Here is a 144179-nt window from a genome sequence, read left to right on the forward strand (position 1 = left end):
AGCAGTGGGAGCCGCCCTTTGCCTAAGGGGCCCTCAGCCGAGGGGGCTGCCGGGCAGAGGGGCTGCCCAGGAGGGTCAGTTAAACCCAGGAGGCACCCAATAGGCAGGGGGTAAGAGGGGGTGTGGGTGGGCAGGGGGGCGGGAGGGAGGGGAGACCAGGAAGTGGCTGCAGGGGGGGGGGAGTGGGGGAGAAAAAGCGCTCGGAGAGCAGCCCAGAAAAGAAAACCAATTTAAAAACAGAAATCACCCAGAAACACTCACTAGAGGCCCACGGGGAGGTATAGTGGGTGCTAGTAGAGAGTGTGGAGGTAGGGTGGGTTGTTGGGGGTAGAGAGAGTCGAGAGAGTGTGGAAGTGGAGCTAGGGTGGATGGGCATAGAGAGAGTAGAGACTGGATATTTGGTGATTGAAGTAGAGAGAGTGGCATAAGGGTGGGTTTCTGGGCTAGAGCAAGTGGAGGTAGGGTGGTTGGCTGGGTGTAGCTAGAGTGGGGAAGTGAAGGTGGGTGGGGTAGAGAGAGTGGGATAAGAGTAGATGGTATAGCGAGTGGAGGAAAGGGTGGGTGGGGTAGAGGGATTGGGGTAGTGTGGATGGGGGTAGAGAGAGTGGATTTAGGGTGGTTGGGTGGGGGTAGAGATAATGGAGGTATGATGGGTGCTGGTAGAGAGAATGGAGGTAGGGTGGGTGGGTGTTGGTAGAGAGAGTTGAGGTAGGGTGGGTTGGTGTAGAGAGAGTGGAGGCATTGGTGTACCAGGAGAATAAATGAGGGTCAACACAGTTGTTGTGGAAGAAAAAAACAGAACAACACAGGTTCAAATCACAGTCCCAGACTTAGAGACTGGTCTCCAGTATTAATTGTGTTATAAAAGATGAATGAATGAATGAATTCATTAGGGATTTTAAATGGTTAGGGACTATAAATATCTTGGGGTACTTACTGATGACCAACTCAAATGGGAAAGACATTGGGAACCAATTAAATTTAGAGTAGGCAAAATTGTGGGAGGAAATATGGTTTTCTCAAGGATCCATGGAGGTCATAGCCAGGAAGCTATAACCACATTGTTTAAAGCAAACATCCACTATATTATAGTCTACGGGGTGGATATATGAGGAAGAATCTTTATTTCTTGCTTAGATAAATTAGAAGCAAAAATCCTGAGAAAACTAGTTAATTCCAATTCTACCCTCCCGGTGGAACACTGACCTTATATTTGCCCAGTTGGAAAGTAGTGTGTTAACAGTTCATTTTGTTATTTAGGGAAACTTGCTACAGCTGATGGTGACTCATTATTACATCACCTATGGTCTGCCTTTAATACCTTGAATGTGCCACTTATACAGGGCAAGCTGGGACACATTAAGTCTGCTGCAGTAGGCTCGTAAATGTAGTCAATGATATCCTCAGAAGGGAGTTTTACATGAAGTATTGTACTCCCAGGAGGATAGAGACGATCAAACTGCAGCGCTTATTACTAAATCAAATAGCACTGAATTTCTGGCCTATATTGTGGGAAGTAATTCCCCCCTGCTAAATACCTGCAATACTGTAAGGACATATTTAGGTATTCAATTTAACATCATGCCCTCCATGGGGGTAGTAGGTGGCTGAATGGGTATTCCTATCGGAGAACGAGTGTGCCGATTATGTGGTGAAGACATACAGGAATCTGCATGCCATCTAATAACAGACTGTAGCTTTAAGGGGGAGCCACCTCAGATAATATTGTAATAATGGCACAATTATGGATATGCAACTATTTTGGGTGCAATTTTTAAATGGTAATGATTTTCATTTGGTGTTTTATATTGTTAGTTTTGCCGAAGCGATATTTGATTTATTACAGGAATTTTTCTGGTGTTATTTTTAGAGACTTGTTTTTTTTATTTTTGTAAATGGTTTTCTCTCTGATTCGGGATTGGCTGAAGGAACACACTGTGTATACGGTCTTAACATGATTATATGTACCCAAAAATTAAACATATAAAAACATAAACAAAATAAAAATGTATTTGTGTGGGTGTACAGAAAGTGGGGTTGAGTGTTGGTAGTGTGAGTGGGGGGCAATAGTAGTTACAATGGGGGTAGGGTGGGTGGGTGTAGCAAGTGGTGGGTGGGTTGGTGTGGGTAGCAAGAGTGGGGGTAATGTCGGTAGAGAGTGGATATTGGATGGGTGGGGACTAGAGAGGGTGGAGGTAGAATGGATGGGGCATAGAGAATTGTGATTGAGTGGGTGAGGATAGAGAAAGTGGGGATTGGGTGGGTGAGTGAGGTAGATAGAGTGAGGAAAGGTTGGGTGGGTTAAAGATAGTGGCGGTAGTGAGGGTGGGTGGGGATAGATGGAGGTGAGGTAGGGTGGGTGGGGGTAGACAGTGTGGAGGTAGGGTGGGTTGGGTAGAGAGCATGGGGTAAATCCCGTGGGTACCGAGAGATTTGAGGAAGAGAGAGTGATATGATAGGTTGTTTATAACGTGCTTAATACCCAGAGGTTTCTAAGCACAGACCCGGGGATCAAACCTGTGGTGCTCCATGTAGTCTTGCTTCCAAGGCGAGCACGTTGCCGCTGAGCTATCCTCCCAAGTGGAGGTTTTAGAGAGAGTGCAGGGAGGGTTGGTTGGTGGGGAGAGAGGGAGTGTAAGTAGGGTGGGTGGGATAGGAGAGAGCAGTGGTAGGAGGGTGTATGGTGGTAGAGAGAGTGGAGGGCCGGTAGGTTGTAGAGGGTAGGGAGAGTGGTGCCATGGTAGAGAGAGTGGGGGATAGGGTTGGTGGATGGGGTAGAACAAGTTGGGTTAGGGTGGGTGAAGTAAAGAAAGTGGGGTCAGGAAGGGTGGGCAGGGATAAAGAGAGTGGAGGTAGGGTGTGTGGGCAGAGGAAGAGAGAGTGGAGCTGAGGTCGTGGTAGGGAGAGTAGCACTATGGTAGAGAGAGAGGAGCTGGGTGGCTCATTGCAGATAGAGAGAGTGGGGGTAGGATGGGTGGCTGTTGTAGACAGAGTAGGTGTAGAGTGGGTAGGGAGGGTAGAGCACATTACAGTAAGGTGGGGGTGTGGGAGTAGAGAATGAGTGGGGTAGGGTGGGCAGATGAGGATACAGAGAGTGGAGGTATGGTAGGTGGATTGGGGTAGAGAGAGTGGAGGTATGTTAGGTATGTTAGAGAGAAATGGGTGAGGGTGGTTGGGAGCCCAGGGGTAGAGAGAGTGGAATGTAGGTGGTTGGCGATATAGAGAGTGGGGCAGGTTGTGTGGATGGGGTCGAGAGTCTAAGGGTAGAGTCGGCTGATGGGGCAGAGAGAATAGGGGGTGGGTGTGTGGGGGTAGAGAGAGTGAGTGAAGGGTAAGTGGCTGGGCGTAGACCAAATTGGGGTATGAGCAGTGGGGTTAGAGAGTGTGGAGTTTTGTTGGGTGTAGGTAAAGAGAGTGAAGTTAAGTTGGGAGGATGGTGGTAGAGAGAGTGGAATTAGGGTGATTCCGGAAGGGAGTGTGGAGTTAGGGTGGGTGGCTGGGGTTAGACAGAGCAGGTGGAGGGTAGCTGTGTGGGGTAGATAGAGTGGGGGCAGGATGGTTGGGGCAGAGCAAGTGAAGGATGGGTGGGTGGCTGCATCATTGTAGAGAGAGTGGGGGTAGGTTTGCTAGGGGTAGAAAGAGTGAAGTTAGGGTAGTTGGGTAGGGGTAGAGATAGTGGCAGAAGTGTGTGGGTGGTTTTGGATACAGAGAGTGAAGGTAGGGTGGGTGGTGGTAGAGAACATGGAGGTATGGTGGGTTTATGGCAGCAGACAGAATGGAGGTAGGGCATACCAGGATGATATCTCATGGCAACACAATTGTTTTGGAAGCACAACAACAGAGAGCAACACAGGTTTGAATCCCAGTCCCATGCTTAGAGAATGGTCTCTGGTATGTTATAAGACATGAATGAATGAATACATTAATTAATTGTGGTGGGTGGGTGTAGAGAAAATAAAGGGTAAGATGAGTGAGTGGTGATAGTGAAAGTGGTGGATTATGTGGGTGTAGGTAGAGAGATTGGATAGTAGGAGTGGGGATAGCAAGAATGGGGTAGGGTGTGTAGTGAGAGGGAGGATTGGGTGGTTGGAGATAGAGAGGGTGAGGTAGCGTGGATGTGGTAGAGAGAGTGAGGGTGGGTGGAAGTAGAGAGATTGAGGATTAGGTGAGTGCGGGAAGACAGAGTGGAAAAGGTGGGTGGATGGGGGAACATAGAGTGGGAAAGGGTAGGTGAGAGGTGGTAGAGAGAGTGGAGTAGGTGGATGGGTTTGAATGAGTGGGTCATGGGTGGATGGGTGATGGTAGATCGAGTGGAGTTAGGGTGGCTCGGGGTATAGAGAGTGGAGTGAGGGTGGTAGGATGCATACATCTAAAGTGTTGATCATTTGGATTCTTTAGATGTAAGCTCATTGGAGTTAAGAGGAGAAAGTGTCTCAGAAAACGGTATCATCCAATGACATATAAATGACATGCGTGTTTATGTTTTGAATACCGAGTCAGAGCAGGAATCCCATGCCCTTGAAGAATAGAACTAGGCAATTTTAGACCAGCACATGTAATGCTAGTTGGGACACAATTTGAATTAGAAATAGAATTGTGGTAACCGAAAGATGTCATCAATGAATGCTTAAATATATGTCCTGCCAGCATACTGCTGAATAACCCAAGACGAGATTTAAATTAATCTACAAACTGCTAGTAAAAGAGAAGGGGGAAGGGGAAGCAAAGATGTTTCCAAAACAATGACATAGAAAAGGTAGAGGAATGAGTCCGTTAATTCAAAACATTCTATGCTACATCACAGAGATGTCATGTGTAACTACCTATTCTTCCCCATAACGGGTAGAATAGCATCATATGAGATACCATAACATGCTAGAATTCTCCTCATATATGTAACCTACCTTAGGCCAGACAAGGCCTGTTAGTATAATGTAGTGCTTCAACTAGGAAGAAGCATTCAATGTGCTTTAGGTTTTTAGGGGTCTAGAATAGCTTCAATTTGGCACAGCAGACTCTTAGGTGTGTGTATTTTAAGTTGCTCTTCATTCATGAACATATGTAATCACGTATTAAAGAAATGTACCTAGAAGCTAGATTGCTTACTCAATATACATGCACACATACCAATTAAGTTCTTCATAGAATTCTATTAGTTACAAATTGAACCAACAAGACAAGCAAAACACCTTTTGTTTCCTAGCATGAACAAGGGCTAAAGAAATGACAATTTGCTGATGAAGCCAGCACACTGTAGAGGGGCTTCCCTTTTCATTCAGTGGCACAATGCATTTCTTGTTGTGCAGTGATAGCTGGATGACTAGACGTTCAGAGCACCAACCTACAATTTAATTTGATATAGCAATAATACCATTGAGGGATTCATGTTTCTGAAGCTTTGTACAAGGGACTAGTAACCAGCATACAGACACATTGGGCACCTTGTGAACAACTGATATGACACCAGACTCTAAACAATTACTATTTATTTCAGCTCCATGCTGATGGGGAGGTGTCCTTGTAGGATATTTACATAACATGAAGGTACCATAGTTGTGCATTGACTGATGCACTGTGCATTGAGTGGCATGTAAGTTAATGATTAGGGATTTTCCATCTGGGCCCTATATAAGCTCCATGAAAGCGTAATGGGGGGCTGGCTGATCAGATGGGACAAGCTGGGGAGCAGTCAAGACAGGTAAATCACAGGCTTCTCTGATACATGCTTTTAGTTGAGGAATTGGGTTGAACAGGTTTCTTTGATGTTTGGAAATGTATTAAAAAGAATTCTGAGTTACACCCGTGTACGAACGATGGGTTTTAAGAGGTTGTTAATGTTGATTAGTTGGAACTATAAGACTCATTGGAAAGAACGATCTTAACGATCGGAGGCCTCTTTTATATGTGTGTAATGAATGCCATTTTCTGTATAATATTAGGCATTAGGCATTCCTGTTATTACTGACAATACGTTGTGTTGAAATGTTATGCTTTTCTGTTTTGCTCTTCACTATCCGATATTGTTGCAATATGTGCTAACATTAACGTGTTGCAGAGTCAATAAGTACATGAGGTAACACCTTATCTAATGAGGTGCCGGGGATGTATTGTATGTGCTCATGGGTTAGTGGGAAATACAGGCTCTGATCTCTGACGAGGTGCATAAACAATCCCAATTAATAGACCCATTGTGGCAGAGCACTTTTCAGTGTTGTTATCAGATAAGAAAAGACATGTGATTTGATCCATCAGCCATTTGTTACCTAGCCGCGTGAAAGTGGTGCTAGGATTTACTTCCAGGCAAACTGCAAATGGGGGGCAGGGGGCTGCAATCTCCCCGTTAGGCTAGCATTCCTAGCTCGGTTTGTTCCACGCAACTCGCAACAAGGTGAGGTAGACGATAGATGAATATGTTTTTTAAAGAGAAGACTCATGGGCCGCATTTGCAGAAGTGTTTTTTCAATGCTGCAATGCCATTGGAAAATTATTTGTAAATCAGGCCCGTTGTCTGAAAATATTCAATGTGTTACCAATGTAAAAAAGAACACCAACAAGTAGGGTAAGTGTCTGTGCATAGGTGCACTATAATTAAAAACAATTTTCAAGAGTGTGTAGACTAGAAAAGTATGTTTGCAGATAAATGTACCACACGAAGTATTTTGTATCCTAATGTTGATGGGCTTTTACTGGAGGAGAAATATGGCTACATGATTGTGAGCAAAAAATACATTCGAAAATTATGTGGATGTTTGAAGCAATCGCATTCTAGGTGTATTTGTCAATTTCAAAAGTTTATAACTTTATCTTTTGTTATTGTATTTTTTTTATGTTGACAAAACAAAGCATACTGTTCCATTCTGTAGGTGTTTTATCCTCTGAACATGTTCCAATCAAAAACCCTTTCCATCTAGATTCTTTAAAATCAGTCTTCCTAGTTAAATTGTTCTGCTTTTTGTGAACTACTTTAAATCCTTGAAACAGTATATGGCATCAGAGGAGGAGAGTGTGTGCTTTCTGTAGGTCAACTCGATCAGCAGAGGTGCAAAGTAAAATGATCATTGTTAACTTAATTACAATTTGCATTCCTAGTCCTACACACCATGCCTACTGTACAGTCCTACCCTAAACACACTCGTTAATATAACTAGTGTTATGGGCATGCCCGAATTTAATTGGCAGAACTAAAAATAACTAGCATCTTGTGCTTCTATTACTATTTTCAAAGGAGCCTCTACCAATGTTCAAAATACTACTGGTGTGCAAAATATATGCTTGATTGCACGATATATTATACCTTTCTTGGTTGCTTTTATGATAATAATACTATGACTACCATGAGTAATACGGTTACTTGTACCAGCAGTGATACTATTACACCAAGTTGTAGTAACAATAATACTAGTACTACCATTAGAGGTTCCAACATAATAGCCACTATTACCAATTTCGTTGGTACTGCTGCCACTAGTAAACATATTGTGATAAGTAATACTATTATTATGTGTTGTAATACTAGCAGTGATAATGATAGTAGTAACCACAGTAGTACTAGTACAAACATTAGGTGTACTTTTGCCACACAATTCTGGCCAGCATAACAACAGCAGTATCCACGACCTGTACGTTCAATGGAAATAGTACCGTTGTCATAAAAAGAAGTAATAGTACGATTTGATATTGCACAATAGTACAAATAGGAGCAAATTAAGGGTTAATGATTGTAAAAGTGGGAATGGTGATGTTAATACAGTATTAAAAGTAGGAGTGGAGACAGCAGTATGACTCTCTATGGGGGACAGGTTAGTAGAAAGGCTGTCCACTATATGTCTACAGTTGAGGTGGGGGGCATGATCACCAAGTAAAAGATAAGGCTGCAGGGGGGTGGGGAGGAGTGGCAAAATAACGAGGTATCGTAGGGGGCTGGAAAACCAAAAATGTGAACGTGCTTGGAAAGTAAATGCAATGCAATAATGTTGAATATTTCCTTCTGTACTGATGCCTTAGATCTTATGAGACTTCTGGGTCTAAGCATCCGGAGAGTGCATAAACAAGTCCAACAGCTCATAAAGTGCTGATTTGCCCTAGAGTGTCTAGGCAGTAATGCACTAGACCCAGTCAGAAGCACTGTGTTATGTTGAAGCTTTAATAAAGCCCAAAAGCCAGTCCATAATGTTTTACGGTCCACCGATACTCAATGACCTGCAGGCAGGAATCCATCTTCGATTGTGGCATTGCATGATATGACAAGAGAGATAAGGCAGTGGCTGCTGTGTGGAGCTGGAGCAGTAGGTGTACAAGTGTTTAGAACCCCCCACAACCAGGGCCAAACTGGAGAATAATGCCCAGAAGATCTGTTCCCTGAGTGGCTACCAGCATTCTTCCCTGCATGCTAATTTGTAATAATGTATATGCGAAATGTAGACATGATCTGACTTAACATTATACCACATATTTGAAATGGTTCCATATGAATGATATCACTTGCTAAAAGCATGATTGCAAAACTGACCACACTTGGTGACCTAAATGCTCTCACTCACACCAAAAGCCTTCGCCTTCTTCCCCATATCCTGTTAGGTATTGCTTCCTTATCTATAGCCCCTTAGCCCTTTGCCGCCCTTTGGAGGTCCATACAGTATGTGTGCAACATCAGTGTAATCCCCCACAACTGCTTCTTTTAACATAAACCATATTACTTTTGAATGCAGCCAACTCTTAAAACTTTCACTTACTGAAAAACGTTCCACAATTTTGTAATAGAACGAGTCTCTGAAAACATTTCTGTCTGCAGTTTCTGTTAAACACGACTGTACTACATACAATGTTTCGTTTTCAAAACTATCATTTGTGTACTTTGCAACGCTCACTTAAAGCTCTCTAAAAGTCCAAAGAGAAGCAGCGATTCGTCCATCAAGTCAGAATGTTCTTTCATTCAATCTTGATACAAGTTTAATGGACGGTCAGAAATCAAAGTCTATCACAGTAGGAATTATCCATCATAAATAGTTTATTGGTATATGAAACATGTTTTCAGTTTGTTCCTGGTTAATATTTATTGCAAATGAATACATGAGGTCCCTCAGGAATGACATATTTTTGGTACTTGTTTAGTAAAATAAAGTCAATTATTTCTTATGCTTGTTATGTTATTATAAAGAACACATTCCTTCTAGAACCGTGGAATCTTCAACACTAACAATCTGAACAAGAGATGCTATTAGTTTTATTTTTTAATCTAAAATCATGTTTTCAGCTGAAAAGTTTTAACTACGATGCTGCAATTTTGTAGATACGTAAAAATCCTTTTGGGATGTTGCCACGTTTTTGTTGTGCTTTAGTCAACTTAATCAGCAATTACATTTTAAAATGAACCCTTTTGCTCTTCTCTGCGGTTATGGAACATCTCAACATTTTTATTAACTTGCATGTTGTAACATACCCCAGGAATAACGTGACACTGCGGAGCATTAAACTTTGGACCATGGTGATTGACCAGTCGTCTCTTCCTACATTTGCATTGAAGGGTAATGCTCACACCTTTGCATTATCAGTGACCATGTTGTAACATTGTGATTGATAAATACAATTAGTTTCTGGCAAATTCACGGCATTAAGTGCATGTCATTCAGATAAAGAACAATACATCAGATTTCCATGGGTAAGGTGTGGTGTACTATACATGCTTAATCATGAGGGCACCAGGCTTAGCCTTCAAGAATGTGGGCCATGCATTGAGATCAGAGATAGGCTGGTTAGTCAGGACTTCTGGAACATCCTTTGGCTTTCAGAGGATTGAGGTGTGTGCTCTATCAACTTGACACATCTCTTGTGCTAGATGGGATTACCAATAAAATACTACTGTGTTCTCAATTTAATAAAGCAGGGTCAACTGGCAGACATCGGACTGATGCTTGCACACTCACATACAAACTTGATTACACAGAGGTGTTATACCCCAGTATGCATCATCTATGATGCGTAACTACATGGCAAACTGTAAAAACTATTGACAGGAGGGAATGGTTAGGAGAACATATCTACTTATAGAATACATAAGGGTTAGTACTTCATTGGCTGTCTCTTATCAGTAAGTCATGCCTCACATTTCCTCTAAATACGTATAATACTGATTATAGCTGACAAAATGGCAGCAGATTGGTCTATGCAACATTGTATAGCAGGTTGCCCCATAGACCAACTGATTGGTTGGTATTCACACCCAAACTTGGATGTTCAGCTCGGCTAGCAGCATGCAAGCAAACGAAACCCATGTGCTTGGGTCATGTCAGATTACTCCCCACTTTCTCAATTAGTCCATCATCCCTCATTAGTCCGAACATAAGCCAATGTTTCCCATCTGTAGTTCACCTTGAAGCTTTCTCGCTGCTCTGGGACATTTAAGGGAGTGTAAGGACATCACTATCTTTGTCCACAGGTTAATGAATAGCCCTTGATTTTGACTTCTGAATCACGTGTGTGGAGACTGCTAATTTGGCCATTTAAATCTCCTATTTACAGCTATTTGATTCAATTATGCTGATTGTCGTTGCTCCTTTTGGTCTCTAGAGACTTGCTCACTCCATCTTGTGGAACCATATCCATTGTTAATTGTCTAACACTTGGATCTTGCAAATGTTTTCTTCTTCTTTAATCTAAAAGAAATATTTCTCACATCCAATTGAAATGAATTGAATTCATTGTTTATTTGTATATCGCCTATACACAATGTGTTTCAAAGCGCTTCAAGGAGGGAGGGAACATGGGAAAAATTCTGTTAGAGTATTGCAAGTCCTTGAAACAATTCAGAATGTGAAGAAAAACAAGAACTATCTAAATCAGCCAGAGACAAATTCAGATAGTGAAGTGCCACAAAACAAATAAGGGATAAAGGGACTGTGGAAATGAGACAAAACAGGTGGTTACATTACTATGTCTGACGACAATTGACATAGTGCTGGAAAATTAACAAAATAAGGGAGATATGGAGTGAGGGAGAAGGAGAATAACAAAACAAGCAACTATCATAATTGTTCTATTGACAATTCAGAGAAATGCCGGAGGGATAGGTGGGAGGAGAAACAAGGGGGATGGGGGGAGAGACAAACAAGTTGCTATCACAAGGACACAGGACAAATGATAGAGTAAGTGCTAATTAACAGTAAAAGGAGGGGAAGAGGGAGAAGGGATGGGAAAGACAGGCGGCTACAATTACTATGCCTGATGGCAATTGGGGTAGTGCCCAAATTAATCAAGAGGAGGGAAGGTGTAGGAGGAGAGGGCAGGAGGATGAGAAAGACAGGTGGCTACAATTACCATGCCTGACAGCAATTGAGGTAGTGCTGGAATTTATCAACAGGAGTGGAGGTGTAAGGAGGAGAGGGCAGGAGGATGAGAAAGACAGGTGGCTGCAATTACTATGCCTGATGGCAATTGAGGTTGTGTCTGAATTTAATAAGAAAGGGGAAGGGTAGAGAGGGCAATAGGAAGAGAAAGCTTATACTGGTAAGCTGATCAGGGCCTGCAGACCGTTCTTGTCCTCTAACAGCTGTCTCACGCTGGCCAGAGCCCTTATACAGTCCAAACTGGACTACTGCAACAGCCTATACCTAGGCGCAAACCAATCTATCGTCAATAAACTACAGCTAGTCCAAAATAATGCGCTACGAGCAGCATTAAACATCCCAAGGCGAGACTACATCACTACCACTAGAATCTCATGTAAATGGATCTCCATAAAACAAATAATTGACCTAAAAACCATTTGCCTCACATACAAAGCCTTAAACCATCTAGCCCCTCCTTATATCACCAATAAATTTACCATGAAACCCACTGCTAGAATCACAAGATCTTCGAACACACTCTGCCTAACCGTGCCCAGATTCTCCTTAAAAAGAGCTGGAGGATCCAGTTTCACGGTCCTTGCCTCCCAACTTTGGAATACCTTACCTCTCAACATGAAATCTATTGAGTCCTTTCATTCATTTAGGAAACAGGTCATTATCTGGTTACTGAACAGAAACTAGCATTTACCATCCTCCTCCTTTCTCTGCTCAATGCTACTGCCTTTACTGTAATTTGTGTTTTCTATGTATAAACTGTATTATGTATAATTGTAAACTATGTAATGTACCTTGTAACCTGTACCAAAGCGCCCTTTTAGCTCTGGGTCTGGAATGCTATACTAAATAAAATAAACAAACAAACAAACAAAAGACAGGTGGCTACAATTACTATGCCTGATGACAATTGAGGTAGTGCCAGAATTTAACAAGGGGGGGAGGGCAGAAGGGAAAAGGGTAAGGGGGAGAAGAGGACAAAACAGGAGACCACTGCATTAGGCTGGCAACCTAACGTAGTACTGTAGGGGAGGGGTAGGAGAAGAGCAAGAAAAGGGGGGGACACAGACAGGAAGCTTTCATACAGATCAGGAGGTATGAGAAGCAAAAGTACTAGCAACAGAGAAGGGGAGAAGAGGGTAACAAAACAGAATAACAGAGGACAGGAGGTAGGGGGTAGGGGCACTCACAACATCACGGGGCAGGGGCTCACTCAAAGCATCACGGGCAGGGGGACATTCAAAACATAACAGGGGGCAGGAGGGGCACTCACAACATCACGCGGTGCAGGGGGGCATTTGAAACATCACGGTGGGCAGGGAGGGCAATTAAAACATAACAGGGCAGGGGGGCACTCAAAACCTCACTGGGGGACTAGAGGGGCACTCATTACATCACATGGAGCAGGGAGGTACTCACACCATCACAGTGGGCAGAGGGGAACTCAAAACATCATGGGGGTGGGGGGCATTGAAAAGATAACAGGGGGCAGGGGGCATTCAAAACATAACAGGGGCAGGGGGGCACTCACAACATCATGGGGGCAGGGAGGCATTCGAAACATCACAGTGGGCAGGGGTGCATTCGAAACACAACAGGGGGCAGGGGAGCATTCAAAACAAAACAGGGGCAAAGGGGGCACTCAAAACATCACAGGTCAGGGGGGCATTTGAAACATCACAGGGGGTGAGGGGCATTCAAAACATAACAGGGAGCGGGGGTACTCAAAACATAACTGCGGCAGGGGAGCATTCAAAACATAACGGGGCAGGGGCACTCACAACATCACAGGGGGCAGGGGGGCATTAAAAACATAAGGGAGTCAGGAGGGGCTCTCATACCATCACACCTACCATGGCTGTGAGGTAGAGGGGATGGGGTAGAGAGAGAGTGACGGTGGGTGGGAGCAAAGAGATTGAGGATTAGGTGAGTGAGGGCAGACAGAGTGGGAAGGGTGGGTGGCTGGGGGAAGATATAGTGGGGAAAGTGTAGGTGGGAGGGGTAGAGAGAGTGGGGGAAGGGTGGATGTGGTTTGAGTAAGTGGCCAATGGGTGGATGGGTGGGGGTAGATCAAGTGGCATTAGGGTGGCTGGGGGAAAGAGTGGAGTGAGGGTGGTAGGATGCATACATTGAAACGGTTGATCATTTGGATGCTCTACATGAAAGGTCTTTGGATTTAAGAAGAGAGGGTCTCTTAGAAAACAACATCATCCAATGGGATGTGAATGTCATTCTGGTTTATGTTCTGAATACCGAGTCAGAGTAGGAATCGCAAGCTCTTGAAGAGTAAAACTGGGCAATGTTAGACCAGCACAAGTAAGGCTAGTTGGAGCACAATTGGGATGTGCAGAATGTCCAATTGCATATTAGAAATAGAATTGTGGTAACCGAAAGATGGCATCAATTAATGCTTAAACACATGTCCTGCCAAAGTACTAATGAATACCCCAAAAGAAATGTAAATTGATCTACAAACTCCTAGTAAAAGAGGTACACTCAACAAAAGGTTGGAAGGGTAAACAAAGGTGTTTCTAAAACAATGACATAGAAAAGCGAGAGGAATGATTAAGTTAATTCAAAACATTCCATGCTATATAGCAGAGATGTCATGTGTAGCTAACCATTCTTCTGCCTAACGGGTAGAAGAGCACCATATGAGATAACATGACATGCTAGAATTATCCTCGTATATGTAACCTAGCCTAGGTCAGAAAAGGCCTGTTAGTAGAATGTAGTGCTTCAACTAGGAAGAAGCATACAATGTGAGTTAGGTTTTTAGGGGACTAGAGTAACTTCAATTTTGCAAAGCAGCCTCTTAGTGAGGTGGGTGTATTTTTAGTTGCTCTTCATTCATGAACATATGTAATCATGTATTAAAGAAAGGCACCTAGAAGCTAGATTGCTTATTAAATATAAATGCACACATACCAATTGAGTTCTTCATATAAGCTTATTACTTACACAATGCATGATCTCAATGTCACCTGGCCTAGTCAGATCGCAGTCTCTATCTTACCTCTGTTCCCCCTCCCTTGCCTCATCGCGCCTTGAAACACTTGTGTATAGGCTCGTTATACATGCCATATATCACATCATATCATATTGAATCAGCAAGACATGCAAACAAATATATATTTCCCTAGCATGAACAACAGCTAAAGAAATGGCAATTCGCTGATGTAGAGGGGCTTCCCTTTTCACTCAGTGGCCCAATGCCTTTCTTGCTGTGCATTGATAGCTGGATGACTAGACGTTCAGAGCACCAACCTGCAATTGATTTGATATAGCAAGGATACCATTGAGGGATTCATGTTCCTGAAGCTTTGTACAAGGTACTGATAACCAGCATCCAGACAAATTGGGCACCTTGCGAACAACTGATATGATACCAGACTTCATGCTGATATGGAGGTGTCTTTGTAGGAAGGATGTTTACATCACATGAAGCAGGGTTGTAATGCCAGGTACCATAGTTGTGCATTGACTGATGCACTGTGCATCGAGTGGCATGTAAGTTAATGATTAGGGATTTTCCGTCTGGACCCTATATAAGCTCCATGAAAAGTGTATTGGGGGCTGGCTGATCAGATGGGACAAGCTGAGGAGCAGTCAAGACAGACAAATCACAGTTGGCACAATACTTCATTTAGAAGTTGTCAACTTATTTGCTGGGGAATAACTTGTCTTAAACTGTGCTAGTCATGTCTTTATTTTCTGATAGATTGTTAATTCACTGGATAATGCTTTTCCATGTTTGCATTTCCTTTCCATGAGGTTTTTCTGATACATGCTTTTAGTTTGGGAATTGGAGTTGAACATGTTTCTTTGATGTGTGGACCTTTACTGAAAAGAATTCTGAGTTAGACCCATGTGCGAAAGAAGGATTTTAAGAGATTGTAAATGTTGATTAGTTGGAACTATAAAACTCAGCAGAAAGAACGATCGGAGGCCTATTTTATATGTGTATAGTAAATGCCATTTTCTATTTAACATTAGTCATTCCTGTCATTCCATACATTACGTTTTGTTGAAATATTATGCCTTTCTGTTTTGCTCTTCACTATCCGATATTGTTGCAATACGTGCTAACATTAACGTGTTCAGAGTCAATAAGTACATGAGGTAACACCTTATTTAATGAGGTGCAAGGGCTGTATTGTATGTGCCGGTGGGTTAGAGGGGAAACACAGGCTTTGATCTCTCACAAGGTGAATAAACAAACCCAATGAATAGATCCATTTTAGCAGAGCACGTTTCAGTGTTGTTATCAGATGAGAAAATATGTATTCTGTTATCTGATCCAACTACCATTTGGTACCTTTGCACGTGAAAATGGTGCTGGGCCTTTACTTCCAGCCATGCTGCAAATGGGGGGGTGTCTGTGGGGGGTTCCAATCTCCCTGTTAGGGTCAGCATCTTAGTCTAGCTCGGTTGGTTTTACTCAACCCGTGACGAGATCAGGTAGACAATAGAGAAGACTCATAGGGCCTGATATGCAATGGTGAAATGCCATTGGAAGATTCTCTGTAAATGAAACCCATTATCTCAAAATCTTCAATGTGTTACCAATGTCAAAAAGAAGACCAAACAGTAAGGTAAGTGCCTGGCATAGGTGCACAATAAATAAAAGCACTTTTCAAGAGTGTGTGGACCGGAAAATAATGTCTGCAGATAATTGTACCACATGAAATAGTGTGTATCCTAGTGTTGTTGGGCTTTTACTGGAGAAATATGGCTACATGATTGTGAAAACGAAAGAAATTAGACAATTATGTGGGTGTTTGAATTTTCTTAAATTTCAAAAGGTTATAAGATTTTCTTTTGTTATTGTATTTTTCATTTTGACAAAACAAAGCATACTGCTCCATTCTGTAGGTGTTTAATCCTCTGAAGATTATCCAGTCAAAAACCCTTTCCATCTATATTCTTTTAAAGCATTCTTCCTAGTTAAATTGTTCTCCTTTTTGTGAACGACTTTAAATACTTGAAACAGTATATGGCATAAGATGAGGAGAGTGTTTGTTTTCAGCAGACCAACTGAATCAGCAGTGGTGCAAAGCCAAATGATCATTGCTAATTTCATTTAAACCAACAATTTGCATTCCTGGTCGTCTCAACTACCTACACAGAGTTTCTACTGTACAATCCTACCGTACACACACGTGTTAATATAACTAGAATTATGGGCATGGCTGAACTTATTTGGCAGAATTCAAAATACCTACCATCTTGTGCTTCTGCTACTATCCTTACAAGAGCCTCTACCACTGTTCAATATACTACTAGTGTGCAAAATATATGTTTGATTGTACGATCTATTACACATTTCTTGGTTGCTTTCATGATAATAAAATTATGACTACCACGAGTAATACAGTTACTTGTACTAGCAGTGATGCTACTATTAAATCCAGTAGTAGTAACAATATTACTGGTACTACCAGTAGAGGCTCCAACATAATAGCCACTACTATTACCAATTTCATTAGTACTGCTGCCACTGGTAAAAATAGTCTGATTAGTAATAATATTATTATTTGTTGTAATAATACCAGTGATAATGATAGTAGTAACAGTGGTAGTACTAGCAATGACAAGGAGTGTTCTTGTGCAACACAATTCTAGCCAGCATAACAAAAGCAGTATCAAAGACCTGCACGTTCAAAAGAAATAGTACTGCAATAAACAGAATTAATAGTACTATTTGATATTGTACGATAGTACAAAAGGAGCAAATTAAGAGTTAGTGTTTGTAAAGGTGGGAGTGGTGCTGTTAATATAATATTAATAGTAGGAGTAGAGGCACCAATATGTCTATCTATGAGCGACAGGTCGGTAGAAAAGTTCTCCAGTATATTTCTACAGTTGAGGTGGGGGCCATGATAACCAAGTCAAAATAATGCTGGAAGGGGGGGAAGTGGCATAAGAACGAGGTATCATAGGGGTGGATGACCAAACATGTGAACTTGCTTGGAAAGTAAATACAATGCAGCAGTGTTTTATATTTCCATCTGTAATGGTGCCTTAGATCGTATGAGACTTCTGGGTCTAAGCATCCGGAGAGTGCACAAACAGGCTCAACAGCTCATGAATTGTTGATTCGCCCAGAGTGTCTAGGAAGTAAGGTACTAGAGCCAGTTGGAAGCAGTGTGCTATGTAGAAACTTTAACAAAGCACAAAAGTCACTCCATAATGACTTACGGGCCACCGGTACTCAATGACCTGCAGGCTTGAATCCTTCTTCAATTGTGGCATTGCATGATATGACAAGAGAGAGAAGCCAGTGGCTGCTGTGTGGAGCTGGAGCAGAAGGAGTGCAGGTGCTGAACCACCCCCCCACCCCCCCTAAAACCGGGGCCAAACTGGTGAACTGACTGGCATCCAGGATTCTTCCCTGTATGCTAATTTGTATGAATGTATATGCGAAATGTAGATATGATCTGACGTAACAGTATGATGCTGCATTATACCACATATTTGAAGTGGTTCTATTTGAAAATATCACTTGCTAAAAGCATGATTGCAAAATGGCTGACCAAACTTGGTGACCTAAATGCCCTCACTCACACCAAACGCCTTCGCCTTCTTCCAAACACCCTGTTAGGTATTGCTTTCTTATCTTTAGCCCTTTAGCCCTTTGACCCATGCCTACTATATGTTTTGGTCAACCTTATTAAATCATTCAGTTTGTTCACTTTAACAGCCTAAGCCGCCGTTTGGAGATTGCAACATCAGTTTAGTACCCCACACCTTCTTTTTTTAACATACACCATATTACCTCTGAATGCAGTCAACTCCTCAAGCTTTCACTTACTGAAAAACGTTACGCAATTGCGTTAAAAAAACGATTCTCTGAAAACATGTATTCCTGCGGTTTCTGTTAAATACAACTGCATTACATAAAATGGTTCGTTTTCAAAAGTATCATTGTGTACTTTGCAACGCTCACTTAAAGCTCTCTAAAAGTCCAAAGAGAAGCAGCGATTCTTCCATCAGGTAAGAATGTTTTTTATTCGATCTTGATACAAGTTTAATGGACGGTGAGAAACCAAAGTTTATCACAGTAGGAATGCTCTATCATAAATAGTTTATTGGTATATGAAACAAGTTTTTCATTTTTTTCCTGATTAATATTTATTGCAAATGAATAAATGAGGTCCCTGAGCAATGACATCTTTTTGAAAGTTGTTTATTACAATAAGGTCAATTCTTTCTTATGCTTGTTATTTTATTTTAAAGATCACATCCCTTCTAGAAATGTGGAATCTTCAACACTAACAATCTAAAAAGTTGATATTCGTTTTTGATCCAAATGTTTTAACAACTAGGCTGCTTTTTACAGGCTGCTTTTCTGTGGATATGTAAACATCCTTTTGGGATGTTGTCACGATTGTGTTGTGTTGTAATTAACTTATTCAGCAATTGCATTTTAACATGAACCCTTTTGCCCTTCTCTGCGGTTAGGGAACATCTCAACATTTCTATTAACCTCCGTTTTGAAACACGCCACAGAAATAACGTGACACTTCGGAGCACTAAATGTTTGACTATGGTGATTGAACAATCCCCTCTTTCTACATTTGCATTGAAGGGTAATGCTCACATCTTTGCATTATCAATAGTCATGTTGTAACTTTTTTGATTGATATATATAACATCCGTTTCTGGCAAGTTCATGGCATTAAGTGCATGTCTTTCAGACAAAGAACAATACATTAGATTTCCATGGGTAAGGTGTGGTGTACTATACATGCTTAATCATGAGGGCACCAGGCTGAGCCTTCAAGTGTTTGGGCCATGCATTGAGATCAGAAATAGGCTGGTTAATCAGGACTTCTGGAACATTCTTTGGTTTTTGAGGTGTTTGCTCTAGCACCTTGAAGCATCTATTGTGCTAGATGGGTTACCAATACAGATCTCAGATCAAATAACTGGACAGACTCAAAGCATAAGGCAAATACTACTGTATTCTCAATTTAATAAAGCAGGGTTAACTGGCAGAAATCTGACTGAGGCTTGCACATTGAAACACAAACTTGATTACACAGAGGTTTTATACCCAAATATGTGCCATCTATGATGTCATCCTATGTGACAAACTGTAAAATCTATTGACATGATGGATTGGTTAGGGGAACATATCTACTTATAGAATACATATGTGTTAGTACTTCATTTGCTATCTTTTATCTGTAAAACACGCCTCAAAATACCTCAACATACACATTTATTAATAATGTGGTACAGTTATATTTAAACTTTTCACATATTAATAAAGAAAAAAAACATAACTTTAACAAACTTGTCAATCGTGAAACACACTAATGAATCATTACATATTTCTCAAAAGGAGTAGAAACTGAGATTTTTGGTTGGTTGTGTCATTAACAGAAGCTATGGAGACAGGTTCGCTTCTTGAAATAAATCAACAGCTTAAAACTAACAATACTAATAATAATACAAGATAAACTACTAGTAAACAAACAAAACAAAGCATAAATAAAATAGAATAAGATAAATAACATAAAATGAGAGCTAAGCATAATAATATATTGTCAGCAAAAAAACAATTAAGATATTAAAACGCTGAGTGGCTCTATAAACAGATACAGTTAGCCTAGATAGAAATGCTGAACAGGGTTTCAATCCTGAGCCATATTCTATACACAGACATGAATATTTTTGAGCTGTAAGAGTTCACACTGAGATACCAGAACATTATTTCCTCAACAAAAGCAATGTCTTTGGACATGGTTACCATAACACGTATGATATAATTCTGACAAAAAAGGACAAGCAGTAATAGATGGTTGGCTGTCTCGGCAATCGCAACATTTTTGCATACTCGACAATATCTTTCGGAAGAAGGCAATTGACTGGAATATCCTTTGTTGGATAGCACAGGTAAGTGGTCCATCCTCAAAAGGAGAATGAAGCATCTGAGTCTGCTGGAAGGGTACAGGGTCATATAATTCTGAGGATTCTTAAATGTGTACAATATGAAAAGAACACATTGGTATTTCTTTAATTTGCTCAGATGCTCATAATTTTCCAGCCAGTCCCAGAGATTTACCTTCTTAGACAAGGCTATTTTCGTTGAGTTGCCAGATCCCCTCCATTTGCTGGACCAGCATATCTCCTTGTAGAAAAGATCCATTTTCTGCTTTAGAGGATATTCAGTGGGCTCCATCAAGATTTCTTGATGGATGAAGACCAATAAAGGATTTCCCGGATTGTTACTTTCAGCACGATTGATTTTAAGGAAACCAGTCCTTAAAAAAAGTCCAGATTTTAAGGAAGTTCAAGTCTAATGATCGCCATTGGGATAAATTGGGGGAGACCCAGTATCCTCCTCCAGAATTTCCCTTCCAGCACTTGAAGCCATTCAAGATCGATAAGCAACAATGCCTCCAGACAATAGACAACCATGGGAGCAAGAACTTGCATATATAATTGTCATACTTCCTTGATGATATAACCATAGTTCTCAATGGTAAATTGGTGGATCAGGGCTGTTATCTGAGCGGCTCTAATTGATCGTGATTGGATGCAAGAGGTATAACCACCTTTTGTGTCGAATTCAACGCCCAGATATTTGTATACTGGCGTATATTTTATTTCATGGTCTTGTATTATAAGTCTGGGGCGAGCAAACTTCTTTCCTGTGAATACCATAAATTGTGTTTTTTCAAGATTTATAATCAGACCATTTGTCTCTGCATATCCCCATAATGCAAAAGCCGACCTTTTTAACCCACTAAATGTATGATCTAGGATTATTAGGTTGTCTGCATAAGCAAGTACCAGGCAGTGCGCAGTGCTGATTGTAGGAGGACAATTGTGCACTGCAGCTACCGCTGTGGGGATGTCATAGGTAAACAGATTATACAGGAAAGGAGCTGTGACACAGCCCTGCTTAACTCCCCTATTCTGACTGATTAAATCATTCATATTACCCTGAGAGTCCAACTTGAGTCTAGTAGTGGTGTTATGGTGAAGTAACCTTAGGTAATGGAGGAGTTTTGCAGATGTTTTGCTTTGCAAACCCATAGTTTGTCTCTTGGTACTAGGTCAAATGCTGCTCAAAAGTCACATGAACAGAGCATAAAAAGGTGGATTCCCTATTATCCTTGCCCGGGTGCGGAGAAGATCTAAGATTATCAGGTTTTGAGTAGTAGTATAACTTTTCCTGAAGCCGCTTTGGAATTTGTATAACATGCCTGCTTCATTGACCCATGTTTACAGTTTATCTAGTAGTAAGGATGCAAACAATTTGCCAGTACAATCTAGCATAGAGAGTGTTCTATAGTTACTGTGTTCCATCCTATGTCCTCTCTTGAATATTGGTATTAAAAAAGAGGTTTGCCAGGAGACAGGAATTTGGCCAATTGCCATTATTTTGTCGAACTGGATCTTTAGTGACCGGGCCCAGAACTCTGGATTACTTCTAAAGACGACAGGGGGGCAGATCATTCGGGCCCAACGCTATGGAAGATTTCAGGCCTTTGATCTTTGTGATAAGTTGGTCAATTGAGACCGTAAATGAGATTTTCTTAGGGACGAAGGTCGCTGGCCTCTGTACCTCAGCTTCGACTGGAGAGTTTGGGGTTAAAAGTAAATCTATCCACTGTTGTGCACCTATTGGGTTGATCATTGGGGATATCCCCGATCCCCTAGCTGCCCCCAGAAGGTCCCAGATGCTTCTGGTGTTCTTTGAGAACATGACTTGGACCATTTTCTGCCAGCTTCCAATCTTCTCTGTCCTTCTTTATGACTTAATCCAGCGTGTATTTGTTCTTGAGAGACCTACATATTAGTTTATAAGAGTCATACGCTAAATAAATCATTCATATTACCCTGAGAGTCCAACTTGAGTTTAGTAGTGGTGTTATGGTGAAGTAACCTTAGGTAATGGAGGAGTTTTGCAGATTTTTTGTTTTGCAAACCCATAGTTTGTCTCTTGGTACTAGGTCAAATGCTGCTCAAAAGTCAATGAACAGAGCATAAAAAGGTGGATTGCCTATTATCCTTGCCTGGGTGTGGAGAAGATCTAAGATTGTCAGGTTTTTAGTGGTAGTATAACATTTCCTGAAGCCGCTTCGGAATTTGTATAAAATGCCTGCTTCATTGACCCATGTTTCCAGTTTCTCTAGTAGTAAGGATGCAAACAATTTGCCAGTACACTCTATCATGGAGAGTGTTCTATAGTTACTGTGTTCCATCCTATGTCCTCTCTTTAATATTGGTATTAAAAAAGAGGTTTGCCAGGAGACAGGAATTTGGCCAATTGCCATTATTTTGTCGAACTGGATCTTTAGTGACCGGGCCCAGAACTCTGGGTTACTTCTAAAGACGACATTTGCCAGATCATTCGGGCCCAACCAGATTTCAGGCCTTTGATCTGTGTGATAAGTTGGTGAATTGAGACCTTAAACGAGATTTTCTTAGGGACGAAGGTTGCTGGCCTCTGCACCTCAGCTTCGACTGGAGAGTTTGGGGTTAAAAGTAAATCTATCCACTATTGTGCACCTATTGGGTTGATCATTGGGGATATCCCCGATCCTCTAGCTGCCCCCAGAAGGTCCCAGATGCTTCTGGTGTTCTTTGAGCACATGACTTGGACCATTTTCTGCCAGCTTCCAATCTTCTCCATCCTTCTTTATGACTTAATCCAGCATGTATTTGTTCTTGAGAGACCTACATATTAGTTTATAAGAGTCATAAGCTAAATAAGGCATTTTAGCTTTACGGATCGCTGACCTGAGTTTGCGTTTGTCATCTTGTATGCTTTTGTCAAAGGGTTTACTCGAGTTGCCTTCTTTAACAAACCTATTAATAGGAACTGCAGCATGAGAGAATGCAAATGTGGCAATCCTCCTTTCGATCTTGTTAACAGGTAAGTGTTGTTCATCATTGGGTAGCTCTACTTCACCAGTGCGAGCCGCATTATTGATGTTTTATCTGTGCCAGCAAATGCGCGTCCCTGCCTGGCTGACTTTCATGTTGCCCAATGGTTTGACATATGAAACTTTGTTGTCAGCAGTGAAGCACAAAGTAAGAAAGCTGTGGTCGCGCCAAGAGTTTGGACTGATATTCATGTCTTTGACTCGGGAGGCGATGTCGGAGCTAACAAGTCCATAATCAAGCGTACTTTGTACCCGTCCATTGCTCCAGGTAAATTTCCCAGGGTTATCACTCAGCGACTTGCCATTGATAAGTTCTAGATTGCAGGTGTGGAAGAAATTTGACCAACCAAGACCCTGGAAGTCTGCTAACTCGTGGTGCATTACGCTTGTGGAGTTCAGTAAGGGTTTGCTTGTTGTGCCCACAGAGCATTTCATGTAGCAATTGAGGTCACCAGTGAAAATAACTGATTTATTACCAGTTTTCATTGACCATTGAGTAAGAAGGTCATGAAGGGCCTCCTGAATAGCCACGCTGATGGTAGCACCAGGAGGATTATATACAGTGATAAGAAGAATTCTTTCAGGTACTTCTTCGTATTATCCTTCCAATTCGATGGCTATGATGTTATCCTCTTGTTTCATGTTGAATTGGCTGGAATGGATGGCCTATCTGACTCCCACAATCAGACCGCCAAAGGGTCTTCCGTAAGATCCTTTTTTAGCAAAAGACTGGTAGATCGAGTATCTGGAGAAGTGAGCCAGGTTTCTTGAAAACATATACAGTGGTGGTCGGCTAAAATAGAGAAAGAGCCATCCAGAGACAATAAATGAGTAAAGCCATGACAGTTCCTGGAGACAATGGTATAATCTCACTGCTTTTTTTATGACCGAAGGAAGGGATGTAGCCAGCCAAAATAACACTCTCTGAATCTCAGCAAGTTGAACTTGTTCACCAGTGGGTAAGGAAGACATGTACTTCTGGCCCTAAGTTGTCAATTACGGGCCAGCTCACGTCAACCATTTCGGGGTCTGCGTCAATCTCTATGTCCACCACTAGTAGACTCTCCTTGTAGTTTTGCATCATTTAGGCAGTTGATAAAAACTTGCAATGAAAAGCTGAAACATTAGTGCTTGACACGTACAAAGGTTCAATGTATTCAAAGTCTTCTGAACTGAGGACTCGTAACTGAGGTACTAAGTGAAGTCTGGTCATAAGGTTCAATCTGGTTAACCAGCTGCGCTCACTCTGTTGGTAAAGAATTTTTATAATGCAAACTCTGTTAACTGAATAGTCATTTTGATGGTCTGTTTTTCTGGCTGTAGACTTAGCTATGTTCTGCTCCGATGAGCCTGCTTGAAGGTTTTTTAATAGAGTTCTTGTTTGGGGTCGAAGAGATCTTCTCGAGATCGTTGTTAGGTTGTAGAGGTCCTAGGTCAAGTAAATCATCAACGAGTCTGAGGGATCCGTTCTCATCATCAGGAATAAGCCAGCTGGTTAATCTTCCAGGGCCATTAGCTTAATTTTTTTTTTTGCCCTTGTGGCTTTCTTTTTGGCCTTCTTAGTACGAGCGGTTGCAGGCAGATGGCGGCCATCTCACAAGTCTACTTGCTCATTGCCGCTCTTTTGGCAAGTCTGTGTTGTTTGCGAGAAAAAAACAACACTGAGTTATCTGCCACTATTGAGGCAGTCTTGGGTTACAGAGGTTCTGTAGGATCACAAACTACGGAAGTAGAGTTTATTGCTTCCTCTACCCTACTGGTATCAATCACTGAGTCCCTTGGCAGAGTGCTTAGAGTGTTCTCCAGGATGAGGCCACACATTTTAAAAATAATTTTTAATGCAAATTGTAAGGAAGCAACTGATGATTGCAACTCTGCAAAGGCTGCTGAATTAGACAATGAGGCTTCTCTGGTCTAAATGCTGCTTCCAGTAATGAATGGATCATGATGAACTGTTAAGTTGGGAGATGATGACAGTCTGCTAGTGTGCTCACTCGAGTCCGGATACGCTCCAACATTCGGGTCTTGGGGATTTGTCCACACAGATTTTGTCAGAGCAGGGGTCATTGATCTCTGCATTGATAGACATAATTCAAGAAGTGAATTGTTGTCTATGTCTCGATGGCTAGTAGTGTCCTGAGGAATAGAGTTATTTGCAGTGGCTGGTTCCGGTTCATAGATAACTTGGGGGACTTTCCCCACTTGCTCGTTGACAGGAAAACAGTTGGTTATAGTGCCTTTAGTACTTGGTGCTTGTTTTTTATTTTAGGTTTGTCCATTTTGCCGCAGTTGAGGGTCACAGCAGGTTTATTACCACGCTTGCGTAGGTTATAGGTGGAATGTAGGCCCTTCTTGGCCGGTGGCATATGGAACACAATATTAATTTCAAAGCAGAGATACTTTGTGCTAGATTGTATGAGAGGGAAGATTCTACTGCTTTAGGAGGTATGCACAGCTCGGCAAAAGCGGGAAAATGAGGCTGACAAAGACTATATCTGCTGGCTGGTAAGTAATGCCAAATAAGCTTTCCCAGCCTTTAAATGCTAACTGACTCAATAGGGAGAAGGTGTACAAGCTAGCAAGAGTCAGCAGGGGGGAGAAATTGCAACACTCTGTGGCAAGAATTCGAATGGAAAGGGAAAGTAGAAAAAAAAAGGCCTTAACTGTGTGTGCCTTTGTCTCAAAGCACCAGTTGGTGAACGCAGGCCAAATAGCTCAAGGGGTGCTATTCACGTGAGGTTTCTCCTGAGAATCAGGAGCCAAGGTGCGCTGAGTCTCCGTCACAAGCACTCCAACTCTGTTGCTGAGCCAGAGCCAGGGCTGCTCTCCGTAGTCACCTCTGTCTTCACAATTTCCTCGGTCCTCGGTCTTCCTCCCCCGACTCGACTCTGCTAGAGGAAAGCACCATCAAGCCATACCGACTCACAAGGAAACCACCAGTGGTCAGCCACTTCCAAGAGCGAGTCTATGAAGTGAATCAAGAGAGAAATACATATAATATTGATTATAACATACAAATTGGCAGCAGATTTGTCTATGCAACATTGTATAGCAGCTTGTATCACAGACCCACTGATTGGTTGGCATTCCCACTCAAACTTGGACTTTTATTCGGCTAGCAGCATGTAAGCAAAGTGAAACACAGGTGCTTAAGTCATGTCAGATTACTCCCAACTTTCCCAATTAGTCCATCATCCCTCATCAGTCTGACGATAAGCCAAAGTTTCCTGTCTGTAGTTGACCTTGAAGCTTGCTCTCTGTTCTGAGGCAATTAAGGAGTGTAAGCACATGATTATCTATGTCCACAGGTTAATGAATAGCCCTTGATTTCAACCTCTGAATCATGTCTGAGGAGACTGCTAATGTTTCCATTTTAACCCCCTATTAACTGCTATTTGATACACTTATTCTGGGTGTCATTGCTCCATTTGGCCTCTAGAAACTTGCTGACTCCATTTTGTAGGAACTTTATCCATTGTTAATTGTCCAATACTTGGCTCTTACACATGTTTGCTTCTTCTTTAATCTAAAAGAAATATCTCTCACGTCCATGACTTATCTGCCTGCCTCCCTTAGTTCTTTGCAGTAATTCCTTGAAATAGCATACTTGATCCCAGGCCAACATATACTCCTCTTCATTTTGCACACAAAGCTAATTCTCCAACGCTAAAAGCAGGCGTTAAAGTGCAACCCGCAAAGGGACCTCGTAATCAGGCGTTAAGGGTTTAACAGCACCGACACCTTTTACGGCGCCGCTAACCCATTAACGCCTGGGTTGTAATGAGGCCCATGGAGTCTTGTATAGTACTCTTCTCCTATTATTCCAGCATGATGGTGGTCAGGGTGCAGGATTTAGGGATAATGCTCCCAACTGCTCCTCTACATTCCCCCATCTGGTTGAGACCTCGACCACATTATTGTCTTCATTCTTCTTTATCATCTCTTCATACTGTCGATTCTTTGGTACCCATATCTTTGTCACCCCTCAGTATTCTTTTTAGGTTCATCCACACTCCAGGTCATGTGTCAACATTCTACTGATGGTGGCAAGAATATCCAATGTCCTACATTTTTTTTATGATCCTTGGGATAGTAGAACCTTGTTCCTGGTGGTGCAAGGATACATTTCCTTATTTTCTCATGGATACCTTCCTCATTTTGCATCTGATCACCGGTTGCAGCATCTATATCAATCATTATCTTCATCCCAATAGCTTTCTTGGCTGTCTTTTGGCACTGTCACAAGATGATCCCTATAAGATAGATTCCTAACAATACCAACACAAGTATTGCTCTGATTATTTTGAAAGCATTGGACAGTCAGGTTGCAATCCATGACAAAAGGATTGAGTACCAATTATCTCCTGCTCTCTACTCAGCTTCATCTTCCATCTTTGTATGCAGGGTTGTGAGCGTAGTCTTTGCTTCTTTCAGGGTTCCATTTCCTCCATCAGGGGATGGTGAGAATGTGCAGCAAGAAGGCCCGACCTTGGCGCCCACTTCTCCTTCCATTGCTTTAATTAAGTCCAGGACATACCTGTTCTGGACAATCATCTGTTGATGGCTGGTAATACTTCTCTAATTGCATTGAATCCTTTTATTGTTGTATTATTAGTCTGTAACAGCGCACATCTGGTGATTTGCAGCCACTTGCCGTTCACTCCTGTTTGGAGTCCTGTCATAAATATCGATGTCATTATCATTGCTGTCATGCTGAACCATTTATAACCATCTAGAATGTCTTCAATGGACTTAATTGATTTCGATGAAAAGTAGTTCTCCCTTTTCATCAGGCAAAGAATAAGCAATCTCTTCCTTCTCTGGTGTTCATTCATCTTTGGAAATCCACCTATATTGAGATCACTTTGAGGGATCACAAATGCTGGAACATGCATTAACACAATGTAACAGATTCCTACCCAATGTTTCGGTAATTGCATGTAGCTCTGGATCCACAGGCCCTATATCGGTCCATCAGTGCAGCAGTTCCTTCATTCATTCCTGGGACCGCAAGTATCTGTCCACATCCTTTGTTCTCTCCTGCTAGAACCTGGCCTACATTCTTGAAGCATGTTGTTGTATTCTTCAATGGTATTATAGATACTGGATCTGCTTCGTTGTCGAACCATGTTAGTAATTTAGAATATTTGGCCCATGGTTCTAGGCATCTGTCATTCAATATATGCACTATGGTTTCTGGTTATTTATTTAATAAATCTGCAGGGCATGATAATAGCCAGTCTTCCCATCTGGTACTGGTGACAACAGGCCCATACACCAATAGCTGAGATCGTTCAAAGCATCCTGGATCTCCTGACTTCTCAGTCATATCTGAACAATCCATCCTCTTCCTCTCAATGATTTGTATTTGTTCTCCAATCTGTGATGGAAACATATGTGTTTTGCTTGCACACCCCATCACACCTTCAATCCTTTTTGTCTTCACATAAGTATCTTCATAAGTAAATGTTCCTCTTGAACGCCATTATAAAGTTGCCCATTTTCCTTTAAATTGCTCTCTGTTTGTACATTGTGCTACATGACTTAGACATATTGCATCACGTGCAGGCATTTCTTTGGCAATAAATGTCCTTGCTGCTTTCATGGCATACGGTATTAAAGAACAGACATAGCAGATTTCATCTCATATTCTCTCTTCCACCTCCTTAATGTGCTGTAACCCTAGGTTATTTTTTAAATGAGCCGAATTATCAAGGTATGTGTTTAAATCTTCATGATCTTCCCAATAACCCTTTTAAATTGAAATAGATGCATAGTAAAATTATAAAATACACTGTTTGTGCTTTCATCAGGGGCAATAGTAACTGTTTCATTGTTCCCCTCCATGTCTGTATCATTTCTTATAACATATCTAAATACCATAAAGATCAGGAGGAAAATACAAATTATAACAGTGAATTATAAAACAATTAATACTCCATGAAAGCTCATCGACTTTCTTGATGGCAATGAGCCTCTTATATTCTGAAACCTCCCAATTTTTTATTAGAGTTTTAATGTATAATGATGTAAGCATTTATGAATCACACCTTTGTATCAAGAACTGCAAGAGGATTGCTATGATTATTCTGAAAATAATATAATTGTTTTTAGGATTCCCAAAAAACATCACTATATTGACGTATCTACTTAATAAAGCTGGACAAGACAGTAATAAGTATGTGAAAACAGCATATAAGAATGTGTGGCCTGATTCATTGAATAAATCTGCACCGAAAATGAGGCTCATGCGTGCAAAACGCGAGCAAAGGTGCCCGTTTAGCAATTCATGGAACAGATTGTGCATGGCTTACCTGAGACCTGTGTTGAATCTGCGTGGGTCCAACACGTCACTGTGACACCAGGAACACCTTGCGCGAGACGCCCAGTGAAGGCACACACCGTCCAGCTCACACACCTAAAAAGGGGGCGGAACACGTTGAATGGGGAACAACAAGCATAAATGTGGGCGTTACAGGGGAAGTACCACAGTAAAATACTTGCAACGTTCACACACATGCCAACAAAATGTATTCATGGAATCGAACAGGGCTCACCATCGCGCGCAAATAACGTGCAAACCCGGAAACACGTCCACCATGCGAAAGCTAGCATAGGCGTCCTGCACACCTAAACCAATGCATAAAAGTGTGCACAAAAAATAAACGCATGTATACAGTTTCAATGAATGCACCATTCCTTGCAGCAGTGATCGTGGGACACCACAGGAGTAGGAGGAGGATAGCCAGGCCCCGCATTTTTTTACCCAGGATCATCCTTTTTGGGATGCCTAATTACCAGCTCTATGGCATGTAGAGGTTTCCAACTTATATCATCCTACACCTGGTCACTGAGTGGGAGGATGACCTCACATCACCCACCCTGTGATCCCAAGCACTGTGCCTCTTGGAAAATGTGCTCAATGTACTGCATTTCTTGGCCACTGAGTCATTTCAGCAGACAATTGCGAATAGTTAGGGGTGTTTCACAGCCCATGCAGTCACGCTGCCTACACCAGGTATTGGCAATCATGACTGCACGCCCCTTAGTCTATACATGCCCAGAACACCTGCAGAAAGGCAGGCCATAGTCCAGGACTTTTATGGGATGGCACACTTCCCCAAAGTGCTTGGTACCATTGATTGCACCCATGTGGGCCTACGTCAACCTAGGGCCAAGGGCACATCTATCGGAATCACAAGCACTAGCATTCCATCAATGAGCAGGTTGTATGTGATGCCAAGGGAATCATTACCTCTGCATATGCCAACTATCCAGGGTCCACCCATGATAGTTTCATATTCAGAATGTCATCCCTACACTGCATATAAATGTTTTCGCACATGCATGCATGTTAGACACAGACAAATACCCAAAGCCAACTAATGACAACCATTCTCACCTCCCCAGGGGACAGTGCCTTCCCTCTGAGCACCTACATGATGATGCCAATACGGAACCCCACCACACCACCGCAGGTAAGATTGACCAGCGCAGCCCATATTGCAACTAGGGCCATAGTGGAGCGCACATTCAGAGTGCTCAAGTCATGCTACCGCTTCCTTGACTGCTCCGGTGGACAGCTACTATATGCGCCACCAGTAGTGTGCAGGATCATTGTGGCAACATGTGTCTTGCAGAATGTTGCAACATGTTGTGGCGTACCGGTGGACATGGTGCTTCCCCCAAATCCCCAAACCCATACATGGCTGCTGCGCATGGGAGGGGAAGGTCACATGGTGAAGCAGCCCGTACCCAGCTTGTGGAGCAATTTTCACCTAAAATTCCACCCCTGCGGAGTGCACACAAGCCTGTCAATTTCCAGGTGACAATCGATAATAACTGTTAGGGAGAATTCTCCAGAATGGCCAATTTCCCTTACCTACTGAGTCCCTCAGCAGCTTTGCTGGATTTATAGGATTTATTCTTTCACCTGGTAAGATTGTGAGCCTTTTTTCCCACTCTTACATGTGTTTTGCTGTGTGTGTTTAACATGTTTGTGTTCATAGTCTGTGGAGCTTCACCTACTCCATAGGTATCATCTTTTTACTGTGTGGTACACAACACCTTTAGTGTAGTGACACAGGGTTGTCTTTTTCAGACCTCCCACTTTAAACTCCATTTTCTGGGACTGACTACTGTCTCCCAGAACATGTAAAGTTGCCATTGACTTTATTAGTCTTTTTAAATTCACAGACCCAGTGCAGCCTATCTTACATAGAGTACTGGAAAGGGTTAATAGTTATCCCTTTTTTTCTGTCTCTCATGGAACATTATTTCGTTCCCCTTTCTTGAAGATTTGGCTGGTTGCAGTGGTATCTACCATATTTAACCTACCTTGGTTTATTTAAATAGCCTTGGTACTGTTTTAGGCTAAGTTAGTAGCCTCAAACTTAAATCCGCTGGACCCCATTTACATTTATTTGGTACCTGCTGGGTTTATTCGCCATTTTTTTGTAAAGGTCTTTCTCATGTTTTACTCTGCGTGCCAAACCAGGTTTGGTTGCTTTGTTCAATGTCCTTTGGCGGGCTTCTGCACAGAAGCCCTCCATAGGCGCCTGAATGTCTGAGGGGGACAGGATGTGAGGGAGGGGTTTGAGACTCCCTGCACAGGGTCTCCTTGGACACCCATGTCACACTCTGTATGAATGGCTGTGGTGAGTGTCCTGCCAGGACAGCCACCCTGCGGTGTGATTGACAGCCAGGCTGTGTGAATGGGGGAAAACTGCATAAAAAGCAGGTCTCTGGGACTAGGAAGGCAGAGGAGCCACTGGATTGAGAGAACCGAAGAGAAGCTGCAAGAAGAGGACCACTACCACGACTGAACCTCCTGGTGAAAACCTGCTGTGGGTCTGAATTTCCAAACTTTGACGACAGAGAAGATCTGCAAGGAATCTTCTTCCCTTGAGCTGGTGGGACCAACCAGTTTGCCAAACACCAAGCAAGGCCTCCCTCCCCTGGTCGAATTTGCTGTGCACAGCTGCAGTGAACCGGATAGCCAGGAGGACCGGACCCTGTTTGGGTTTCTGCCTCAGCTACAGTCTTCTTCTTCATTTAAGGTACTGTTCAAAACATGTTGTTCATGCCGTCCGACCGCGGTGAAAGTCTGTGAAAGCTTTCTCCAATCCAAGGGCTTGTCCTTCTCTACTCTTTTAAGTAACTTTTCTTCTGACCAACTTTGTTTTGAACTCTTGGCAAAGATTTAACGGCAAACTACTATGAACTGTGTGATCCTCTGCAAAAACTAGTACCATTAACATTGGCCCATGCCTATTGATTTGAATCCTCATTGTAGCAAGCCTTTTCTATATTGCCCTGCCTACTTATTTGTATTTTGTATAACCGTGTCTTTCCCTCCCTTTTAAATTGCTGGAGTGCCATTTTTCTCACACTTCATTTTGAGCTTAACTTGTCCAGAATTCATCAGGTATTGTGTAGTATATTAAGAGTGTGATTGTTCTGATGCTTCACTTATTGAATTGTTTTACAACTGATGTGTAAATAAAGGTATATTCTCTTCCTCAGAAACCTTGAGTCAGTGTTTGTTTGCACCATAGTAATTGCTGTCCTTTGTGTGACTATTGATACTGCTCACTTTACTCTTGAGATATGTCTGGCTGCTCAGCCTTTGCTACCACTTTACTGTGTAGTACAGACTTGTACCAAAGGTGAATTTGTACTGTCACTTGTAATCTTAATTATGTGTGGTGTTCCCAAGGGTACTGCATATCAGTCTGCCTAACAATGAGAAAGGGACAATTAACTGTCCCAACCTTACCACCCTGAGAAAGTGTCTTGGAAGTGCTACATTGTGTTCATCCCTAGCTATTTAAACTAACCCAATCCAGTGTGAACAAAAGGCACACAATGAAGATGCAGTATGCCACTAACCCCATGGAAAACAGCACATCTAAATCCTGTTATGTCACCTAAACCCTCCCAATCTTCATGTCACCCGGTTGCCACACCATGCCAACACATAACACTACTGTCACGAAGTGCACTACGACAAATCGAACTAGGTCAGAAACAACTCACTCTGACACATCACAATGAAATCGTACACAGGAACATCCACCTTCCAGCATAACATGTCATGAACACAGGACCCAAGAGTGACAATGTCAGACAGTGACCAATTACAATAGCACAAGTGCCTTAAAGTGACAAAGCTACCATGTGGACCCCTTCTATCTTGAGTGTGTCTCTGCTAGCTAAAGGGGGCAGGGTAATGCATACAGCAGGAAGGGCATCAATAATGGAGACAATCAAGGTAATACATGAAGATGTAACATGAAAAAATGCCCATTTACCAATGCCCAAACAAAAAGGTATGCTAACCATGCACTGGACAAACAATCATGAATCCCCACTAGGTGTGTATACACAGGTTGGACTTCAGACTGACCACAGAAATGATGGAAGCCCAATGCCTCTGTGTAAGTTATGTTCACATGCTGCCTTCCTTGCAAGACCATGGAAAGGGGAAGCAGCAGTGGTATGTGTGTCGGGACCCTAAGGCACAATCAAGGAATCTACCAACACGAGACAAGCCTGTATGGGCCCATGAGGAACACACAGTGAATGCCTTTGGATGCCACACAAAGCAACACACTGTCACATGAATGCACAATAGAGAAAAAAAAGCAGGGTACACCTCAACACCCACATGTGTGGATGGTGAGAATAAACAAAAAAAAAAAACCTCCATGGGTTCATGGCCTGCATAGCTAGCAAAGAGTGGGAGACCTGTCAATGCTGTCATCACCTTCTGGTGTAGCGTTAGAAGGTGTCGGTGTTAAGGGAGGCTGACCATGTATAACCCTGGTCTGATCCTCAATGGCAGCAACGATTCAGGCATGAAAGGTTTGATTCTGCATCATGATGGTCCGGAGGTCTGCATGCAGCACCTCACGTGATGCACGGAGTTCCGCCTGCAAGACCTCATGGGATGCATGGATCTCTGCTTGCAAGAACCCACTGGTTGCAGGCAGCTCAACAGAGACGTTGTGCATCACCTGCTCCATCTGCTGTTCTGCCTGTCTCCTGTGGCCCAACTCGAGTGCAGCCAGAGTAGATCTGAGGGAGGTATTCTCTTCCCTCAGGGCAGCCCTGTGGGCCTCAGCCTCAGCAGCTATAACTGTGTGCAGAGCCCCTAGTTCATCCCATCGGTCCCTGTTGCTGGCCGACATGTCCAGCCTGTGCCAGCGACATGTGGACTGTAATGCCTGCTGCTGGAGATCCATCTGTCTTTCAGGGGGGAGCATGGAATTGGCCACCCTATCCATGCCCTCTGCGAACATCTCACATGATGCCCCCTGTTGCTGTACAGTAGCATACATAGAAATTTCCCACACAGTATTTCTGGGTGGCACATGGCCAGCGGTTTGCTGAACCCACACCTGCGGACCCAAGGATACTTGGTCCTTGCTGCACTGGTGCTGCCTGTGGCTACAGGACTGCATTCCTCCCTTGATCAGCTGCCCCAGGAACAGGAGCCAATACTTTGGAGCATGACCCTGGAGCAGTAACCACCACAGACAGACATACCAACACTGACTGTCCCGGTGAGGGGTCTACAGGTGTTTGGGGAAGAACAGAATCCACAGTAGAATCACTCACATTAGACAGCAATGAGGGCTCCATGTCCAATTTAGCACCAGAGGCATAACCTTCCTCAGAGGTATACTCAGAGACACCCCTGGTCAGGGTGGTCTGGAGCAACAATGGATTCTCATGGGCTACCACACCTCGTCTTCCACTGGTGCCTGATTGGGACTCAGAATACATTTCCTCCTCAAACATCTCCTCCTCCTCCACTTCCTCAGTGCCTCATCACCTGCACAAATGCAAATAAAGACATGAATACACATGTTAATATCATAGGCCACACTTATAGGCATTACAGTGTTGTCAGCCAACACATGAACCTGCCATGTCACACATGACACAAACTCTGGCACGCATTCAGTGCCAATGAAATGGAAGGGGAGCCTGAAAGCAGACATGGATGCATGTCAAAGGGCAAAATAACACATGTACTGCATGGTGCATAGCACCTGCATCACACACAAGCATGTGACCGGCATAGTCCTTCCACAAATATGACTGATACCAATACACAGATGGCACATAGCCAAGCCATGCCAGAACTGTCAACCAGCCTCAGATGGAAGTTGAAAACTACTATCCATGAGCCATGTACAATGCATGTCAGATGACATTTCATGAAATTCACTATTATAAAACACACATGTGGCACAGGGTGCAACAACGCTAGGGTGTTGTAATACATTGAAGGCAGGCACACTGAATCAATAATGCTAGGTCACATTGACATCACGCAATTGAATAGGCATGTTGAAGGGGATAACAGGGGTGGGTGCAGTGCAGTACATGGGTACGGCCTCAAGTTTGAATAAAAACACAGATCAAGTAATGTCAATGACTTGGATTGATGGAGGTGTAAGTGTAAGTGCTGTCATCATGTGTAAAGTGTGGAAGTGGGTTGTAGGGATACAGTAAACCCCACCTCCAAGAGTGGGGGATGGCTGGGAAGCCATGCATGGGTTAAAATGGTTGCTCAGAGGACTGTGTTATAGCAGACAGTGTGGGCAGGTGACAAGTGCATTCTCTCAGTCATCTGAGACTACAGTAGGGGAGAGGAGGACAGAAAGCACAAAACATGAGGAAGCATCAGAAGTGCCTCCAGACCCGGAGAAGCCACACCTCCAGATACATAAAAGCAGGGAGGCTGTACCAGAGGGAGGCCCCTGTACAACACAAATGAGAACCACAAACAAATTTCCATGAGGAGCAACTGACACTGAAGGAGCATGAAAGGGATGATCAAAGACCATGAGAAGGAAGTAAATACTGGAGATGGAGTTGAAGGAATTGCTGGCCCAGGGCCCATAGGGACTTGCTGAGAATGCACAGGGTTTAGGAATGAACACTGAAAGCCACTGTGCGCCTGGGCCATCATCACAGTCCTAGGCAGATACCTTGCACCAAGCCAAAAGGACTTTCCACACAGTCCAGGACTGGCAGAGTTGGTGAGAGAAGTGTGTAGAATCACAGAAATCCTGGTAAAGCCTGTTGCAGTAGTCCACCATAGGAATTACCAGTCCTCTGGAGACAGTGATCTGCTGGGGGATGGATAGGAAAGGAAGAATGCTTCTGAGGAGGAGAAGGTTGCAGGGTGACCTCACAGAGAATCAGTCATGTGCCGATATAAGGCGAAGGCGAGTGTTGAGTGGAAGATCATTACATGCTATCCGCGACCACAGGTTGGAGCAACAATAGGGCCAAGAGAGGCTGAACAGAGAGTGTCATAGAAGGAGGGAGCAGGTATGGTGATGAGGATTGCCTCTGTGTGCAGGGCATGGTTTGCATGCAGTCTGCATGACAACAAGTATGTATCAGTCCAACATCATTTGGCAGACAATCTTAACACATCAGCCAAGCAACATGCACATGGCCTGCACACACACGCATCACCACTCACTGGACATTGTCTCATACATTGGCAGATCTCCCACACCTTGGCCCTGCTCCACTGTAATGAAATCACTAGGGATCTCCTCATGTCCAGTGAGTTCATCGTCCTCTTGTGGTGACCCACCACCAGTCACCAGAGTAGAGGAGAACTTGGCAGCCAGATTGTCTTTTGCTCGGTATCGGAGGCCATTCCAACGATTCACAACATCACCAGCTGTGCGCCTCTCATGGCCCAATGCACTAATATGGTCTGCGAGACACTGCCAGTGGGCCATACGCTGAACAGGCATATGTGTGCTCCCTGTCTGCAACAGCATGTCACAGCCGTGTTCCAACACGTAGTCCTCAAGCGTGTCCAGTTCCTCATCACAGAAACTCCTCTTTCTCGATGTTTGGGAAAGCTGTGCCGTGTCTGGGGTCTCAGCCTGTACCGCTGGAGCACACTTCTACCTATTGCGAGGTGGTGCAGACCCTGAGTGGCTTGTACCACTATGGTCAGTAGGTTCTGGAGTACAGGAGGTCTGGCCTATGGAATCAGCCACTAATGTAACTACGGAAGGTTGGCTTGCAGGTATCGGTAGCTGGCTACTGTTGCCAGGACACTGCTCCACAAGTGTCTTGTCCTTCAGGAGATGAAAATCGCCATAGAGTCACTCTGTGCCTGGGCCAGGACCACTTCAGTCAACACTCACTCCACTCCATGGCTGCTCAGGACAGCAGATGGCACTGCTTATCCGGGTTCACGGGTGCTTGGGATGTCAGCAGCAGCTGCATCTTCCTGCCCTGGTTGGGTGGGGGGCATAGCTCTCCCTGCATGGCCCTGGACACCTTGCCCATGTGGACCACCTTGGCCCCCTTGGCCACCCTGGCCACGTCGCCCACCTTGGCCACCTTGGCCATGTCGCCCGCCTTGGCCACCTCTGGCAGGCCATCCACCTTTGCCTTCCTTCCCACTGTTGCCCCCCCAGTCATGGCACTGATGGACTAGCGCAATTGGAGATGCAGCCAACAATTGTCCTGGGCAATTGGAGTAAGGGGGCAGGGTACGTGATGGAAAATGTATCACTGTGCTCCAGCAAGGCTCTATGTGACCCCTCGTGAACAAATAATGGGTCACGCAATGCTCAGGCACCCCAAAAACAAAAAGCAACATGTATGCAACCCCTTATTAACCCATGTGTGAGTAAAAACATCCTGCAGTATGGCACCCAGCAGCATAAAAAATGCGTACGCGAGGAACACGTAGGCTACCATGACCTTGAAAATGGGGTATGCAACACACAGGGGCAACCACAGTGGGAAAAATACATGCACGACTCACTGTCTGCCTCATACAATGAAAATAATCACACATGCATGTGCATGTAGGCAACTCCCCCGCCAAAACAGGAAGTACGCACTGCCACAGTAGTGAACTATTTGCGTGTGAACCCACAAAAATATGAAGTTCACATGTCCGCCCCCATGAAAAGCATGTACATTGCACTGCTGTCCTATGCACACCTTTATACCATGCTGAATGGCAATGCCCAACCTCCAGCGTGCTTCACATAACTTACGCGCTTAGGATTTTCCTCTGATTACATGCTAACATGCTATTTCCGCACGTGCAGAGTCACTCTGTTTCCGGCTGGCCACCTGAAGGAACACGGAAGACCCACGCTCCTGCCTACAAGGCCATTTACCTGCCTCCAACTGCCCCGAGCTGCCTCCTACGAGCCATCTGCTGCTGCCAGCCAACTCTGTGTGACTGCTGCCCACATGCCGTGCATTTTGGTGCCTGCTCTGAAGCCATTGCCAGTGATCCTGCCATTGTGACCACCTCTGCTGATCCTGAAGACTCCCAACTGCCATACCACTGCTCCACAGACCAGCCCCAGGACCACCTTGCCCACCCGCTCCTGCCTATGGGGTTGCCATGTCTGACACCACAACATCTGAGGCAAGTGGCGACCCCTGGCAGAGAAGCAGAGCGCTGTCAGCTTCTCTTCCACAGGAGTTGGCATCCTGGTTGTGCAAGTCCTGGGGCATTATTATGCCCTCTGCCCTGGACCATCGCAAGTCAGCAAGGAAGGACGGAGGAAGATCTGGGTGGACATCGTGGGTGCTATCAACATGGAGGGGGTGACACCCCGTTAATAACGACATTACCGACATGTCCATAAGCGCTGGGAGGACCTCAGGTCCAGAAGAAGGCCCGATGCCTCCTCAACCCTGGGGCTGACTGAGTGGGGCGCAGGGGCTGGTTGACCACCGATGAAAAGAGGGTCCTGGAGCACCTCAACTCAGCGCTGCACACCCAGGTCCTGGAGTTGGATCTCCATCCAGAGTCGACTGGTAAGTGTCCATGTGTTCTTGTCCACCATAGTGCATGTGCATGTAGACGTGTGGTTGGTGTGTGCACCGTGCTGCATGTGAGTTCAGTGATTCATGTGCAACATCAATGGTGTCTGTGTGGGAATGTGTGATGCATGCATGTATTTCACAACATGCACATGTTTGCATCCCTGTTTGTGGATTGTGCCATGCCAGAGGTATAACCCATGTGTGCATTTGGCAACATCATGGACATACATGATGTACATGTGCATGTGCATGAGAAGTGAGTGTGTGAGTGGCAAATGCTTTAGGATGTCTGTGACTCTTCACTTTTGCATGTGTGATTGCCTCATACTGCCCATTTGACCTCAAGTGCATTCTGACATGATGGATCCATGGCCTGCTTCATGACTGGTGAGGTGTCTGAGTGAGATGTGTATGTGCCATGCTGCGTGTGAGGTGCATGCACAATTTGGATGTGCTGGCAGTGCCTTGTCCAAGGATGTGAATGTCTGATGTGAATGACGGACATGATTGTGCTTGTGTGTGATTGGCACTTCCCTGTGTGTAGTGGACAGTGATGATGGTTGTGACCTTTGACAGTGTCAATTATATACTTTTGCATTGTGACAAACACTCATATGTCCAGTACCCTGATGTGTGTGTTCTATGTTTTCCTATCCACAGCGTCAGTGGAAGAAGAGGGCGGAGAAGGCGCTGTGGATCCCGGCAGCAGGGATGCCTCCACGGGGCATAGACGCAAGGCCCAGTCATCCTCCCAGGCATTGTCATCTTCTGGAGCAAGGATATTGGTGCTGTGTCTGAATCAGCGGCCGCAGCTGCTGAGGTTAGGCCCAAGAGGGTGAAGTTGGCCATGGACTCCTCGGCAGTGGGAGGGAGAGGTGAGGCCACACAGGGGCAATTAGATGCGGAAGACAGTGGGGACTCATCCAGGTTGGTGGTGGTGAAGGAGGAGGCCACATCAGCCCAGCCCATGGGGCACAGCGGGGATGATGACGTAGGTTGAACTGCTGCAGTCCAGGGTCATGGGCCGAAGGCAGTGCAGGTTGCCATGGAGGGGCCTGTGCCTAATCCTGTCCCTGGTACTGCAACTTTAGCAGTATGCACCTGTGGGCATGCCCAATGCTGTACCTGTCCACATGTGGCAGGTGTATCCACGGAAATGGATCTTCCATTACCTATGGATGAAGCAATTCATGACAGAGTGGAACCAGTGCTAACCGGTATTGCGAGGCGTACAGGCAGCATTTGTGATGATGTGCAGGCTTCCAATCGGGGGCTTGCATATCATCACAATGAGGTCTGTCACCTCATTAACTGGCTAGCTCAGTTTTTGGTCTCAAATTAGCTACATGTGCTGGCCACTGCTACAACTGTCCTAACTCCATCGGCCAACCTGGTGGAGACCACATCCCTGCCAGGATCGTGAGTCGACGGAGGATCAGCAGAGGTGGTCACCACAGAGATCGATCAGGCGACAGGACATGTGACAATGGTGGAGTAGCAGGCAACATGCAGCAGGGCACTACTGGTTGTATTTTACTTAGTGTGACTTTCATACAGGTTCATTAATACATTTTTATACCTTGAAATCCAAGTGGTGTCTGCTCTCAATGTTTTGGTCTCAGTCTTTCTTGGCTCTGTTACCTGTCCCTGCTGTTGAGCAATGTTGTTCATGTGTGTGCAAACATGCATGTGTGATTCCCATGTCATGGGGCATGTACTGGGGAGCAGACCAAATGATGGGTGTTGAGGTTCACCGTGGGGGTGCAGCGTGTTTTGGCATTTTAGTGGAAATATGGTACATGATTGTTTGGTAGGCCAATGTGTTGCGGGTGGGGGACATGAGTCAGGGCCTGCCTGCATGTTGCCATCCCTGGTGGGGGTGGGGGACATGAGTCGGGGCCTGCCTGCAGGTTGCTGTCACTGGTGGGGGTGAGGGACATGGATCAGGGCCTGCCTGCAGGTTGCTGTCACTGGTGGGGGTGGGGGACATTAGTCGGGACCTGCCTGCGGGGTATGTTCACAGGTGGTGGGGTGGCATGTGGTGTGGGCTGCCTGCGGGGTATGTTCACAGGTGATGGTGGGGGTCCCATGTGGTGTGGGCTGCCTGCAGGGTATAGTCACAGGTGATGGGGGGCCATGTGGTGTGGGCTGCCAGTTTGGTATGGTCACGGGTGATGGTGGGGGCCATGTGGTGTGGGCTGCATGCAGATTATGGTCATGGGTGATGGGGGTCCATGTGTTGTGGGCTGCCTGCATCTTATGGTCACGGTGATGGGGGCCATGTGGTGTGGGCATCCTGCGGAGTATGGTCACGGGTGATGGGGGCCATGTGGTGTGGGCTGCCAGCGGGGTATGGTCAAGGGTGATGGGGTGGCCATGTGGTGTGTGCTGCCTGCGGAGTATGGTCAAGGGTGATAAGGGGGACCATGTGGTGTGGGCTGCCTGTGGGGTATGGTCACAGGTGATGGGGGCCATTTGGTGTGGGCTGCCTGCAGATCATGGTTACTGGTGATGGGGGGCCATGTGGTTTGGGCTGCCTGTTGGATATGGTGACGGGTGATGGGGTGGCCATGTGGTTTGGGCTGCCTGCATGGTTTGCTCATGGGTGATATGGGCCATGTGGTGTGGGCTGCCAGCGGGGAATAGTCACGGGTGATGGGGGCCATGTGGTATGGGCTTCCTGCGGGGTATGGTTGATGTCGAGGCCATTTGGTGTGGGCTGGGTGCAGATTATGGTCACGGGTGATGAGGGTCCATGTGGTGTGTGCTGCCTGTGGTGTATGGCCACGGGTGATGGGGGCCATGCGGTGTGGGCATCCTGCGGGGTATGGTCACAGGTGATGGGGGGCCATGTGGTGTGGGCTGCCAGCAGGTTATGGTCATGGGTGATGGGGGGGCAGGTGGTGTGGGCTGACTGCGGGGTATGTTCACAGGTGATGGTTGGGGTCCCATGTCGTGTGGGCTGCCTTTGGGGTATGGTCATGGGTGATGGGGGCCATGTGGTGTGGGCTGCCTGCGGGATATGGTCATGGGTGATAGGGTGGCCATGTGGTGTGGGCTGCTTGCGGGGTATGTTCACGGGTGATGGTGAGGCTATGTGGTGTGGGCTGCCTGTGGGTTATGGTCACGGGTGATAGGGGCCATGTGGTGTGGGTTGCCTGTGGGATATGGTCACAGGTGATAGGGTGGCCATGTGGTGTGGGCTGCTTGCGGGGTATGGTCACGGGTGATGGGGGGCCATGTGGTGTGGGCTGCCTGTGGGGTATAGTCATGGGTGATGGGAGCAATGTAGAGTGGGCTGCCTGTGGGGTATAGTCACGGGTGATGGGGGGCCCTGTGGTGTGGGCTGCCTGTGGGGTATAGTCATGGGTGATGGGGGGGCAATGTGGAGTGGGCTGCCTGCGGGGTATGGTCACGGGTGATGGGGGGACCATGTGGTATGAGCTGCCTGCAGGGTATGGTCATGGGTGATCGGGGGGCCATGTGGTGTGGGCTGCCTGCAGGGTATGGTCATGGGTGATGGGGGACCATGTGGTGGGGCTGACTGCGGGGTATGGTCACGGGTGATGGGGTGGCCATGTAGTGTGGGCTTCATATGGGGTATGTTCACAGGTGATGGTGGGTGTCCCATGTGGTATGGGCTGCCTACGGGGTATGGTCCACTGCTGGGGTCTGGCTGTCCCATGAGGGGGTGTCTACTTCCAGGGGAATTGTGTGTGTATCCCACGCAATTTGGCTGGTGCGAGCAGAATGCACATTTTCACTTGGGTGCGGACAGTGTCTCGCACAGGCTTTGCCATGCAATTTGGCTGGTGCGAGCAGGTACGTGATTTCGCTGGGGTGCAGACAGATACGTTTGGCCCGTCCCACATGATTTGGCTGGTGCGAGCGGGGTACGCGATTTCACTGGGGGTGCGGACAGGGTACACACCGGCCTTTCAATGCGGTTTGGCTGGTGTGAGAGGGGTACACTCTGATTTTCAACGCAAATAACAATGGGGGGGCTGTGTGCAGGGACAGGGATGGCACGGGCCTTGCACTGTATTGGGCATTTCACTGGCTTTTTCCTGCACACAGGGGTGTGCTGGGGGCATTACTGGCGCTGCTTGGTGTTCATTGCACTACGGCTACTGATGCCTCGGGAAATCCATGAATATGCATGCCACGCAATTGCTGGTTTGCACCACGGCTGGTGCCCATGTGCACTTGTGCTGCTTTTGAGCTGGATTCTATGATTGGGCCCTTTGTGTATTGTTATTACAATGACAGAAAAAATTGATCTTCATTGTTCATGCCCAAAGGATCCTTTGCGCATGAACACTGCAGTTCATTTTTTTCTGTTATTGAATTACTATTGGACAAACACAACAGTGCATAATTGTTACAAGCGACAAAGAACCCCAAATAATATCAACCTTTCCCTAGAAAGGGAGTGAATATTTGCACCTTTATTTTCTCTGTTGTAATGAGTAACATAACAAAATGTGCTTCTCTTCTTTCAGCTCTGATAGTTCAATGCATTGTTCCTTTAACCTATCTTTAAAAGTTTCAGGATAACTGCAAGTCAGTTTATTCCTTGTCAAATGTTGAAAGTTATTGGTCTCTAGTCTAAAGTGATGCTGTGCTCTTCATTTTCCTTGTCTTTACTCTTGGCCATTGAACAAGTCGGAATGTGCAGAACTTCTTCTCTTGCTTCACTGTCAGTAGTTGCAGGAGGGGTTGTGGTTTCTCCTTTATACGGTTTGATGTTGTGCAAATGTAGCCAAGCTTGTCTTCCTTTTAACTTGGCAACTGTAGGGGTAACTTCTTCCACCTCATATGGTCCTTCAAAATGGGTTGTGCACCAACTGCATACAAGCTTTTATACCAGCGACTCGTCCCCTGGGTATAGGCTGGTTTGTTTTAACAAACCTTCTGCATCAATAGGTTGATTGTCTTTGTCACTTCTCTTCTACCCTTCCCTTTAGTTCCGGACCCGTTGAGACATGAAAGCATTGTTGTTGGATAATCATGCATCTCATCACCTAGCACCTTTACCATAGTATGGGCACCCATTTTTAACCTAGTTGGAGGAGCAAGGGGGGTAGGGGGTTCTCATATGGAGTCCAGTCACCAACTCTCGAGGAGTTAGATGGTGATCTGAGCCAGGCTGGTTTCTTAGGGCATATAGGCAATGGGTAGGCAGTGTAACCATCCCTTCTTTAAAGTTATCTTTACTTTCACAATCCTCTCCTTCAGTAATACATTTAATCATTCACAGACACCATATGCCTGTGTGTGATATGCAGAGGAAAACATATGCTTAATGCCTAATAGAAGAACTGTTTGTTTGAATAGCTATTTAACAAAATGCAGTCCATTGTCAGAATGCAAAACCTCACACATGCCCCATCTTGTGAAGACTTCACACACAAGGAACTTGGCAGTGGATGTGGTGTCAGGGTGTGCATATGTATCTGCCATACCAGGACCAGCATATATCTCTAGCCTTTGCATGTTTGCAGCATGTCCACATAATCTATATGTAGATGCTGAAATGGGCCATTGGGTCTAGCAATTTCTCCTCTCACTGTTTGCAAAGTCTGCACTGAAGTACATTTCTGGCAGACGATGCATTTTACAATCAACAGTGTCACATGCTCTAACAGATTTGGAGAGAACACTCTTCTGCAATTGTAGCAGCTAGACTCTCTTAAGTCACATGCATGGGGTAGTAGAGCTGCTTCAGGGATACCCTTGATAAAGCTAGAGGCAGAATTGCCTTTCCAGTGCTATCTTGTCTCCAGGTTCCCTCAGTACGGGATAAAGAACACCCCTGCATTTTCCATAAATCATTCTCTTCTTGTGGTTCTTCTTCTTCTTGTATTTCAATTACCTGGACAATAGACATCAAGTTAAAGCCCTTCTTTACCAACATGCATCATCCTGTCATCTGTTTAATACTTTCTATTTCAAAAATAGAAATGGTTGGCAAATATGATCAATTTTTGGCTTCTAAGTCTGCGTCTTCGTTTCCACAATTAATTATGTCTTCTTTTTTAGTATGGACTGAGCATTTCATGACTCCTGAGTCAATGGGAGTCTTAATCCATCAATAAGTATTTCCAATAGGGCCGCATTTTGCATTGGAGTTCCATCTGCACGAGAGGAAGCTCTTTCTTTTCCAACATAACAAGTCTACTTGTACAGTTAACATCACATACCCGGAGTCAGAGTACACCGTCACTTCCTCATCTTCAAATCTCTGAAGGACGGTGATAAGCACCACTAATTCTGCAGCTCATGCTGAATAATGTGAAGGCAATCTCACACTAGTCGCTACCTTGAATTCACCTTCTCAGATCACCTGTACTACCACTGATCCAGTATGCCTTTTGCCAGTTGTTCGGTTAATTTGTGAAGAACCATCAATAAAGAGAACCCCCCCACCTTCAGAGAGCATTTTCTCCGGCTTGGGGAACACCATCATAATGTTCAGTATACGTTATGAAATTATGTTCATAACCATCCTCCCTACTGGTTCAGCTATGAATGTTGCTGGATTCACTCTCTTGCACCTGACAATTTTTAGTGCAGGGTTCAATATAATTACCTCATATCCTGAGGCTCTTTGTGTGGTCAATGTACTTTTAGGTTTCTCTAAAATCGGAAATTATGCATGCTCTACAAATAATGTTACTGATCACCCTATTGTTATAGTTGATGCTTTTTTAATCGCGAATGCAGCCGCATCTAAAAGCTGCTCACAAGAATAATGCCCTTTCATAACGGGATCTAAAATCCCACTATAATAGGCCAATGGTTTGTGTCCATGTCCTAATGTTGTTTTCTGTGTGAGGACTGCTGTCATGACTTTTCCATTTGAATGGGAGAATAAGAACAATTATTCATGATAATCTGGAATTTCCAAAACAGTGGCTGTACTGAGCGCCTCTTTTATTCTTCAAATCCATCAGTCATCTCATTTGACCATATTATTTTGCTCTTGCCCATCTGTATTTATTTAAACCCTTTTAAAAGTGGTTCAACATATGTACTGTAATTTAAAACCCAGGCTCTTCAAGAGTTACATAGGCCTAAGAATTGTTGGATTTCCATCACTGTTTTAGGTTAGGATGTCCCCATAATTGCTTCTGCTCTCTCAGGTGTCACTTAAATTCCTTTGTGAGAGATCAACCGTCCGATATAAAAGACCGGTGGATTATCATTGTCCACTTTGTATTCTTTCTCTGAGAGTATAGTCATTAGTTTAACTGAATATTCTCTGCATCGTTCTTCTGTTTCACTGCACACCAAAATGTCATCCAGTTATTGGACTATTGCACTTTCAAGCTGGACATTGCCATATCCATCTGAAAGACTGTTAAAGATTGTAGGGGACTCACAGTATCCCTGCAGCAAACAAGTATGTTTCAGGTGAATATTTCTATTCGAAAAGGAAGTCAACTCCTGTGAGTCTTCATGAAGGGGAATTGAAAAGTACGCATTTTTTAAATCTATGACTGTAAATTATTTGGCCTTAGAAGGGATGTTGCACAAAATTCTTGCAGGATTTGTAACTAAGGGAAACTCAGCCTCGACTATATAGTTTAGGGGGCGAAGGTCCTATTTAAATCTCCATGACCCCCCGTTGATTTTTTCACTGGGTACACAGCCGTGTTACATAGAGGTACCAATATTCCTTGCTTCATTAAAGTGGAGATGGCCTCAAATATACCTTCATTTGTCTCTCAGGACATGGAATATTGCTTTTCATGTGGCAAGAGGGCTTCTGGTTTAAATCTGATTTTAATAGTTCCTACTCCTTTTAATAGACCCACATCATATGGACTTAAGGACCATAAAATATTTGTTCACTTTCTCCAAATCTTTTTGAAAAAAATAATTGTTTATTTTTTACCAACGCCATTCTCTGCAGTATTTCTCTTCTCAACTTAAACAAATAAGTTAGAATTATGAAAAATACAAATTCATTACCTGAGATCATCCGTAAAACAGCTCCTCATCTGTCAAATATGTCAGCATGTATCCTCCACTGAGGGCTATCACTATTCCCCATCATCTTCTCTCACCTGTCCCATGAAGAACCACCCTTTCTTCTCTGATCACTGCTGTTTCTAACTCCAAGGGGATAATATGTCTGTCTTCATCATGCATAGGGGTTTCTGCTCTGAACAAAAACTCATCAGGTATTCTTAATAGTGTACATATCAATCAGGGTAACTACGATAATAAAACAGTCACTCCATACAAAAATACATCTGTATCTAAGGGAACTTCTCGTAATGCCTTCTGGCCTGTAAAGGCTAGTATAAACTCTCTCACATTCATACAGTTTCATCAATAAATCACGCCATAATATGTTAACCCGTGTCTGCCTAGAATATATGTTCATCTATAGAGATTGATAATTCCTCTGTAAAAGGAACTAAAACTCATTGCCCCAGAGAATCAATGCACATTCATTGCAATACCTGACATTGGATACTTCCACTCACGGGCACAGGAACAAGTTGCTCCAGTGTCCTCAAGAAATGTATCTGTCTTGCCTCATATTGTTACCTTAACCCTTGGTTCCATTTAGGGGTCTGGTGTCACAGATAATACTGAACACATCTTGTTCCTCTGTGGGCTGTCCTATAGTGCATGTACATGTGAAAGGATTTCCTCCTACCACAACCACACTCCCCAATGTGGGTGTGGGTGCTTGCTTTGCTCCTGTAGTTGTATTCCATTGTGGTACTGTGGCCTGCTGTGTCTGTGCTTGTTGAGTTTGTACCTGCTGTGTTTGCTTTTGTGCGTGCCGTGATTGTCCTTGTGATGATTGCATTTGTAATGGCTCTTGCTGCATCTGCTGTGATTGCAATGCATATGTCTGAGCCTACATGTGATCTTGGGCATAATACTCCTGTGGTTCTGCATTATATTGTGGAACATAGCTCATCCCCCCTCTTAGAACATGCAAATTTGTCAGTATGCCTCCTCTGCTTCTAAATGTCCTGGCTATGTGTCCTGTTCTTCCGGAATTCTAACATTTTCACAGTTGTCTGCTGCTAAATCCTCCTCTTCCTTGAGGGCTTTGAAATGCACATCGACCTCCACCTCTATGCCCATTTCATTATCCCCATGGCAAACATGTTTACTCACTCTGATCTGTAGGTTACGCTGCGTTGTTTTGCTGCACTGATGGCATCTCCTGTGTCACCCCACCTTCATTACTCAATACTGCTCCCTCTATGGTTATTTTAACAGCTTTTTCTGAACTAACTTTGGCTTCTCCTGCTTCCTATTCTCGGCTTTCTTCTTATTTTTCTTCTGCATCAATCGGCAATGATGCACGATTGTCAATTGTATTTCTGGCCATGGTTTTGCTTCCATTCCCACCTGTTTCTTCACCTCCGCTTGCACTGGCTCAGGCAGCCCCTGACTCCACCTGGCACAATCTTTCTTGACTATCTTGAATATAAGCAACAGGGTCTTCATCCTCCCTATTTTCCTTGTCATAATCGCACCCATATCTGAGGTATCTGGATATTGTACTTTAGACGCCCGCCTAACATCGGCTCTGCAATTATTAAATGGTGCTCCATCTTGTGTCATGTGTTGTGCAGTCACACCTGCATATCCTGCTTGCTTCCAAATGGCATCAGCTCCCTCCCCTGTAATGGCTGCTAACAAGCCTTTTATGTCACCTGTAGCTAACATCATTCCTGATTTCATTCTCTATAATTCATAAATCAATTTCCTGCACCAGAATTTAAACTCTCTAATTTAGATCTTAAACTGTCTTTATCCATCTGTGGTCATGGTATACATTGTGGTTGTCCCCCTCCTTTCTCTAATAATGGATTCTGTGAAAATCCTGGTCCACAATCATGCCTACCTATAATCCTTGTTTTCCAGGTGGGGCTAGTCTTGCTGCTTGTCTAGAGGCTGGCAGTGCCCTTAATCTGTTTACATAAGGTGGGGATATATACCCTGTACTACATAATCATTCTTGTGGTCACTCAGTATATGGTGTTCGTCCTGGTGTTTTTTCTTTTGGGGTCCACTAAATCTGACCATTTTACCTCTTTTTCTTAGCTTAATTCTTTAGAAAATCTGCATACGCCCTCTGTTCGCACTTTCTTCCCTTTCTTTGTCTGACATCATTATGCCCCAACTTGTATGACTGTAATCCTTTTCCACGTCATCAAGATCTACTTTAATTAACAACAGCATTCTGGGCTTGTCTGTTATGACTTCATCTAGGATTCCTCCAGTTTCCCTCAATAGAAATCCTTCTATGTTCTCTTTGGTTTTATACCCTTCTTAATCCCTCATTTGCCTATATACATCCACACGTCTTTTCTCTACGCCTTCTGTATCTCACACGTTACCTCATGTTGGTATTCTTGGTATCCTTTGCAGCTCCCATAGGGGGCTGCTTTTATCCTCTCTCTTCCTCAAATCGTTCTTGTGCTTCGATCAGCACTATGCTTCTGTGGGATAAATACTCAAACTCATCATCTTTTAGTCCCCTACTTCTGCTCGATTCATCTTCCCTTCTCCTCATCTCCCTTAATTCATATTCCTATCACCTTCTTTGCAACCTATGCACTTTCATTATTTGCACTTCTACCGCCTCTCGTATCTTCTCTTCTAACCTCTCCTTTTTTTTTCCTTGCATCGTACCTTCTTCCCTTTGCTTGCATTCTCTTTCTTTCTCTTCTTTATACGTCTGCTCTTCTTCCGTTTCTTTCTTTTCCTGCTCTTCTCTCTCTTCTCTTTCTCGAACCCCAGAAATGCCCTTATCCTCCAGCTAAGTCATATTTTTCTTCTCATCCATTTATTCTGTACTTTTGTTATTCCCTTGACTTTGTTGTTTCTTTCTTTCTACTTCCTTGCTTCTTTCTCTATCTCTGTCTGTCTATCTTGCCTGTCCTACCTCTCATCACGCTGTTTACTTTCATTGCATGTAGTGATATATTAGTGTTCTCTCCTTTTGTTCTCTTCCGTGTTATATTCACTGTTATATGCAGGGGGATTGTAGGTCGGATTAGAGTACTCCGCAGCTGCTTTCAATTCCTTTAAAAGATAAAATCCCTTCTCTTCTGTGTCAACCCTCTTATTTCCAGGAGGGGAAAGGGGAGCTGAAGGTGATACATCCTCCCCTTTATGCTGATTAAGCATCCAATGCTTCTTGGCTTGATCCTCTTTCTCACTCTGATACATTTTCCATGATTCTAAAATAGGCAATCTTTTCTGTAACTTCTTTCCCTTATATGTGGCATACAAATATGTTGTCATATTTTGTAATACTGTTTTTGACAACGGCCCCTCCTGAGGCCACGGCATAAGTGTCTTATTGGCCGTGCCTCGACCCTACAACAAATAATACTTCCTTATCTCTGCTGTGTATTTTGGCAATGTTCTGCATAGGTGTAGCAGAGGAGTGTCCCCATGATGACGAGTCGATCTCGACTGTCTATTCTTAACTTTCCTTATATTCTTCTCTTTATTTTATCTTTATTTTATCTAGTATACCACACTGATCAATGTGGGCGGGTACCATCAAACACCACTTATTCTACAAATCAACTATGTATATGTATTTTCTAACCACTTTTAAAATCTATGTAACAATATTCTTGTTGTTCCTTCTGAGCTTAAGACCCTTTGAACGTGCATTTATAGTTCTATGAGATTACACCAGAATAATTTGGAGTCCAAATAACTGGACAAACTCAAGAAGATGGCAAGTCAATGTTGCATTAACAAGTATCTAAAACAGTGAGTTTACAACGAACATCAACGAATGTACGCTCAGTCGCTCAAAGAATTGAACAAAAAATACAATTCTTATACTTCATAATGTGTCAGAGTGACTTCAGGGAAACATCTAGATATACAATCATATATGAGCTAGGATTGTTATTGGATGTCCTTTATAAAATGGACAATGTATTCCTACCTCTTTAAACATATAATTTAAGAAAAAATAGTTACACTGCGTTTCATTGGTCTAATCTATAAGGTCCTTTGTTATACAGACTAATACAATTGGTTGGCACGCTTGTGCCATGTACTGGAACATTCAGTTAATTTAGCAGCAGGTAAGCCAAGACCCAGATACAGGGAGATAGGACTTGAATCTACCTCACCACCCAATTAACGTAACATCTTTCATCACCCATGCCTTCTGCCATGAAATTGTATTTTTACTTGGCCTAGCACAGTATTCTCATCCTGGGAATGCACAGGAGTGAGGGCACTCGCTATTGTGTCTGGAACTCCAAGTTCGAACTCAATATCCATCCTTGGCTCACATGACAAGAGACCACGATTCTCTTCGTTCTGCAGATTTTAAATGCCTTAAACATGTTAAAACCTGGCATCGTTTCCATCCTTTCTTGCACCTTAACGTGAGTGGATTCATCCTCTGCACAATCATTCTCTTCAGGGTACATAGCTGACCTCGGTTTCTAGGATCTTGACTTCAGGCCAGACAGCCTTGCCACACAGCCTCAATAGCCTGCTATTCTATTGTGACACCACTTTTCATTCCCCCTTCATGGTTGTTGGCTTATTTATTTTATGATACCAACATCCAGTTTCTAAACAATGGCAGCTTTGCTTGCATTCTATTCACTACTCATAGCTAGCCTATACGTTGACTTGATCTACCTTGCTTTTCAGTGTCTGTACATTTATTGAACTTCTATTTTCTGAAGTACTTTGTTAATGTGTAATCCTCTTCTTTTCAACTTTGATAGTTCACTCAATTCTTTATTTCATCACTTGTCCTCTAGGATCCATGCATCGTCTGTATTCAGCATCTCGGGATGTCATGCATACTTTCTTATGACATCATCAGTTCATTTTATTAGCTCAATCTCATATTCCTTCAGGGAGTTCCTCCTGTAGGCTGTCATCAACTTCAGGGTGCATTCGGTAGGGTTGTCTCAATGGATATCTCCTTGCAAATAGGTGTTGCGTAATTGGCACGATATCTGGTGTCAGACAAGACTTGGTCTCAAATACAAATTATGTAGGGGGCTGGATCTCCTGTGGATGTATAGATTTGTTCCTCTACACTTCTTTTTTACTTTATATCAATTTTTAGTATCTCAATGTTTTATGAATTAATAAATTAAGATTCTCAACTATATTTATTGATTAGTTTCCTTTGATTTGTATCCACCAGATTGATGTAAATATCTATTAGTTTAAACACTACAAACACATTATGTTGACATATTCATAACACCACACAGGTGCACTTTTTGAATGAGTCCATGTACACCTTCTTTTACTATCTTTAGTAAATGCATCTCATCTCATTTTAACTCCATCTTGATATGCACTCTCGCCATTGGCCTTGCCTCAGCAATCCTTAACACCCCTATGTGGAGTTTTTTTAGCGTGTATCCTTTCACCCCCTTGGAACCTGGGTATTGAGGTATCTACTTTTCTTCTTTAAAATCCCCCAAAATACTGTTACTTTATATATATATATATATTATTTGGTCAAAGGGGGACCTGTCAACCTTATCTTCTTACACGTGTTTTGTTGCACGCAGTTCTCAACAGGAAGCTCCACAGTCTTCTGGTTAATGGTGGGAGTAGTCAAGCGTCCGGAGGTTGGGATCTGGGCCTATGTCCATTAGACCTGAACCCTCTGCACCACTACCAAAATGTGGTATAGCACCTTAAAACATCTTGTGCTAGATTGGATTACTAATAAAGATCTCAGACCAAATAACCAGACAGACTCAAATAATATGGAAAAATACTACTTTATTCTCAATGTAATAAAGCAGTGTCGATTGGCAGTCATCGGACTGATGCTTACACACTGACACACAAACATGATTACACAGAGGTTTTATACCCCAATATGCATCATTTATGATGTCATTCAACGTGAGATACTGTAAAGCCTATTGATGGGAGGGATTTGGTTATGGGAAAATAGCTACTTATAGAATACATATGGGTTAGTACTTCATTGGCTGTCTCTTATATGTAAGAAACGCCTCAAACTACCTGTATGTAAATGTACTACTGATTATACTGTACAAAATGGCAGCAAATTGGTCTATGCAACATTGTATAGCAGGTTGCTTGATAGACCCACTGATTGGTTGGCATTCCCACCCATCCAAGTAGCTACTTATAGAATACATATGGGTTAGTGCTTCATTGGCTGTCTCTTATCTGTAGGAAATGCCTCAAACTACCTGTAAGTACATATAGTACTGATTATACTGGACAAAATGGCAGCAGATTGGTCTATGCAACATTGTATAGCAGGTTGCCCGATAGACCCACTGATTGGTTGGCATTCCCACCCATCCATGGACTTCCGGCTCAGCTAGCAGAACATAAGCTAAATGAAACCCCAGTGCTTGAGTCATGTTAGATAACTCCCCACTTTCCCAATTAATCACACATCTATCATCAGTCTAACCATAATCCAAAGTTTCTCATCTGTAGTTGACCTTTTAGCTCGCTTTCTGTTCTGGGGCATTGAAGGGAGTGAAAGCACATCACTATATTTGTCCACAGCTTGATTAATAGTCCTTGTTTTTGACTTCTGAACCAGGTGTGAGGAGACTGTTTATTTGTCCAGGTTGACCTCCTATTTGCTGCTTTTTTATTCAAATATTCTGAGTGTCATTGCTGCTTTTGTCTTGTAGAGGCTTGCTCACTTGTAGAAGCACTCTCCATTGTTAATTGTCCTATACTTGTCTCTTGCAAATGTTTTCTTCTTCTTTCATCTAAAAGAAATATGTCTCACATCCTTGACTTATCCATCTACCTCCCTTTGTGTTTTGCAGCTATTCCTTGAAATGGCATCCTTGATCCCAGGCCAAAATACACTGCTCTTCATTTTGCACACAAAGCTAATTTTCCAACATCCCCTGACTCGGCAGCCCTGGTCTGTTTCTGAGGTAGATGAATTGAATTTGTGTACAAGCCGGCGTCCAATTTCCTATCATGGCCATGTTATATTTTCTTCTATAGCAAGCTTCTATATGTCTCATCTACCTTGCATTGCTATGTATTTACACTTAGAGATCAGCAAGTTACTTTGTCTTCTTCGTATATGATCACTTTATCATTTCGTACATGTTTCTCTTGTCACTGCAGTTACATCCTCAATCTTAAGTATTTTCAAATCGTTTCAGTATGTCCTTGTATATCTTCTTCATGACATAACTCTATCCTTGTCAGATTTCACTCAGCATTACATGATGTCCAATGGTGCGTGCTGACATCCTTCCACGTGACATCCTTACACTCTCTCAATGCAAGGAGCATTCAATGCTGTTGTCTGAGTGCATATCATCTTTTGTACACTCAATGCAATATAGGTATAACACATGGAGTCTCATTTAGGGATTTTCACCTACTATTCCAGTATGATGGTGGGGAGGGGGTGGGAGTTAATGATAATGCATCCTTTGCTCCTCTACAGGTGATAGTCACTGATTCAGTTTCACAGGCATTGCACCTTTGCTGCAAATAAAAATGCTATTAATAGAGGTGTCATGGCTTGACGACCTAGCATGGATCTACTTGCAGTACGGATAACTTAATTGAGGGTGTATTTTTGCAAGCTTATTGTGCTTTGCAAATGCTTATGAGTAGAACAATATACATCAGAGAAGGAGTTACTGTTGCTTATTTGGGATGAAGAAATTGCAGGTGTCTGATTTTATTGGATGAGGACCATCATGGCATCACTAATAAGATAATTTCGGATTGGTAAAACAGGGCCCTTTGGGTATGTCATATCCTAGGAGATATTAAGCTGTGTTTTTGTAGAGTTGTTGCTAGATCAATGTGCTTCTGACCTCATGATATCCTGCCACATAGATGGCTACTTTGACTACTTTGACCAGCTTAAATTGAACTCAGGAAGCATTGTCATCAGAGGTCAATGTGGAATGTTACCATGTATTTGTGAACTATTCACTGCCTTTGCAGAGAGCAGATTTTTGCAATGGTCTATTTGTTATCCAAAATCTTTACAGAATTGTGTTGTGTCACTACTAAGTGGGGATCTCACCTTTTCCCAAACATGGCCTACTCAGAGTTCCAGGATGTTTGCAACCTTCGAGTCTTTACATATTGGCAAGCGCACTATGCGTGGCAATCATTCAACAAAGTCTCCTGTTTAACCCAAGAAAATGGTATGTACCAGCTGATCGGAGGATTGATTTTTTGGTGGTGTATGCGTTTTTAAAGTTATTGGGATGTTTGACTAGAATAATGTAGTTACTTGACCAAGAAAAAGACCAGTCATCAGAGAGTGACCTTGCATGAGTGGAGTTGTCTACAATTTGTGTGCCGCCCAAGGAATTTAATTTCAGTGTTTTTGCACATAGGCATTGGAAGTAACCTGTGATAGATGTTGAAGTCAACCATATTTGTTAGGTTGAACCGACAATTTCAAGATAGAAGGCTATATTATTTTTACAAGGATGGTATATGACCTCAGCAATCACTGGCAATAGCAGCATATTGAAAACAATTATACCTGGTTTGTTGCTCAAGAAAATGCAAGCATTAATTTTGACTGTCACATTGCATACGCATTAGATAACTTTGCATTGTGTTCACATCTGCCACATTAGATGCATTTTCTCTAATGCTAATTAAATAAACAGTATTTATTTCTTATTTTTTTATTATTAAAGTTTACAGTTGTTCACAAACTTTTACCATTTTACAGAATTTTACATGATACATTCCTACTTCATTAAAACAAGCGATAATCTCTCTAAAACAATTTCCAAAAATGTTGTTAGCGCATATGATCATGTAGGCCTCTCCCCTGCATAAAGAGCCTCCCACCATTCTCCAGCGTCTCGAACAAATACTGCCAATAAATGGTTACTTAGCTACATGGTTCTTAGATGTATACGTTTTGGACAAAACAAGACCAAATGTTTTAACGACTCCTCGTTTGAATCGCGGAGTCTACATTTCGAGTGTGTACTTAGACCATATCTGTGGAGAGTGGTGTTATTTATGGAGAATGTTCAACTAGAATCTCATAAACAATTGTTGATGTTTAACACTTGGAAACCTTGTCAAGTAATCTGAAGTGTTATTATAAGATCCCAGTAAGATCTTTGTTAGCATATGGGCCTACGAGAGGCCTCTTTTTGTTTATGTCTCTTGCCAATCCAGAGTCCACACAATTTTGTTTACCTGGCATGTATTGTTTGGCAAAGTCTCTTTTGATGTTCTGAGGTCAGTTAGGTTCAGAAGGCATTTTTGGGACCAGATGTCTAGCAGCCAATATGTGTCGTATCCAGTTTCAGATGTAAAGATAGAAAATTGTGCTGGACAGGAAGGTCTGATTCTGTTAAAGAGTTGTAGCGTGTTCCATTTAACTCTTTCATACAATGAGAAAAGGTCGACCTCATGACAGATGATGGCTACAGGAACGGTATTCGGCAGATGCAATACTGAACACCAGAAGTTTCCTTCTAGTGATCACAAGTGTCCCAATGAAGACTAGGACATGCTTCCGCTCCATATGTCAAGGTGGGACAACGTTCTGAAGCGTACAAGAGAGAACACTTCCCACATTTGTACCCTATAGGTTTCGCTTGAGCTGATAATTGGATAACCTTTCTGCACAGATGATTTTGCCTTGGAACATCATTTGCGTTTGCACTGGTTATGATGCCTAGAAATGTGATTGTAGGCACTGGGTGCAGACAATGATTATTTAAAATCCAAACAAGATTTCTGCTTTTCTGTGTGCTTCTTTTTGCCAGAATTGGTACTTCTGATTTTTTGGGATGTATGCACAATCCGTTTCGCTCTACGTATTTCTAAATAGTTGCCAGTTTTTGTTGAAGTCCTCGAGGTGTTCGATCCAGAACCATCAAATCATCGACATAGAACATCCACCCAATCATCTGACTGTTAATTTTGGGTGAGCAGGAGAGTTCAGAACCCATAATATGTTGAATATCTGCAATGAAAAAGTTAAACAGAAAGGCTGCGAGAGGGCATCCTTGCTTAAAGCCCTTTGTAGTTTCAATGGATTTGGTCAAAAGGCCTTTGTGATTTAATCTGACATGCATAGACGTGCAGGTATATAAAGCTTTTGTATCATTTAAGAGACAAAAAGAACATCTGGCTATTATCATCTTTGACCAAAGGCGTTTTCTCCCTATGATGTCAAAAGCACATTTGAGGACAATGCATGCCATGTAGATTTTAAAATCCTCTGGCAAGGTTTTCAATTTCAGTAGATTCAACAAAAATAGATTCAAGCTACAACCCACACCTTTGACAAAGCCAGTTTGCCTATCATCCAGAGCCCCAATTCTAGTGGCCCATTCCTTAAGAATTTTAAAAGTACTGGTGCAGAGATCTTGCCTCGAACGTCCAGCAGTGCAGTTGGCCTGTAATTGGCCGAGTTCACACGGTCCCCCTTTTGAAATATTGGTATGATAATGTTTTTTTTCCAGGACCTCGGTACTTAACCCTGCAAGGCAATTCTTTGGAATAGCTTATGACTAAATGACGTCCATTCTTCAGGCGCAGCTCCTAGAATAACATTAGTCAGCCAAACGGGGCCCAGAGCTCTAGATGTACTTGCTTTTCTTATGATAGCAAGGATTTCTTCATCGTCAAAGTCCAGATTCCATGAGGGGAGAATGTTCAACGGAACCTGCGCTGTCAATTTCTCAGCTTGAGTGTTATATAGGGCTTTGAAGTGATGGGCCCAGATCTGTCCGGGAATGTTGTTTGATAACAGATTGCAGGCATTAGGGTTGCTCTCATTCAGTAATTGCCAGATATTTCTATTGTTGTTTACTCCGAGGCCTGCATCATTGTCTCTGAGTCATTTTGAAACATTTCATATTTATGTGTTTTTACCCAATTTTGGTACATCTGCTTCCTTTTCTTAATTAGGACACTACCAAAGGGGCCAGCCACAGATCGTTCACATCCTTGCGCATGATTCGCTTGTGTTCAATCAGTGATTCATCAGCCCTATATTTTGCGATGGAATCGTTCTTGACTCCTTTTTTCTTTGGTATGTTAGGCCCAGTTAACACTTGTGTATAATTTGTGCTAGTTTCTGGTGTCTAACCAGATATGAAGTTTCTCAGGAAGTTGTTTTCGGTGTTTTAGATCTAACCAAAATCGAGTGAGGGCTTGTTCTGCTTCAATCTGGGGTTTTATTCCATCTACTTGTTCTAAACAATAAAAAAAAATTTAAAAAATGAAATGTGTCATTTACTAGTTGATATAGAAGGGGATACTACTTACACAGGCACACTTTTAGCTCAACTATGTATTGGCTTGTTCAATAACACTTCAAGATTACTGCAAATAACAATGCTGTTTTAATTTTAATTTAAGTTGTTAGACTATATTAACCTGTGTCTGTGTGTGTTTGTGTGTGTGCGTGTGTGTGTGTGTGTGTGTGTGAGTGTGTGTGTGTGTATGTAATTTTTGTAAACCTACAGAGTGTCTTAATATATTCAACTCCATTTTTCATCTCTTGTCATAATTTAATAACCTATTAGAATGCAGGATTAACAAAATCACAATCACACACTGAATCGCTCGTTTCAGTGTTTAACCACACATGTGAATGGTGCTCGACACTTTCATCCTCGAGCTAAAAACCACATGATTTATGTATTTATTTACTTTACTGTGATGTTGTTTGATCCAAACTTTCCACACAACATAGCAATAATAATCCACTTCAAATTCCCCCCCTAAAAAAGAAATGTCATACGCTCATATAAAGATTACATAGCGATATTGCAATGCATCAGAGTATTGAACTAAAAAGAAGAAAGTAAGTAGAAATAGAAAGAAACTAAGGGTATTATGTCCAGTGATAACAGACAGTTAATCTATAGATGTCCAGAATAGTTGAGATCTTCCTCCACAGGAGTGTGATGTAGATGATGCACACTTCACACGTCCTGCTTGAAAGCAGCTCCTATCCTCCATACAGCCTTTCCACATCTGTCATACATATGGCCAGCAGTGTGGGTTGTCTCAATGTTCCTAGAGCCTTGCACTCAAACAAGAGATGATGTTGTCAAACATGAGAACAGCTGTGCCACAGTGGCCAGAACAACCATCCTATCCCGATTAGACTACGGGAACGCATTAATGGTAGGAGCTAACAAAAAAGCCTACAGGTGTATCAGATCATCCAAAACAATGTGGTTAGGATAATCAAAGGCAAATCAAAATCTGACCACATCAGCAATTCTAGGAAGGAGATACACTATCTTAAAGTGGACTACACTGGCTTAAAGTGGAAAGCAGAAGCTACTTCAAGGCTCTTACAATAACTCATAGATGCATCCATGGGAAAGCCCCTGACTACCTGAAATCCAAAATACGGTCTTATGCTCCAAGCCGCACCCTAAGATCTATGGATCAAAATAGGATCACAGTAGAACCACACAAATACAAGCTGGGCTTGGGTAAATCCTTTCCTGTTATCACAGCAGGTATCTGGAATAATATGGCAGTCAATATAAGGAAAGAACCTAACTACTTGTGCTTTCGTAAGCTAGAGAAAACCTACCTCTTCGACTGATAACGTCACCTATGATTCACTGATCTTGAGATATCTCTATTTGAATTGTCCCGTCACATATACGTTCTGTCTTTCGTGTCCTTGTTTCTGCGCCCCGATACTCGCGAGTTACCGGCTCATTACAAATAAATCAAAATAAATAAATAAAATGTTTTACTGTTTCGAGAGCACCTGCCCCGCATGATCAGCATTCCCTGCATTCCCTACAGATGCTGTACCATGCTCCATCTCTCTCCCTAGTCCTAATGGTGTTGAGTTTCAATTTGATGTAGTCCCAGAAAAGGGAGTTGCCAATAAAGTCTTGGAAATAAGGGGTGGTGTGTACCGGACTTGGATATGCCGGCAAAATTCAGATGCATGATTTTTAGTTACTAAGTTAGCAATTGACTGCTCAAAGCTATTCTCGTTCAGCGTGTCCTTGAGTTAGTGCTTAAATGTGCTTAGTGTCATGTCCAGCGTTAGATCTTGATGTAGCCAGTGGTTGGTGAATGTATTTATTTTGGCCAAGTAGCTCTTAGGCATTAATTCTACTTGTGTAGTTTTGGCCATATATATAAGGCTCATGAGAGTTTGAGCTGGTGCATTTAACAGTTTCCACGCTGTGACTAGACAGCTTGATTGATTTTTTGTAGGGCTATGGGCAACACATTGAATTCAAGGAAGATCATGCCAATAGTGGTTTGCTGTGGTAGCCTTAATAGCCTCTTTTGCAGAATGTGCTCCAGTTTGCTGACCATTGCAAGGTTTTGCGTAGCCCATACTTCTGCTCCATACAGGATGTTAGAGGGCACCTTAACATGGTAATATTTGAGCGATGCATCAATTGAGAACCCTCCTGCTTTGCTGGTGAAAGAACTAATAGTGCCAATGAGGATGGAGGTTCTGGTCCGGACGTACTCTAGGTGTCCTGTGTCTTGTAGCTTATTATCGAGGTGCAGAACCAAGTACTTGTAATTGTTGACCACTTTGATGTATCTTCTGTCCACCTTCCACCTTGCTTGCTTTAGTACCATGATTTTGGTTTTCTATATTTTCACCACCAAAGAATTACAGCCAATGTAGTTTCAGGTTGTCCAGGGAGGCCTGCAAGCCATGTGGGCTCAGATCAAGGACAGCGGTGTCGTCCGCGTATCCCAATATTTTTATTGCAACTGAGCCCAGTTTAGTGGGATGGCCACTGGACTAGTCAAAGCATTACCCATGTCAGCTAGATACAGATTACAAAGTATGGGTGCAAGGTAACAACCCTGCTTGAGGTCTCTGTGTGTTGCTATCCATGCAGTGGTTCTTCCATGTTGATCCATCCTGATTTTGACTCGGGTGTTCTCATGTGGGGAAATGATCATGCTCAGTAGGCCAGGTGGAATGCCCAGCCAGCTAATTTGCCCTAAAGTCAATTACGGTCTACAGTATTGAATGCGGCACTAAGATAGGTAAATGCCACGTAGACCAGTGTTTGTCTTACCATCTATGCCTGCTAAATAATTGTGATAGGGCCAGAGTGTTATTGGTACTGTTGTACCCCTTCCCAAAGCCTGTTTGGTTGAGGGGATGGTTCCACAACCCTCTGCCCATGATTCTAACTCCTTTAGAAGTACTCTGGAAAATATCTTAGCCGGGGCATCCAACATTGCCAAGATATGATAGCTACCTGGATCAGCTGGATTGCCCTTCTTATACACAGGGAAGATGGAGAGAGTTTTTCTCTGTGATTCCAATAGTGCAGAACAGTACGTGTAGAGCTTCAGACCAGACATCCGTGGCAGATTTAATTAGTGAACTGCACATGTCATTGGCTAGCAGTGCCCTAGAAGATTTCAAAGCACTAATATGGCTGCTAATATCTCCAGGTGTCCCAGCATGTGCGGCACAAAGTACCTCCAATGTGCAGGTTCCATGCTGTTTCTGAGACATCATTTAAGTCTCTGGTTTCTTTTCTCTTTGAGGGCCCTTCTCTGATGATGCACCAGAACTCACGGGAGTCATTCGTTTGAGAAGCAACAACCAGAGCTTTCCACTTATTGCATTCAATCATGTACCTGTGCCTTCTCAGCGAATTGGAAAATCCATTTTTTTAAAGTCCATATGCTTTCAACAATGATCAATAGGATCTAGTTCAGTTATTTCCAGAGCACAAAGGTAACTCCTTAGGGCTCTTTTGCGATCTTGTATAGCCATGTCATAGAGATATCTATGTTTTTGGTTAGAGATGATGTTTGCTGGTGTGTCAAAGCTCTTTTCCATAACAATGCTGCAACAGTCATGTCTGCCATATTGCACATGCTCCAATTTCTCAAGATTAATTTACTGATGCACAGTTAAGACAATCAAAGACACCTTTATACTCTGTAATAGGAAGTCCTACTTTTATTTGGGTGACTGATCACAAACACATTTGACTCACACCTCTACTTAAAAGGAAGATATATGAATAGCAATTGGAAAGTATACTATTATTTACTTACCCAGATGATCTACAGTCCTGATTATATTATAGCCATCTATTGCGCAATTGTTCACATCTCAGCTCATGCTGCCTCCATCATGCATAATAGTAGTGTGTGTGACAAATTGACAGCATTGGTGTGACAAAGGTTCTATTTAATGTGTATGTGTTTCAGATGAACTCTGGCAGATGTCCATGTCATGAATTTGCAGTACTGTGCCATGACCTGTGTTTGCAGGCTTATGGTGTTAACAGGAGGTGTTTAGAACATAACTATTATTTGCTTGTCCCTAAAGACCCATGTCTGATTATTTCTTCTTCTTCTTCTTCTTCTTCTTCTTCTTCTTCTTCTTCTTCTTGGACCTAGCATAGGGAAGCAACATACTGCTTTTTAAGTTATAGGGACCAGTATACGAGATCTGGGAGCTAATAATGGAGAAAGGTGTAAGGTAGCCAAGGTTGGCAACAAGGAATCTAAAAGCAACAATAGGACGAAACAGGGAGAGGTATATACCTCATTAAAGGGTTGGGTGTGGGTGGATGGTGTCTGGACCTAGGAATTAGGGAGCAACCATTTTTGAAGAGGAGTGTTTTGAGCTCCTTTCCGAAATGTAGAAGTGTGCGGGAAATCTGTTGTTGATGGGGATGAGGTTGCAGAGACTTGGGCACTAGACAGAAAAGGTGTCTGTCTTCTGGTTCTTTCCTTCATGCATGTGCGGAGATCAAGTCTTTACAAGTCCCTACTTTTTCTGGATCATAGGCCTCCCGAGATACTGAGTTATTCAGTGGGGTAGCATTGATATTTTAGGGTGACAGCCATATAGATGATTCAGCAGGATTTCAAGAAGATACTTGCTTGCAACAGGAGCCAGTGCAGTTCAATAAGGATGAAGGTGAATTTGATTGAATTTGGCATGACTCATGCTTTCATGAGTAATGCTGCAGCATGGAGGACATATCTCGTGGGGGCCAGGGTAGTTTCTAGACGACCTTCCAAAATGGCATTGTCACCATCCAGGTGGGAGAGGACCAAGTCTTGGACTGCAAACCATAACATTCGCAAAATACAAATCTACTTTTTATTATTATTTTTAATTAATACTTTTAAGCATTTAATAGCGGTTATACCACTGGCATTTTTTATATTAAATGTGTACTTTTGTTTTTGTATTTTGGTATTTGTATATATTTGAAGAACTGGGATGCCAATTTTGATTACAAATTACACATTCACAGATGGTGGAAACTTTCCCATGAAGGGTGCCTGTATTTAGCATAACAATTAGAACAAGTAGTGAGACTGTTTAACAATCTGGACATATACCAGAGACAAAACAGAACAGACAGAAACAAAATGTATGTAAGATAACAGGTGACTTAGAAAGGTAACATTAACCTTTGGGGGAAAGTGCTGCAATCTAAAAAGAAGTTCTAGGTAAATATATAGAGCACTACTTTTAGAAGCAGATGCATGGCTTCCATGCATTACAGAACAAACACATGTGTTTGCATAATTTTTGTCAGTCTGGAGTGCATGAAATGAAAACGAAATTTAGTGAGCATGCCATTTGGGAATCTATTCCCACAAATGTCCATTCTGTGTATCCAGCCTGATACTCAGTTTATGAAATCAATAAGTGCGATGAAAGCTGCTACATAATTATTTGATGATTCATTTGCACTCTCTAACTTGTATTATGACAATTGGTTATGAAACAAGATCACAATTCTAAGGCATGTAATTGTTCATGTGTGTTTAAACACAACTGTAAGCCTATATGTTTCACGTGTAAATCACTTTATCAAAGCTCAAACAAGAGCAATATTACATTTGTCTTCTGTGTTACATCAGAAAGTTAATGTGTTAAAGTGCTGAGATGGCAGTTTTAAAGAAAGATAAGCATAATGCGAGACTCCTGTCTTGTCATAGAATCATGATACTGGTGTTTAAGAAGAAAGTTATTTTCTTATATAATTAAAGGAGTGATACAGTGTTCGAAAGAGCACATTTCAATGTGTTATAATAGTTAATAATGGGTAGATCATATCATCAGCACTAAGTTCTGACAATTATTTCATAGTATGCCATTTTGTCATCACGGTAGTAGTTACCCATAAGCATATTTTTCTTTTTTTTGTGCTTAAATGGATATGTAATCCTTGCATGCTGTAACACGTTTTTGATACTTGGATACGAAAACGTCACATGTGTTTCATCATGTTATTATCTGTCAAGGGTCAATCCTCTTTTCATAAATGTGGGTGTGGTGAAATGACAATAGGTTAGTCAGTGTGGGAGAAAAACAAAAGGATTCAACATTGTCACTTGATAATTGTAAGATTCATATGATTCACAATTGTGTTAGGCCTACTTACTGCACATTTCATACCACACTTTTCTGCACTGATTCTTAAAAGTGTAACCCCTATATCAGCAATTGTTAAAGGGAGCTACCTTTACCAAATATTTTGCATTTTGTTACATAAACAGGGCGTAATGTATCTTACAGTACTCTGAACCGAATGATGGTTGGGTACTGCCACTTAAGCGGAACAAGAACATGCTAACAAGAAACTGTGTGTGCATTTCATTAAGGTCAACATTACATTATACATGTAATCTGGATACACATTCAGCATATTTGATTATTTAACCTGAGTCAACAGGAGCAAAGTTACACAAGCACCCAACACTATTTCATAATTTTGCTTTTAAAAATCTTGATGTGCTTAGGAAATTTTACTGGCCACAACACTATAAACCTCTGTCCGATATATGCAAGCAATTCATAGCTGGCGAAACGTATATTTTAAAGTTTGTGATGACTATTGTTATCCCACATGTAATGGCTGCATTGTCACATTCCTTGAATCATTTATTATTTTATTTCACCAGGTGGGCGCAATACAGTGTAGCATGCAATTGAAAGGTGTGTTTTCATAATCATAATGGTTTTAAGTGGGATGGTTGGAAGAAAATGGGACTGGCATGAGTTTAAGTTTAGGGTAGGAATCAATTCTTCCTTAAGATTCAGCGAAACAAATCCTGGCGTATAATATTCTTCTCAAAATCCAGCAGGGGCCTGTATATTTACGTGCAGGAGGCATTGACAATGCAAAAGTTGAAATCAATGGTAAATGTTGGCAACACAAGGTTCTTAAACCATAAAAGAGTGAGAACATGTTTATTTTTGCTGCAAGAGTACTTTTAAGGGGCATACTTAGGCAATAAGCCCGGAGCTGGGGGTGGGCACCACTGCTGCAGGTATTGCCCTGGGGCCCATAGTTACTGGCCTGAGTGAAATACAGGCCTTAATGCAGGCCCCATGGCATTACCAAAAGCAGTAATGCCGCCACAGCATTTGCAAGATGCTCCGGCATTTCACAACAAAACACAAAAAACAAAGATGGCCGCCATGGAATGGGAAACAAAGTCCATTCTCCCTTCCCATGGCAGCCATTCACAAGATTTTAAAAAAGTAAACAAAGAAGATGGCCGCCATGGAATGGGTGAAGGGATTACACGTTCTCCCTTCTCCCGTTCTGTGGTGGCCATTAAAAAGATAGAAGACAAAAGCAAACAAAGAAAATGGCTGCCATGGAAAGTAGAGACAGGAGTACAAGTAGTCCTTTCTCCCTTTCCATGGTGGCCAGTCACAGAAGGAATCCTGAGCGACGTGGCTGTAACCCGAGCCGTGTCAAGCACATTATGACCCGGCGAGGGAAAATCAGATAATTTGAAACAATCTGATTGTTCCTCTCCAGGTAATAATGGAGTGTATCTGCTGCTTTGGGATGATATATGATACAGATATTCCTTGTCTTTGGACAATTGTGTCAAGTTACATCAAGCAAGATCTGGTGTAGTGAGCATTTACCTTCCAATGGTGATATGAAGCACCTTCTACTCACAATTAGGCATCTCAAAAATCAACAAGTAATTAGTACATGAGCAAGAAACATGGACATCGATAAGTGATGGTTCAACAGAATGGAACTTTGTGTGATGAAAGTGCTTTTTGGGCCAAGCAATGCGCAAGTCTTTTGTGAGACATGCTATTACTGTATGACATAATTCAAACAGCTGATTGATCATTGTTCATTAAGCAACATCTACTAATAAAATAGGTTGGCCCAAGGTACCAAATGTAAAAAACACTTCCTACATATTGAGGTAGGTCTAATGGTTTCCTAAGGTTGCATACTATGGGCCTGGTTTAAGAAAAATAGGTTAACATGGCAAATTCATATTGAAAACATTTTTGGAAAATCAGGCACTATGTGTCACATCCTAACTTCTGTGTACATGTTTCACCTACAGTAGCCAAAGATAAGGGTCAATTTACACTGCACTAAGAGCCGTCTATGATGGATACAGAAGTACAAGATGAACACTTTTTTAAAAGTCTTTACCAAGGTTCACAGGCTTGTGTTTACCCCAAATAAAAAGTAAAACAAAAAAAAACTTTTCAAGCTGTGTGTTTGTCATTTACTTATGTATTGTATTGCCTGTAGTTCTAGATGTGATTATAGTTGTAGTTTTAAATATAGAAACAGGGAAAAATGTTGTGCACTTGTTTTCCAATTGGATCAATTGGGGTTGTGCTGGTTCTCTCTGGTTTTCTGATTGCACACTTTTTGGTTCACACAAATACATGGTTCACAGCATTTGTGGCAGTTGGAATGCCTCACAGGCAATGATCTTGAAGGTTGAAGAGGAAAGGGGTTGAGGGGAGACAGGTTAGAAAGAGGGGAAGCTGCAATTCTCCTCATGTGAATGGTAGGATTATCCCATGTTAAGAAGAGAAGGAACATCATACTCTTTGTAGGTGCAGGTTTGCTGAAATGGGTCACAGAGCACTCCTGATCCTCCAAATCAGTAAGGGAGGCCGGGGCATTGGGAAATGCCTCAGGAGTTGGTGAGGAGGAAGGGAATCATGCACTCATTGGAAGACCAGGAAAGCATGTCCCTAATGTTTGAGGAGGGAGTGTCCCTGCCTTTGTAATAAGAACACAGACTATGCAGAATGCTAATCAAGCAAACACTCTGGATATTAAATCAGGGGTGAAAGGCAATACATCACACACAATGTCACCAAAAAGGATTTGACTTGTCCAATACAAGTTCAAATAGGTGGTTTATCAGTCACTGGGGACACAAAGTGAACAAAGGGGTTGGGGCCCCTGAACATTACCTTTATCGGTTCCTGTCAGTTCAACAGCACTGAACCATTGTTAATGTTGTGTGAGCTGGTCAAACCTGGTTCAGATGCAGCAAGTTGCTATGTTCAGGCAGGGAGCTTGATTTGAGCTGGTTTCTAGAGGAATCCCTGCACAGTTTGATGCATTGTTGAATGATGTGTTTCCCCTTGACTTTCGTGTTTGGACAGATTGCATAGATGCCGGTGTTGCAAACCTTTTTTGAAGATTTGGCATGATGATTGGTTCTGCAGTGGCAATCCTCTTGTTCAAAGAAGAGCATGGTAGGCACTCATCTGGTGCAATATGTAAGCAATCTGGTAATAGGAATGCAGCAACAGACTTTCTGACATTGTAGATGTCAAGAGACCAGATGCTTTGCTTCTTCTGGCACAGCGAGTCCCACTCCAGGGACGCAAGGACATTCTGTACAGTGCCATCCCAAAGAAGGCTAGCTAGCACCTGCAGGAATCATTCACCTCTAGTGAGGAGTCCATGTACCAGTGTAACTGCCAGAGAGAGTCTTGCGCCAACACCAGTTCACCTCCAACATGCCTGGGCGATATATAGGGGCCAGAGCTTAGTTATACATTGGAGCACCTGTCTTCAAATCTGACTGTTCTCCAACAAGGTCCACAAGAATTCTTCCTGATATGGAGATCAAAAATGTATCAACTAATGAGTGGTAGACCCCCTGGGAGACCCCTTCTTAATTAAGGCAACATGCTGCCCAGGATTGGAAAAAAGGAAGCATGCTTTAAGAGGTCCAATCCATGTTAAAGTAATAAGTGTCTTTTGCTTTTCGGTAATATGCCCATAGTGTTTTACGGTACAGGAAGTGTGGAAAACTTGAAGGAAAGAAAAGCCCACAGAAAAACCAAGGAGTAACCCTTTCTCCCTTCTGTTCTGCTCTGTCTTGAACTCACTCCCTAAAGCTAGCACTTCAAAGGCACTTTAGTGTGCAACACCACAGTGTGAGGCTGCCCCATGTGTTTAAGGTTTGCCCTTTGAAGCATGTTTCCCAGGAGGGCTCTTGCTGGTAGCTGCCCTGATGGAGAGATGTGCTACCTAAGGATCAAAGAAAGGCACATGAGTCCTGCCTATTTTCTGCTGGCAGAGTAGAGTCAGTCAGTCTATTTCGAATACACAGAGCAATTCCCTAGCTGGCCTGGGTTTGCAGGGTTGACATGCTACAAATATAACGTGGCATTAAAAAGTACATGAAGTGCCAGCAACAACACTGAAACTAGGCATGGCTTATATGTCAGGATTGCCCTTACAACAGGTGGATCTATGCTGCCCTGCAGACACATCAGGCAAACACACCTCTCCCCCAACTTGTTCTCTGGCTTACCAGGCTTTGAAAGCTTCTCATCTCAAAGTAATCTGGTGGCATGTGGCTTGACCACTTGCTTTAAGAGATGGACACTGAGTGGTGTGTCACCAGCCACATTTCTGAATCTATGCTGGTCCTTCCCCGGAAAGCCAGGTGAATGGCTTTCCCAATACACTGTTTTGAGTGATTCCTGGTTCTCCTGATCCTTCTACTGGAAGTCCGCAGATGACAAGTGTCTTGCATACTCATACTCTTTTCAAGAGATGGACACCGAGACGTGTGTCAAGTGCAACCTCCCCATATGTATATGCACCATTACAGCAAAATAGGTGAGTGGGGCTCTCCTAGATGTTTGCATCAGGGATTCCTTACTCCTTCTGCTTCTCCACCTAGGTGACACCCAATGACACATGTCTTTCTCACTCATTTCAAGTGAAGGCAACATACTAGTGTGTTCCCAGCCTCTCAGAATCTCTGCCATGGCCTCCAGACAATATTGAGGGATTGTGTGTCTCGCACAAGCTGCCCACATCATTTCATGATGATACTTGTGATCCTCCTCCTAGTTGTCACCAAATAACATGTGTTTCATCTACTAATTGCAAGAGATGGACACTAACTGGTGTGTTACATGCCTCCCCAAAGTGTTGTCGATGGCACCTATGTTTCTCACACATTGCAAAACACAAAACCATTCATATAGTGCTTGTTAATTAAAAAATAAACTTCCTAAATCTCAGCCTCTGAGTCACAGGCACTACATGCCTGTCCTTACTGTTCTTTCTACAACTATTCTAAATGCACTCCAGTTCATTAAGCCTTCCCAAAATATCCTAATGCTACCACAACAACCTCCTGAAAGATGTATGAGACTGAATGGGAGTTCCAGACATCCATCACTGTATAAGAAATGTGGTCGAACCTCATACATCTTATTGAAAAGTTTGTCCCGGTTTCATCCTTGAACAATCATCCAAAATGTGAGTGCTTTGTACGTGTTGAAGGAAAGTTGCTGCAAGCCCAAGATGTGGTCCCCTGGATCAACACCACTTCCTCTCCTGGCTGTTATGTTGCACCCTTGATTTGTGTACAAACCTTTCCGTGCTGGTCCTGGAGAACTTCTCCCTTCCTGGCAACTCCAAGATCAAGGTACTCACCCTCATTCAGCAGGTTCTTCTGCAGGTTCTTCTTGAGTGACTCTAACACTACAATATCCTTCTCTAGATTGACACATACTCCTGTACCTCAGCTCCATCTCCCCTTCCTAAACCACCATCTCACCATCCTCAACACATGCCTCCCCCTCCTCTATCACTGTTTCCCCCACCTCAAACTTGTTCTCATCCAAAGTCTGCCTCTCCTCAGACTGTTTCCTTCTGCTGGGTGACGTCTTCAAACATTGATCAGAGGTGGAGGAGTAGTACAACTCCTCCTTTTCTCCCCCCAACACTCAACCCAAGTCAAAGGATGTTGTTCCTAAGGTCCCAATTTGAAAAACACAAATGTACCTGAGATGCCTACATTGCTGCAGGTGTAAATATAAAAACACCAAACAAGTACCATAGGCAAAAAAAGGAGTCTCACATGATGGGAAATTGTTAATGAAGAACAAACAATAGGTCAGGTGACTGAGCACAGCACAGGAAGCCGAACTGTGTTCACATGCAAACATTTGTCTACAAACACAAGAAAGGAAAATTGTTTGGAAACAATTTGTTTTTCTTTAAATGTGTAAGGTGACACAAAGGTAACTGGGAAAATACAAGAGGAACTTTTAAAAAAAACCTGAATAAATAAAAATTACCATGTGTACAAATGTAAATTAGAAAGGGAGACAAAAGAACACACACATAAAGACAAAAGAGGATAAATCATGGATAATGAAAAATAGTCCTAATATATCTTAAAATCATTGAAAGAACTCATAAAATCCTTCAAAACCAGCATTTTGAAAACATGTCTTGTGTACTCGAAACAGCAAATCAAAATGAAAAAAGGAAGCAAACATCAATCTGGGACTTTTAACGATCCTCTCTCTTGTTTTGGACTAGACCAGGGCATCAGAATGGGTGTTTGTACACCCATCTTGACTCCTGTGCCTTGAAATATGACATCACAACGCAAACCCCATGTGCTGAATTGCTATTTGTGAAGGGTGTGAAAGCCCTGGCCTTTTTAATGTGTACTAATTAATAAAAATATGCAGGCAATTACATCTCTAAAAGAGCAACCTGATGATCAGATTCCCCTTTCATAAACTCCATGACAAAAGCATAGTGTATATCTCTGTCCTGCTGCATCAGTATCCTGATGTGCAGTGCCTGCTCTACCAAAGGCACAGAGCAGGTTCAGAGGTCACAGTTGCCCATTTTACATCTGCAGTGATGGCCAGGTGTCTTCAGGACAAACTATGATGTTGATAGGTAGCTTGTGGGAGGATGAACACTGAAAATAAGCCATGCCTCAGTTAATGCATGGTGCATACCACTATTCACAATTTGTGCAGCCACATCCAATTTTGTATCACACGTGTGTCAGCTCCTGTGAGCCAGCTCATCTTGGAAGGATGTGTGCTCTCTAGACAGGCTGCGCCTGCCAAATGACAGGACAGGATTCTGAATGGCCGTGACTCTTCTTTGATCTGATTTTATGGGTAGATAGCACCCTCCTCCAGCGACAGGTGTATAACATGCAGCTGTCCTGTGCCATGCATCAAAGGACCACACCAATTCAAAGGGAGTAGCCTCACACCAAGCTGCTGCATTTCTAAAGGACTTTGATCCTATTGAGAAGGGAAGGGGCAGAGTAGACAGGAAGTATCTGTGTAGTGGAGGAAGACTTCCACCATCTTTTGTATCTCTGACTAGCTCTCTCCTTCCTGTCCCCTCTACAGCCACTCTATATACTTTAACGCAAATCAATTTGGTTGTGATGTCAGAAGGGCACAGTCCACTTCTTTCAAGAACAGGGATTGGCCAGCTAAGGACAGCTAGCTCTAGTACAATCACTTGCAGACTATTAAAAGAGAAAAGTGTGACCCACAACTTCTTTGAACCATCATGTTTCAACCAGAATCATCCTGAATCATCTTTTGATCATCGCTTGAGAAGATTTTGTTGGACCCTGCTGAAAGAGCAGTCATTTCCAGAGTCCTCCAGTTGTCAGTTAAAGGCAGGTATTACAAGGCAAAGGAGATGTATGTCCCCTTGCCTTCCTCAAGGAACACTGGGGATGGCATGATTCTGAAACAACACATGTCTCTCTGCCAGCCACAGCGATACTAGGCCCCTAACATTATGGATGATCGCTGAAGTTGTGTGCCAGCCTCCCTGCATTTTGGGAGCATCAGAACAAGAACTTATCTTATCCCTGAGTCCCTGGACTGGGCCTCACAGCAACTGAACACCAGAACAGCCGGAATCCTTGCATCTTTGCCATTAGACTGCTTTTAGCTTTGTATTGAGCATGCTCGACACTGCCCAAAGCAGCACGACCCTCCAGTGCATTCTTTTTTCTACAAACCACAAGTTCACCTGTTGGGTCCTGTTCACAGCCACAGTGTGCCAGCTGAACCATGTCATTGCCTTGGCTCGAACCAATAAATACCACTGCCACTGTATTTTTTTAACTACTCTCTTACTATCAACTACTTCTTCGCCACCACTGCTGTTAGTTGAGCGAACATGGTGTCTCTCGAACTGTGACCTTTAAGCTTCAGCATCAAACAGAATTGCCTGCGGCTCTTGTTACCAGCTCACCGCTGTCAAAACTCACCCGTCAAACCAAACCTGGTGACCACCTGATCTGTATCAGTGGAGTAGCACCTGATGCATTCCTCGAACCAAATCAAACCTTCAAACTGCATCAGAAGCTCAGCTCGATAGCATTAAACTTCCAAATTGCCTGCAAATGTACTACTGACTGATATCTGCCCCTTTTGTCCAGCTTTGGACCCGAGGGAATGGGTAGGCGCTTGTAACCCTTTTGCAAGCTCAAGAGATATACCTTTTGAACATTGTGATCTTTTAATTGCCCTTTTCACCCCTGCCACATTACCACAAGTGCTACATCTATTCTATCTTTGCTTATTCTGTATTCCTTCTACAGGGGTTTGCTTTTGAAGTATTTTCTATGTATTTATAAGTGTACATGGTGTACTTGATTTACGTACATACATAGTTTTGTAGAAACTTGATATTGATTTGTTATTCTTCAGTGTTTTGGAGGTTACAGAACAACATTCACACCCCTGTTGAGAGTATAGCCTTCTGACAGCCCGCATTATCACAAAGGGAGAAGTAGGTAAATCTTTTAGTTTTGCCTGTTTTACCTTTATTATTGTGTTGCTGTAGCACTGTCGAAGTGTGAAGGTTTGTTGGGCACAGGCCGCAGGCACGGCCAAGCATCCATGCATGATAGAACAAGCCTACGGCTAAGCACATCCAGCCTAGTGCACACATAGCCAACCATACTGAAACACCCTATGTACCGTAACACCTCTACCACTAGCATGCGGCGACCAACACCCAAAAGAAATTTGGTATAGCCGAGCCCCATAAACTCTCTCAACAATAGTATTCTATCTCTAAACCCTCAACAGCACCCACCCATGTGCCTGACCTCTCTTGGGCTACTTAGTCAATCCTTGCAGCCACTCAAGTCCTAGAATGGCAACATGGGCACACACACATCTACTAAACTAACCCCCTAGAATTTTCCAACAACATCGACTACGGTCTCCAAGGGCGTTCAACCAAGGAAAAAACGCATTGAGGCCACACAAATGGGGTAAGAGCGCTATATAAATAACAAAATACAAAATACAATAGAAAACTTTAGCCTCTACTTATCCTTGTACTCCTGCGGGGCAGATAGCAATAAGTCACACTCCACCCAGAGAGCATGGAGTTGTGCAACCTGTGGCAAATTCCATGTGGCAAGAGCAACAATCGAAGAAATGATTGACATTCCAGAAAAATAAATGTACCAAACTTATCTAGAAACTGATTTGGGTGGCAGTACAGAAAAAAAGATAATACCAGAGGAGAATAAGTAGACCAACAGCTAGTGTATGGACATCTGATATACATCTAAGAGAAACATGGCTTATATGCATAACCATTTAGAAGATAGAGCTGAAGAAACATATTTGCATTATCCAATCCTGAAACAAATAACCACATTGACAGACTATCTAGGGTACAGGAGCACACTCAAATCTAACCCCTTGAAAGATCCAGCTCATGAAATTTTCAATAGCCGGTCTCTATGATTTCTCAACACAGTAAGAATATCTCAGTAATATGCCAGTCACACAGTTCATCACGTTCATTATATTCAGCAAATAACCATGCAAATTCCTTTGGGCAAACACAGAAACTAAAGAACAACATATAGAAGTGCTGTGCCTTGAGAGACATTGAGGCCTAAGAGCCCTGAAGGAATCACAAAAACACTGGGCCATCAGTGGCAGGGTTTCCTTCAATACCAAGGATGGAAATATCCTTGGTGTTCGTCCTGGAATGTCCATGGACAGGTCAAGAGCATGTGCATAGCAATCTTGAGAGGGCCCAATCGGGTAACCATGACAACCAGAGGCTCCTGTGAAAGATCCAATGTAATTAGAGAGAGGACATCAACAATCAAAACGTACCCTCTGGTTGTAGTTTTGGAGAAAAAAGCATCTTTGATGTTTGTGTATGGTGCTGCTCAACAGAAAAAGTTGGTTATTGAGCCAAACTAATATCAGTTCTATCCAGATTAATCCACAACAATCCACAACATGATGAAACAATTAGCAGCCCCTACATTAAGTGATTGGATCACTCAGAGAATGAGATCACCAATCTTTGACATTAGAGATGAAAGGTTAGTACTCTACTTGGACAGAAGTGTGAATTTGAATAAAAAAATTACAAAAGGTGCTAGTGGCAAGTGCTTTTTGTAATTGATTCCTATGAAATCGTTACTCCAGCCTGCTCGTGAGCAATAGATGTGCATCAAGGACTCCCCTCCTAACCATCGAACTACAGTGAAGGTTGCTCATATTGAGCCCTTTAGCAGAGATAGCTGCCATTGTGTTCCAGAAGTATATACACGGAAGATCATAACAAGGCCTTATTTTTCAGTGGTTTCCTTATGAGGAAGTCAATTGTTTTTTTTGTTTTTTATTGTGTTACTGTTTACAGGAAACCTTTCACATTTCTACTGACAGTAAAGAAACACACACAATGTACAAGAATAACATTTCAGGAAGTGTAGAATATAAAACACACAACTGTCAAGCAGTTACATTGCAATTACAATAAGTAGCTTGAAACCAAAAGAAAACCACAGAAACTAAAAACTAGTTAAAGCAAACGTCCAAGTTCAAAAATAAGTATTAATAGTCGCAGGCAGAAACCTCTAGAAGAAATTGGTACAAGGCAATAATTGGTAAAATATTTTCACCCACATAAGACAAGACCAAAACATGTCCCCCTGGAGGCCGAAGCCTGTCAAAGCAATTTCTTTAAAATGTCTACTCCTAGAATTACTCAGAGTAGGACAAGGAATATCCTGGTGCCTTAGGGTTTCTGATGTAACCAGACATTTACAGACATGGCATCTTGGAGGCCAATGTTGATGCATGTTCCAATGGTCATTACACTCAAGTGTAGGCAGCTGGTTGGGCCATAAGTGAAGGTACATGGACATTGCCTTGTTGAAGGTATTTTGGAAGATCACCTTGTTTAATAGGGAACTTGGCATACTCTATAGGTGGAATATGTACTTAGTTGCTCAATGGTCTTACACCAGTAAGACCCAAACAATTTAAATTTAGTGGTAACAGTGATATTTATGTGTTTGTCGTCTGAAGAACAGATATGATACATATGGAATCTCCTCCTAAACTGTGTATGAAAGAGAAATTCAGTTTGTAAAGGACAACCCCCTCTATATGTTCTTCATCCCGAGCCATTGGAGACACAAGCAATTGCAAGAAAGTGGACTGTGAAATGTCACTTCAATCGAGCAGGACAGGCGATAGTTGTCATGATTGCTCTGTTTTATTTTGTGTCCAGAAAGCACAGAGAATAGTCCTCAGCATGTATCTGAGTATGTAGCACAAAGCCCTACAAACTCTACTTTCCTGCAATTCAGAACATACATCAGAAACGTTAATAGATCCACCACTAACCTAGCTTGAGTGTGAGCTCCTGGTGTATTTAGGGCTATAGGTGATATATGTTCTAGATAGATCAAGAGTGGAACACCTCCTCCTTCAAAGAACCCACGTGCAGGTAAAAGGAGCTTGTAAATTACCATGGTGCTACTGAAAAAGCAAAGGGAACAGAAGAAAATGTAAACATCAAATTACTCTAAATAAACTATACAGCATGTCTGGGATGCCTGGTGATTGGAACAGTAACATAAGCATCCTGCAGATCTTAGTGCATTTGCCTTACATGGTAAATGGTTTTCATTTTAAATGTGCTTTATATCCTCAAAATATTGAGAGCTCTTAAATTGATCACTTTCTAAAACAATTTGACCATCTACATAACCGAAATTATATTTCAACGATTCCCCTTGGATGAAGAAACATTCCTTTTTACAGCCACTTTCAGTATTCAATTACAGATTCCTGGAGGAACGCTTCTTGGGTCGTCAATGAAAAAATACGATTGAATAGACTAAAATGGAGTTATGAGAACCTAAGGATCATGAGTAAAGTGTGCAAATCCTCTAAAATATATTATCCAAAATAAATGTTGAAATTGAAAAATGGAAAATGACACCATTTGAAACTTGGCACACCCTGTCTCCCTCTTTCCAATGGATTGTGTCTTTAGTTCAGATATTGCCATTGACATGTCCCCATCTTCAGTAGACATTTTCTATCGAGGGGAAAAATGAATTTGCATTTACGCCGTTTGCATTTAAGTACACTGGGTCTGGTTTACAGAGCATTTTTCAATGGGAAAATCCCACTGGGCATTGTGCGTAAATGCAGGCATGGCACCGATGCAAATTCATGTTTCTCCTCGGCAGAAAATGGCTCCGGAAGCTGGGCAGATTTCGATGGCAATATCTGATCTAAGCACACAAGGGGGTCGCTCTTTCTCAGTCACTGCAGCGCAGCTGTGGAACTCACTTCTTCTTGCTCTTTGTAGTGTTCGAGTTCATTTCTCATTCGTGCGGTAAAAAACATCCTTTTTGCTGCCTAAATTCGTCTCTGTCTCCCTCTGCTTCTTACTTCAGTCTCCACAATGCCCTAGCTGCAAAGGTTTACGCTTAATAAGTGATTTTAACATAACACTGCCACATTTTCTGATTGATTTACAAGGTAATTAAAATGAGCATGTGTGTGTTGAATGATTAAATCATGGCTGGCGATCATGACACTTTCACTTCCTAGTGAGGGCAGGCAAGGAGTCAAGTCCTAAAAAATAAAGTGGAGGGACTCATCAACAAATGCGATGGATTGTGGCGTAGCCAGAAATTAGCATATCAAGATGAAATATGCACATTTCATTAAATTGGCTTTGCATAACCGCCCAAATTGCACAGGAAGAATGGCATTTTCCTTTCATAAAATCAACACACACAAAACCAAGAGAGGATATTTTCTTCTAATGGTGTTTTCGAAATTGTTAAAAGCTGTGCATGTTTTAAACTCCAAGAACCAATACAAATGTTTTCCCTGGTACTTGCAGTACCAAAATGCGACATTTCACCTTTAGTTGTTTGTTATTTTTCATCAGGTTATACACTGCTTTGGTGAAGTGTCTGGCCTATGAACCTAACGACTGTGGTTTGGTCCCTGCAGTCGACTTTAATGCATGCATTGAAAGAGGACCTACAATGTTTCTCATTTTAGCTCAGGGGGACTGAGTCCACCCTCTGAAAAAAAGTGATCGCTCGACTTGAGGCCTGAGGGCAGGCCTCCAAGAACAAAAAAGGAAAGGCCCAAAGGCAAGAATCGTGTTGCCTTGCCCACTGTTCATTTCCTCGTGGCATGCTCCCATTACTGCAGCTCTCATTATGAGGTGCACATAGAACATGGAGGATAGGTTATGGCCTGTGTCCCCAATTCCCAGTGGTTGACACTCTGAGGGTGTGAAACGTTTCAAATGGCGTAATTTCCCATTTTCCCATTGAAAAACGTTTTGTATATCCCGCCCAATGGGTTCAATAATGGCAGCTGCTATGTGCAGACATGCCTGACTTCATTGAGCAGAAGACCTAGTTTCTAACTGTCCTGTAAACAGTAAAAGGGAGATCAACATTATTGAGGATCAACGCTTTTCCATCCGCATCGCAATGGGTCAAACAGGAGCTCATTGGACCTGGACATGTATGCAAGGTATGCAAAATAATGCTTTAAGTGCTTAAGTATTGTGTCACGCATAAGATACTCACTTGTGATTTTGCAAGCTGTTTTCGAGCATGGGATAGAATTGGTGTTTCTGCCCGCCCCTTTCCCTCAGCTCGCAAAAGCCAAATGCATTTACACAACCATGATATTTTCATACTGGTGCAAATGCATTGGATTTTGATGAATTGCACCTGCTTTTTACATTTTACAGAGCAGGGTGGTGACTAGGAATTGTTGTGAATGCTGCCTGCCGTACTTACCTGTCGGCGTCATTTTACAGTATTTGCGCAGCACTCTGCACGAAGAAGTCATAAAGGTTATTCAGCACTCTGTGAGGAGAATCTGGATCCAAATGACCCGGATGTGAAGAAGCATTTGTGAAGTTTGTCTCTAAAACGAGAAGGTGTCGACTTTCAACAATGCACTGTATGTGGTAACCAACGCATGTTTCAAATTGTTGCTTGGACACAAGGGGCATAGCCTGCAGCATTCTATATCGTGTTATGCACCCGTTGACATGGCCTTCACCATGGCATGCTGGTGCCACCTATTGTGCATTTGGTCACACCAGGCATAGAATTTAGCTATACCCTCTATGAGGCGCGAATGAGGCGTCAGATTTTCAAACCTGTTCCTTCTACCACAGCATATACTCCATGGACTTTGAGTATGTACCTCAGCTGAAGTCCATATACAAAATGTTTAAAAAGGTTTCGCGAAGTTACATAGCAACAACGGTCTAAATTGGAAGCCTGTACTCAGCCATACCTTGTGCCATGGTTGATGAAAGGCTTTTCTTTTCTTAAATGACATGAGACCAATTTCACGTCTACTTCATTAAGATAAAAGAATTGGAAAATGGCAAGTGTCTCTAGGGCTGCACGACTGAGACAAGAAAGACACAAAAGGACATGATTATCCGTAGCAGTACTTTCCAAAGGTTAATCCAGTAGTATCTGTCATGGAAAATAATGGGGAAAAAAATAATCCTTTGCAAAGCATCGGGTTGCCTTCTATAATCCATGGATTATGTTGTAAAAATGAATATGTATAACACAGAGCAGCACCTAATATTATTTGAATGGAGCGCCTAGAAGTGGGTGTTTCTACATTCATGACTTGCATACATTTAATAAAAATAAAAACAAAATCCATGTGTAGTATCCAAAGGTCGTAATGTTCACAATCCAGCTGTGTTTAAATTGATAGAAAGTACACAATCGAGCAAGTCAAACTATAGAAATGTGTGCAGACACTTTCATTTCACCCTCTTTGATATTTCCCTCCCCCTTGGGCTTGAAAGGACAGAATACTCGTAACTGGGAAGTCAAGAATAGCAACCCGCATTATTAGAAACATCCTGACAGACAGTATAGAAACAGTTGGCAAACACTTTTGCTAGACGTCTTGTCAGGTTCCTGTTCAAAGGTGTTTAAGATCACTGGGGACAGAACAATACCATTGGCTATCACATTTGAAATGGTGGGTACCATCGAAAGATAGACAGTCATATAAACATAAAGGAACACGGAGACGACCTGTTGCACCCACATACATACACTGATGTTGACAAACAAATACACATGTGCACGCACATGCATGCATAGATACACCAACTAATAGATGCCCACAACAATAGCATAAAAAAAAAACACGCACAGATACACGAACAGGAATAATCAAAAACAAATACAGAAACATGTGCACCCAAATCATGCACACGAGAAAAGAAACAAAGAGGAACAGACAAACAGAACCCTCAAAACACACGGAAATGCACCCACACGCACACACCCACAGACACACCGAGATGAACACACAGACACTAAGGCCCCAAATCGATTAATGGAACAGAGCGCATTAATGCCACAAGTGCTACGCGCCGAGAACGACACTGTGCGAGCTTGTGCGCAGTATAAAAAATGTTTGCCTGTGTATTCATGAACTTTTCTGCGTGAAGTAACCATATGCGCAAGTCGCGGCTAGAATGCCGTCAACACGCCCCATGCAAGGCAAAAAGCAGCCAGAACAGCTACCTTTATGTGCACCCCTGGGTGAAAATACATGTTCCCTTCAAACAGTGCAAGGGGTCCCCCGCATGCAGGCCTGCATCTCGGGGACCCTTGTTCTACAGTAACTGTTACCGCCCCCGACAACATGCATACCATGAATCGTAACTTGGGTTAAACTCTGAAAATCTGCGTGCGAACCCCCGTAAACCATTCCTGCTTGACACTACACTGCAAGTGCGATCGGATACCCAGCTGCGTACACCCACCCCTAAATCCAACATGCAAATGCTCCTCTGCACTGCGATTCCTATGCGCAAGTGTACTTAAGCCTACCTTCGAGTGGCGGAGAGATCGATGGATTTGTATGGGTATTTCACAGGCGAGAGGTTGCATGCTCACATTCATGAATACGCTTTGTTGTGCACATCTGTGGGTGTGCTATGGACTGCCTGTGGCCTGTCCCTTGTAATGGCCACTTTTTCCCTTGTTCTTCATAATTTCTTGAGACCCCCCTACTCCGCCCTCTGCACAGGCCTCACACACGCTCTGCGTAGTGCCTTACGCAAGGCTCTCGGCCGCTGGCAGAGACATGCCAAGCCTGCGTGAAATCCACGCAAGTTACAAAAAAGTGCCATGCAGTCGATTCCCTGAATCGACAAACTGAGTTTTGCATGCAAACTGGCACACAAATCACTGATTTTCCATGCAAATAATTCCATGAATCAACCCAAAATATGTGTATTCACCGATGAAATATACTTCCAACCACACACACACACACTTTGATGAATGGGACACCTAACTCATGTGTTTTCTCACTCTTACCCCACTAAAATAGTCACTGGCTACTTTACATAAGAGATTAATGTATGCTCAAAGGGTATTGCATGGAACAGTTTTTTTGTGAACTATGTCTTTCTAGTAATTGTATTACAGTGTGCTCCAAGGCTGGATTAATATGTGTTTCTATGTATTGGATTCCTTTATCTCCTGTCATGAGATCAAGTGGATTTTACAAAAAGTACAAAACCATAGCTGAATGAATCTATTTTGGGCAAGACAGTTGTCAAAATGTAGAGGGCTCCGGGTGACTTGTTACTCAATAATATTTTGAATCAGAATTCCCCAATTGAATTCACCAGTTGAAATTACCAAATTGACCCTTTCCTCAAACACCCAGGGTTCAGGTGGTATTTAATATTCTTTCTTTAATATGCTTGGTTTACCAGATTTTTTTTGTTTCTATATCAACACTTTGGGACACATTGATGGACACTAAAACTATTGGTATGTTATTTCCTGTTTTTCTGCATGAATCGAATGAACTGATATCTTGTTTATTTGGAATCTAATTTGGCAATGAAACTGTACGTTAGTCATATCAGAATTAATACATTATGTACAGCCCTGAAGAAGGTTATGAACCGAAATGCATTGGCAAATGTACATTAAATTTTAACCATTATATTTTTCTGGCCTCATTGAATATAAAAAATAAAAGGAATGTGAATAAACAGTTCCTTTACGAAAATCTCAATGACCTGTTTTTTAGAACATTAATGATTTTGGAAACCGCACAAATACCTTATTACCCATGTGTGCAGCCCGGTCAGGGGCCAACTGAGAGCACCAGTTCTAATAGGGTGGATTCACTCTATTTTCGTTTTTCTATTTGTAAAGTGTATACACCAGGCAAGCGTTTCAAAGTGTTCCATGCGAAGGAGAATCAATCACATTTGAGCCATTTCTGATTCGACTCTCACTCATTCTTGCAACTGGGGGCTTTCTCCCATGTGAACACATGTTAGTTCATATGGAGATTTTGTTTGGTCTGTTTAAGTCTTTTAGACTACCACATTGCATATATCTTCCTGCTGATTAGGAATACATTCTCTGAGTGGGTAACAGACTCTACAAAGGAATCAATGCTTTTGTGGAGGAGGACCCAGATATGGCCTGCACTCCAGACACCCATTGTGAAATAACAGGAACATACTCGCTGAGATATGTGACATATGATGAGCAAATAAAACAGCAGAGAGCCATGCTAGGGCTCTGCCCAGTGCCCATCAGAAGGGAAATACCTGTTGAAGTGCCAATAACCAGACAACCATGGGCAGCACGGTACCCATTGAGATAACCGTAATACAGATGAACGAACAACAACCAAAAGATGACACACTAAGACGAAACACCATGAATAAGGATATCGCAGCCATTCCATTCAAACTTCTATGTTAGATAAGCTTGACACACTGCACACTAAAATTCTAGTGCACCAAAAAGCTCTATTGTCCATCCTAGACACCTGTCCCCCCACTCCTCCATCCACCACAGCTGAGGAGGTACCCACTTTCGACTTCTCTGACTTGACTGAATCAGAAGTTATAGACCTTATACAATCCATCAAACCATCCAATTGCAAAGGCGATGCATGCCCAGCTCACATCATTAAAGAATGTGCCCATGCCCTGGCTCCCGTCATCACCGCATTCATTAACTCATCATTCCGCTCAGCCCAAGTACCTAACTCCCTGAAGGAAGCCTGGGATCCTAAACAAAAACATCCCTTGATCCTGTGGTACCAGGGAACTACAGACCGATCACCACAGTCCCCTTCCTGCTAAAGATTCTTGATAAAGCAGCCTACCTGCAAGTTCAAAAATTCTTGGAAGAGAATAAACTCCTAGGTCTGCGCCAATCTGGCTTCAGGCCACGGCACGGCACAGAAACGGCTCTTCTGGATCTCAAAAATCAAATCGATGACCTAAGAGACGCTGGTAGGCCAGCTCTCCTTCTCCTGCTAGACCTGTCTGCGGCATTCAATCTGGTAGATCACAAGACCTTATGTCATCATCTATCCTCCAATGCCAACTTCTCCCCAAAAGCCTGCAAATGGATATCTTCCTTCCTCAAAGAGAGAGTCATGAAGGGGTTCTCTGATTCCGCGAGTGCTGCCCCCAGCCGATCAAATGCAGCGTCCCTCAAGGATCCTGCATATCACCAACTCTCTACAACCTCTTTACTAGGTCACTGTTCCAACTTCTTTACGCTATGGGCATCTCATATACTAATTATGCTGATGACACCCAGGTGCTCATCCCACTAACTGGTGACTACCCTACAGATATGAATACTCTCAATCTCATCTACTCCACAATCCAGACCTGGATGGCTGAAAACTGGCTTTGCTTAAACAGTGAGAAAACGGAACTCCTGGTAATTGGATCCACAGCCACACTCAGTAAACTCGGTACGCAATACAGCTCATTTACAATCGATAACATTCCCATTACTGTGTCCCAAGCCATCAAGACACTGGGTGGATACCTGGAGCCTAGCATGACCATGGAAAGACAGGTGAATGCTGTCGCATCCTCAGCTGCCTACCACTCCAAACTAATCAATGCAGTTAGGCCGTTCCTGTCACAAGACAACTGCATCACCATTGCGAAGGCCATTATCGGATCTAGGCTAGACTACTGAAACATGCTCTATGCCGGTACATCCCAAAAGAAATTGTCAACACTTCAAGTGGCGCAGAATAATGCCCTTAGGGCCGCAACTGGTACAGCATTTAGGGACCACATCTCTGGGGTTAGAAGGCAGGTTCACTGGCTGCCAGTCAAAGAAAGGATCCTTTTCAAAATACTGGCTATTGCACACAAATGCATCCATGGTTTGGCACCTACCTACTTAGCTCAAAGGATCACCAAAAAAACACCCTCTAGACCTTCCAGGTCTGCCTACGCTAATTGCCTCATTGTTCCTCAGACATGAAGAGTGCGAGACAGTGGCTCCAGTTTCCCTACCTTGGCTGCAACTCACTGGAACACCCTCCCTGCCCAACTCAGGATGATCGAATCCCACACAACCTTCCGTAAAGCCTTGAAGACTAAGCTCTTTGTTTGACTCCCTCCCTCTATCTCCATCACTTGAATCTGTATTGCTTACTGTACCTGACATGTAACCCATTGTAAAACTATGCCTCCCTCCCTCTATCTCCACCACTTGAATCTGTATTGCTTACTGTACCTGACATGTAAACCATTGTAAACTATGTAACTGTATTAATCCATTGTAGTGGGCCGCTATCTTGATAGGCTTGTAATGCAAGAAGCTAAGAAAACAGTGTGGCTTGCTATGCTTAGTAGAAGAATAGAGCGGCAAGCGCCACATATATATATATATATATATATATATATATATATATATATAGATATATATATATATATATTCAGTGAAAAAACATTGTTAAAGGAACGTTATGGTTCAAAGTAAAACCGAAAAACCCCTGAAATTCGGCACTTATGGTAAGATAAGCAACCATAACTCGCGCTGCCACTGTGCACTGCTAAGACTAACACCCGGGACATCAAAGATGACATCACAAATGTCATTGATGACATCACTGATGACATCACATGTGCATTTACTTTTCATGAAAACTCTGTAGAAGGGATTCTTATTGTAATATTGACAAAAAAGTGTCAAGGATCATTGGAATACATATCATGAGCAAATTAGTGCATTAAGGAATGTGTTGATATACATAGCATTCTATTATGAAGTTCTATCCAGTATACTAAGCTATTCCTGCAGAAACATAAGCAGTGTGTGCAGCATAAATGATGAAGGTGCAATATTCATAATCTTGCCATGTTGAATACTGAAATGATAACTGCTTTTTTATTAGAGTTTTGCATAATGTGAAACATGTAATAGATAGCTAATAAAACCCAATTACTACATTATTGCATTTCTGCACACCAAACACAAACAGACAATAACACATACAAATAGAGCATATACAGGGAAAGTGAAGTAAACAAAAAAACGGCAGTATTACCCGACAATTTTCATAACGTAACTGATTATCTTCATGTACAGAAATGATTGCTCTGCTTCAAAGCTACTACTTCCCTATGTATAACTATCACATATTGTGACTAGACCCTAATGAAAGTAGTGTACATGCAATGTGTACAAATATGAGCATATTCAGGGAAAGTACAGTAATAAAAAAAACAACAGAACTATAACACAGTATTGATAACCGTACTAATCATCTTCATACATAGAAAGCATTGTTGTCTTCCAAGTCTGTATTTTCTCCCTTGTATATGGTTCATATGCATTGAGTGGACCCTAAGTGAATTACTGTAAGAACATATTTGTAGTATAAGTCTACAAACATAGTACTTTGTATTATAGTATAGTGCAATTTTAGTTCCTGATTGTAACTGGCCTAGATATATCAGTAAAGGAAAAAAGAGGGAGCCAGACATGTGATGTCATCAGTGATGTCATCAATGACATTTGTGATGTCATCTTTGATGTCCTGGGTGTTAGTCTTAGCAGAGCACGGTGGCGGCGCGAGTTATGGTTGCTTATCTTACCATAACTGCCGAATTTCAGGGGTTTTTCGGTTTTACTTTGAACCATAACGTCCCTTTAACAAAGTTTTTTCACTGAATTTCATAGGTTTTTAGTAGCGCAACTTAACCATAACGTCCCTTTAACAACGTTTTTTTACTGAATTTCATAGCTTTTTAGTAGCGCAACTTAACCATAACGTCCCTTTAACAAAGTTTTTTCACTGAATTTCATAGGTTTTTAGTAGCACAACTTAACCATAATATCCCTGACTTCATATACATGTAACATAGAACATACTAACCCCCCTCGTAGTGATTTTCATGTCCGCGGACTACCGCCATGTACGCGGACACATCGAAAATCTGGTCGTGGTGAATGTAAATTTAAATATTGTGCCCCATTTCCCCTTTGAAGTTGGCTCTGAAAAGAGCCGTTTTTTTTTTTTTTACAGATGCTTGACAGACACCTGTTATTTTGTATTTTTTTTCTTGTTTTTTTTCTTACTTTACTCCTAAAATCTTTACATAACCTTTTCCAAAGCAACCCTTACATTCCAAAATAGAAAGGCATTTCCCATAAAAGATAAAGAAATGCCATCTTCTTTAAAATTAACAGCATTACTGGCATCAATATTCTCATTGTTACAGAAGAACATACCAGCTCTAAGCATGAAGGCACACATGCCTCGGTTGATAACACACCTAGCAATGTTTTGCTGAGGACAAAAAACTGAACTATTGTCCCATATTGCCCTAGATAGTAATCCAGAAAAAATTACTTTGGCATTTGGAAGGATCTTCATTACGGCTTGAACCAAGCGTTCCAAATCAGCCAACAAAGTAGGGGCACTGAAGTTCCCCAAATGGAAAGCACCATAGTGCAAAACTACCAAATGCGGACTGTTCATCGTGGCCATATCCTCACAAACTTGTACAATTCCCTGTAAATTGCAATCAGGCACAGTGCTCCACACCACCTCCACTCCTTTCACATCAAAGTTCTTTGCAACATGCCTGCATTCAGCGTACTGCTGTAAACCATGCACAAACATATCTCCGAGCACCAACACCCTGACTTTCTCCACTTCTGCCATCTTCACCACACACAGTCTCTTTCAACACAAATCCACAACCTCGACATCTGATTGGCTGATCCTTACAGTCTTCTTTCCATGTTGGATTTCCTGGAAAAACCCGGATGTAGCACGCCCTGTCCACGAACAGCCGCGGTGTCCGCGGACGGCGTCCACTTTACTCTTTGTGCCATTCCCTCATTGCATACAGCTAAGCAATCACACAATACCAATAACGTCCTCAGAACACCCCCATTTTGTGAATTTTCGAACATTTCAGGACAATTATCATTTCTTTATTCAACATATTAACATTACAAATATTATACTTTCATCTTGTACTCTGCGCACAATGCTATGTTTCTCCATTAGTAGCTCAGTATACTAGATAGAATCCCATAATACAATGCTATTTATATCAATTCATCGTTCAAAGCACTAATAACGGTATGATATCTATTGCAATATCCTTGACACTTTTTTCGCAACATTATAATAAAAATCCCTAGTACACAAATTCCATGAAAAGTACATACACATGTGATGTCATCAGTGATTTCATCAATGACATTTGCGATGTCATCTTTGATGTCCTGGGTGTTAGTCTTAGCAGTGCACGGTGGTGGCGCGAGTTATTTTTCATAGCTTACCATAACTTGCGATTTTCAGGGGTCTTTCGGCTGTACTTAAAACCATAACGTCCTTTAAACAAACTTTTTTTAATATCACGCAAAAAATATACAAACATGGCGTGCAAAAACCAACTTCTCACAGATGGTTTTACACAGAATGTTGCAAAGTAAGAATTTATGCTCATTCACAGTGAAGATCAGCTGCTTCCATTTTTTTCTCGGGCCCCGGAGAGGCTCACGAAGCGGATTATAAGGTTGTATTGTGTTTTGACCTTGACAGACAGAGATTGTGATGAAAGACTTCTCTTGAAGGAGTGGTGCTAAAACGTAAGAGAAGATAAGGATGAAATTTATTAACTGAAACCACTTTTATATATTATATCACTATGCGAAAGATCCTTGGCACACGTGGAGTCGTATTTTGGGACTACACCACTCGTAGACAATGGAAATTGCAATTGTACTGTAAGTAACCCTTTAGATTATTTTATACCAAATATAATTACAATAGCGTAGCATTAAAGACCGCTCAAGTTGAACCTGTTAGTTGAAAGTGGCATAATGTTTTCTACCGCGCACTATCACCACCAAATTGATCTCCTGTTGTTTAGAGGGCTCTGAAAAAGGCAGACGACACAGGGTGGGTTAATACAAATAATTTAACCGGTCTATAGGTGGTCAAGCGCTCTACTCGCTGTGCCACTTCAGTGTAGCCTGTCAAATGGCACAGCGAGTACAACGCTCACTTTGACATCTGTGCACAGCTTGCTAACGCAAGTTCGAATCCCGGCGAGGCCAAACTCATCCTTCCGTGGTCGATAAATGAGCACCACACACCGTGGTTAATAATGAGCACCGCTTAAATACCTCACGGTTCTTAGCGCTATAAGAATGGGAAAATATTATTATTTTATTATTAACATACTCCGTTGCACTATCTTCGATAGCAAATAGTTTCACGCCCTAATAAATAAAATGATGATTTTTAATGAAGATAGGCTGGTGAGACTAATTTATGTTTTTTAAAACAGGTATGTGGCCCCATTTTGCCTATGTCACGATTTACAGACTCCAGCGGATGGGGTCTTCAACTACCATGTGCAGGTCCAAATATGCAACTTCATGACCCTCACCATTTTGTGGGACAATCGCCAAGGACCAATATGCCCTTACGCAGTACTAGCGGCTACAAACAACATACCAACCAATGGGGTGGTCTAATGGCTCGTTTTTGCAGCAACCTTCCGATTATCAGAGCGACCATTTACTGCTTTTATCATAAACCAACAGCCTATCTACCGCAAAGGAACAACGCGTGGCTCCAAATAAACTTTTGCTGATCGACAGCAGAGACAATAGCAAATCGCTGAATATTCACTAAACATTTCATGTGAAATAAATGTACTTTACCAAATGTACAATCCTGCTGTTTACTTTTAAACCACAGTTTCATATTCCGAATTGTGGCGCACTGAGTTGTAAGCTGATCTAACACCCTCTGTACCGCAAAGGAACATTGCATGCCTCAACATGAACTTTTGCGGATCGACAACAAAGACAAATGCAAATTGCTGAATATTCTCTAAACATTTGCTGTCAAATAAATGTACTTTACAAAATGTACAATCTTGCTGTTTGCTTTTAAATCACTGTTTCATATTCAGAATTGATTTGTGGCGCGCTGTGCTGTGACATAAAAAATGTGTTGTCTTCCGGGTTCTGTGTAAAGTCATTTAGGACTGGAGAGGACTGGGCGTGTTTGATGACGCACCCTGTAATGTCATGGAGAGAGGCGGGGAATATGAATGCTTTGATAATATCAGGTTTAGGGGCGGGAGATATGATTTAGTGTCACAAAAGCAAGTCAGCCAGGTCAATAGAGCCAGTCATAGGATTATCACATAATGTCGGCACGCACCAGCCGGATTTATCGTTTCTTTAGTGGACAAAAAGTCGGTTGATGCCCATAGGAAATTGTACTATTAGCGGACAAAAGGAGTGGTCTTAAAACACTTTCACCCTGACAACGAACAATACAAATAACGTTTTCAGAACACCCCCATTTTGTGTAATTGCAACAATTTCGAGACACCGCGAGTGTTCTTACAACACATTTAACTAGACAGATTACAATACGGACAGCGTCCTGAGGACACCCCCAGTTTGTGTATTTACGAACAATTAAGTACACCACAAGTGTTCATAGCTCATTTTTGCCTTCCTTGCAAACAAAAATGACACATACTCCGTCCTCTAAGCACCCCACCATTTAGTTTATTTACAAAATGTCAGAACAGCCGTGTTCTCCGCGGACAAATCAAACGCAACAAAAACGTCTAGCAAATAAATAAAATACAACTTTGAACCCATCTCATACTCCCCCATCCTCCCGAAAGACTTCTACACACCAACACACTCTACTAAATACACATTTTGAACAAACTTTCACTGCGCTGTCCGCGGACGTCCGCAAATGCAAGATGGCGGGCCCGACAGAAAATCTGACGCGCATCACGCACCACGCCGCCCAATCAGCAAAAACGTTGCATGTCCGCGGACATGACGCAAGCCGCTGGGCCAATTGGGGTGCTGTCCGCGGAGCGAACAGGGAAGTCCGTCCACAAAGCGAACACAGATATCACTAATTTTGTTGCCTTACATTTTGGTCATTTTTTAAAAAAACTACTGGACGGATTTACACCAAATTTGCAAAAGCACGGTTTCGGGACCAGGCCGCTGCTCCTGCTGCAAATTTGGTGTAAATTCGTCCAGCGTTTCAGGCTGTAGCCGTGCGCAACGTTTTTTCCCATTCAGTCTATAGGAAAAAAAAAAGTTTTGGGACCCCCCCTATAACTTCCCCCCCCTGGACGAATCCTCACAAACTTTGCAAAATAATTCAGAGTGGGCCATATACTTTTTTTGCAAAGTTTGGTGAGGATTCGTCCAGGGGGAGCGAAGTTATAAGCCGCCCAAAAAGTACTCTTCCTATGGAAACACCAACTTAACCATAACTACATGGCCGCTAACGCGGCCATGTAATATTCAGTAAAAAAACTTTGTTAAAGGGACGTTATGGTTCAAAGTATAACCGAAAAACCCCTGAAATTCGGCAGTTATGGTAAGATAAGCAACCATAACTCGCGCCACCGTGCACTGCTAACACTAACACACAGGACATCAAAGATGGCATCACAAAAGAGAGAGAGCTGCACCGCCAGGAGTTCCACATGCACTCCTGCACGGAAAACACGACAGAACGCACAATAAAAAGGCAGTAAAGGACAAGGATACGGAGGCCCTGTCCCTCCGATGCATTTCCAGCATCACATAGAGAGGGAAAGAAATGGAAAGAAGGTGAAAGCAGAACTGATGAGATAGCATTCGCAAAGGATGAATGGATGGGAGGACAGATATTGTTGAAACTCGATGGGAAAGGAAGTGATGAAGTGAGACCTAAAGAGAGGTTAGACGAGGCACAGAGAAAAGAGAAAGACAATCAGTCAAGGGATGAAAGGATAAGAAGGAAGGATCGACTGAGGTGTGAACAGTTATATCGCGAAGAGCAAGAGAAACAGCTCATTCGCAAAAAAAGAGAGAGCAGTCTATGCATTGGACAGACAGAAACAGCAAGGTTTAGAAGAAGAGCAAAGAGTACATGACAAGATAAGGAGACGAAGGGATGAGGAAGTTCAAAGGGAAAATGAATGTAGAAATGAAAGGAGAAGAGAAGAAGATAAGGTCAGAGAAGAGGCGAGGAAGCACAAAGAATGTGATGATGACATAGAACATATGCATAGAGAGAGGGCACGCGATCTCAAATATTTGGAGCAGGAAGTTAAAAGCCTCAATCCTGTTGTAGAATGGTAATACATTGAAGAATTCTTTCCTGCACACGACTCAGTACCAGGCACGATTGGGGAAATATTGAAGATGACTTCGACACCAGAAGCATCGGGGAAATGATCGATAAAATATATGATGAAATGGGACTAGAACAAATATCCCAAAAAGGAAAGGAAGAAGAGCGCTTGGAAAGCACTCAACTGTATGACACTGAGGATGTCACCCGAAGTAGTGGAAGCAGGAGACTATCCCTGGACAGACTAGAAATCAGCAAAAACAATGATGACAGAAGGAGTTGCGTGAATTGGGAACAATCAATGTCCGACTACGGAGAGGAAATGGAGTACAAGACAAATGAAGAAGGGAGACAGCGCGAAAAGCGGCTCCGAAGGGACAAAGGGGTATGATGGTCAGATGCTAGCGAGTCCGCACTGAGGACATCAGAGTCTGCCGCACAATCGGACCGGCCTGATGGAACACCCCATGGTCATAGGGGGGTGTCGGCACCGGCCTATGTTGACAGGTTGAGGACATTGCCAGGCAGATGACGATGCAGGAATATAATACCTGCAACAGACAGGAGAGCTATGAGAGAAGAGAAGGAAGGCTGCGCATAACAATTTCCACTATTAGAAAGGGGGGAGAAAGACCGCAATATATTCCTTGTCCACACATGGATCGAGAAAACCTGAAAAACAAGCTTGCAATGCTGACATCTTGAGCCGGGTAGTCGATACATGAGTTAGAAAAAATGACAGGGGGTGTCACGTTAGCTATAGGGGACATTAAAGGTCTCCTGTTCACCATACTTGGTGAGAGAGCAGACGATGTGGCGACACGGGCAGGGTACCCTGGTGTAAACATAATGAACACTGCTCACGACGGAGCACCATTTAACAATTGCAGAGCAGCAGTATGGAAAGTGCTATGAGTGCTTTACCCGGACACTTCCGATATGGGAGCTATAATGACTCAAAAAATGAAGGAGTCAGAAGATCCATTGATTTATATCCAGAATTTCCAAGACGCGTGGGTGCTCGAAATGCATGAATCCTGGATGAAATCTATGCCGGTGTTTTACCACATATTGTGCCAAGGGTTCCAGAACTGGTGCAGAAACAGCTCAAGAAATTTGTAGGGGTTGACGCTAAACCTTGGGCTGAAATACAATTAACTATCGCACAATACTGTAGATTGTTGCAAGAAAAGAATCGGAAAAGAGAAGCAACACAAAGGGTGAGGAAGCGAAGCTGGTGCAAAGGAAATTATCAAAGTATACTCTCGAAGGAGCCATGCTAACTAGCCCAGCTGAACAGAACTTACAACCGGTGGCTAACCCACAGCAGAACAACCAGGGTAACATAGGACTGTACCCGTGGGTAAGGCGATTTAGAGGGAGAGGAAGGCAAAGTAATCAAGGAGGTTTCCAGAGTAATCAAGGAGGTTTTCAAAACATGCAAATGGAAAAACTCAGATATGTCAAATGGAAAAATAATCCGACCACCACCAGTATGTTGGCTGTGTGGAATGACGGGGCATTTGGCGGGCACGTGCAGAAGTCAAGATGTGTGGGAAAATAGCCAAGATATGGGAGCAGGCACGGCGAATCCACCTGTGCCCTCACAACAGGGCAATGCACAAAACCGCAGAGTGTAGCAGCAAGGACCAGGCATGCAGCAGGGTGCACAGCAAGGGGTTCAACCCACAAACATGGGGAATTTGCCACAAGGGTAATTTCAACATGCACCAACGCAGTCGTCTCAGGGCACAAACTCCGGAAGGGGAGGTAGCCCAGAGAGTGGCGGGAATCCACAAGTGTACAGTGGGCCGAGCTTATATATGAACTAGGTCAGCTCACTGGGATCCCTGATGTGCTCTATCCTATCAGTGACACCAGACCCTAATAGGGAACCTAGGGTGAATGTCGTCATAGGGGTAAAGAATAGTCCTTCTTAGTTGACACGGGGGCCACATGCTCGTGCCTACGAGAAGGCAAGTTTTCCTTGTCCGGCGAGGCCATAGATACTCAGAGTTTTACAGGAGTTCACAGCCGAGTTCCCTTTACAGACGCACTCCCAGTCTCCGTAGGAGAGTGCGAGATGAATGTACCTTTATTGTTTTCGCGTCAGACCCCAGTAAACATTTTGGGTCGAGACTTAATGACAAAGTTGAACATGACAATCTCATTTACGGAGGAGGGCATAGTATGCTCCACTCCAGGAATGCATTATTCAAACGTGTGCAAAATGATCAGGGCATACTCAGGGCACATACCCATGAGAGCTATACCATTAGAGCCAGAAGTTTTCGCATATGGCATGCGTGTGCTTATGGCAGGATTGCCAGGCCTTACAGATAGGACCATGAGAACCCCAGATGAATTTTAATTCAGACCAAGTATTTCCCTTGATGATACATACCGCAGAAGTGCGAGGGAAAGTAGCATCGGTTGAAGGCTACGATGATGAAGACAGACAATGGTGCGCAATTATCGCCATTGAAGAAGAGTGTCGAGTGACTGACGGCACCAATGACAATCTGTTTGAAGAACAACCAGGCTCAGGAGACAAGGGTGGTAGTGAGTCTCATATTTTGGGTAAGAATGATCAAAAGAGAAGTGCCTCAGAGAATGATGTTGGCACTGACACGTCCGGAATACTTTGATGACGACATGGCCCAAGTGCCTGTCTCAGTATGGACTACGGGACTATATGACGTAGGCCTCCGGAAGGGGCTGGGAGAAGTAAAAATTAAGCTGAAACCAGGAGCAATTTTACCAAGGGCGCGGCAATACACCATGTCCAGAGAGGCAATTGAAGGGATTGCGAAGTCAATTTCCACCATGATGGACCAGTGCATCTTGGTGATGTCAGAGTCACCTTTTAATACAGTGATTTATCCTGTCAAAAAATCAAAGGGAGGGTCTTGGTGTTTAATTCAAGATTTAAGAGCATTAAACAATATTGTTGAAGCCGAGTTCCCTCTGGTCCCTAATCCATATACAATCTTATGTAATATACCCACAAGGCTAAATATTTTGCGGTGATTGACTTGAAAAATGCATTCTTCTCAATCCCGTTGCACCATGACTCTCAAGATCTAACGTCATTCACATTCAGACAAATGTGTCTGAAAAGCACGAGGTTGCCACAGGGGTACTGTGAGTCCCCGTCCATTTTCAACAGAGTCCTACAGATGGACCTAAGCAATATTGCATTAGAAAGTGTTGTCTTGCAATAGGTGGACGACATATTGATCTGCAGCTCCATGGAAGAACAATGCATAAACGATTCTATTCAGCTATTGACTGTACTGGCAGAGAAAGGTTATAAGGTTGACAAGGAAAAGTTGCAATACTGTCAACAGGAGGTGCTATACATAGGCCAGCTAATCTCACATGAAGGTAAAAAGGTGACCCCAGAAAGGGCTGAAGCCATCATGAACACAGCTAAGCCACACACGATAAAGCAAATGCAGAGCTTTCTAGGCCTATGCAATTATGTTAGAGCATGGGTTTTCGATTACAGCTCATACACCACGCCTTTGTTTCAGGCTTTAAAGAAAGCCCAGGTGACAAAGGAAAAGATTGAATGGTCTGAGACAATGGAAAAAGGGTTTGCTGAACTCAAGAGAGGGATTTGTACAGCTCCAGTTCTCGGGATTCCTAATTATGCAGAGGAATTCTACCTATTCTCGCACACGGATGACAACGTTATGACGGCAGTGCACTTCATTGGGATACACGCCCCTGGCATATTACAGTGGGATCCTGGACCCAGTATTGAGCGGCCACTTCCTATGCAAACAAAGTTTAGCTGCCGCAGCGTTCACCATGGAAAAGGCAACCACTATTGTAATGGGATGTTCCATGATGTTATACGTCGAACATTCACTGTTCCCTATTTTAGAGAAACCTAAAGGCACGTTGAGGTCTCAGAGAGCTTCTGCATATGAAGTGATCATATCTAATCCATCAATCAAAGTAGTTCGATGTAAAACCGTGAACCCAGCTACATTTATAGCAGAGACAGTCACTGAAGGAGAGCTGATGCATGACTGTGCAAACTATGAAGAATTCTATGATGAAATCCCCATGGTGAAAGAAAATGCCCTGGCGGGAGGAGAGATCGTTTTTATTGACGGATCTTCGAGAATCGACCAAGAAGACGGACAAAGATATACAGGTGTTGCCGTAATGAAACACATAGCAAACAGAGAATTTCGAGTGCACGAATACCATCTCATTTTTCAGCGCAGGCTGCAGAACTATTGGCATTGATACTCGCCATTGAGAATCATGCAGACCAGGAAGTAACAGTGTACAGTGACTCCGCCTATGTGACGTCCACAGTGCACGCAGGACTAGCGCGCTAGAAAAGGAGGGGCTACCTCTGAGCAGAAGACACGCCAGTGCAGCATGTAGCCGTATTGGACAGGCTGATCAAGGCACTACAGCTGGCAGTGGGCATAGCGGTCGTGAAAAGCGCCACCCACACCAAAGGGACAGATTTCGTGTCACACGGAAACCATGCAGCAGACACGGAAGCCAAGCGCATGGCCTCCAAAAGTGAGATGGACATGGAAGTGGAAGTGGCGTGCACCCATGAGAGAATGATGGTGGCACGTACCACACCTGAAGCCTAAAGTAATCTGGGGCAGATGCAACTAATGGAGCTTCAAGGGGAGGCACCACAGGATGAGAAGAACCTTTGGAAACATCAAGGGTGTTCTTTAAACCCCTCTGATGGTTTGTGATGGCAAGACAGCACTGGTAAACCAGTAATGCCTGCAGCCCTACTAAAAATAGCATTGGAGCAACTGCATTACCCACTACACATGTCAAAAGAGAATCTAGCAGCAACGCTCGCAGAAGACTGGTTTATACCAAATTTAGCTGAGCATGTTGCATTCTTTATGGTGAACTGCATAATCTGTCAGCAATTCACTGCTGGGCACACATTAAAAGTAGTGAGAGGAGTCATCCCCCGGCCAAATGGGCCTTTTCAGCGCCTACATATCGACTATGTCGAAATGATTCAAGTGTGCAACGGGTACAGATACTTAATTGTAGTGGAGTGTCCATTCTCTAGATGGATAGAAGCAGGTCCATGTACACACCCAGACTCTACCTGTGTGGCCAAATTTCTAGTGTGGGAAGTGTTCCCCAGATGGGGGGTGTGTGAAGTGATGAGATCAGATAATGGGGCTCATTTTGTAAATTCAGTCTTTGAACAGATTAGCTTGTTGCTTGGTATAAAGCACAAGTTCTCGTCAGCGTATCATCCGGAAGGTAATGGTATCTGTGAGAGGCTAAACGGCTTGTTAAAGGAAAGGATAGCCAAGCTGAATCTTACTCTAAAGAGGGATGGTTGCACTGCCTTCCACTGGCATTGTATGCTCTTCGGAACCAACCAGGCTCTGACCATCATCTTACGCCGCACGAGATAGTCACAGGAAGGAGAATGAATACTCCCCTAACACCTCAAGACAGTGCTAGATGTGATGCCCAGCCAACCCGAGAGGTCCTGGGATCCGAATTGCAAAAATATCTGAACTGCATGACATCCAGTCTTACTGTAATTTCAGAACAACTGCAGCAATGACGAAGAGGGTGCAGCACAGCACAAAATGCAGCTGGAGACGCTACAACAGACCCAGCTCAAGGTCTACATGTTCCACTCGTCTTTCCTGGAGAGGCAGTGTTAGTAAAAAACCACACGAGGAAGAGGTGGAACGAGCCAAGATTCAATGGCCCTTTCATCATAGAGGACTGCACTCTGTCAGCTGTAAAACTGCACGGCAGGAGAGCATGGATTTTTCTCAATGACATTGAGCCCTATATCGGAGAAAGCCCTCTAGCTGCACCCCACCGCGAAGAACCCACAGACAACGGGGAAGAACCTCAGCATATGCAGATGAGATCCATGACGAGGAAGAAGGATGCATGAGCAGCAAAGCAAAGACAAAGGACTCTTGTGCAAGTTATGGCTTAAACTGGACATTTCCTCTAAGCAAAAGGGGATAAGGACATAACCGGGCACTCTGTGCATCCTAGTTGCAGGGTGAAGAAGGAAATTGCACTTTTAAGCCACAACACGTTTTGTTGACACGCACTTGTAAATCAAACCACACTTAAGCGTTGTTGAGAAACAAGACTCTAACAGACACTGATCAAGGACTTTTACCTTAAGAGCTAAACCCTTATCCTGAATCATCGAATATCAAGACTTTGTTTGGCAGCATTCATGGTGTCCCCCAGCAGAAACATCAAAGAGGACCTACTCACTTACTTCTAGTTATTGTTGGCATAATAGGTAAAGGTTAAAAAAAGGGGGTTGTGGGCGCCGCCCATTTAAAAAAAAAATTAAAAAATGCTTTGGCTGTCGATGGAATGACTATAAACCAGAAGTTTATGTAGTCGTACACTATCTGGAATGATCCACATGTAGTTTATATTAAAGTGAAATTGACGAAAAACATACAAATATGTTTGTATTGACAAAACATGATCAAATGAATACAAATATGTAATACTAAATGGAATAAGAGCCATTTTCTAAGGCCTTACAAATGTATACCCCTGTTTATGATATTCAGATTTTCCTAGCTGCAATATTTTGTGAAATATTTTGTAATTAGAAATGTCGTACAAGCATATGGTTTCAGGATCACAACTGTTAATCTGAGCCACAACACAGAACGTGCACTGTTAGGATGCTTTTAGGATGCTCAGATTATATTAAATTGATTTGTGGCAGGCATTTCTTTAACCAAACATATTTTGTGCAATGTTACGAAAGTGGTGATGTGTGGCTTTATTGTGCTCAAAATAATGCAGCAATGAAAAACGAACACTCATTGGGGCTTAGAAACAACTTAGTTTGAATGAATACCTTGAATATGTGCATGTCCTGCAGCATGACATTGATCACAGCCATTAACGTATGGAAGGATGTGCCCTAGGGCACATCACCAATCTAATGCTTTGCTTCTCTATGTCTCCCTCAATAGTAAACCTACGACAAAAATTGCTTTTTTTCCACTGTCGAATCTCAGGTTGAACTCACATTGGGCTTCCAGGTCTCTCACAATGATTCCTCGTCTAATCCATGACCTTGGTTCTACAGTTCTGTAGCCACCTCCTATCCCTCCTTCTCTGCCTTTCCCCTTTTCTCCGCAGACAAAGTTTCTAGACAAGTCTGATCTATGAAAGTCTCATCAAAACAGGCTCACCCCTGTTCCTCCAAAACCATCAATGACCACATTGACTCCCTGGCTCCTGCCCTGGCTGACTGCTGCAACCACTCCTTCTCCACTGGAGTCTTCCCATCCCCCTTGAAGCACTCCCTTGTGCACCCTCTTCTTAAGAAACCCTCTGCTGACCCCTCCTGCCTGGCTAACTATCGGCCAATCTCCATCACTCCCTTCCTGGGCAAGCTCCCGGAGAAAATGGCCATCTCCCAGCTTAATCTCCACACTGAATCTGTTGGTTGTCTTCATTACCATCAGTCTGGCTCAGAGCTGCCAGAGCATTGAAACTGCTCTCCTGAACATCTGTGATGCCCTGATCTCCAACCTTGACTCTTAACACCCCTTGCATCCTCATGTTGCTTGATCTCTCTTCTGCCTTTGACACTGTCAACCATGCCATCCCTCTCAACCGTCTCCATGATAACCGAGGTATCACTCGTCAGGCTCTGGCTTGGCTGACTTCTTTCCTCTCTGACCGACCCTCCAAGGTCCAACTTGGGTCCTTCTTCTCTGCTATCTTTTTCTCTACCTTTGGTGTCCCCCAGGGGTCTAACCTCTCACCCTGGCTGTTCAACCAATACCTGGCAATCCTTGCCCACCACATCGCTGCACTCTGCCCCAACTTTCAGTGCTATGTGGATGACACCCAGCTCATTTTCAGGCCACCCTCGGCCTCCTCCTCTCCTTCCCTCATCTCTGACTGTCTGTCTGCTATCCAGCAGTGGTGTGCCGCCAATGACTTCTGCCTTAATGCCAGTAAGACTGAGATTTTCCTCATCAGCACACCCACCCCCTCCTTCCCTGCAGCTCTCGGCCAGCCTCTCTTGGTCCTCTTCCTACTTCCACCTGCAAGACTAAAAACCTCAGGGTCATCTTTGACTCCACACTCTCCTTCTCTTCTCACATCTCTGATGTCTCTAAGAAGTCACACTACCAGCTGCATCTCCTCAGAGGTATTTTTCCTTTCCTCTGCTTCCCCTAGAAGCTCACAGTTTTCAGAGCTCTGGTTCTCTCTAAGCTGGACTACTGCAACAGCCTCTTTCTAAATCTGCCTTCTTCTATTCTCCGACCTCTGCAACTTATCCAAAACAGGACTGCAAGACTTGTCCTTGGCCTCAGGCCCAGAGATCGCATCTCTCCAGGACTAAAATGTCTGCAAGGCTCCCAGTGGCTGCGTGGATTAAGTTCAAAACCCTCTGCATCGTCCACGAGGCCTTCTGGGGCCTGGGACCTCAATACTTTCAACCCTCTCTTCCTAAATATCTTATTTCTCAAGCTCTTCGCTAATTTGCCGCCAACTCCCTCAGGATTAGTCGCTACTCCAAGCAACGAGTTGGTGGTAGATCTCTTTCCTCGGCTGGTGCCTCCCTCTGGAACAGCCTCCCTTCCTCCCTTAAACTCTAGGAGAAGCATCTCCAGTTCTGGAAGCAACTCAAAACCTTTCTCTTTACTTCTGCTTTTCCTCCTCCTCTCCTCTGCTGACCTCCTAGCTGTGACTGAAACGTGCACTGGCTACATGGACACCCTCTGATCTCGGGACCAGTTCAATCCCTCACCAGCGTCTCACACCTGCACTGCCCACCTGGCAACCCCCACACTTGGGGGCTGTTTCTGTATTCCCACAGTCTCCCTCCCAGCCCTTGACACCTGATGTCTGCACTTACCCATGCACTTGCCATCTGCTGGCCACTACTTATTTAGTGTTATCATCTTTGCCACGTACTACACTGTCCCTGTCCCCTTCCCACACACTTGCACGATCTGAATGACACCTGGCCTAGTAGGATTGTTGTCCTTCTGCCCTGTCTTCCCCTCATCTGCCTCGTTGCGCCATGAAACACTTGTGTATAGTCGCGTTATAAATGCCATATCATATCATATCATATCATACAGTTGAATTGCTGGCTTTTTTGTCAGGTTAGTTCAGCCAATTATAGACCCCATGGGTTGATTCGTTAAGTTTGTTCTACCGACCAATGTCCTTAAATGTCCTAAAGAAAGTGTGACCTATAAAAAGACACACGTCCCATCGTGTTAGTCTGTGGATTTTGCTAGGCTGCGACAGACGGTGTATGCCAACGAGGCTCATACCTGGAGTGTGTTTCGATTGCTTTCAGCAGAATTATAAGAACGTGTAGGTGTTAGAGTGTTGGATTATGTCCAGTTTGATATGCTCTGCAGTGTTGTTGTAGTCCTTTTGTATAACCATTTTCCTTAGTGAATGCCATTTGTCTGTGTCCCTTTTTCTTTGTTTTCCAATCGTATCCCCAGAAAAACATTTTTCTTAAAGATTACAATTTCATTATTTTTGTTTGCTGTTTTTGTTTTTGTTTAATTTCCCCATTTGCTGTTGTGTAGTGCTGTTGGGAGTTGACCTGTTCTCCAAGCGTGCTTGGTTCACTGGGTATTTTCACAGTTTTATATTCTGAGGGAGTTTGTAATGGCCAGTTCTCTTACAGCATGCTGGGATCAGAAGACGGTGGGAGGAGAGGGGCTAGGAGGAGCAGCTGCTGCAAATCTACTCACACTACTCACAGGACAGGGATGAATGAACCTTCAGCTGTTGTTCGCACTAGTACAGGGTCTGGGTCTTGCTGCAATAAAGTTGATCCAAGTCATTGGTGGATTTCTCAGATTAAGTTTTGGGAAAGGGGCCATTACATGGTTCTTCAGTGGAGGCAGCAAGCACGGAAAAAAGGGAGGCTGGGACACTCGTGGAGGTGCCAATTGAGTCTGAGAAAGCAGGGTTGCTCCTGGATTCCCCCAAAGATTTAGAGCATGTGGAAGCAAAGGAGGGCAATATTCATACATGGGATAAGGGGGGTGTGGAAGTGCCACCTGCCAAAGTTATAGAAGCGATGGGGTTTTATATTTGAGTTAATTAAAATAATGACATAGGCACTTCCATCTCTGAATGGGTGGTCTGCTAACCAGTGAGCGCTCAGATTAGGCTCATGACAAAGCATTGTTACAGGTAAGCCTGACTGCATCAACCTACAGATCTGAATCACCTGCTCTCTTATGGCACAGAGCAGGTTCAAAATTCAGAGGAGCCATTTTGACAAGTCCTGCCAGGTCACTGCAGTAAAGAGTCTGTATTTAAAATATACACCACTATTTCAAAACAACATAAATATTAGAAATGATCATCGTGCAGTAGTTTAATCATTAAACTTGAAACATAATCAAATACATGAGTTTGGGGTATGTTGTCTTCTAATTCACAATGATTAAGGCCACATTTGATTTGATCATGCACAGTTCAACAGTGTGAGCCCAGGTCAGTCGTTAAAGGGTGTATTCTAGTCAGTCAGCCTGTCCCTGCAAGTCAGGTTGGATAACCTACAGTCCCTCTAGTGGAAATGTTTTGGGAAACAGGAATCAATGGGCACACCCTAAACAAAAGGACTAGCCTCACAAAGGGTATTACATTCTGAAAGGGCATCTATTGCTAGGTTCTGAGAAGGGGTGATGTTAGTGTAGTTAGAAGGAGATCAACACAGTGCAGGGAAGCATTACAGCATATGGTTTCTCTCTGCACCGCTTCTTCCTTCCTGTTCTCTATATTTCTTTTCTGAAACCTTTAAGTAAACCTGTACGTCATCAGCGTAAGAATGGAAGTGAACATTGAAATTATGGATAATAGTAATTCATGGTAAAACATACATATTAAATATCACAAATGTTCACATGATAGCACATCTCATCCACTCATTTCAAGAACCAGACACTGAATGGTGTGTTACCCACCTACTCCGTCTCTGCTACTTCCTCTCATCAAAATCATGTGCGTGTGAATCCTAAAGAATCTGTCCTCAACAATGTCACGCAACTCCTGCTCTTTCTTCAAGGTGTCCACTAATTGCGCTGTTGCTGTCTAGTCATTTCAAGGTATGGACACTGAGTGGCATATCAGCTGGTGCATCAGCTGCTCCCGAATCTCTGCTGCTTACTCCTATTGAAGTTCCACAAGCTCGACTCTTCCACAAGCTGCTCTTGCGGTTTTCTGGCTCCTCTTGCTCCTCTCCTCAAGTGTCCTCTGATGCCATTGTGTGTCCCATCAAATGGCATAAAGAGACAGGAGCGGATTTTGATTTTGATTTTATTTAATTTATAAAGCGCACAAAACCAGGCCCAGGGGCAACCGGGCGCATACTCTTAAACATGTTACAAAAAGCAGTAGTTACAGAAGTTACAAAAATATACAGCATATATACATGTACATACTCTTAAACATGTTTCAAAAAGCAGTAGTTACAGTGAGTTAGAAAAATATACAGCATATATACATGTACCCAAGGGTACCATTAACAGCGTTTAATACAGGGACAGAGCAGAGAGAAAATGTATATTCAGTCCTGTACCCCACATGGAGTCTGGACTGTGTCAAGGTCTCATGAGTCTTGGGAGAGCAGCCATGTTTTAGCATTGTTCTTGAAGGAGTGGAATGATGCTTCAATTCTGATAGGTGTGGGCAAGGAGTTTGGAGGCCAGGACGGGGAAGCTCACCCCACCAGCTTTTTGGAGTTTGCATCTAGGCACGATGAGGCTGTGAGTTTGGGCTGCTCTGGTAGGTCGAGTGGAGGTGTGGCGTGAGAGAGCGAGCGGACAGGTAAGGTGGGGCATTGTTGCTCAGACATTTGTGAGTCAAAGCTAGGGTTTTCAGGGCAATTCTCTGTTTTACCGGGAGCCAGCGTAAATCCGATCTGACGGAGGAGATATGAGAGCGTCTTGTGATGTTTAATGCTGCCCTTAAGGCATTATTTTGTACAGTTTGCAATTTATTAAGGTTAGACTGACTGGTCCCTAGGTAGAGAGCACTACAGTAGTCGATTTTGGCCATAACAAGAGTTCTGGCAAGTGTGATACAGTTGGTGGAATTTAGGAAGGGTCTACAGGCAGTGATAAGTTTGCAGGTACAGGCCGAAGCTGACCTAACTGCATTTATTTGTCTGTTCAGAGAAAGCGAGGAGTCAAGATAGACCCCTAGCGTCTTAGTATCTTTGGAGACTTTAATGTCATTGCCGTCAATAATGAAGGACTTGTAGGTTTGGTCTAGTTTGTTGAGCCGATGATTTGATCCTAAAAGTAAGAGCTCAGTCTTATCATCGTTAAGGCAAAGTTCGTGCTGTGCCATCCAGGCCTGGATGACCGAGTAAAAATTGTTAAGGGCTTTGGTGCCAGCTGTGTAGTCTCCTGTGATAGGGATGAGTATCTGGGTGTCGTCCGCGTAGTTAGTGTAGGAGACACCCAGATAGTCAAGCACATCGAAGAGGGGCTTGGTGAATACGTTATACAACGTAGGGGATACACACAAGCCTTGAGGAACGCCACAGTGAATAGGGGAGGGATCCGCTGATGCCAGCGGTGAGAAGACCCTCATGGATCTATTGCTCAGGAATGAGTGGATCCAGGCATTGGCAGAGTCGGAGAATGGGCTGCTGATTTGAGGTTCTGGCAGAGTATTTGGTGGTTGACCAGATCAAAAGCCGCGGAGAGATCGAGGAGAAGAAGAAGAACTAGCTTCCCATTGTCCTTCAGGGACTCCTTCTGAGTTTTCAAGTCGATCAGAGCTGACTCCATGCCATGTTTAGGGCGGAACCCTGATTGTCTTAAGCCCAGGAGATTGTTTAGTTCGAGGTAATCCTGAAACTGCAGGTAGGCTGCGCGGTCCAGGATCTTGAGCAGGAATGGGACTGTAGTGATAGGTCTGAAGTTAGTTGGGATATTAGGGTCAAGGGAGGGTTTTTTGAGGAGTGGGATAACCCATGCATACTTTAGGTTGTCGGGGGCAATACCCGTCTTGAAAGAAGCATTTATGAATGCTGTAATGAACGGGGCTAGTTCATGAGATGCTTCCTTGATAATAGGTGCTGGGCAGGGGTCGCCTTGGCAATTGGAAGGTTTTAAATTGTTTATGATGTTTTCTACTTCGAGAGTAGTGAGTGGGGAGAAGGAGAAAGGTTTATGCGGATAGGTTAAATGTGTATTAAGTGTAGGTGTGGTCGGTGGTTGGTCAAGCTGTAGGGATTTCCGTTTGTCCCTGATTTTAGATTGCACCAACCAACGGACTCTAGTATCACCCAACTCTCAAAATGTTGTCTGCTGCTACTGGGAATTTCCCTCCTAATTCTACTCCTCTAAAGTGTGCATCAAAGCTAGACATACTTTATGTTGTGGCTTGTATATGGCTGGCAGTCGATTAGAGTTAGTTGCATTGCTAATGTTTGTCCATATCTTTTCTTCTTCAAACATACTTTGTAAATAACTTATTTTTGTTTCTACCTCCCATTTTAGGCAGGTCTGCACCAAGTGGGCAAGTAAAGAATCACTGCACAGCCATGTAGCCAAACATTCAGGGCCTGAGCATTATTGAATGGGAAAGTCCCATTGAAAAGCGCTCTGCAAATCAGGCCCATGACCTCCACTCCCTAGTCCACGGTGTAACAAGACACAGTGGACCTCATTATAAGTGTTGTGGTATGGCAACAACAGCACCGGTAGTGCTACCAGTGCCGTTCTTACCTCGCTGCAACATTACGAGCGCTTCTCACGGTGGCCGAACTGCAAGCCTGGTCAGACCAGACGTGCAGAGTGGCATCCGCAAGCAGTACCGGATGGTAGCAACGGCCCTGTTATTAACGGGAACATTGTTACCATCCTCCCCATTCCCATTGAGCAAATGGGAATTACTGGACCCGCAAAGGATCGAAATGGCCCGGTAATTCCCATTTTTCGGGACACAGACCCAAGTTTGGGGGTAGTCATGCCGGTCATCGCAATTTAAAGTGGCATTAAGAACTCCAATTATTCGGTTTTGGTGTGTCCAGTTTACGTGCTAAATATAACACACCGCCATTCAAAAATCCGACTGAGAAAACTTTCCTGAAAATACGTTTTGTACAATTCTGCTGTACTTATTACTCCACCTGTAAATTATGTGCCCTGACATCAAAATATGTCTACTTATAACTCAGCATTGCTGATAATTATCCCTACCTTTCTGTATTTAAATAGCTTTTCACTTTCTTTTAGGTTCCTCTCCCCTGCTAAAAAAAAATGAGAAGTGATCCTTTTATGTTTGGCGGATGGAAGAGGGAATCAAGATGCGTTTAATGTGCCGCAAAAGCTCATAAATTATGCATCCCGTGTGCCTTCCCTTCGTCATTTCTGCATAATGTCAATTTAAATACTGATACAAGATGGCAATTTGTTTCCTATCCCACATTCTGCCCCACGATGCTACTAAATATCAATGTGACAAGTGTGTTTTCAAAACCTCTGCTAGTCATTTGTAAAATAATGTGAACGATTTATCCACGCTGCATGGGTTTGTAATGCGTAGATTCCCTCTACGGTGTAGAAGAAAAGCAATAAGCAATCGAATCCCTGCCATTTTGTTATTCTTAAAAAATGTGCAGAAAAAGAAAATTGCTTCTGCGCTTCTGATACTATTTAGACATGATAAAACAGCCATTGACATAGCCCATAGGTCTGTGTTTTAGCTATGAAAGCCTAATATAAGTTCAGCGCTTAGAGGTTTGTACGAGCTCTGCACATTAGGCAAACAATGTGAGCCAATTTGTATAAAGAGAGAGGAGAAAAGGTCAAAAGCAATACTACTTGCCATCAATATGTGTAATCCTAACTGTCACATAGTGCCTTTTGACACTGAAGGATATCTTGAATCTTGGTAACCCAACTTTCAAACATTTCTTATTTCCCATTTTTGATATGCCTGAAAGAAAACTAACTCTGGCTCTCCACTCTCAAAATAATGTGGTGAGAGAAACAAACCAAATCATCTACCCATTGGCAAAGCTTATCCATATACCAAATGTTTCATCATCTACTGTTCTGGTCCTTAGGCCCCAATTCACAGAAACCTGCACAGCCCAGGTTTCGCACCCCAGCGAAGAAATCGCATGGAAACTCCTGCGCCTACCCTGGATGCATCCCAGACAAATCATGCGGAAAAGACTGCGCGTACCCCGGACGCACCCCAGTGAAGAAATCATGTGGAAACTCCCGCTCGTTCCCCCGGACGCATCCAGCCAAATCACGTGGAACCACCCGCGCGTACACCGGACACACCCCAACCAAATGGCATGGAAACTCCCATGAGTACCCAGATGCACCGTAACGTACAAATCCACTAGAGGCAGACCCCTGATGCCACCCACCCCGCAGGCAGCCCACACCACATGGGACCCCCAGCCCCCATGAACCATGATGACACCCTAAGGCAACCCACACCACATGGGATCCCCCAGCCCCCATCACCCCTGATGCACCCACCCCGCAGGCAGCCCACACCACATGGGACCCCCAGCCCCCATGAACCATGATGACACCCTAAGGCAACCCACACCACATGGGATCCCCCAGCCCCCATCACCCCTGATGCACCCACCCCGCAGGCAGCCCAAACCACCTCGGACCCCCCATCACCCATGATGCCACCCACCGCACAGGCAGCCCACACCACATGGGATCTCCAGCCCCCATCAGCCGAGATACCACCCACCCGTAGGCAGCCCACACCACATGGGACCCCCCAGCCCCCATCACCACTGATGCTACCCACCGAGCAGGCAACCCACACAACATGGGACCTCCCTGCCCCCATTACCCGTGACACCACCAACTCCGCAGGCAGCCCACACCACATGGGACCACCCAGCCCCCATCAACCGTGATGCCACCCACCCTGCAGGCAGCTCACACCACATTGGACCCCCCAGCCCCCATCACCCCTGATGTCAACCACACTGCTGGCAGCCCACACCACATAGGACCCCCCAGCCCCATCACCCCTGATGCTACCCACCCAGAAGGCAACCCACATGACATGGGACCACCCAGCCCACATCACCCGTGACACCACCAGCTCAGCAGCAGCCCACACCACATGGGACCACCCAGCCCCCATCACCCATGATACCACCCACCCCGCAGGCAGCCCATACCACATGGGACCCCCCCAGCCCCCTTACCTGTGATGACACCCTGCAGGCAGCCCACACCACATGGGACCCCCCAGCCCCCATCACCCTGATGCCACCCACCCCGCAGGCAGCACACACAACATGGGACCCCCCAGCCCCCATCACCTGTGATGCCACCCACCCCGCAGGCAGCCCACAACACATGGGACCTCTAGCCCCCTTCACCTGTGACACCACCCACCCTGCAGGCAGCCCACAACACATGGGGCCCCCCAGTCCCATCACCCCTGATGCCACCCACCCCGCAGGCAGCCCACACCACATGGTACCCGGTAACCCCCATCACACATGATGCCACCCACCTCGCATGTAGCCCACACCACATGGGACCCCCAACCCACCTCACCCATGATGACACCCTACAGGCAGCCCACACCACATGGGACCACCCAGCTTCCATACCCCGTGACACCAGCCACCCTGCAGGCAGCCCACACCACAATGGACCCCCCCCAGCCCCCATCACCCCTGATGCCACCCACTCAGCAGGTAGCCCACACCACATGGTACCCCACAACCCCCATCACCAGTGACGCCACCCACCCTGCAGGCAGCCCACACCACATGGGACCCCTCAGCCCACCTCACCCGTGATGACACCCTGCAGGCAGCCCACACCAAATGGGACCACCCAGCCCTCATCACCCCTGATGCCACCCACACCGCAGGCAGCCCACACCACATGGGACCCCCCATCCCCTTTCACCTTTGATGCCACCCATCTCACAGGCACCCACACCACATGGGACCCCCCAGGCCCAATAACCTGTGATGCCACCCACCCTGCAAGCAGTCCACACCACATGGGACCCTCCAGCCCCCATCACCCGTGACGCCACCCACCCCTCAGGAAGCCCACACCACATGGGACCACCCAGCCCCTGTTAGGGAGAATTCTCTGTTTAGGCTGAATTTCCTAACCTAGTGAGTCCCCCAGCAGCTTTGCTGGATTTCGGGAGTTTGTTTTTTCCATCCTGCCAAGAGTGAAACTCTTTTCTCCAACTCTTGGACATGTATGTGTGTGTAATTCCTTTGAGTTGTCAATGTGTTCGATGGGCTATGGGGTCTTGTACTCCATAGGGTCTCATATGTTTTTCTATGTGTGTTACACCGCACCCTACGTGCCGTGACACTGGGGCGTCCTAGCGGACCTCCACCATAGACTCCATACCCGGGGACTGACTACTGTCTCCCCGGGCATGTAAAGTCACCATTGGCTTTACTAGACCTAAATTTACTAACAGAACTAGTACAAACCATCTTATTGTGGACGTACTAGTAGGGGTAATTCGATTTCTCCTGGATCTGTTACTCGAGGGGGCACTGTCCCTTCCCCTCTCGTCGAGTTTTGGCTGGTGGCAGTGGAAACTACTTGTTATGTTCGACCCCGAGCATAACCCTATGGGATTCGTCCCATTGTTGGAGATTGATACTTTTTCTCGTTAACCTCCAACATACCACCGGTCTACTTATCCTAAATAAGTTTATCGGATGGTATTTTCTGCCAGAACTCGGTTTGTAAAATGGCGTCTGTGTTCGTCTCTGTGACTCCTAAACCAAAGGTTGAGCCCTTTGTTCCACTTTTGGCGGGCCTCTGTACAGAGACCCTCCAAAGTGGTGCCATTCTGTCTGGGTTACCTCAGGGGTGTGGGAGGGGGTTTAGGCACCCTGGACCGAGTTGCCTTGCCAACTCAGGTCACACTCTGGAGTGATTGGCCCAAGTGGTGAGCGTTCCCGCTCACCACTTAGCATGTGTTGATTGACAGCTAGGCTGAATGAATGGGGGTTTCTGCATAAAAGCAGGGCTTTTGGGACTGGATCTTCAGAAGTCGCCACAGGACCTAAGAATCCGACGAGGGTAACGCTGAGCAGACCTGCAACGACGACACCTCTGGTAGAGACCTGCTGAGCCGACTCACCACTTCCCGACGACAGAGGAGATCTCCCTGCCGGAGAGTCTCTTCCCCTGACTGGTGGGAACAACCAGTCCCCTTTGCTTTTTATTCGCCTCAGGACGCAGTGGTCGAATTGCCCGTGCAGAGCATCTCGGCAACTGGATAGCCACTACCCCTGTACCGCGACCAAAAGGTGGTGCCTTGTGACGGAGCACTCCGCGGCTGGTCTCTTCCCTGGTGGTGCACCGGACTTCACTTTACTTCGACGACGAGATCATCTCTACTCTTGGCAAAGACCCGACGTGCATCCACCACCAGGAACAACTGCCCCCGCCGGAGCTGCCCTCCACAACAAGGTACCGTGTCCGCCTGGCTTCCCTTTCGTTCGGTTCGAGTGAGGTGTCTTAATCCTCTCCGTTCCGCTGGGTCGCCTCCAAGCTTTGCTCATTTTCTGTTCTGAACTGGTTCAATCTGCCGATAACAATTTGCTATAAAGACTTGAATGCATCTCCACTAGAGACTTTTTGGGACATCGCGCCTTGCCTCTCTCCGAGTGGGCCTGGCCTCTGAACTTTATGATCTATTGTGATTCTTGCCTTCCCGCCTTGCATTTTATCCGCGTAGGATTGAACTGTGTTGATTTCATGACCTGCCTATCTTTTTCTCTCCCTTCTTAACTAATATTCGAGTGTCATCTAGGTTGAGGCATACACCTCTGTCTGAAAATAAGTGGTACCAGTAGAACCTAGAGTTGTCGATATTTTGCTAGGGGGATTGATCATTTTCTACTACGTAGAGTAATTGTGTTTGATTTGTTTGCCGTGATTTGCTTTAGTGTTTTCCCTAGATGTTGTGTTATAAATAAATACTTTGATATCTTTACACTAAGCCTCGTTGTGTGTTTGCTTGTCTTGCTGTGAAGAATTGCCCTATTTTGTATACTCCACATACTGCTCAACTTTTCTTGAGAGAAGTCTGACTGCTCAGCCACAGCTACCAAGTGAATCTGTGTGGTGCAGACTGCTACCAAGTGGGTTCACCGCCAACGCCTGTAGTCCTAAATGTTTTGCAGTGGTCCCAGAGGGAACTGCACAGGTTTCCGCCTAACAGCCCCCATCACATGTGATGCCACCCACCCCGCAGGCAGCTCACACCACATTGGACCCCCTACCCCCCATCACCCCAGATGCCACCTGCCCTGCAGGCAGCCCACACCACATGGTACCCCGCATCCCCCATCACCCATGATACCACCCGCCCTGCAGGCAGCCCACACCACATGGGACCCCCCAGCCCACCTCACCCGTGATAAAACCCGACAGGCAGCCCACACCATATGGGACCCCCAGTCCCCATTACCCCTGATGCCACCCCCCTGCAGGCAGCCCACACCACATGGGACCCCCCAGCCCTCATCACCCGTGATGCCACCCACCCCTCAGGAAGCCCACACCACATGGGACCACCCAGCCCCCATCACCCGAGATGCCACCCACCCCGCAGGCAGCTCACACCCCATTGGACCGCCCCAACCTTCATCACTCCTGATGCAAGCCGCCCTGCAGGCAGCCCACACTGCATGGTACCCCGCAGCCCCCATCACCCATGATACCACCCACCTTGCAGGCAGCCCACACCACATGGGACCCCCAGCCCACCTCACCCGTGATAACACCCTGCAGGCAGCCCACACCACATGGGACCCCACCAGCCCCCATCACCCGTGATGCCACCCACCCCGCAGGTAGCCCACACCACATGGGACCCCCAGCCCCCTTCACCCGTGACACCACCCACCCTGCAGGCAGCCCACAACACATGGGGCCCTCCAGCCCCATCACACCTGATGCCACCCACCCCGCAGGCAGCCCACACCACATGGTACCCGGCAACCCCCATCACCCATGACGCCACCCACCCTGCAGGCAGCCCACACCACATGGGACCCTCGCAGCCCCCATCACCCATGATACCACCCACCTTGCAGGCAGCCCACACCACATGGGACCCCCTGCCCACCTCACCCGTGATAACACCCTGCAGGCATCCCACACCACATGGGACCCAACCAGCCCCCATCACCCTGATGCCACCCACCCCACAGGCAGCCCACACCACATGGGACCCCCCAACCCCATCACCCGTGATGCCACCCACCCCACAGGTAGCCCACACCACATGGGACCCCCAGCCCCCTTCACCCGTGACACCACCCACCCTGCAGGCAGCCCACAACACATGGGGCCCCCCAGCCCCATCACACCTGATGCCACCCATCCCGCAGGCAGCCCACACCACATGGTACCCGGCAACCCCCATCACCCGTGACGCCACTCACCCTGCAGGCAGCCCACACCACATGGGACCCCCCAGCCCACCTCACCCGTGAGGACACCCTGCAGGCAGCCCACACCACATGGGACCACCCAGCTCCCATCCCCTGTGACACCACCCATCCTAGAGGCAGCCCACACCACATGGGACCCCCCTAGCCCCATCATCCCTGATGCCACCCACCTCGCAGGTAGCCCACACCACATGGTACCCCACGCCCCCCATCACCCATGACGCCCCCGACCCTGCAGGCAGCCCACACCACATGGGACCCCCAGCCCACCTCACCCGTGATGACACCCTGCAGGCAGCCCACACCAAATGAGACCACCCAGCCCCCATCACCCCTGATGCCACCCCCACCTCAGGCAGCCCAGACCATATGGGACCCACCAGCCCCCTTCACCTGTGATGCCACCCATCTCACAGGCAGCCCACACCACATGGAACCCCCCAGCCTCCATCACCTGTGATGCCACCCACCCCACAGGCAGCCCACACCACATGGGACCCCAAGCCCCTTTCACCTGTGATGCCACCCATCCCACAGGCAGCCCACACCATATGGGGCCCCCAGTCCCCATCACCCATGATGCCACCCACACCGCAAACAGCCCACACCACATGGGACCCCCCAGTCCCCATCACCCATGATGACACCCTGTAGGCAGCCCACACCACATGGGACCCCCAGCCCCCATCACCCATGATGCCACCCAACCCGCAGGCAGCCCACACTACATGGGACCTCCTATCCCCCATCACCCCTGATGCCACCCTGCTGGCAGCCCCCTTCCGACCGGACATCACCTGCATGCTGGATGTCGAAAGTGTGACACAGATTCACTCCTTAAATGTCATGTTGAGCACCTTGACTGCCATATAGTGACACCACCCTCAACCACCCTCAACCGCCTGTAAAAAAAAAGACACCCTGCAAACATAAACAAATGCATACACCTCTGCCACATCCAACAGTGTGGCAGCTGCTCAAACACAATTTCTGTCTGCAACCGTCTCCCAACATACACATCACACAAGTGACTGGTAAAGTGAGGCCCTGCAGTTTATGTGATAAACTAATGTAAATAACCACCATGTCGAAATAGTCACACAATGACAGAATCCTAAGCACCCTCAACGTGTGTCACATGAACAGACACTGCCCATGCGTGTCATGGCCAGAGCCCCAATGAGCTCACATCACCAGAACAGATAACCTAATAAACACATCAGTGTACCTACCATGTGTGAAGGACATGACATCACATCTCATCAAATGGCATGTCAATCATAATGCACATATTCACAAGTGTAAGAAGCCACAAAGTGTCTGGGGATGTGTAACACATTGACGACAGAGACAACGATCTTGGTAGGGCAGGTGACATTGAGATGGCGCCAGTGTATGGGAAGTGGAGAAGGAGAAAAGGGGCTTGTGTAAGGGGGCAGTGCAGTAAATGTGACGGACACTATAACAAATACAAAAATGTAGAAAATGAAGAAAATGCGCACAGCTGGTGTCAAGTCCAAGCCTGCGTGCAGACAGCAGGTGTGAAGTGCATATAGATGTCTGTTGCCAGATATCAAAACAGTCTAAGTGTGCTGGATGGCAGGGAAGCAGTGCAGGTGTGCAAGTGGCGTGCAAGGGGACCTTTGGCCAAGTTCCAAGGGCAGCCACATGACCATTGAAGATATATACATGAACCCAGCAGGTCAGAGGAGTACCAAAAGCACAAGCAAAGAGGAGTGACTCAAGTTCTGAATGACTACATGGCAATCAGAAAGGGCCCTACCCACGGATACTGCTGAATCAGTCTTACAAAATGTCATAAATATAGCAATGGCAAAAGTGAGTGCCAACGCAAGATGCCCAACAACAGCACACACAATGAAAACAGCACAAACACATGCTGGTGAAGTTGAAAGCACACCATTTGCGTTACACTGCTTCAAGCAATTTCCGGGAAAATAATGTGAAGAGTGCACACTCGAATGAGCCCCCTCCCAACCCCACCCAAACACAGTGAGGACCATTACACAGTGATGGTGCAGATGTGATAGCAAATGAGACTCCACTGTGCATACTGAAAATCCCCCTTCACACACACCCACTGGTCATGCACATGTGCAACAGCAACATGTAAATGGATAGCAAACATGAGACATGCATGCAAGTAAGCACAGACATGACTGACAATGGTCATTACCTGGGATACCAAACAGAGAAATAAATCAGTAAATATGAGAAAAAAGAATACAGAGAAGACATTAGTGTGAGTAAACAAATCATAATCTATTAGCCAGTTGTATTAAGGTCATACAAACTGCAAAAAAATACAATATGTACATTGGAAAAATGAGAAAATGTTCAAATGTCCAAACTAAACTTCCAAATATGTACAACAACAAAAGGAAAAGTCTTAAAGGTTGTCCATGTCCATAAAAGTCTTAAATAAAAGAAGAAATTCCTGAAATTTCAAAACCAAAATAATACCCCAATAAACTATACACAAAGAAACATGCAGCAAAGTCCAATTCACACTCCAAATCAGAAAAAAGGTAAGTCACACACAAACAACTATGTACTAAATAGTGGAGTGTAGTCCAAAAACGCCAAATCATAAAATAAATAAAGGAAACTTGTCACTAAATAACTATTTAGATGGACAGCGGGCTAGTACTTCTCCTCACCATGCTCCCTCATTGTCTCGGCCAGGGTATCATCAAACACTGCATCCACTTCCCCTAGGCGGGCCTCCGCTCTAACCTCGAGGCCTTGCAGGGACTCTGACATGCTCCTCTCCCACTCCCTGCAAGTCTCATTGAGAACCTCAGCCCGCTTCTCTGCTCGATGCAGTGAAATCTCCACCCTGGCCATGGTGAGTCTTTCTGCCTGTGCCCGCTGCTGCTCTGCCCCGATCTGCTGGGCCAAACGCTCCAATGTGGAAGACATCCTTTGGGTATGGTCCACGTTTGCCTCCTGCCTGATGGGCAATACCTGCCACCTTGAGATGAAATGCCCCGAGTACGGTAGTCTCCTACTCCGACCCTGCTGCTGCAAATAGCCCAGTGCCTGCTCCTTAAGGACAGCCTCAGGGATGACAACCCCTGGGGCCGTCTTGCACGTGCCCTGCTCCTTGGTGCCTGCTGTCCCTCCATTGCCACAGCTCCTGTCGCCGGCTGGATCTGCGTGGTGACCACCTCGGCTGATCCAACCTCGACTCCCGACTCTGGCAGGGATGTGATCTCCACCAGACTGTCCACCATGGTTTGGACAGGTACACAGGGGGCCCTGGTGGTATCTGGGCTGGAAGGCGGCAGGGAGGTTGGCTTGCGCACAGAGGAGGAGGACAAGAAGTGGGTTGCAGAAGTGGCCAGCCCAAGGACCCAATTAGAGACTGGGAAATGTGCTAGCCAGTTCACGAGATGCAAGACCTCTTCATGATGATGTGCAAGCCCTCGATTGGAAGCCTGTGTTAGGCGGAAACCTGTGCAGTTCCCTCTGGGATCACTGCAAAAGATTTAGGACTACAGGTGTTTGGCAGTAAACCCACTTGGTAGCAGTCTGTACCACACAGATTCACTTGGTAGCTGTGGCTGAGCAGTCAGACTTCCCTCAAGAAGAGTTAGGCAGTATGTGGAGTATACAAAATAGGGCAGTTTACACAGTAGAACAAGCAAACACGGAACAGAGATTAGGTGTAAAGATATATAGCTATTTATTTATAAAAACACATCTATGAAAAACACACTGGCACTAATACGGCCAACAACTTCAATTACAATTACTATAAGTAAATCAATCCCCCTAACAATAGTTCGACAATTCCAGGTTCAACGGCACCACTTATTTGCAGACAGAGGTGAATGCTTTAACCTAGATGGGACTCTAGTATTCATTAGGACGGGAGAGAAAAGGCAGGGTATGAAATCAACTTGGTAACAACACTTGTACGAACAAATGCAAGGCAAGTAAGGCAGGGTCTACTGTATATCGCAAAGTTCAGAGGCCAGGCCCACTCGGAGAGAGGCAAGGCTATATATCCCAAAAAGTATCACAGTGGAAATGCACTTCGAGTCTTTGTCGCAAATTGTCACATAAAGATTGGACCAGTTCAGAACAGAAAGTTTAAGAAGGCTTGATGCGACCCAATGGAGAGGCGAGGATTAAGACACCTCACGCTAACCGTCACAAGGGAAGCCAGGCGGACACGGTACCTTGTATGTGGAGAGACAGCTCCAGCGGGGGCAGTTGTTCCTGGTGGTGGATGCAAGTCGGGGCTTTGCCAAGAGAAGAGATGCTCTCGTCGTCGAAGGAAAGTTGAAGATCGTTGCACCACCAGGGAAGAGACCAGCCGCGGAGTGCTCCGTCACAAGGCACCACCTTTTTGGTCGCGGTACAGGTTAGTGGCTATCCGGTTGCCGGGGTGCTCAGCACGGGCAATTCAACCACTATGCCCTGGAAGTGAAGAAAAAGCAAAGGGGACTGGTTGTTCCCACCAGTCAGGGGAAGAAGACTCTCCAGCCGGGAGATCTCCTCTGTCGTTGGGAAGTGGTGACTCGGTTCAGCAGGGCTCCACCGGAGGTGTCGTCGTTGCAGGTCGGCTCAGCTTTACCCTCGTCGGATTCTTAGGTCCTGTGGCGACTTCTGAAGATCCAGTCCCAAAAGCCCTGCTTTTATGCAGAAAACCCCCAATTCATTCAGCCTAGCTGTCAATCAAATCACGCTAAGTGGTGAGCGGGGTGGCTCACCACTTGGGCCAATCACACCAGAGTGCGACTTGAGTTGGCAAGGCAACTCAGTCCAGGGTGCTTAAACCCCCTCCCACACCCTTGTGGAATGGGGCACCACTTTGGAGGGACTCTGTGCAGAAGCCCGCCAAAAGTGGAACAAAGGGCTCAACCTTTGGTTTAGGAGTCATAGAGACGAACACAGATGGCAGAAAATACCAACAGATAGATTTATTTAAGATAAATAAACCGGTGGTATGTTAGAGATTAACGAGAAAAAGTATTAACCTCCAACAATGGGAAGAATCCCATAGAGTTATATTCGGGGTCGAATATAACAAGTAGTTTCAACTGCCACCAGCCAAAACTGAACGGGGGGTGACGGGACAGTGCCCCCTCGAATAACAGACCCAGGGGTAATCAAATTACCCCTACTAGTATGTCCGCATAGGATGGTTTGTACTAGTTCTGTTAGTAAATTTAGGTCTAGTAAAGCCAATGGTGACTTTACATGCCCGGGGAGACAGTAGTCATTCCCCGGGTATGGAGTCTATGATGGAGGTCCGCTAGGATGCCCCAGTGCTACGGCACAGAGGGTGCAGTGTAACACACATAGCAAAACATATGAGACCCTATGGAGTAAAAGACTCCATAGCCCATAGAACACATTGACATTCAAAGGAATTACACACATTTATGTCCAAGAGTGGGAGAAAAAGAGTCTCACTCTTGGCAGGATGGAAAAAACAAACTCCAGAAATCCAGCAAAGCTGCTGGGGGACTCACTAGGTTAGGAAATTCAGCCTAAACAGAGAATTCTCCCTAACAACCCCTCACTGAATTGCCCAGGACAATTGATAACTGCACCTTCCACTGCACCATTTCATCAGTGCCATGAGTGGGAGGGAAACAAGTGGAAAGGGTGGCTGAGGTGGCCGAGGTGGGCGTGGTGACTGAGGTGCCGGGAGCCATGCAGGGAGAGCTATGCCCCCCACCCAGCAGGGTCAGGGAGATGCAGCTGATGATGACTTCCCCAGTCCCCGCGTGCCAGGAGCAGCATGGCCATCTGCTCTCCACACCAGGCAGGGTGAGGAAGCTGCAGGGGCAGCTGCAGCAACCACCACCCAGGCTCAGTGTCACCTAGCCAGGCCTGTAGTGGTCCTCGACCAGGCCCACAGAGACCCAGGGTGTGGATGTCCTTGTCTCCAAGGGCAAGAGACATCTGGACAAAGGTCATGGCACCAGCACCCATGGTCCTGGAGCAGCAGTGACATCTGCTGTCCACACCAGGCAGGGTGAGGAAGCTGCAGGGGTTGCTGCAGAAACCACCACAAAGGCTCAGGGTCACCCAGCTAGGCCTGTAGTGGTCCCAGCCCAGGCCCACAGAGACCCAGGGGTGGATGTCCTTGTCTCCAGGGGCAAGAGACATCTGGACAAAGGTCATGGCACCAGCACCCAGGGTACTGGAGCACATTGCCATCTGATGTCCATACCAGGCAGTGTGAGGAAGCTGCAGGGGCAGCTGCAGCAACCACCACCCAGACTTAGGGTCACCCAGCCAGGCAAGTAGTTGTCCCGGTCCAGGCCCACTGAGACCCAAGGGTGGATGTCCCTGTCTCCAAGGGCAAGAGACATGAGGGCAAAGGTCATGGCATCAGCACCTAGGTACAGATGTCTGCCAGGCGACCTACAGTCCCAGCATCAGTGGGTGATGCCACAGCCCAGTCCACCAGTGCTCCAGCCCCTACTGACCCAAGTGGTCCCAGCCATTCAGGGTCTGCACGACCTTGCAAGAAGGCAAAGCGTGCAGTAGGCCAACAGGCTCAGACTCAAGTCACGGCACAGGAGACCCACACACCAAGGAAGAGGAACTTCAGCGATGAGGTAATTCAGATCCTCATGGAATATTTGCGGCAACACGAACGTGACATGCTGGTGCGGGCAGGGAGCACACATACGCCTACCCAGCGTATGGCCTAGTGGCAGCGCATCACCGATCATATCAATGCCTTGGGCAATGAGAGATGCACAGCTGCTGAGGCAGTGAAGCGTTGGAATGACCTCCGGCGCCGAGACAAAGGCAACCTGGGTGCCAACTACTCCTCTACTCTGGTGAATGAAGGTGGGTCACCACGAGAGGACAAAGAACTCACTCCACATGAAGAGATCATTAGTGATATGATTGATGTGGAGCAGATCCAAGGCACATGAGATCTGCCAATTTATGATGGATTGTCTGGTAAGTGGTCATGCATGTGTGTCCTGGACATGTGTATGTTGCTTGGATGAAGTGTAATGATTGTCTGGCAGTTCTGCCTGCATTTACATGACTGCCATGGGAGAACCATGTCATGGTGGATTGACATGTGTTTTTTGTCCTGCAGACTGCATACGCACGATGTGCTGAACACTGTGACAAACCTTATCACCACACCTGCTCACTGCTTCCAAGTCACTCTCTGCCCCCAGGCTCTCTTGGCCCTCTTCCTGCTCCAACCTGTGATGGTGGATAGCCTGTGATAATCTTCCACTCCACTCTCACCTTCTCGCTGCACATCTCTGACTTCTCTGAGAGGTCACCCTGCCAGCTGAACCACCCCAGAGGTATTTATCCTTTCCTCTCCTTCCCCCAGAAGCTCACTGTCTCCAGAGGACTGTTCATTCCTATGGTGGGGTACTGCAATGGCCTCTACCGAGATGTCTGTGCTTCTACTCTCTTCCCTTTGCAACTCATTCAGAACTGGACTGTGGGAATTGTCCTTTTGTCGTGGGGCCAGGTATTGTATCTCCCTAGGACTGTGATGATGGCACTGGCTCCCAGTTGCTATCACTGTTCATTTCCAAACCCTGTGTATTGTCTGCAAGGCCTTTTGGGTCCTGGGGCTGCAGTTCCTTCAACTTCATCTTCCAAATTTGCTTCCTTCTCATGGATTTTGATCATCACTTTCCTACTCCCTCAGGGTCAGTTACTCATCATAGCAATTAGTTGGTAGTTAATGTCTGTCTTTGGCTGAGGCCTCCCTCTGCTACAGCCTCCCTGACTCAATGGAACTGGAGGTGTACCTTCTCCTGGTCTGGAGGCAGTTATGATGCTTCCTCATGTGTGGTGCTTCCTCTCCTCCTCTCCCCTGCTGGAGTCCTGGATGACTGAGATAATGCACTAGTCACCTGCCCACACTCTGATCTCTGACACGGGCCTCTGAGCCACCAGTTGAACCCATGCACTGCCTCCCTGCTACGCCCCACACTCAGTGGCTGTTTACTGTATACCTCTAACCCTCTACCAGCAATGATACCTGATGTCTACACTTGCACGTCCACTGCCACCAGCCCGACACATTTCCATTACAGTAGTTGTATTTTATATTTTATTTGGATGCCGTTCCCATGTACTGCACTGCCCACTCCCACCCCAGGTCGCACCTTCACTGTGCCTATTCACTCGCTTGATGTCAATGTGACCTGGCACATGGGATGGGTGTGTCTGGCTTCACTATATTCCACCACCCTTGCATCATAACACCTTGTGACACTTGTGTGTATTGATTTTTGGAATTACATGTCATGTCACATCCATTGTACATGGCACTGGGGCAGTAGTCAGCAAGTTCCATCTCATGCAGTTTAACAGTTCAGGCATGGCTATGCTATGTGGCATATGTGTTTTTGCATCAGTGATGTTGGTGACTGAACTATGCCAGTCAGGTGCTTGTGTGTGAAGCAGGTGCTATGCACCATGCACTACATGTGGTATTTAGCCCTTCCACACATGTCCATGGCTGCTTTCATGTTACCCGTCACTTGCATTGACACTTATTACGTGCTGGAATTTGTGACAAGCCAGGTTGATGTGTTGCATGACGAGAGTGTGATGCCTATGTATGTGGGCTATGCTATTTACATGGGTCTTCATGTATTTTTCTGTCCATGTACATGTGATAAGGCACTGGATGCAGAGGAGGAGATGGAGCAGGGACAGGATACTGATCCGCAAATAACAAGCACCAGTGGACGTCGTGGTGTGGCAGCCTATGATGAACCACTGGTGCTACAGTCCATCCCGGCCCTGAATCAGTATGAGTCTGCCTCTTATGAAACCTATGGATCTGATGGTGGACCGGAATTTGACTCCTCTGTGCTGATGCAGGTGAGTGCATTGTGTGTGGGTGCTGTTGTATCCAAAATGTCTGAAGGGGGATAACCCCTCTCAGGGCCAGTCAGTGTTGGTATGTCCGTCTGTGGTGGTTTAGGCTGCAGTGTCATGCTCCACAGTATTGACTCCTGGTCCTGGACCAGTTGCTTAAGGGAGGGATGCAGTGCTGAAGCCACAGACAGCACCATCACATCAAGAGACAGGTTCCCTTGGCCCAGGAAGGCGTGGGATCTGTCAAAGTGGTGGCCTTGTGTTAGCTGGAGATACTGTGTGGGATCAGTCCATGTATGCTGTTGCACAACCACAGGCTGCTTCATATGAGATGTTGGCTCAGAGCATGGATAGGGTGGCCATTTCCATGATACCCTCAGCAAGACAGCTGGAGCACCAGCAGAAGGCATTGCAGTCTACATGCCGCTCACACAGGCTGCACATGGTGGCCAGCAACAGGAGCCAACAGGCAGAACTGAGGGCTCTGCATCCATCCATGGCTGCAGAGGGTTGGGCCCACAGGGACGCCCTGAGGTTAGAGTATATGTCCCTTAGAACTACACTGGCTGCACTCGAGGAAGCCCACAGTAGATGGTCTGAACAGCAGATGCAACAGTTGACTCATTCCAACACTGAGGAACTCTGTGCATCCTGTGAGGTGTTGCATGGGGACCTCCAAGCCATCATGTTGCAGATGCAATCATCTCAGTCTCGCATGGCCACTGCCATGGAGGACCAGGCAAGGGCTATGTGTGGTGATCCTCCCTTACTGCTGCCACATTCTGATGCTATATCAGAGGGTGGTGAGAGCAGTGACAGGTCTCCCGATCCTTACTAGCTGTTCGGCCCATAAACCCATAGAGTGTTTTTTTTTTCTTCTCAACATCCACATATGTGGGTGTTGACATGCACCCTGCACCTTCTCCCCCCTCAGTGCCCCTCCCACCTGTCTCCCATGGCCATTTTTGGTTATTTTTAACTTGTTTTTTGTCTATTGCGCATTTATTTGACAGTGTGGTGCTTTGTGTGGCAGCCCAGGGCATCCACTGTAGCTTCCATCTGGACCCATTCAGGCTTGTCTCATGTTGGTACACTCCTTGTTTGTGCCCTAGGGTCCAGACACATATGCCACTCCTGCTTCACCTTTCCATGGGCTTGCAAGGAGTTCAACATGTAAAAATATCTTACACAGAGGCATTGGGCTTCAATTATATCTGTGGGCAGTCTCAAATCCGACCTGTGTATACATCCCTAGTGGGATTCATGATTGTTTGTCCGGTACATGGTTAGCAACCCTTTTTGTTTGGACTTTGAGATCCATCCTTTGTTCATGTTCCATATTCATGTATTAGCTCGACTATCTCCATTATTGTTAGCCTTCCTGCTGTATGCGCTTCCCTGCCTCCGTGGTTAGCTGTGCCATACTAATATACAAGGGTGCCATGTGCAAGTCGTGACACATTGAGACACATGTGCAATTATGAATGGTCACTGTTAGACAGATCCATTCTTGGGTCCTGTGTTTCTGGTATGTATTACTGGCCAATTGATGTTTATGTGTACATTATTATTTTGTTGTGTGAGGGTGAGTTATTTCTGTACTTGTTCCGTTGATCATTGAGCACTTTGTGACAGTAGTGTTATGTGTTGGCCAATTCTTTGTCTCTTTTGACATTGCATGCCATGTCATGGTGTGTCAACCAGGTGACATGAAGTGTTGCAGAGTTTAGGTGACATAACAGCATTTGGATGTGTACCTTGGCATGGTGTTAGTGGCATACTCCATCTTCCATGTGTTCCTTTTGTGCACACTAAAGTTCTAATGGATGCACACAATTTAGCACTTTGAAGTACAGATTCTCAGGGTGGTAAGGTTGGGACAGATGATTGTCCCATTTGTCATCATCGATTGTCACCTGGAATGTGCCAGGGCTGTGTGCACTCTGCAGCGGTTGGCTCTTAGGTGAAAAATTGTGCCACAAGCTGGGTACGGGCAGCCTTGCCACAAGCCCTATCCCCTCCCATTCGCCGCTGCCGTGCATGTGGTTGGGGATGTGGGTCACCACCATGTCCACTGGTATGCCACGCTGTGTTGAAACATTGTGCAGGGCACATGCTGCCACAATGATAATGCACACTACTGGTGGTGCATATAGCAGCTCACCACCAGAGTGGTAAAGGGAGCAGAAGCATGACTTTAGCACTCTGAATGTGCGCTCCACTATGGCCCTAGTTGCAATATGAACTGCGTTGTATCTTACCTGGGGTGGTGTGGTGGGGTTCCGTATTGGCTTCATCATGTAGGTGCTCAGAGGGTAGGCACTGTCCCTTGTGGAGGTGAGATGGTTTGTCAGTGGTGTGGATTTGTCTGTGGCAGATATGCATGCATTTGCAGGGCCATTTGTACTCACCAATGAGACATGTGTTGCCATGGTTCCCAGCTTCCAGGTCCCGGTGTAAGGGTGACATTCTGAATATGAAACTATCATGGGTGGACCCTGGATAGTTTGCATATACAGAGGTGATAATTCCCTGGGCATCACTTACAACCTGCATCTTGATGGAATGCCAGTGCTTGCGATTGTGATAGATGTGCTCTGTGGCCCTAGGTGGACGTAGGGCCATATGGGTGCAATCAATGGCACCAAGTGCTTTAGTGAAGTGTGCCACCCTCTAAAAATCCTGGACCATGGCCTGCCTTTCTGCGGATGTTCTGGGCATGTATATGTGTCTAACAGACTGAGGGGCGTGCGCTCATGATTGCCAACACCTGGTGTAAGCAGCGTGACTGAGTGGGCCGTGAAATGCCGCCGACTGTGGAAGTCGTTCGCTGAAATGACCCAGTGGCCAAAAAATGCAGTACGTTGAGCACCTTTTCCAAGGGGCTCAGTGCTTGGGAGCACAGGGTGGGTGATGTGAGGTAATCGTCCCACTGCGTGACCAGGTCTGATATGATGTGAGGTGGAAACCTATACCTCCCATAGACCTGTTCATCAGGCATCCCATAAAGGCTGGTCCTGGGTAAAAAAAAAGTGTGCCCTGGCTGTCCTCCTCCTCCTGCGGTGTCCCACGATCACTGCTGTGAAAAATGGTACATTCTTCGTAGCTGTATACGAGCGCTGGGTTTTCGCGTGCCCTTTTTATGCATTGTTTTTAGTGCGCTGTGACGCTTAAGCCAGATTTCGCATGGCGGACGTGATTCCAGATTTGCATGTCTTCTTCTGTGTGCCCGTGAGCATGTGGGCCTTGCAAGTATTTTACTGTGGTACTTCCCATGTAACGCCCACTTTTACGCTTGTTGTTACCCATTCCACGTTTTCTGCCCCCTTTTTAGGTGACTGCGCAAGACCGCATGTGCCTTCGCTGGGAGTCTCGCACAAGGTGTTTGTGGTGTTGCAGTGACGCGTTGGACCCGCGGTGATTCAGCGTAAGTCTCGGCAAAGCCCTGCGCATTGTATTCTACACAAGCGCCCCTTTTTCCATGCAATTTAATTCCATGAATCAGGCCCATTATGGTATCTTCAAGAATGCACTTTGAACATTGTGCTGTCTTAAAGCTTATATATGCTTGCATGTTCTTCCTAGCCAGATCCTTGGGGCTCATTACGAGTTTGGTGGTATCTCAGTGATAAACATGCTGAGATAAAACCAAACTTTAATAACATTATCGCCCCTTGGTCCAACGGTATTACTGCCGGATTACAACTGGTGGTGGTGGTGTTAGTCCCTATTTAATTTGAGTCCACTGAACTCCATGGGGGATTTTGGGTGAATTACCATGGCAATAATTCCACCGAAATTTGGTGGAAAGGTGGCAGATTTAACTCCAGTACATAGCTGGAGGTGAATCCTCCACATTTCCACCAAACTGATAGTTGTGTGGCGCAGTAATGCAGCAATAATGCTATTACTGGCACATTATCACTGCACTGCCCAACTAATAATGAGACTTGAAAATAGGGATCAGCATTGTGAACTGGGTTAAAACTTCTAATTAAGGGTTCTACATTTTTTTTTTATATGTAAACTGATTTGACCATAAATGACTTGAAGCTGTAACACATTGGGCCTCATTACAAGTTTGCCAATCCGGAAGCAAGAGTGCCGGTAAACTCACTGGCACCCTTGTTTCCGGACTGGAAAACGACGTGTCTCCCTGCCGTGGCCGCTGCGCCCGACAGGTATGACCCTGCCGGGCACAGCAGCCACGGTAGGCAGACTGTTCATGGAAGAGCCTGGCACCGTTAACAAGTGTGCCGGCGCTTCCAAGCGCCCGACTCTGTGGGAAAAGGGACTTACATTTTACTGGTGCATGACTTCCGGTACTCCAGACTTGTAATCTCCCAGCGGCATTGGGAAGTCAGGTACTGGTAAAATATTACAACTCCAGCGGCAACCCGCCAGTAGCAATAGCAGGGTTATCGCCGGGCTCGTAAAGAGGCCCATTGACTGAACAAAAAAGGTGCAAAATATCGTTTTTGGAATGGATTGGCAGAATGAAAAATAAAGTACACATTTCAAACAAAGTTTCCATTACAGGGCACCACTAAAATGGAGCAGCAGTGGTGGGGGGGGGGCACATTAGAACCCTTAAGCCAGTACTTAACATTTTGATCTGCTGTTTATTTTCTTGAATGCAACTGACACACTGCCAGGTGGCTGCTATTATGGAAGCTCATCAATGAACACTCAAAGAGTCCACACGCAGCCCTTCGTGCTTACCTGCAAGAGAAAGAATCAGAAAACTAGCTGCAGAGGCTTTCATGAATTACTCACCTAATTCCAACTTGGCAAGAACAGTTGGGGGGGGGGGTTGGATCCTAGCTGTAATTATCCTGCTAGGAGAAATACCTATCAGCAACACAGCAGAGACGATCCTTTGGAAAGGAGGGATACATTACAGGTCATGCTCAAGGTAACACATATGAGACAAGCTCTAGGGTGAGACAGATGCACTTAAGGTCTTGCAGAAAATAGCAAAATCAAACCATCATTACATCCAAAGAAAAATGCAAGACCAACACAAAGACATAGAACAGGGCCTCAACAGAGTGATGAATCAGGATAAAAGGCATATACATCGAAGCTGGATCAAGATAACAGAAAGGATCCATGCCACCCAGAGCATCTAGTAGCAACTCAGCATGGGGTATTATGAATTGGGAAAAAAGCCCCCTTCAAATTGACAAGGACAATCAAAGCTGCATATTAGGCTCTGAACCCCAATGGGGAAACCAACTCTGAAGATCTAAAACCATGAACGTTAAAGCAATTAGCAATGCATCCGAACTCTTACAGAAAAAGGCATACGAATCTCTTACTAAAGCCCGTGGAAAATCTCTGGCAGCTCGCATACAAGATTTGGGGTTGACTCAACAAACGGTAAAATGGCCTGCATCTGAAACTAGAAACTGTGCCAATTCTGGAAAAGTTTACCAACCTGTAACTCCCCTACCTACATCTCAGAGTTAAAAACCGAAGAAACCTACTATTTAATTATTAAATAAAGCTCCAGTGCAAGAAGTCAGCTATATTAAAAATGCAACCTTTTTTATTAGTTAGGGTCGCCGCCATACGCATGTGTTGATGCTATTTTGTAGTAGCCATAACATACGAAAGAAAAAAGACAAATACAAGAAGGATACAGTCGGCAAAAGAGAGTAAATGAGCAGCTTCCTAAGACACTTTTAAGTAAAAAACACAATTGAAAAAATTACAAATCATAAACCGCATAAAACCCATCACGGTAAAAATACTTCCATAATAATTGCCACCGGATTTATACAAGCAGTTGATTTAAATAACTTATCATTACTAAAAAGAGGCTAAAATGTCCACTAAATAGAGAAGGCCACCAGGCATCCAGCGTTAAAAAACGATATTGCTCCATAAACCTATCAAACCGGCTACTTCTCTCTGAAGGCTGAACCAACCACTAAAAGGTGCTTAATGTCTCTAAAGCCCGCAGGTTCTTGCAGAATCTACAACATCGTAGCTGGGAGCTCCAGGCTGCTCTAATACCCAAAACGTCTCTCGTAGGCAAGAGGTTACAACACATTCTCATAAAAGCACGTCTAACATTCATATCAGTGCATTTCAATGGACATGTTGGTAAGTGATTCAGTGGCTTAACCTCATTTTTAAAATTTTAAAACACTTTATAGGTACTGCATTGGTCCATTGTCATAATCCATTCTCGCCTCCATACCTTCGTTTTCACTTCTTGTGGATTAGAGATTAAAATATTTTATTTCCATATGATAGCAAACTGTCGTGACCTGCTTTGATTAAACAGTAATGCAAAATCTCTTGAATAGGAACACGTCCATACTTTGCTTTCAATGTTATATTGAAAACAATGGCAAAAGTCATCATTTTGGACGGCCATATTTTTAGAGAGCAGCAGTGCTGGGCAACAATGTTACTTTGTTAGTCTCGGCTATAATGCCTCCCATTAGTTCCTAGTTCAGAGATGGTCGAGATGCTTTGGGTATTGTGATGGCAGTTTGCTTAGCACTGACAGTCCACACTTTACCCCTGTGGCCCCATCTCAAACCAAGCTCCTAACAATCTCCCTCTGAGCTCCAGCCCCAGGAGCTCGCAACCTGCACCCCCCTTTGTGCATTATCTTGCAATCAATAACAGGACACACACTCTTTTGTGGGTAGGAAAGGCTGCAGCTGCTTTATTAAGTATTAGGTAACTTACAGGTGATCTGTTTCTATCGTACATACTCAGAGCTGTACACTGAGCATGGGGACCTTACAATTACTGTCCTCCCACCCTAGGTTACCTGTACTTCTGCATGGCACATGTGTGCCATTCAAGATGGCCCAGGACAGGGCTGAGTAGCCTCTCCAGTATGGCAGTTAAAATTGTTTGCATTTGCAGTATTGCTTTTCCAGTCCCAGACTGAGAAGTAAGTTCGGTCTGGTCCGCAGTGAAATCTATGGGAAATGTTCTACATTGAGCAATAGGCTCTAGTTTTCAAATGAACTTTTTAATTTTAAAAATGAGAATTATCATTTGAATGTGAATGGACAAAATGTGTTTTATTTGCAAGATATTTCGATCAGAAATGCTGTGCTTTTGAATGTTCATTAAAAATAGGTGATAGATGCTATATTTGAATACGGTTAGTGGTTGTTAGCGTAAATCTTTTGTCGGGTCCACTCCATGTGTGATAAGGCCAGAGGCGTTGCTAGGGGGTGTGCGGGTGCTGAGGAGGCTATAGCCCCGGGTCTTTTGGTTGTAGCCCTGGATAGTAGCACAGGGTTTACAACCAAAAATGCCCCCAGTACCGACTGTCCCAACATTAGCATAGCTGCAGATCTATTCCAGACCTATCAACACCACTGGAGAAGGCAATCCAGTCCTTTTTACTTGGCCACAGGACGTTTGCTGTTTATGGGGAGAACAGAACAGGCCTAAAGGCCCAGGGCAGATAATTGCTTCACGCCTAGGTCAGATTGACACAATTTGCACCTTTACTCTTGTTCCTGCTACTTGGGGGCATGCTTTGGTGTCTCTTCACTATTGGCCTTTCCTTCAGCCCCAGGTGAAACATTATTGTGGAGATCTGGGTGCTCTAAGACTACATTTCCTTGTTTGACATTCCATGCGTTTCCTTTTTTTTGGCAGACAGAATGCATTTTTTATCTTAAAAATGACACTTTCCAGATGTATTTCCCACTCCCTAATCTCCACCCTTGCAGGACAAGGTTGGATAGAGGATAAACCACATCTGTGGCCGTCAGGTGCTACAAATTATCACATATGAGGCATGTGATCATTAGTCAGCTTTAAACACCTCAGTCCAGTGCTGGCCATTGATATTGCTAGTGCCTAACACCTTGTTCCTGAATCCTTGGATCCTGATGTTGTTTGCTAAATATTTCCTGCTCCCTGGACTCCCTTTCTAGCATTCAGTTGTTTTTAGCTAGCACTTTCCAGTGCCTTCCTGTTCTTGAACAACCCAGTTTGTCCGTACTCCATAGTTCCTTGATATTGCTGGGTTGTGCATGTTTAAGCTTGATTCTTTTGACTCCCCTTTCTGAGAGACTTTTCATTTTATGTACCCTTTACTTTCCATCCCTGTGTGGGAAGAGTGGGGCTGTTGGGCTTGTCTGTGCTGACCCTGTGCCTGTTCCTTGACTCCCTCTTGAGTCTTTTTCTGGTTTCCCTCCTCTTCTCTACTTTCATGGCTCCTTATTGATTTTGTGGTGTACAGTTGTTTTCTGTATCTGTGCAAATGTTGTAAGAGATTTTGTCTTTAGGGTTGTTACCTAACTTGGTTATATTTTAGTATTGTGGTATATTGGTGGTAAATTGGCATTACCTCATTTTGGTGGTAATTTAGTGGTGAGCGTACTTTCTATAACATTGCCCTATGATAAGACAACCCTTCCCTCTTTATAATTATGATACCTTCCGGGCTGACTGTAAACATCCCCCCAGGCATAGCGCATTAGTAGGGAACCCAGTAAGATCATAAATCATGTCAAATATTGCATATAGATTGTGCAACTGGTTTATCTACACAAAAGACATATTCCCTGGGATGGCTCTGTCCCCCATCTGCATGTATGGTGGGACACATTCATACAACATACCAACTTTCTAGCTTGTATATATATATATATATATATATATATATATATATATATATATATATATATATATATATATATATATATATATATATATTTTCTTTCTCTGGGATTACCTCCAGCGGTAATCTTTCTTTACCACTGTGGTGTAGACACTCCAGCACCTCCTATTTACTTTTCACAGCTGAAATACAAAGCTTTGAAAACATAAACAAGAACAATCCTTACACGAAAGCAATCTTAATACCTTTTATAAATCTGTTAAACACCATGTGACTTACAATAAAAACATAATTCAATGAACAACAATGCATTCCCCAAATCTTACCCACATTAATACTGCTGCATTTACCTAAGAGAGAAAATAAAAACAAGCATTGCAGTACATGGAAAAAAAATGGTATTTGGTCCCTTTGTCATTTAGCACATGCAAAAAGAAAACATCAAGTACTTTGTTTTAAAAATAGATCCCTGTGCTAACTGTTAAGGAATTGCATTCAAACTGCGCTCCTCATGTTAAATTTTGCTTACAATTATTTATGAGTCTTCTGCGATTCATCTGGACAATCTCTTTCTGCCGTGGTTTATCTGCAATGGAGTATTACAACCCCCACACTGCCCCTGGGATCAGCCTTGGGATCTTGGCAAACTTCAATGCCAGGGTGTCACCTCTATTGAACTCCCTTCTGCAGACTGCAGCACCAGTCAAGGCAAAACCCAGCATCCGGCAGTGGTACAGGCCAGAACAGAATGCCCAGCCTTTCAGTTCAACTCCCTATATTCTATCTTTCTGTCAATCAAGAGTAGCCCTGCCTTTCCCTTGACGTACTTGACATCTCCCAGGCTTCTGACTCCACTGTCCAATCATTTCAGGAGAGCTTTCATGTATCGCCTTCTTTCCTGTGCGAACAAAAGAGGTTTCAGAATGCTCAAGAAGACAGCTATTCATTTCTTATTGTTTTTTTTTTTTTACATTTCTCTTCCATGGAGAAATACTAAGACAGAATTTCCATCCGTGTTTATTGAAATTGCATTGCAATGTTAACCAAGAGAATTAATGAGTTACTCTGTTTTGTTAATAGGGAAGTTAGTTTCTTATATATGTTATTTTCCCAATGCAATTCTTCACAAATTCTTCACAGATGGGAATGCTCCCAATTTTGTATGTGTGTACTGCACACTGAATCCAATGTCTTTTTCTGCATTCTGCTTTGTCATGTAAGACCTAATGTGGCATTTCACCTGCCTATCTCTTTTCTGCATTCAGACTAATCCCATTAACATGCTGATCTGTATCCCTAATTTGCTAAAGGTTTTGCACCCATTTTAATGACTGCATCTGCACACGTTTTGTTGTGCCTGCTTTTAAAACACTGCTATTGAAAACATTGTCATCTGCACACATTTTGAAGTGGCTGCTTTTAAAACAATGCCATCACCATTTAAACCCATTTTGTTGCTTCCATTGAAAACATTGTCATCTGCATTTGCATGCATCAATGTCATATATCCCCTCCTTTTCAGACAATTATGACTGCTTGCAATGTCATATGTGGAAGTATGTATGTGTCACAGGATATCTATCTTTCCCCATTGTTGCCAGTAGCATGATGGTTAAAATAACATCATATTAATGAAAATGAACATATACATATTTCACAATGAATAATTGATTAAGTGTAAGGCAGAAAATGAAACAGAATAAATATATCATATATAGCAGTCCCCACATGTATGTGCATGTGTGATAGAATAACAGGTGTGCACACTCCCGACTCAAGTGTACACATCCAACAGTTCATATGTCCATGGATTGTTCAAACTCCATACATTTCTGAACTACAGTCTCCATCCATGTATTTTATGGAGTAACCATTTTTTTAGCATGTATGCACAAAATAAAATAATAAAATATAACAACAAAATAAAATTAAAATAAAAGAAACAATTTCCATTGTCCCCATCTCAAGTCCCAACTGGAAAAACACAGCACAGTAATGTGCTCCACCATCAATAACTGTGAAAACAAAATCAACCACACCAGATGTCAATCATGTTCTATTTCTTGCACCCAAAATCCTCAGGACCACACCACTGAGATGTCCTGTCCACCAGACTTCCATAACAGTATCCTTCTCTGCATAATCTCTCGGCTTGGCACTCCATGGATTTTCCTTCACAGAAGTCATCTCTTTTGGCCTCTTGGGCTGTTTATCTTCACCCCCATACTTCAGTCCGGAGGCTTTCCTGGGGTTTCCTCCCGTGGACTCCATTCCCGTGGACTCCAATACCGTGGCCTCCAATGGTCCATCATCTCCAGGAACTGGCCCTGCCAGGACAATATGTTAATCCAATCTAAAGTCCATAGAAAAGAAGCAGATTAAGTTTAAGTACATAGCATAGAACAATCATCTAACCCTCTTTCACTACAAGGTTTGAAAGGAATATAGAGAAACAAACAATATTTTACACTTTGAATCACTATACATTACAGTAATTCCCAACTAAATATACCCATTTATAGTGTTTTATATCTCCATCATTTTCATCATGTTTCTTTGTCTATCCCATGCAGAAGAATCTTACCAGAATCGCTTAGTCTAATTCAGCATTTTTTATGAAAACATGGCACCATTTTCTTTGGCTAGATGTGGTATTTTTGATTGCTCATATTTCGGATTATTCATGGAGTGCAATATATACCACCATGTACCTGCCCTAATGTCATTAGGTTACATGCATTATGAAACAGTCACTCTTCAATGCATCCACCAACAGATACATTTATTGTGCTTCTATCATTATTCCATATTGTCAGTTTTATTTTATAGCAATCAGTACATTTAACTTGTCTCCACCCGCTCAAGTCTCTTTATTCTCATGCTTTTGGGGGCAGGGCTTAATTTGGTTGATATGAACAAATTGCTCTGTCACCATCTCGCCCTCCTTCCTCATTATTTTATATACAACAGGGGATATTGTATCTACAATCTCAAATAGCCCTTGCCATTCTGCAAGACATTTTGAATTTGTATGTCTATTCTATCCAAAATGAAATTTATATACCCAATCACCTATCTTATATTCTTTAACAGGTATCTTTTTATCATAATAGGTCTTTGCACTTTCAGCAGCTCTTTCCAGATTTTTCTGTGCAAATGCAAATGCATGTTGCAAGTGCTTCCTCAATTTTTCCACATATTCGTGAACTGTGAATGCACTTACACGTGTTTGCTCATGTTTCCTGTACAATAAATGTTGTGGCAGCACCATTTTTCTTCCTGTCAATACCTCATGAGGACTGATGCCTGTTGCTTTAGCAGGAGTCAACCTTATGGCCATTCATTCTAAAGGTAATTGTAGATCCCAACTGGAACCTGCCTCTGCTACAAATTTCTTTAGTATCTGTATGATAGACCTGTTACTTCTCTCTACATTCCAAGAAGAAGCCGGTCTATAGGAGACATGCAATTTCCTTTGTGGCCAGTAAGCATAGCCCTTCAATATTTTGAAAGTTTTTTGTGAACCCCTATGTCGTGCAGTTATTGTTTAATTCGCGTGGTGCAACATTAGCCCTCTGAATCAAAGAGGCACCACCCACTGTGTCTGACCTGTCACAGACTCCCTAATCATCAGACCATCCTGTAGTTTAGTTCTCTTTTTGTTCTTTAACAACACTCTCAGCTCTTCCTTTCCTTTACAATCGTTTTCAGCTAAGGTATTTTGTTCAGGGTCTATCAAATGATTATAAAAAAACACGTAATATTAGGTCCTCTTTTTGTGCATTAATCAGATCCTGATCTGGCGTATCATAAGTCCACTGCACTACAGGTTGTTCAACTTCTTTCAGAGATTTGGAGCGTGTAACTGCTTCCACCTGTATTTCACCAATTAGGTGTTCAATAGGCAATAATTACCCCATGACAGCCCCAATTTGGCTAATTGATCTGCTTTATCATTTCCCTCCTTATCCTCTCCTGGTGTCTTTAAATGTCTACACATTGTTCTGCAATGAATTATTAAACCATTCTCTAGCACTAATTTATCTATACCTTGGATCATTTTCCCATGTTTGAGGGGCTTTTTTTTATATGTGAGCATACCCTTTGCTTTCCAGCCAGGTAAATACTGTATGAAGCTGTTTCGGGCATAATCAGAGTCAGTCACTATAACAATCTTTGGAAATTTGTTTTCAACTGCGGTAACAACTGCCTTATAAATGGCAGCTAACTGTGCTATTTGGCTACTCCTGGCTCCAATTCTCATCCCTGTACTAGGAATGCCTTCACAGCTAATCCAGACATTTCCTACCCCTGCCACCAGCTGTTTATCACTATCATTTTCAATATGATAAGCACATCCATATACATACACGGTTGGCAAATCTTTTCACACATTTTCATTAAAAGCTTTGTTCAAATTCATTCAAACTGGGCTCTACTTCTACTGCATCTGAAACACACTCACCTACACAGTCATGCAGATTTGCTATCCCTTGAGCAACTGGGCTCTTTTTGTTCTGTCTCTATTTATTCATTTTTATTTATTTATTTATTTATTTACATTTTTAAATCACTCACACAGCCCACAGGCATCGAGGCACTGTTAGAGGAATTGTTTGTTTTTTAGTTACATAATTGTTTTTTTCTTTTTTGTCTTAGTTGCGTATTTATAACGCGCTTAAACACCCAGGGGTTACCAAGAGCGGACCCGGGTATCGAACCTGTGTTGCTTAGTGTCGTCTTGCTTCCAAGGCCCGCATGTTGCCGCTGAGCTATCCTCCCGGGACAATATGATATATCTTACCTCCACATATATCTTACCTCCACATGGAATCCCTGCAATGCCAATGTCCAGGTAGTAATTCTGGACTGTGCCTGATTACCTGATCTAATCCTCTTGCTTTGTAAAAATTGAAAAGGATGATGATTTGTTTCAGTGATCACCTTTTCTCCCTGCATAGTCATATGGAAGTGTGCATCGCCCAGACAGTGGTCAGGAGAGCCTTTTCACATTCACTGAATTTAGTTTGAACCTGAGAAAACTTCTTGCTCGCATAGGTGATAGTTTTATGATTTGAATCATGCTTTTGAGATAACACAGCTGACATACACTGTTCATTGAATCCTATTTCTACAAAGAAATCTTTATCCTTTATGGGATAGGCTAAGCATGGCACCTTCATGAGACATTCTTTCAATTTAGCTACTGCCTCAGATTGCTCTTTTTCCCATCTCCAGTGTACATTCTGCTTCAATAATTTAGTCATGGGTTGAGCGATGTTGGCGTAATTCTCAATAGACTTCCTGTTATATCCTGTCATCCCTAGTAAACTTTTTAGACCTTTCATATTAGTAGGATTTTTACTGCTTCTACCTTTTTCTTTTGCGGATTTAACCCATGTTCAGTCACTTCATGGCCTAAGAAATTCACTTTCTTTTTGCACCATTGGGCCTTCTGCAAAGATACCTTGGCAACCGCCTTCTGCAATTGGCCAAGCACATGTTTAATCTCACCAAAATTACTTCTCAAGCTTTCATTTTTAATCAGAACATCATCCACATAGACTATAGTTCACCTTTCTGCTGCATCTGGGAGTGCTTTTCTCAAAAATATACCAAATTCGCTCCCACTATTAACATACCCAAATGGTTTTCTGGACCAAGCGTATTGCATTTTATCAAATGGGAATGCGAATAGGTTTTGAATATCTTCAGCCAATGGCACACACCAGTACCCAGATGTTAGGTCTAATGTGGTAAACACTTTTGATCCATGAACCTGAGCAAGGCCTTGATCAATGAATGGAAGTGTTCATTTAGACACTGGTACCCTTTTATTTAACTCCCTCAAGTCTGCACACAGACACCATTGAGCATTTGGCTTTAATACACCCAAAATGGGAGTGTTTGAAGTACTATGAATGGGTCTGATAATTCCTCTGGATTTTAATTTCTTAATTATCTCTGTCAGTGACTCCAAGCATGCCAGTGGCAACCAATATTGGCGCACAAATACTAGACGTCTACCATACCCTTCTGGTAATGTGGCAACATGCAAATCAGTTAGGCCGCAATCATATGCATCCTTGACAAAAAACCTCCTTAAATTCCATAAATATTTTTCTCAATTCATTCCTGTCCTCTTCACTATCACATGCATCTGCTGACAGAATTTGCTCCTCTAACATTTTTAAAAATCCTGAAAAATCCTCCAATTGAGGAACCTCTGTGCGTTCTTCTAACTGTGTGGCTGTATCTCTTTGCAGAGTTGCCATTTTGAAATATTTTGGAATATCCGCCTCCACTTCAATAAACCCATTTTCTGTTTCACCTTCATTTAAATAAAATAATATGCAATTCTCCTGGTGACAACACACTGTCTCATTGGAATCATAAGGATACACAGACTGAATTTTGAATATCCCTTTAGGTTGAGAATCCAGAGACTCTGGCAACACACCCTGTGCATCTATGTACCTCTCAGGGATGTCCCCAATCACCAGATTGTTGAAGTCTGCAGTCTAATGTGATTTTTGTATTGCCATTCCTAACGCAGAATTCTCTTCCAAATCAATATCTTGACACCCTTCCTTATCTACCATAATTTTGATGGGTCCATCCCCAATCTCCACCAATGGTGTATATTCACATTCCAGCCCTTGCTGCTTCATGGATTAATTTAAGCACACAAATGCATCAGAATCCTTCATGTGCTGCCCATTTCTTTGGTGGTGAATGCAGGAATGGTAACCTCCCTTTTCACCTGTAACTCAATTGTATATGGCACCAATTGTGCACAATGATAAGCCTGTTTCTTGTCTTCAAATTCAGGTGCAGGTCCTCCTAGCCGTACCACACTTTTTGGTTAAGGAAATCCAATACCATATACATTCTGTGCTTAATGTCATTTCCCAAATAAAAATCATTGTGTGTCCCACACACCCTCCACACATTGTGGTAGATGGTTTTTTGGCCAATGGTAATTTTTGGCATGCATCTTCCTGCAATTCTATTTTCAAAGTCTGGGTTGTCCAATCCAGAGATGTGTTGTTTTTTAATTCTGAATTTTGGGATCTCCTCCCTTTCCATTATTCTCCGAAATAGTTTCTCATTAATACAACTCCTTTCCTGTTCAATTGCTAACGTGGCTTTTATCATTTCAGAATGGCCATTTATACCAATATGGGTCCATGTCTGCCCATCTCCCATATGTATTTCAGCAATGGTTGTGATATGTTTTTCTCTGGTTCCCTCAGGGATAGTATTTTTGCTTGCACTTCTTGCACTTCTTTTCTTTTAAGTAAAAATGCAATGTATGTTCATTTATTTTGGATGCCATTTTTTTCCTAGGATCCAAATAGATCTGCATGGATTGTTTCTCTTTTTCACTTTGCGTTTTATCCTGAAACATCAGGATAACAGTGACACTAGGCACACAGCTGTTTTGGACATACACCTCCACTGCATCATTCGATTTAGCAACAGTATGGCATTTGTTTACACTGCTGTTTTGTGACGTTACCTTCTTAGGCCTTAATGTTTTTTTTGTTAGAGACCACAGAACTCCATTTACTCCATCAATGAGGGGCGACAATCTGTTCCCATCAAAAATGGAATTTCACTGATAAATGTGATCAATACTTCCTGTCTCTGTCTGTGTTTTCCTATATTTAGATCAACCTCAGTGACACCTCCATAGGTACCTCCTCACCATTGAAATGATGTACTGACCCTTCATTTTGTTTCAATCTGATCTGATTTTGTGGGGATCTCCCTTCATTGATACTTTTTACCAACTCTTTGGACATGATCGTGGCCAGTGCACCTGTGTCAATAATTGCAAACCTATTGCACTTTTCTTCCACAGTAATGGGAGCTTAATACCTGTCCTCAAATTCTTCCAATACGCACAGAAAGTGTGAATTTCTGCTGATTTCAGGACTCACTTTTCTCAGACCCTTCTCACTTTTTGCCAAGCACAGGGGTAAATGAAATGATATCTTGCCCTCCTTTTTGCCCATCTCATCTCGGGAATCTTGGTCTGTCTTGTCACGTTCAGAAGTCATCTGGAGTGTAGTCACTGTTTGCCCCTCTGTTCAGGGACCATCAGCATTCACATGGCTGTCCTTCAACTGAACATGCTCATATACATCACATGGTAACTTGTCATTTACAGACTCTCAGTACCTATTTGCATCTGGCACAGCATCAGCCTTTTTAGTCTCCTGAAAGATATGTGGTTCAAAGAACCTTTCAGGTGACTGGACTGTACCCTCCTTTTTAGTACTCATTTTTCCTGTTTGCATTTTATAGGTGTTTTGAGTTTCTAGGGAGAATGTTTCAAAAGTCAAACCTACTTCTCCATCAGTGGTTTAATCAGGGCATGTGATGTATTTTTTTTAATCTGTCTCTTTGCTCTTTTGGAACTTAACATTTATTTTCTTATTTCTCTTTTTCATTTGCACATACTTCAATAGTTCGATTCGACGCCAGATTAAACCAAACTTCCTTTTTATGTGTGGTTGCAATCCCTGCCTTATACTCATTAGAGGGCATCTACATGTTTAAATCAGCAAGCAACTCAGGACCGTTACACAAAACCGGTTTATGGGATTCTGTATTTTTATCATTTCAGGTGCCATTAGCATTTAATCACTTGTTATCAGAAGACACCAGATCGCTTCTGAGACCTTCCGCCCCATCATTTGATGACTGTTTTTTAACTGCACAGAGTTTCCCTATCTGTTCAGACAACATTTTTACTTGGGCCTTAAGACATTGAAATCTGTCCATTTCTTTAGAATCTTCTCTTTGCGGTCTAGACCAGTACTGATTACCTTCACCCTGATTAAATTTGTTCTGGTATCTCTCAGGAGATTGATTTCTATTTGAGTTGTTTCTGAACTCTTGATTCATGGAAAGTGGGGAACGTGGTGTGATCATTCTTTGGTTTTGATCCACTGGTAGAGGTGATTGATTATAGTGGCGCCGGGCATAGTTAATGTTTTATCTTTCATTTTGTGGGAACTGTACCCTATGCTGATTTCCATTTTCAATGAACTGATCCACATATTGTGGTCTGCCCCGGTTGCCATACACCATAGTGTTGGGGTGAAATCTGCTCCGTCCCCCATCTGCATGCATGGTGGGACACATTCATACAACATACCAACTTTCTAGCTGATATATATATATATATATATATATATATATATATATATATATATATATATATATATATATATATATATATATATTCAGTGAAAAACTTTGTTAAAGGGAGATTATGGTTCCAAGTAAAACCGAAAAACCCCTGAAATTCTCCAGTTATGGTAAGCTAAGGAACCATAACTCACGCCACCACCATGCACTGCTAAAACTAACACCCAGGACATCAAAGATGACATCACAAATTTCAGTTTTTTTTTTATTTTACTTGGAACCATAACGTTCCTTTAACAAAGTTTTTTCACTGAATTTCATAGGTTTTCATTAGTGCAACTTAACCATAATGTCCCCTTAACAAAGTTTTTTCATTGAATTTCATAGGTTTTTACCATTGCAAGCTATTTTCCTACAACTTACTAATATCATACTTACCGAATATAGCAATATTTGCGTCTAATTTCCAAAGTATCACCTTAAAACTCTGCCATTTACCACCATCTGGAATAATTTTTAACACTTCTATACACTTCTTGCAACTATTTCAACTAGTTTTGCATACGTAGACGTCTACGAACATCTGACTTCAAAGCGGACCTTCCGGACGGTGCCACATGACCATACGCTGGCGCGCGGCATGATGACATCTCTGACAACCCGTCCGCACTTCATGATAAGATCTCTGCTTGTCGGACAGTTCGGAACTGCATTTTCTACTGATCTAGGAACACTGGCACATTTGCAAAACCATGCTTGCAGGTCCTTGCCAATGCTCCTTAGGCAAGTTTGCTGGAAATCCACCCATGTTTTATTTTTTCAAAAGTGTCAAATGTATGCACATACAATGATCATATAACCTAGCCCCCACTTGACAAAATCCATTCAGACGAAAACATCTAAATGTAGATTCATAATCTTTTTGCAAACCTTTGTGTAGATTTGTGAAATGGCACCACATATATAAGCCTTTACAATATTTTGGGACCCCACCCTAATTTTGCTCCCTCTTGACAGGATCCCACCAAACTTCGCAAAAACATGTATATCTTGATCTATTATCAGTTTGCCAAATGAAGTGGAGATTTGTCAAATGGCACCTCATTTATAAGCCTTTACATTATTTTGGGACCACCCTCTAATTTTGCCCCCTCTTCACAAAATCCTACCAAACTTCTGAAAAAGATTTATATCTAAATGTATTATCAGTTTCCCAAATCAAGTGAGGATTCGTCAAATGGCACCTCATTTATAAGCTTTTACATTATTTTGGGACCCCCAATCTAATTTTGCCCCCTCATTACAGAATCCCACCAAACTTCGGAAAAACATTCATATCTAAATGTATTATCAGTTACCCAAATTAAGTGAGGATTCGTCAAATGGCACCTCATCTATAAGCCTTTACATTATTTTGGGACCCCCCTCTAATTTGTCCCCCTCATTACAGAATCCCACCAGACTTTGCATACTCACTCAGAATCAGCCCAGGAATATACATGCAAAATTTCATGAAGTTTCATGCAGTTCCATTAAGTGGCGCCAAAGTTATAAGCCATCCAAGAACTGCATTTCACCAACCCTGTAATGCTAAGGTGTTCGTGAACTTTCACAGGACTGTTCGCGCGAACATCCGAACCTGTTCGCGGACTTTCGCAGCAAAAAACTATCGACCGTTGTCCGTTAATCCAAGATGGTGGGTCGTTTCTAAAAATCTGATGCACTTCACGCTCCTCACCACCGCGGACATGACGCAAGCCGATTAGCCAATCAGGACACTGTCTGCGGACCGAACAGGGAAGTGTGTCAGCAGACCGGACATAGATATTACAATTTTTTGGGACCTACTTTTTGGGCATTATTTAAAAAGCTATTGGATGGATTTTCACCAAATCTACAAAAGCACATGAAATATTTGGTGAAAACCAGTCCAGTGCTTTGGGCTGTAGGCGTGAGCAAAGTTTTTTCCCCATTCAGTCTATGAGATAAAAAGAAATTTTGGGACCCCCCTATAACTTTGCCTCCGCTGGACCAAACCTTACCAAACTTGGCAAAAGAATTCAGCGTGGGCCATATACTTTTTTTGCAAAGTTTGGCGAGGATTCGTCCAGGGGGAGCGAAGTTATAAGCCGCCCAAAAACTGCTCTTCCTATGGGATTAGCAATTTAACCATAACTACACGGCCACTACTGTGGCCGTGTACTATATATATTGTTTTCTCTGAGATTACCTCCAGCTGTAATTTTATTTTACCTTTGTGGTGTAGACACCCCAGAACCTCCTATTTACTTTTCCCCGCTGAAATACAAAGCTTTGGTAACATAAACAAGAAAAATCCTTACTCCAAAGCAATCTTAATACCTTTTATAGATCTGTTAAACACCATGTGATTTACAATAAACACATAATTCAATTAACAACAATGCATTCCCCAAATCTTACCCACATTAATACTGCTGCATTTACCTAAGAGGGAAAATAAAAACAAGTATTGCAGTACATGGGAACATGGCATTTGGTCCTTTGTCATTTAGCGCATGCAAAAAGAAAACATCAAATACTTTGTCTTAAAAATAGATCCCTGTGCTAACTGTTAAGGAATTGCATTCAAACGGTGCTCCTCATGTAAACTTCACTTACAATTATTTATGCAATTTGTCTGGACAATCTCTTTCTGTCTTGGTTTATCTGTGCGGGAGCATTACAACCCCCACACTGCCCCTGGGATCAGCCTTGGGATCCCGACAAACTTTAATGCCAGGGAGTCGCCTCTCTCTGCACTTCACCCAGGCAAGGCAAAAGCAAGCAACCAGCAGTGGCACAGGAAGGAACAGAATTCCCAGCCTTCAGTTCAACTTCCTATATTCTATCTGTCTGCCAATCAAGAGTAGCCCTTCCTCTCCCTTGACGTACTTGACACCTCCTAGGCTTCTGACTCCACTGTCCAATCACTTCACGAGAGCCTTCATGTATCTACTTCTTTCCTGTGCAAACAAAAGAGGTTTTAGAATTAACAAGAAGACAGCTATTCATTTAGTATTGTTTTTTTAAAAATATTTCTCTTCCATGGAGAAATACTAAGACATAATTTCCATCCGTGTTTATTGAAATTGCATTGCAATGTTAACCAATATGATTAATTAGTTACTGGGTTTTGTTAAAAGGGACGTTAGTTTGTTATATATCTTATTTTCCAAATGCAATTCTTCACAGATTCTTCACAGATGGGAATGCTCCTAATTTTGTATGTGTGTACTGCACACTGAATCCACTGTCTTTTTCTACATTCTGCTTTGTCATGTAATACCTAATGTGGCATTTCACCTGCCCATCTCTTTTCTGCATTCAGAGTAATCCCATTAACATGCTGACCTGTATCCATAATTTGTTAAAGGTTTTGCACCCATTTTATTGGCTGAATCTGCACATGTTTTGTTGTGGCTGCATTTAAAACACTGCCATTTTAAAACACTGCTATTGAAAACATTGTCTTCTGCACACATTTTGTAGTGGCTGCTTTTAAAACACTGCCATCAGCATTTGCATGCATAAATGCCATATATCGCTACAATGTCCATGTTTTCATACAACATGCACATGTTTATTCTGTATGTTTTCCTTCCTTTGCTGTTGTAGCCTTTGCTTGCAACTGTGTCTTGGTCTTGCATGAATCCAGGTTGGGACCCCAGAATGTTTGATCACTGTGTGCATAGTTAAGAGGACCGTGAACGGGCCACACCACCTAGGCTTGAGTGTAGATTTCCGCTGATGGACCTTCAGCAGGACCCAGACTTGTTCCTGTAAAGGTTGGCAGGGCTCAGTAGCTGGTTCAGGTAGGGCTTCATGGACCTGAACATGTAGAATCGAACAGTCTTAATCAACATGAAACAGCACTGGAGTAATGTATCATCCTCCTAAGGCAACCATTGGATGTGGGGTACTGCTGCGGGGGCAGTTCCCATTGTCATGGGGCGACATGTGAGGATTTTGTGCGTATAGAGTTTGTTTGTATGTGGGGATTATTGAGCATAGCAAACAGAGCCAGGGTAAGGCTTGGGGTAATTTCAACCATTTCTCTTTACACACTTTGGACAGACTTTGGGAGATCCCCATTGCAGCATTATACAAGCAAACTTTTCTGGTGTTGATAAGGGTCATGGAACTGTTCAGCTATTCCTAGAGCTTTGCACACTTCATTAATGAACTGATGAGTGAAATGGGTGACTATTTAAACTAAAAGTCTGGCGGATTAGCAAACAAAAAGGATTGTTGCTAAAAGGAATACAGATCTTAGATGTGTCTTTGAACCAACAGCTTTAAAAGTTAAGAAAGTAATGTATTTGTGTGATTTAATGCAACACATTTGGTTTTTGCTGGATTTTTAATTAAAAATATATTAGCTTGGCTGAGCTGCAACCCTTTGGAAGTGGAAAAACAGGTTTCTTTCAAGGGCAGGGGAAATCCTCTCAAAAGAAACTCACTGGTAGATGATAATTATGGGTTAGACCAGACTCTTGTCTACAGAAAGAGAATGAACAATAGAAGACCCTTCAGCCCAGGAAACGGAGGTGTGAAAGAGGCCGTAAACTGCTCCTGCAAGGAAGTTCCAAAGGAGGGGGCTGCTCCTGGACTGCAGGGAGAAACAAAGGGGCATGACCATTTGCTGTTAAGCATGAACAATGAACATTTTTTAAAGACGCATAACTTGTGATTCAAAGTGGTGAAAAATATACAAAGTACAGATTTGTTAATCAAAATGTTGGCTGCATGTTTTAAGAGGCGGTAGAACTGTGTAAAATATTGTGGATAGGAATGGCAATATATGTGGTTTTATGTGAATTGTGTTAATGCTAAAATTATGAAACTTTACACACACATCCCTATGGTAAACTCACACATTTGTGGAAAGGTGCATAAAGTTTGGAAATTGTTTTCATGGCAAAAAGGACAACATTCTGCAGAAAGGTGAAACAGGATCCCACAGTTTCGGGATTTTTATGAACTGATGATACATAAAATATGGAATCTTTGTGTGTGTTTTGTGTAGAAGTGACCAATGTAGAAATATGTATATAGGATGAAATCCAATTTTGAGACCAGTGGCTAAAGGGAGGTTTCTAAGGACTGGAAAGCAAACCATAAAATGTGACATCATCCGGCCTTGATCCAAACACTCAGATGCAAGGCGGAGATGAGGTTTTGATCCAATCACAGTTCACAGGGACAAGCTTAGTTAAGCCGACCCATATATCAATTTTGTGATGTCATTTTAAATGATGAAAAGAGACAGCTGACAACACAAAGGGACTCACTGATCCACTCACTTTCCTGATTCCGGCAAAGCACTCTGATCCAGCATTCTACATCCAGTTTTAACATCCTTCCAGATCCAGATGCCAAGACTCTTTCAGCAGTAGAGAAATATTGACTTCCAGCAAGGCCTAATTTCTCAAACTTTTTCTCACAGCCAAGTGAAGCGCTGTGGTGTGGGAAGGCCTTTTGAACCAGTATCCTGAAACTCTCTGGCTTGCTACCACAAGGCTTGCCTGAGGAACTTGCTATCCAGCTGATTGCAATAACCCCAAACATGAAGGACAGATCCTGTGCAAATTTGGTGACCGGCCTAGCAAATCCAGTCCCGCGTCTGATGTGCTGTCCTTCCTTGACAGATCCAATCCATGACCAGAACTGACAGTCCAATTTAATCACTTATTCTGTGAGTATTAATAGCAAGAACACTGACCCATAGCATATCTGCATTGTATGATCCCAATATCAAACCCATCCCATCTTTAATTCAGAACCATAGTATTGTTAGAACTATCTTTGCACTGACTATTTTTTCATCTGTGTTATTCAACCCAACATTCTTATTGATTTGATTAAGAAAAGTAAATTCCTGAAAGAAGTAGAGTATCCACAACCGACGGGTTACACTGATCATGTGACTGTAAGATCCATCTGTGGCATTTGCTTTTTAATAGTCATAATCTAGTGTAATCAACCCATCTGTCCTTTTCAAAAGTGCATTTCTGTTTTCCATTCTCGCACCCATTTTGCAAAAACGACTCTCACGAAA

The sequence above is a fragment of the Ambystoma mexicanum genome, chromosome 3q (genome assembly GCF_040938575.1).
Source record: "Ambystoma mexicanum isolate Mex_15411 chromosome 3q, UKY_AmexF1_1, whole genome shotgun sequence".
In the NCBI taxonomy this organism is placed as follows: domain Eukaryota; kingdom Metazoa; phylum Chordata; class Amphibia; order Caudata; family Ambystomatidae; genus Ambystoma; species Ambystoma mexicanum.